The sequence below is a fragment of the Podarcis raffonei genome, chromosome 9, assembly GCF_027172205.1.
Source record: "Podarcis raffonei isolate rPodRaf1 chromosome 9, rPodRaf1.pri, whole genome shotgun sequence".
Taxonomy (NCBI): Eukaryota; Metazoa; Chordata; class Lepidosauria; order Squamata; family Lacertidae; genus Podarcis; species Podarcis raffonei.
The window spans coordinates 10,051,990-10,170,287 of NC_070610.1; the positions used below are offsets into that span (position 1 = coordinate 10,051,990).

Here is a 118,298-nt window from a genome sequence, read left to right on the forward strand (position 1 = left end):
TAAGACAGGATTTGTGAAGGCAAAGACAATGCGGAGGCTTTTCCATTTTCCTTCGGCCTTGCAGAGAATGAGGTCAATTTGGGAGGGACAAAATGGTTTCAGGACTTTTTCTGTGGGGTTTCAGACATGTGGTTTATATATGCAGTTATGAACATTTATCAAAATATATATATTTGTTGTTGTTGTTTAGTCGTTTAGTCGTGTCCGACTCTTCGTGACCCCATGGACCAGAGCACGCCAGGCACTTCTGTCTTTCATTGCCTCCCGCAGTTTGGTCAAACTCATGCTGGTAGCTTCAAGAACACTGTCCAACCATCTCGTCCTCTGTCGTCCCCTTCTCCTTGTGCCCTCCATCTTTCCCAACATCTGGGTCTTTTCCAGGGAGCCTTCTCTTCTCATGAGGTGGCCTAAGTATTGGAGCCTCAGCTTCAGGATCTGTCCTTCCAGTGAGCACTCAGGGCTGAACTGCTTTTAAGTGACACCCAAACAAGATGTTTACAGGGATGACAAGGCTGCCATGTTCACCAGCCAGTGTCACTCTGGAAATGTCCTCATCCCTGAGTTAAAGAATATCAGGATGTGAAAGACCTTCGCCTACCATCCTGCCATTTGGAAACCTCTGCCACTGCCACTTAAAGTTGATGGGAGCTATGCAGAAATGGTGAAACTTACTGGAAGAATAAGAAATCAAGATAACAAATTTTTGTTTTTAATTATAAAAGAATTATAAAAGAATTGAAATGATATTATTGAATATTTACAGATAAATTGTAAACAGATAAAAACACTGGGAGGATTATTGTAGTGGCCTGCAGTTTCATAAGATTATTTTAAAAATGATGAATAAATGAATAATGAAAAGATGAATAAATGAGCAAATTAATTTGGATATGCAGAAGATATTAAAAATAAGGAACCACAGAAAGAGGGGGAAGGAAGTCGAGTTTTGAAATGTCAAGATGATTGTAAAACTAGTGAAATGCATAAACTTGAAAAGTATTTTTTTAAAAATTAAAATAAGAAAAATAAGGTTGATGGGAGCTAGATCAACCAACGCGCCACGAATTGGACTGGCCACTAATTGGTGCTTGTTTTTTTTAATGTCCCCTCTTTACGCGGAGGGAAAGTTGCCTCGTTTTATTATTATCATCATCACGATTTATTAAATGCGTATACCGCCCTCCAGCCGAAGATCTCCGGGCGGTTCCCCGCAATACAGTACATAGGAATACAGAGACAAAGAGGCGCATCGGTGGAAGAGCCAGCGGCGCGCCCGGCCCAGGGGAGGCGCGCGCGGAGGAATGCGCAGCCCGCGGAGCCGCTCTCCTCGAGGCGGGCCTCCCTTCTCGCTGCGGCCCCGTGATCGCTGCTGGACGGCGGGAGGTGACCATGCTGCTGGCGCCGATGCTGGCGAGCGGGCGGCTCCTCCTGGTCCGCGGCAAGGAGCTCCGCGTCCCGGTGGCCGCCTTGTCCTCGGGCGCCCGGCGCGCCAGAAAACAGCAGGTAGCGAGCCTCGGGCGCCCCGGGGAGATGCGGGGGGAGCTGGTGGGTGCCGGGGAAGGAGGGGAAAGCGGGCATGCCGGGAGCAGTAAGGGAGGGACTAAGCGAAGGGCGGAGAAGCATGGCGGAGCAACGGCCGGCTGGCGACAGGAGAAAGGTGTTGGCGCGCAACGCGGGGGTAGCGTGCGTCTTTGCGCGCGTCTTTGCGCGCTTGGGGTGGGGAAGGTCGGCTGGGGCGCGCGGTTGGTGGCGCAGCAAATGCTGGGCTTGCCTCGGTGGGGCGCCTTTGGCCTGCCCGGCATGAGAAGGAAGCGGCTTTATGGGCCAGAAACTGCGCTTCCGTGGAATCCTAGCATGTTATAGTTGGAGGGTCATGTAGTCCAGCCCTTTGAGCTGCAAGAATTTTGCATTCCAGAAATAAACCCTGCCTCCTCTTAGTTGAATTAAATAGCTGCTCCTTCTCAAAGAGATACTCTGCACATGCCCAAAGACACTAGGGAGGAGGTCCCATGCAATGCCTGTCCTTTGCTTGTCTTTGCATCCTCACCAGGAACCGTGGTTTGTAAGAAACTGCAGTAGTCTGTTAAGCAAGGCAGCTTCAGAGTTCACAGGTTGCAACTGGGAGGTTTTGAAATGGACCAGAGAAGGGCAGGGGAACCTGTCACCTGCCAGGTGTTGTTAGATTAAGGAAACCAGATTTTTTTCAAAGAATCCGGGGAACTTTTTTTTAAAAAAAATGGGGGAGGGGAGATATTTAAAAAAGAAGAAGTAATATCTTCTCTTTTGTGGTCTCCTCTGTCAGGCAGCCTTCCTCTGGGCCCCAGCCTGCTCTCTTGGAGCGCTAGCCGCCATGGAGTAGGCACGGGTCGGGCCTGGGCTCGGCCACCTGTCCTTGCCCTCCCGGTGCTCTCCTGCCTCTCCTCAGTGGTGGCGATGTGGCAAGGTTGGGGCTCCCCTCTTTTTTCTCCTTCCTCTTTCTCTGTCTTCCTTCTCCTCCTCCCTGCATCGGCTCTGGGGTTTTTACTGGCCTAGGAGCGCACTGGGCAGTCGGCCGGGTGGCTGGGCGCTCTCTCTCCTGGCTCGATTTGGGTCGCGGTGGGAGGGTCAGCGGTTCCCTCAGCTGATGCGCCAGGCGTTCCCAGTTCCCCTGCGGCAGTGGCAGTCTCAGCAGCCCAGAGCCAGCCTGGTAACGCAGTTGGCTCTGGCTGGCTTCAGGAACTGCTCGCTGCCGTGCGCCCGCCATTTTGCCTCACCGAAAGTCCCCATATGATGTGTCTTGTGCCGCTGAACCAAACACGCAACATTCATTCCCTACTAATAAATCGACAACACTTAAAATATAAATCCGGGGACATTAAATGAAATCTGGGGACATTCCGGGGACAGATTTTGTCCGGGGACAGATTTGTAAATCCGGGGACTGTCCCCAGGAAATGGGGATGATATGTTAGACTGCACCTCCCATCCCGTGAGGGACGGCCACAGACAGGTTCCCCACCCCTTGAGGTGCAGTTTATTTTGAAATTTAAATCATAATTCCAGGTTCACACATAAAGACAGCTTGGGATTCGGGGCAAGTAACATTGAACCCCACACCTGACTGCGTGGGAGGAGGTTAGGGTGAACTGTGCAAGTCTGCTGTCTCCATTTTGTTTCTGCGGGGAGTGCTAACCTTGGTTTTAGCATTTTGTGTGAATGTGGCAACCCAAACAGAGGGTTGTATCTATTGCATATGTGGAACAATTTCTGTGAGTCCAGCAGAACTCCCCTTTATGCCCTAAGTCCCTCTGAAATGAATGGGGAAATAAGGCTCTCAATGGCTCCATGTCACAGTGGATATATATTACTTCCATTGTGCCTCTGAATGTCAGTTACTGGGGATCATGCATGCTATTCTGCTCATTCCCACTTTGTGGGCTTCACATAGGCTGGTGTGATCCAGCTGGGCTCTTGTGTTTTATGTTTTAAAGGCCATTCAGTAGCTATGGAAGGGCTTTTGTGTCTTGGGTCTCTGTAACATGAGCAGTAGCCTGTGGGTCTGCTGTGTCCTTGTCAGGAGCCAAAAACCTCTTGGAAATAATCCTGCTTGGTTTATTTGGGCCAAGAGCTCAGGCCACAAGTTTCAATATAAGGAATAATTCCTACTCGAGAGTTGAAAAGAAAAACGTGTATATTCTGCTAAGAATAACAGTTTGAAGCAAATAGTAAATTTAAACACAACGTGTAAGTACGATAGTTTTAAGGTAAAACGTTTAAGTACAGAAATAATTATTTTGTACAAGTCTCAATGGCAGTCAAAAGGAGTCCATATTATATAGAATCAGAATAAAGAATAAAGAATCAAATAGGGCCCACAAAATAATTGTTGTGTACAAAGTAATTGTTGTGTACTGGTATTTTATCTACCTTTATACTATATCACTGCATATTTGAAACTACATTATTTCTGTACTTAAACGTTTTACCTTAAAACTATCGTACTTACACGTTGTGTTTAAATTTACTATTAGCTTCAAACTGTTATTCTTAGCAGAATATACACGTTTTTCTTTTCAACTCTCGAGTAGGAATTATTCCTTATATTGAAACTTGTGGCCTGAGCTCTTGGTATATCCTTTTTAGTGTATTTCCAACAAGAACTCCAATTTCTTTAATGGTTTATTTGGGCCAGCCTAAATTGAGATGAGCAACAATATACAGTCATACCTTGGGTTGATGTAGCTTCGGGATAAGTATTTTCGGGTTGCGCACTACGGCAACCTGGAAGTAATGGAACGCGTTACTTCTGGGTTTCACCGCATGCGCAGACGGTCAAAATGACGTCACGCACATGCGCAGAAGTGGCCACATGTGCAGAAGCAGGTTGCGTTCACTTCTGGATGCGAACGGGGCTCCGGAAAGGATCCTGTTCGCATCCAGAGCTACCAATGTATATCAGAAACACAACACAAGGCTTTCACATGCCTGTTTTTGGAAAGGACCCAAATCTTCCCACAAACTTCCACCTCTTGGTCACGCCCAGCCTCAAAGAGCTGCGTTTATGGTTAATGAAGTGGGCAGGACCTGTTAGGAGACGTTGCAGAGGCGGGACTAAGATTCCCTCTTCTATAAAGGCTGCAGACTCTGCTGAGTGTGTAGCTTCAAATACAGCTGGCAACGGATCAACACGGCAGTGTCATGGGTGTAAATAAGGTGCGTGGTAAGGGGGGAATTGTGGAAAGTGTTCAGTTAGCTGGTTGATGGCATGTTTGCAGAGGGCTGGAGAGTGCAAACCATGTGCATTATGTCTGTGCTATGAATAGGAGTTTTATAATAATAATAATAATAATAATAATAATAATAATAATAATAATAATAATTTATTTGTACCCCGCCCATCTGGCTGGGTTTCCCCATGCATTCTGGGCGGCTTCCAACAAAGATAAAAAATGTGCCTGCTTGTTTTAGATATTTTCCTGAAGCATTGCTCTTGTCAGAAAGCTGGCATTTTATGAGCTGGCTTAGGCAGAGGTGTACTTTTATGGGCAAGGCCATCTAAAATTGTGTTTTTAAAAGTCCTCCTTATCCCAGTGGAAGAACTAAGCTGGTACCTAAAAGTCAACTCAGGTTGAAATTGATCTCTTATTAAAAAGTGCTTAGTTGGAACAGGGTCGTGCCTTTTTATTTTTATTTAGCTTGAAAAACATTGACTCAGAGAGTCTGGAGACGCAGGATACAGAATGAAGTGAAGGATGTGGAATGAGTGCTGGGTACACAGTGAAACAAGGATAAATTCCGCGTTCTGTTCTGCAAGTGCTTACATAATTTGTGGGCGTCTTGAGTTGGTCAAACTGGATATTACATTTCACCTGTTGTTATAATTGCATGTTTTACATACATTATAAAATGAAATAATAAAAAAAAACAAAAAAAGAATATTGGATATTACAGGGCAGTCTCTCATCCCTTTCCCAGTATAATGATATTTTTATTTAATTTTTTAAGCAAAAGCAATCTGGGCAGGGGGCAAGTCTGAGCCGACGGAGAGTCTGCTTGCTTAAGCCATTTGTCTCTGTAAATTTTTCAGTCCAAGGACATGAAAAGCAGCTCAGGAAGTATGATTTTGGGGTTGTGCCTCTCCAGGCTGCTTTTCATATCTCCCCCATCCCAGACAGGGAAGAAAAGCAAGTTGAATTCAGATTTTGAGCTGAAAAATGATTGAGAGGGAAAAGCTCCTCCAGCCACTTGTCCTCTCTTCAGGTCTGTATCCTGCCAAGGCCATTTTGATTTCAGGAAACAAAACCGAGATAAGGAAAAGACCCCTTGTAACATCTAGTTTGGACTTAGGAACGCTGCTGAGGCAACTTGAACAGCTGAAGATGATCTTTTCCCCTGTGAAGGGGGCTGGGTGGGCAAGATCATGTCTTCTTTCCCAATGAGTGTGCCTGTCATGCCAGGATGTCGGTGTCTAATGTTCAGTGTGCATCTTCCTGAACAGCGCAAAGACAGTGGTACTTCAATTACCGTATTTTTCGCCCCATAGGACGCACCGGCCCATAGGACGCACCAAGTTTTTTGGGGGGGAAATAAAGAAAAAAAATATATTTCCCCCCCAGGCACTTGTGGGGGCGGCAGCGGGGAGAAACGCTCTTCTCCCCGCAGCCCACCTTCAGACCAGGTCCAGGGACAGCGGGAAGACGCGCTGCGCCTCCCAGCTGTCCCCGGAGCTTGTGGGGCAGGCAGCGGGGAGAAGCGCTCTTCTCCCCGCCGCCCGCCTTCAGATCAGGTCCGGGGACAGCGGGAAGATGCGCTGTGCCTCCCAGCTGTCCCCGGAGCTTATGGGCAGGCAGCGGGGAGAAGCGCTCTTCTCTCCGCAGCCCACCTTCAGACCAGGTCCGGGGACAGCGGGAAGACGTGCTGCGCCTCCTAGCTGTCCCCAGAGCTTGTGGGGCAGGCAGCGGGGAGAAGCTCTCTTCTCCCCGCAGCCCACCTTCAGACCAGGTCCGGGGACAGCGGGAAGACGCGCTGCGCCTCCCAGCTGTCCCCAGAGCTTGTGGGGCAGGCAGCGGGGAGAAGCGCTCTTCTCCCCGCCGCCTGCCTTCAGACCAGGTCCGGAGACAGCGGGAAGACGCGCTGCGCCTCCCCACTGTCCCCGGAGCTTGCGGGGCTGGCGGCGGGGAGAAGCGTGCCTCCCCGCCGTTAGGCTCCAAACCACTTCGGGAGACAGCAGGATGGTGGCGTTCTGCCTCCCTCTGTCCCCCGACACACATTTTCCCTTCATTTTTGGAGGGGAAAAAGTGCGTCCTATAGGGCGAAAAATACGGTAGTTTGGATGTGTAGGTAAGTTCAGATGTGCAGATATACAGTGGTACCTTGGGTTACAGACGCTACAGGTTACATACGCTCCAGGTTACAGACTCCGCTAACAAAGAAATATTACCTCAGGTTAAGAACTTTGCTTCAGGATAAGAACAGAAATTGGGTGGCGGCGGTGCGGCAGCAGCAGGAGGCCCCATTAGCTAAAGTGCTGCTTCAGGTTAAGAACAGTTTCAGGTTAAGAACAGACCTCCGGAACGAATTAAGTACTTAACCAGAGGTACCACTGTATATGTCTTACAATTTCCCATCCTAAAGACTTCCATATTGCTTTACACGTTATATGCAGACTACTTGACTACTTGCAAATTAGCATGTTCATTCCAGAATAAGTTTCACACAAAGGTAGTTTTACAGTGGCTCATTCAGTGAAGTCGAGGTGTGTGCACAGACTGGTTTTCAAAAGCCCTTTAAGGCAAAGTGCAGCATTTAAAAGTTGACAAGTGGCTTTTCCTTGCTCAATAAATAACCAAGCGGACTTTGGTATCATTCTTCTCATCGCCTTCCCTGGTTTTCCCAACTGGTTCTTCCACTCATTATTTCCCCCCCTCCTATACTTATCCATGAATTGCTAACTAGCTTAAACTTGTGCAGTTGCAGGCTGCAATATAGATCACCCTTCCAGTATTTGCCATGACACAGAATATTGCTACATAAGGAACAGTCTTTAGACCCACAGTGGGAACTTGCTATAGAAACTACACCAGCCTTTCTGTTTTAGCAGTCTCTGTTATCTGATGAATCGGGGGCATGCAGTAATATAAATTAGTCAAATGGACCAATTAAAATCTGTCTCCCTGATGTTAAAACATCCCATTTTACATTTCCGTTGAGTTTTGTTTTGCCTGCAGGTCTTGGGTTCAACAGGAGGCAGAATATTTTATGTCCCAACTTGTGCAATGCTCTTCTTACCTGATTTTCTCATGCTTGGCTCAATCTCAGCGCCAAGTGCCTTCATTCAGCCACGTGGCTACGACTTTTTCCTAATCACAGCCTTCTGCTGTCTGCGCTCGAATCCAAATCACACCTCCAAAGGGACAACTTCAAAGAGTTTGCCGTCAGCAAACCCCACTTGCCAAGGAACAATCGGGAGTGTGCTTGAAACCTTTGCAGCTGTGTTACTCCCTGCCCCACACCTGGCTATAATTATGGCAGCCGGATGGAGCAGATGGCATTGTTAGGGGAAAACTGCCTCCTGGTCCTGCACGATGGAAGTTGCCCGCCACTGTTTTGCAGTCTAGTCTATCTACGATGGCCAATGGTCGGGGATGATGGGAGTTGTAGTTCAGGAACATCCAGGACCCGAAGGTTGAGAAAGGCTGGTCTAGACTGTTTTCTGAATTGCTTTGTTCTGTCTCTGGAATGAGGAGCTTGTGACTCTCCCCTAATCACTGACCATCGCATAGCTGTCAACGTTTCCCTTTTTTTAAGGGAAATTCCCTTATTCCGAATAGGATTCCTCGCAAGAAAAGGAGAAAGTTAACAGCTATGGACCATTGGTGAGGCTGGCTAGGTCTGGGGCTGTTGATACAGCATTATAGTCCATAGGGAAGTTTTTAATGTTTGATATTTTATCGCTTTTTTTGTTCTGTTGGGAGCTGCCCAGAGTGGCTGGGAAAACCCAGCCAGATGGGCAGGGTATAATAATAATAATAATAATTATAATAATAATAATAATAATAATAATAATAATTATTATTATTATTATTATTATTAAAAGCTCCTTCACCACCCCGCAAACCCCTGGAGGTAATTTGCAATTGCTTTGTAGGACAGCATCTAAAAAGTAACCCTGTTTTTCTTTTCTTTCTAAAGGGCCTTGTCCTAGGAGTCTTTGTTGGCAAGAAAGAAGAGGGGCCCGTCCAGTTTACCGAAGCAGGAGACGCTTTTGACAAAGTCGTGTCTGGGAAGCTCAGAGAGTTGCTGGCAATGTGGGTACTAAACAGGTTCCCTTTCTGTTTATTTGGCAGTCATGAAATAGCATGAGACCATCCAGGGAGAAGCAAGCCTTGTACAAAGTTGAGGAGCAGGTACCTGCTTACAACGTGGGATAGCTCAGTCGGAAGACTACGAGACTCTTAATCTCATGTTTGTTTTGTGTTCTAGTTCAGGACCTCCACTGAAGAAAGGAAAAACCCGCATCTTTCATGGCTTGCACCAGGTACGGATTTACTGTTTTCTTAAGTATGTTAATCTAACTTATGCCTCCAAAGTTGTTTTTTTTAAATAGCAAGTCATCAAATATTTCAAAGCATTTCATTGCATTCAATGAGACTTATGAATATCAGATTGCAGTCTGAGGCTGCATTCAGACAGCACTTTATCCAACTCCCCGACACTTTCCTATCTGAAAATTTTCGTGTTTTATGTGATCTTTCGTGTGATATAAAAGTCACTTTTGGAATTCTAGTGGAAGCTAATGGAAGTTTAGCACTAATTTCCATGTCAATTGCTTCCAGGAAAAAATCCACTTAAAACCAAGTGAAGGGAAAACTTATATTAAGAAAGGAAAAAATAAAAATCCCTTTTACTGATGAGTTTCCGTTTACCTTGGTTTTGCTGTGCTCTCCATAAGTATGAAGGGAATGGCAGTGGCTTTGGTTAAACTGCCTGTCTGCTACATGAAGAACTTGCAATGTGCACTATTTCGCTAGTTATGTGAGGCAAAAAGGTGCAAAAGTAGACACTCGGATGATTGGAGTTCAATACTTGGGTAATGCTTGCTTAAGCAAAGTATGGTGAAATAAGGAGTCTCAATGGGCGGTTGTCTACAAGCTGATCATGCAGAGAGCATGCTGAAGGCTGCCTAATCAAAATTCACATGCGCCGGGAGTTGGAGCAATGTATGCAATGTGTCCTAAAATGTCATGTACCCTTAGAACGCTATGATTGGATGCTTTGAATTCTTCCTGTCTTTGAGATGGCTATAATAATAATAATAATAATAATAATAATAATAATAATAATAATAATAATTTATTATTTATACCTTGCCCATCTGGCTGAGTTTCCCCAGCCACTCTGGGCAGCTCCCAATCAAGTATTAAAAACAACACAGCGTTAAATATTAAAAACTTCCCTGAACAGGGCTGCCTTAAGATGTCTTCTGAATGTCAGGTAGTTGTTTATCTCTTTGACATCTGATGGGAGGGCGCTCCACAGGGCGGGCGCCACTACTGAGAAGGCCCTCTGTCTGGTTCCCTGTAACCTTACTTCTCGCAATGAGGGAACCGCCAGAAGGCCCTTGGCACAGTGGGCTGAACGATGGGGGTGGAGATGCTCCTTCAGGTATACAGGACTGCAGTTCCGGTGTGGTGTGGTGTTATTTCCAGCAGCGCTCTCACCTTTTGTGATCACAAAATAAAGTCTTTCTTGACTTAACCCTCTCTCTCTTTGGTGACTGACTTTAACCCGGAGAATTGTGGGAGTTTCGTTGTATTATTTTCCTCTGGTTTTCATGGCTAGTATATTCCATATCTTTCTAACTGACTCAGTTGCTTCAAGAGTCATTGGAACTTTCAGATATTTTGATCCTAATACTGCCCACCCAACCAAAGGCTTTAAATGTACGGTTGTCCAGCTCGGGAGATTAAGAACATCAGCAGGTCTCCAATGTTTGATAATTGTCAATAAATAAGCATGATGGTATCATTCCAGATTTGCAATTGCAAATCCACCTTTCTTAATTTGTAACTGCATTTTTCTGCAATGATCTTCTCAGTACATTTGAAATCCAAAGACATTTCTTAAAGATGGGGTTTCATGGCCCACATTCGCATGTCAAAATTTGGGGGCAGAATTCAGGCACACAGTTCTTCTCTCATGGTTGAACAGGGGAACAGAAGCACACCTGCCCAGGTAAGGTGGTGACTTGTCTGAAGACATACACTGCTGTGTCATGGGTGTGAATGGAAATGAGCATGATATGGCAGTATAGCAGTCAAAAAGCCATAGCTCCACAATTCATCAGGTAAAAGGTAAAGGTAAAGGACTCCTGAGAGTTAAGTCCAGTCGCGAATGACTCTGGGGTTGCAGCGCTCATCTCGCTTTACTGGCCAAGGGAGTTGATGTTTTGTCCACAGACAGTTTTTCCAGGTCTGTGGCCAGCATGACTAAGCTGCTTCTAGCGAAACCAGAGCAGCACATGGAAATGCTGTTTACCTTCCCGCCGGAGTGGTACCTATTTATCTACTTGCACTTTTGGGCGTGCTTTTGAACTGCTAGGTTAGCAGGAGCTGGGATCGAACAACGGGAGCTCACCCCGTTGTGGGGATTCGAACCGCTGACCTTCTGATCGGCAAGCCCAAGGCTCAGTGGTTTAGACCACAGCGCCACCCGCCAGTGTTTGATACTTGTCAATAAATAAGCATGATGGTATCATTCCAGATTTGGACTTCCAAATCCACCTTTCTTAATTTGTAATTGCATTTTTCTGCAGTGATCTTCTCAGTACATTTGAAACCCAAAGACGTTTCCTAAAGGGGGGGGGGAGTGTTTCACACTCGCATGTCAAAATTTGGGGCAGTTTTCAGGCACACATTTCTTTCTCCCATTCTCATGGTTGTGGTGTAAAAGGAACATTAGAAATCGAGATGGAAGCACTAGCATTGTAACCAGGGAAACTGACACAATAATCCCCATGCTCAAATGCATCCAAAGGTCACCATACCATATTAACACTGAGAAAGTGAAATCTCACCATTCCCTTTCCAGCAGCTACCGTATTTTTTGCTCTATAAGACGCACCAGACCACAAGACACACCTAGTTTTTGGAGGAGGAAAACAGGAAAAAAAATATTCTGAATCTCAGAAGCCAGAACAGCATGAGGGATCACTGCGCAGTGAAAGCAGAAATCCCTCTTGCTGTTCTGGCTTCTGGGATAGCTGCGCAGCCTGCATTTGCTCCATAAGACGCACACACATTTCCCCTTGCTTTTTAGGAGGGGAAAAGTGAGTCTTATAGAGCAAAAAATACGGCATTTGTTTTTGATTCTCTGGAACCAACAGGATGCAGCCAAACTAGACGGGACTTTGGCAGGTCCATGTGCAGAGTGGGGTTTCCTGCTGAACCCTTGTAAGGTGGTACTGAACCTAGGGTGGAACAAAGAGAATTAAAATCCCACCTCCACCCCAAACCATTTCAGGTTCAAACGGATGTGGGCAGTGGAAGAAAGTAGCTCCTCCAGGCAGCCCATGCTGTGTTTTAAAATCTCCCCATCCCCACTTCATGGGGAATTAGCAGAACCGACTGCTGTTCATAGCTACCTGCTCTCTGAGACTACCTCAAAAGTAAGGCTTCAGGAATAGTAAAGGGCTCTTGGGTGCATGTGGTGATTCAGAGATAAGAGCAGTTGAACAGTTAATGCTGAATTGGCAAGATAGGGCAATTAATGCTGAGTGAGTAAACTGGAATACTGAGATAAAGAGGGTTTTTAAAAAATAAAGAGGAACTTGGCTTGAATGTCACTGAAACCAGCGTTTATCTATTTATTCTGAGGTGTTCTCCTGCTGCTAATCAGCATTTATGAGTAACATTATTATGATGCAATCTCCTTTAGAGTGGACCTGAGGTGCTTAGAGCAGCATCGGAGAATCTGTGGCCCTCCAGAGGTTGAATTCCAGCTCCTCTCAGCTACAGCTGGCATGAATAATAGCAAGGAATGATGGGAGTTGTAGTTCAGTAACCGCGGGGGGGGCACAGGGTTAATAGTCCTGGACACAGTGAAGACTACGTCTTTGGTGTGAACATAGAGCACTGCATAAAAGCTTTGGAGCAAGCGTTTTCTTGGCAGGGAATGTGTAACAGACCCCCAGGATCTGCACCAAGTTCTCCTGAAGTCATTTTAGGAATCCTGTGTTTGGTGCTAATCTTTTTTTTAATGACCCTTTGTGGTACATTTCACTGTTGGGCTTACTGTCATACTTCTTAAACATCAAATCTGTATCATTTGATAGCCTGTGATATTTATTTGGGTGGATATGTTTCTTACCTCTTGTGATTTCTTACTTGTTTCTTACCTCTTGTGATTTCCAGTTACCGTATTTTTCGCCCCATAGGGCGCACCGGCCCATAGGGCGCACCTAGTTTTTTGGGGGGGAAATAAAGGGAAAAAAATTATTTCCCCCCCAGGCGCAGGGCTGGGGCGGGGGAAGCCCGAGCTTCCCCCGACCCCAGCCCCCAGAACAGGCCCCAGAACAGACAGAGTTCCCGCCGGGCTCCCAAGGCTTGCGGATAGCTTCCTGAAGCCTGGAGAGCGAGAGGGGTCGGTGCGCACCAACCCCTCTCGCTCTCTAGGCTTCAGCGAAAGCCTGCATTTGCCCCATAGGACGCACACACATTTCCCCTTCATTTTTGGAGGGGGGAAAGTGCGTCCTATGGGGCAAAAAATACGCTAAATGGCTGTGTCAGATTCTTACTTTATAAAATGTGTATCTCCTTTATTCAAGGTAGTTCGCCATTCAAACAACACCTAAATGATACAGATGAAAAGAAAACTCGAATTTTAAAAAGCAGTTTCTTAAATATGCCGAGTTACATTTTCTTGAAAATTTAAAAGGGAGGTGCTTTGTTGCGCTGCCTCAAAGTGGCCACCTAAAAGCCAGGCCATTGACCAAGCAGGCTGGGGCTGATGGAAGTTGAAGTCTAACATCTGGAAGCCTACAGTTCCTCCATCTCATCTCCAGGGACGGACTCTTAAGATGTTCAGGTTCCTGTGGAGCCTTAAATATAAGCTTCCCATTAATTTCAGTTGAGCTTCTGCAAGGGAACATTGGTGTATTCCGGCACGCTAATAACGAAAAAGCAACACAAACATATTTCAAAGTATTCTTCATAATTACAGGGTGTCGTTGGTTTTCCTGAAAGGATTAAATAAGTTTCTTTGCTGTTGGATTCCTGCAGGACTTTTCAAGCGTAGTTGTTGTTGGCCTGGGCAAGAAGGCAGTTGGAGTGAATGACCAAGAAAACTGGAATGAAGACAAAGAAAACATACGGGCAGCTGTTGCAGGTTAGCTTTTTTCTTTTCTTTTCTTGTGAATTGTTCTGTAATCTATTAAATGGGACATGCTGCATTCTGAAGATACCTGCTGGTTTCAGAGCTAGTGCCTCTTAGAGCTAGTGACCCAGGCTGCACTCCTGTACCTACTTGTTGTTGTTTAGTCGTGTCCGGCTCTTCGTGACCCCATGGACCAGAGCACGACAGGCACTCCTGTCTTCCACTGCCCCCCGCAGTTTGGTCAAACTCATGCTGGTAGCTTCGAGAACACTGTCCAACCATCTCGTCCTCTGTCGTCCCCTTCTCCTTGTGCCCTCCATCTTTCCCAACATCAGGATCTTTTCCAGGGAGTCTTCTCTTCTCATGAGGTGGCCAAAGTATTGGAGCGCCTCAGCTTCAGGATCTGTCCTTCCAGTGAGCACTCAGGGCTGATTTCCTTCAGAATGGAGAGGTTTGATCTTCTTGCAGTCCATGGGACTCTCAAGAGTCTCCTCCAGCGCCATAATTCAAAAGCATCAATTCTTCGGCGATCAGCCTTCTTTATGGTCCTGCTCTCACTTCCATACATCACTACTGGGAAAACCATAGCTTTAACTGTACGGACTTTTGTTGGCAAGGTGATGTCTCTGCTTTTTACCTACTTACCCAAGAGTAAGTCCAATAGATTTCAGTAGGAATTACTTCTGGTTAGGCCTGTTCTGCAAATCAAACTGTTCTCAGGCATTGCGTGCAGATGTGGCTTTTTAAAATGCCAAATAAGCATTATTAGCACCCAAGGTACTAATAATGCCATAAGCTGAAAATAATGGCTGCAGACTTTGGCCTGTTGTAACTGCTCAGTCATCACTGTGCCAATTGTGGGAGAGGCACACTCTCCCTCTTGCTGAATTGCCTGCAGGTAGAAGTTGCTTGATAAATGTATCCCAAGTGCACTAATGGGCCATACATTAATAAACCAGCTTCTCCTTTGAGTTGTCTTAACTGGTGACATGAACTATACCGAGTTGTTTTTTAATACCGGATAGATGGAGCCTGATTAAATTTTAAAAATCTGCCTGTTCCCTTCCTTTCTCTTTTCCCCACCAATCTCCAGTTCTTAATTTTTTGCAAACGTGTATACAGTGGTACCTCAGGTTAAGTACTTAATTCGTTCCGGAGGTCTGTACTTAACCTGAAACTGTTCTTAACCTGAAGCACCACTTTAGCTAATGGGGCCTCCTGCTGCTGCCGCGCCGCCGGAGCCCGATTTCTGTTCTTATTCTGAAGCAAAGTTCTTAACCTGATGCTCTATTTCTGGGTTAGCGGAGTGTGTAACCTGAAGCGTATGTAACCTGAAGCGTATGTAACCCGAGGTACCACTGTATTATTTTTCAGGCTTAGAATAAAAAAATGTAAGCAATAACAAAACAAAGAAAGAAAGAAAATTCAGAATTTAACAAAAATAGTTGATTATAGAATGCAAGGGGGGAAAGGTAGAAAGAAATATACAGAAGTCGAATTGCTGTGGAGGGAAGTAGAGGGTGGGCGATGGGTTTATAATTAACTGTATAATTATGCAGCTGTTGTAATTTAGATATTATATTTTATGTAAGGGACTCATTGGGAATTTTGGTTATTATGTATATATGTTAAGCTTCAATAAAGATCTTTGAAAATTAATATATATATATATTATTTTTCAGCTGGATGCAGGCAGGTTCAGGACTTGGAGGTCCCTTGTGTGGAAGTCGACCCTTGTGGCGACGCTCAGGCTGCGGCTGAAGGAGCTGCCCTTGGACTCTATGAATACGATGAACTGAAGCAAAAAAAGAAGCCTGTGGTGGACGTTCAGCTCTACGGGAGGTGATTGGCTGAGAAATAACATTTGTATGGTGCCTGGGGTCAATGTGCTTGCTCCTCTTTCCCTTAAAAAGGGGTCATCACATGCTGAAAGAATATGTAAAGGGGGCTTGGGAGGGGAGAGACATGGATTAGCCCCATCTGCTGTTGGTGATGTCCACAACGGCCATGCCCCCTCCCCCCGCGGGGGTTCTGTGTGTGTCGACAAAGGGACAACCGTGCCCAGTCAAGCTGGCTTCTACATAATGGAGTTGAATGTGCATATATCGGCACATTATAAGCCCTCATCACATGCCAGCTTAAATCAGGGGGCACTGTGTAAGTTGCTGGTTGACACATTATTTCATTGTATGGGGGGTGTAATCTGAACCCCCTTTTTTGAGTTCAAAAACAAAATGCCAGGGTCTTATTTGCAAAGACTTCCTTTTTATAGGAGGGTAAGGGACACGGGTGGCCCTGTGGGTTAAACCACAGAGCCTAGGACTTGCCGATCAGAAGGTCGGCAGTTCGAATCCCCTCGACGGGGTGAGCTCCCGTTGCTCTGTCCCTGCTCCTGCCAACCTAGCAGTTCAAAAGCACGTCAAAGTGCAAGTACATAAATAGGTCCCGCCTTGGCAGGAAGGTAAACAGCGTTTCCGTGTGCTGCTCTGGTTCGCCAGAAGCGGCTTAGTCATGCTGGCCACATGACCCAGAAGCTGTCTGCGGACAAACGCCGGCTCCCTCGGCCTATAGAGCGAGATGAGCGCTGCAACCCCAGAGTCGTTCGCAACTGGACTTAACTGTCAGGGGTCCTTTACCTTTTAAGGCATAGATAAAGTAAGGTACTCTTGAATGAGATCTGTACAAGAAGTGAGAATCAAACCTTCCAAATGAAAATGAATTAAGTCCTCTTCAGGTGTTAGCATAGTCTATATTGGGGTAGTGGCTGACATACAACTGGTGCTAAATAAATGTTACATTTAGACTTGGGAAGTGTGACTTACTGCTCCATTTGAATATTGTGCTTAGTTTTAATGGCCTACATAGCTTGGTGTCTGGGTATTGGAAGAAATACGTGTTCCCACTTCAACTCTGGTCATCTTTGAAGACTATTCTCTAGGTGCCTCTGCCATCTGATGAGGATAGTGACTGGGTGGGTGGTTGTCTCTGCCTACTGAAGTTCTCCTGGCACTGGCCCTCATGTCTCTTTAGCACCAGACAATTTATTTCTACCTTTCCCAAGCCTTTCAAATTTCAAGAGTAAGGTTTTGATGTTGATGTTTGCAGTTTTATTGCACCTGTTCATCTGGTCAACCAGCTTAAAATTCTACAGTTCTGCAATGTTTGCCGGTAGAAGGAGAGTCGCTGATTTATGGCATTTCAATTCTGTGATGATATTTTATCGATTATCCTCCTGTATTCCTGTTTAGCGATGGAGCTGAGGCCTGGCGGAAAGGCCTTATCTATGCCAAGGGACAGAACTTGGCCAGATCCCTCATGGAAGGTCCAGCCAACCACATCACGCCTACCCGATTTGCTGAAATTATTGAAAAGAAACTTAAAAGTGTCAGTAGCGATGCAACTGTCCATGTAAGGTAAGTTCAGTTGAAATAATTCTCTCACAGTGGCATGAGTGAGAACTCTTAGATTTGTGCCTGCTTTCAGTTGCTTGCTGTGAGCTAGTGATGGGTCAACACTGCTTCATAGACCTCTCCTTGGGTTCCCTTTGCTGGTAGGGAATTGGCATGTATTGGTCCTCCATTGGAAAAGGATAAATTGCCTCACTTCAGCTACAGTAGTCCAAAAAAGTTTGAAGAAGAGAAGAAGAGTTTGGATTTGATATCCCGCCTTTCACTCCCTTTAAGGAGTCTCAAAGCGGCTAACATTCTCCTTTCCCTTCCTCCCCCACAACAAACACTCTGTGAGGTGAGTGGGGCTGAGAGACTTCAAAGAAGTGTGACTAGCCCAAGGTCACCCAGCAGCTGCATGTGGAGGAGCGGGGAGGCGAACCCGGTTCCCCAGATTACGAGTCTGTCGCTCTTAACCACTCACCACACCACACTGTTGGATGCAATGTGTCAAACCACTGGGACCTGATAGCTGTTGCCAAGTTATCATTTTAAGCTAAAAAACCACAAATACTGCAGCAGTTAAAATCCACCAACTTTCCAACTGTTATGAAGTCTTAAGTAAATATATCTTTCTCTGCTTTGCTGTCTGGAAAGTCCTGGCTTTCAATTCAGTTTTGGTGGTTCACCCAATCAAACCAGAATTTTTGGGACTGTTCTTTACTAAATTGGTTCTAGGTGGTTTGCCAGAAACTTCAAAAGGGCAACTGCCCATGTTACTTTTCCATCTATATTTCTTCCCCTACCTCTTTCCTTTCCTGCCCCAAGCTTGCTTATACGGAGAAGCTGCTTTTTCATATACAGAGCAGAACTGTATCCATCACCAACTTCATTTAAAGAGAAGGCTGTTTCGGTTTAACTTTTGTGGTCAAAAGCCGCAGGAAAATAATTTTTTAAATGCTTTATAAACAGAATAGAGCAAAAGGTTAAGCTAGGTCTTTTGCTTTGTAATTGCCCTATAATTTGGGGGGCAGGAGGAGATACAGCTTTGCAGATAGATTGAGACTCTGCCGTTCAATTTGTGCCCTTTTGCAAACTGGGGATGGCTTTCCATTGTTACAGGGATAAGTCTTGGATAGAAAAACAAGAGATGGGATCCTTCTTGAGTGTTGCCAAAGGCTCTGATGAACCACCCGTCTTTTTGGAGCTCCACTATAAGGGAAGCTGTGATGCCAGTGAACCTCCATTGGTGTTTGTTGGGAAAGGAATTACTTTTGATAGGTAAGTATTGTGCATACCTTTGGAAGCAAAATCTGAAAATCCAGTCAGGTGTTCTCTTTAATCAACAAAGAAAAGAAGCAATCAGAGAACTGCCTTTTCTTCAAAGTACACATATTTCAGTTAGAGCTGTTGATTTATTTGCAGGGTTACTGGGTGATTAACCATCTTTAATGATTAATCAGTTAGGTGATTCAACATTACTTTGACCCAGTATTGGAAAAACTAATCATCCAATAGTTAGCATAGATGTTGGTTTTATTTATTATAATTATATCCCCATTCACACATGTTAATCGCTCAACCTGAAGCGATGACCTGCATGTGTGAAGACAGAATTTTTTGTATCGCCTGGAAATCAATTCTTTGTGTACTGCCCTGAGAACACCTGGCTTTTGTTGTATAGTTGAACGCAGGCAGTTATCTAGTATCTGCTTCCAGATTTTTCCTGCCAAGTTTGTGGACTTCATAGCACAGTGGGTAGCAGTAATCTGTGCCCTCGCATTCGTGAAAGGCTCTTGATCCAGCAGAGGTATCTGCCAATAGAAGGTGTGAGTTGGATTTTATTAATTCCTGTCCTCTTTGTGACCCCACCAATCTGTTCCAGAGTCTTGGGGGACCCTTGGAACAGGAGAGGTGGTACAAGCAGCTGCAGGAGAAGGGGGGGGGGATTTGTGAAAACAGCTTCCCACCCTCCTTCCACTCACAGATGCCTCTGCTGGATTTGCAAATGGAGGGACACAGCTGCACACAACGCAATTCCACGTTTTCCATGGGTGTGCCTTTTTAGAAAGGGGGAAACGGTCATTTTTCTAGCAAAGGTATATTTTGGGAAGATGTGGGAAGGGAGGTGTTCTTAGTTGCAGCCGTTTGCGTTCAGAAACCGGAGCCTTCCGTTCACACCTGGTTGTGGTAATCTGTGACCACTTTTCTCCAGTGGCGGCATTTCCATTAAGCCGTCTGCCAACATGGATGCCATGAGAGCCGATATGGGAGGAGCAGCCACCATCTGCTCTGCCATTGTGACAGCTGCGGAACTGAAGTTGCCCATTAATTTAATCGGTAAGTGGAATAGGAGGGGAGGGTGAAGAATGCGTAAAAGGAGACAGGCACAGAAAGACCCGTGGGGGTATTTGTGGGGATGTGGGCGAGGATATATTGTCCAAGGTATCCTATCCCAACTTGTCTTTACAAGTTCAAGAAAATCAGCAGAGTTAACATTCCCCCTTTTTTTAAACACATGCACAGCAGATAGCTTGCTCAGACACGTTAAGAGTCTCTGTAAATATTTCCTGGTATTTCCCCCGTTTTATCCCTCCTAAAATAAAATGCTACGCAGTCTTCTGTAAAGTATAAAACATTTACTCACAAGTAATCATCGGTTCACACAAAGGTTCCCAAAAGGCAGACTTGAAAGGTTAGAACATACAGTGGTACCTCGGGTTACATACGCTTCAGGTTACAGACTCCGCTAACCCAGAAATTGTACCTCGGGTTAAGAACTTTCCTTCAGGATGAGAACAGAAATCGTGCTCCAACGGCATGACGGCAGCGGGAAGCCCCATTAGCTAAAGTGGTGCTTCAGGTTAAGAACAGTTTCAGGTTAAGAACAGACCTCCGGAACGAATTAAGTACTTCACCCGCGGTACCACTGTAGTTTAAATGGGGTGACTATCTCCTTATGAGAGAAAGCCCCCCTTTTCTTCTCTTGGCCTGGAGCCAAGGGTGCATCTTAGTAGTGCTGTTGTTAAGATGGTATTGATAGAGACAAGAGAGACAAGATGGTCGCCAGCCTGTGGTTCTGGTTCTAGCAGCTTCTTGAGAGGTTGTGCCCATCTCAAGTTACACATAAGGAAGTTTCATCTCAGTCCTGGAAAGGAGGAAGTTCCGGCTGGAAGACTGAGACAACCTTCATGTCTACTCCAGCAATGTTGTGTTTGACTGCACCTGATTCTTACATCCCACAGTATGTCAGTAACACGCTTTCCAAACATGCCTTATATTGAGACGTGTGGTAGCTCCACCTAGCCCAGATTTTCTGCTCTGACCGACAGTGTGACTCTCCAAGTTCTTGGACAGAGAAGACATTCCCTGATCTGCTGTCTGGAGAGCCGAGGGGTTGAGCGTAGGACCTCATGCACACAAACAAAGCACGCATTGGCTACCACAACTATGGTCCTTCCCTGAACCTTCCTGCAGCCTTGGTTTGCCCCATGGCTGCTTGCTTGTACTCCAAACGCTCTGCAGTTTGTTAGGGGTGCTGAGAGTTGTTCAGTGACCCCTGTTCCCCTCGCAAAGGTAGAGTTTCTAGAGTGGTTTAATGTGGAACTCTTGGAACTGTAGATCTTTGATGGGAATAGGAGACCCCATGCAACTCTCAGCTCCCTTAACAAACTGTGTTTCCCAGGATTCTTTGGGGGAAGAAGCCATGATGGTTTAAAGTGTCTTAAGTGCGTGGTACAGGTTGGGCCTTGGTTTCCAATAACTTGGCACCAAAGGAAGAACACATCTTCTAAATAAAATGTCAGTACAGTCGAACTTCTATTTACCACTGTCTCTTCTGAGGATCATTCCAAGTCACGACTGCGGCAAACCCAGAAGCAACCGGCGGGTTTGCCGTCATTCGCACATGTGCAGAAGTGGGCAATTGCCACCCGTGCCAGTGCACAACGGCGCCTCTCCCAACGACCCGTTTCGACCTCCGGAACGTATTATGGTCGCAAATAGAGGTTCCACTGTAGTAGAAAAGGTTTCATCAAAGCTTTGAGGTAAACCTTCAAAACAGGATTAAAGCTAAAGGGACCCCTGACCATGAGGTCCAGTCGTGACCGACTCTGGGGTTGCGGCGCTCATCCCGCTTTATTGGCCGAAGGAGCCGGCGTACAGCCTCCGGGTTATGTGGCCAGCATGACTAAGCTGCTTCTGGCGAACCAGAGCAGCGCACGGAAATGCCGTTTACCTTCCCGCCGGAGCGGTACCTATTTATCTACTTGTACTTGACGTGCTTTCAAACTGCTAGTTTGGCAGGAGCAGGGACCGAGAAACAGGAGCTCACCCCGTCACGGGGATTTGAACCGCCGACCTTCTGATCAGCAAGTCCTAGGCTCTGTGGTTTAACCCACAGTGCCACCCGCGTCCCTTCAAAACAGGATTACTAAGCTTTTAATAACAAACACCAAATAATGTCGGAGTGTGATGTCAAATTGCAACAGCAGTTGACTTTTCCCCCCAATCTCAGGCTTGACACCCCTTTGTGAAAACATGCCCAGTGGGAAGGCAAACAAGCCTGGAGATGTTGTGAAGGCCATGAATGGGAAAACAATTCAGGTATGTTTTTAAGATGCTTGTGTAAGCAAAGGAGGTTTGAGCTGCGTTTGGACCGGTGGTATCACATTAAGCTGAGCGAGACAATTAGTTTTTAATGCTCTCTTGTGCATTAAAAATTCAGCCCTTCCTGCAGCTGGAACTAGAGTACCAAGGAATGGGCTGGTTTCAACCCTTTCTCTCTGATGTGTTGGATTTCGTTTTAAAATCAGCAGTGAGTTTTTAGCGCAAAGGGATGGTGTAGAAGCAGCTGCACCCAATCACATGCAGTCTAAATTGACTCCGTCCCCATTCTACCACCTCATTTTGCTTCGAAGGGCCCATGCTAGGAGTCCTTAGGCAAACTATTATTACTCAGCCTCCCCTTCTCTCTCCATTCACGGTGTGAGTGAAAAACAATGGTGCTGGCCAACTTTATAGGGCTGCTGTCAGATTGCTAAGAGAGTGTGAGGAGTCTTGAACACCATAAAGGGCTATTGAAATGCTAAGCTATTGGCCGGTTAATTAATTTTTTATGGCATATATTACTTTTAATTAAATTGTCAAAACCAGAGGCCTTCTTATTGGGAATCACAGGATCGGATATTCCTCCGAAGGCGAAATACATTTTTCTATATGCTACCGTTGCCACGAGGATTTTAATTGTGAGTAATTGGAAAAGTGATAAAACCCCTTCGAGGTCAGAATGGCTACAGGAGCTAGTAGAGTATGCAGAATTAGCCAAGTTAACTGAAAGAATGAAAGATAAGTCCAAACAAGTATTTATTACAAAATGGGAACCTCTTAAAACAACTGTGGAAGTCTAAACTCGGTCGCTGCTTTTGAATAACCTCTGTAGTTGTACCAAGTAAGAAATAAAGATACAGGAGAAATGATATTTTACTGTAAAATGAATAGATAGGTTTATGCAAAAAGTTAGTAGACTATAAATGAAGTATGGAGAAGACGGGAAGTCAATGAATTACAAGATTTATTGTCAATTATATAGATTTATCTTTTTTGGTTAATGGTGTAATTTGAAACAAATGATGTAAATACTCTCTTTTTTGTATTTTGTTGGTTTGTAAGCACAAATAAAGCAAAAAAAATACCATTCTCTTATTTTGGGGGGCGTTTCTCATCTTGAAAGGTTGACAACACAGATGCAGAAGGAAGGTTGGTTCTGGCGGATGCTCTTTGCTATGCACACAGTTTTAATCCACGAGCCATTGTAGATGCAGCTACATTAACAGGTACCTTTTCTTATTTATTTCTTTGAAGTTTCTGGCTTCTGCATTCAACTCCAGATGCAGAATAGCATTGGGATGGTCCTCAGGCTGTGCTAAACTAGTCTAGCGCTACATGTATGGTTTCAGCGAGCATGAAGTGTCCGTTACCGGATCATCTTCTGGGGAGGATAAAACTTAAACACAACGCAGAATTCCCCCAAAATAGACCAGAGGTACCGTATTTTGCGCCCCATAGGACGCACCGGCCCATAGGACGCACCTAGTTTTTGGGGGGGGAAATAAAGGGGGGGAAATTATTTCCCCCCCCCAGGTGCGGGGCTGGAAGAACCAGGTCGGGGAACAGCGGGAAGGCGCGCTCCGCCTTCCCGCTGTCCCCCGAGCTTGTGGGGCTGGTGATGGGGAGAAGTGCGCTGAGCCCGGGACTGGAGGCAGCTCTGCGCGGCCATCGGGAGCCGGGCGGGACTTCGCATAGGACACATAGAAATGTGTTTAGAAGCAGAGAGCAAAAGAGATTGTTGTAACTCCCTATGAAATGATGGGTTAATAACTTGATCTGTGTAATATTGTCTAGGAGCCATGGATATCGCACTAGGATCTGCAGCGACTGGGGTTTTCACCAATTCACACCAGCTGTGGAACTATCTGTATGAGGTATGTTTGCAGCACAGATAAACAGATGTGAAGATGGCTACTAACTTAAAGGGCTTTAAAGAAACTCCCATCATCTCTAGCCATCAGGACCAGCGGTCAGGGATGATGGGAGTTGTGGTTCAACAACAGCTGAAGGCCCAAGTTTGAGATGAAACACTGAATTAGACCAACATTATTGGGAGCCTGTCAACAACTGTTAGCCACAAAAGCTGAAAAAATGGAACCTCTTGTTTGGAAGGTTATAAACCTCTTGTGAACTAGGTGTTGGGAGCAAGCTCCAGGCTTGTTTTAGCCATTCCCAGAGTGTTGTGCTAGATTAATCTTTTCCCCCCATTATGTTTTACTAAGTTTCAACATTCTAAACATGAACAATCAAAACACAATTTTGACTTTTCTGTTATTTTTATTGACTTCCCATCCCGTTTTCCATGGAGTTTTGTTTCTTTCCTTTGGCTACACGCTATCTTCTATCAACTAATTCATAACCACAATGTTATAATCTAATTACTTCTGTTGCTTATAGCTCAAACATGCTCACATCATACTATATTTCTTTAAATAGTCCAAAAAAGGCATCCATTCCTCCACAAGGCACTCAGTACTAGATTCTCTTAATTTTGCTGTTAATTTTGCCAGTTCTGCATAGTCTATTATCTTACTTATCCATTCTTCTTTGGTTGGAACGTCTTCCTTCCATTTTGTGCTAGATTAATCTTTTACCTGATGCACAAGGCCATTCTAAAATGCTATGTAAGAACCTTTTAATTGTGAAACATAATTATATAGCACTGTAGTATTAATCACAGTTTTTAAGGATGTTTTGACACCATGCTCAGGTCTCTTTGATCCTGTCTCATTCATTGATGTTGGGGAGAAAATGGCAGTTAAAATCATTTTTAAATCTTGCTAAAAGTGTTTCTGTTTTTGCTGATGATTTTAATATTTCATTGTAAACTGCTTAGGTTTCATTAGAACCAAGTAAGTGGTTTATGAACTTAAAGTGAAACAATCGTATCTGTTGAAGTTTTTCATGCTACTGACTTCCTTTACTCACAATGCATTTGCATTTGTAGGCTAGCATCTTGACAGGAGACCGTGTCTGGAGGATGCCTCTCTTTGAACATTATACAAAACAGATGACGGACTGTCAGCTTGCAGACATCAACAACCTTGGAAAATATAGGTATGAAATATAGTCATCCAGTGTCGTTGCTGCTCCTACATTTAAACCACTCTTGCCAGTGCATACAATTTAGGAAGAAAAAGAGGAAATGCATAAGGAGGTGACTCTCTGGCCGAACTTCTATTCCACAGGTGAGGAACCTGTGGTTCTTCGAATGTTGGACTCCCAAGTTCCAGCATCCCCAGCCAAACATGATCCATTGATTGGTGGGAGGGTTGTGATTGATGGGAGTTGTGCTCCAACAACATGTGAAGGGTCACCAGTTCCCCACGCTTGTTTTATTCCTGTTCAGACTAGAGGGAGAGTAATAACTCTCCGACTGGGTCATGGTTCATGTAGGAATGAATTGGTGAGCAGAGGCAATGCAGCTGACCCTTTGGAATTTGCTCAGTACAAGAAGAAATGTCACTACACACCAGACCAGAGTTAAGGAAGCTAACTGTGGTTTGATGTCTGAATTGAAAAAGGCTATACAGTCATATGTTGGTTGCCGAACGCCTTGGAACTCATACGTTTCGACTCCCGAACGATCAAAAACCAGAAGTGAGTGTTCTGGTTTTCGAACTATTTTTGGAAGCCGAATGTCCAACAAGGCTTCCGATTGGCTGCAGGAGCTTCCTGCAGCCAATCAGAAGCTGCGCTTTGATCTCCGAACATTTTGGAAGTTGAATGGACTTCCGGAACGGATTCCATTTGACTTCCAAGGTACAACTGTAACTTGCAATCAGCTAAGATTTATTTAAAAAAGATGTTTGAGGCGGATTTGTAAATCATGGCTTGTGGTAACTATGGCCTGGCATCGGGATAAACCATAGTTACAGCTATTAACTCTGCTTCCGGAGGCTACTGTACCGTGAAGATGAGAGTGTACTTACAAAGTTGAGTGCCGAGAGGAGAAAATGAAAGCAGGCAAACCAGTTTTTCTTTTGCACTTTTGGAAGCACAAGTTATGGTTTGATGATATGTCTGAATTGAGCCTCCTTGGTGCTGTACAGTTTGGTTTATAATTCTTTACTCCTATAAGTAAACAGATAAAAGTAATCCACTCATATTTTATGTTTCTTTCCCATTAGATCTGGTGGTGCATGTACAGCTGCTGCATTCCTGAAAGAATTTGTGACCGCCCCTCATTGGGCTCACCTAGATATCGCAGGTGTGATGGGAAATAAAGATGAGATTCCCTACCTCCGTAAGGGCATGGCAGGACGGCCCACAAGGACTCTAGTAGAGTTTGTTGCTCGACTGAGTCATGACAAGCAGGCATTCAAAAAATAGTTAGATGTGCAATTATAGAACCTCCCAGCCTTAAAATCAGTTTGAGTTAATTTCAAAACTGCTGAAGCAGTGTGTGTATTAATTAAACAGAAAGGAAATGAAAAGTATCCACAACATGGATTTTTCAGCGTATTTCTAAATGCAATGATGACCTGTAAATTTATTTTGTTAAAAAAAAACCTTACTGAGCAAGGATCTCTTATACTTCCCTTTTTTATGATGAACAGACATATGAGTATTCTGTTTAGACATTTAACATTGAAGGAGAGATCACTTTGAACTATCATGTTTTGCAACTTGAATGGAAACTAAAAGTGTCACAATAAATATCTATTTGAAAACGTCTTGTTGTTCATACATTGGGAAGTGGGTTTTGAGGAGGATGCGTTTATAGGTGTTATATAATACGTGGGGGTGGGGAGGAAAAACTTGTAGTGAGAATTTGTATTGGCATGCCTCACAAATCAGAACCAATTCCAAAAGGCACTGCCTTTTCCAATAATAGGTAAAGGGACCCCTGACCATAAGGTCCAGTCGTGACTGACTCTGGGGTTGCGGCGCTCATCTCGCTTTACTGGCCGAGGGAACCGGCGTACAGCTTCCGGGTCATGTGGCCAGCATGACTAGGCCGCTTCTGGCGAAACCAGAGCAGCACACGGAAACACCGTTTACCTTCCCACCAGAGCGGTACCTATTTATCTACTTGCACTTGACATGCTTTCGAACTGCTAGGTTGGCAGGAGCAGGGACCGAGCAACGGGAGCTCACCCCGTTGCGGGGATTTGAACCGCCAACCTTCTGATCGGCAAGTCCTAGGCTTTGTGGTTTAACCCACAGCGCCACCTGCGTCCCTCACTTTCCAATAATAGGCTCAAGTAAAATTGGATTCCAGGATTCACAAGACATCTTTAATAGATTTCCGTAAGATACAGAGGGGAAACTGGTAGAGGACATGCAGGTGGTTCCAGAATTGATCCCTGGCACTTCAGGGGGAAAACCCTCTGTTAGAGCTAAAAAAAAAATGCCTCTACCCAAGACTTTAGAGAGTAGCTTGCTAGTCTGAACAAACAGTACTTGTCTAGGAGGGCCAAGGATCTGAGCTTGAATAAGGCACTTTAATACATTAGTTCAACACTGGCAGAGTGGGCACTTTTGCCATTGAGCTCGCAGTCAAATACTTCCATATCCGCATCATAACATGAATTGGCAGCCTGGCTCAGATCAGATATGATATAATCTAAGGGCAAAGTGTTGCACAATATTGCATAAAGCCCCAAACTGCCAACTAGCTGCACCTCTCTGAGAAAGTGATTTTGGAACTGTGATGGTGGCTTTCACTGAAAATAAACTAGCTGCAGGGATAGAGACGAAAGCAAACTCCGTACTGGAAACATACTCTTATCATTACTCAGCACTTTTAAGGAAGCGAACATATATGCATGGAATTAAAAATGACGTATTCAACACTAAAAAAATAGGGATGGGATTTAAAATATGGATACTTGAAAGCTACTTGTAAGCCTGCCTTAGGACCAATTAAAATTATAATTATACTCTGCCATTTCCCCTCGCAGTGACTTATGGATAAAATAAGAACATAGCTAAAACATGGGTAAAAACCACACCAATCGCAAAAAAATATATAAGCATGAATAGAAATAAATATATATGGATTTAATTCTATTAATGTTTAATTTTTTTTAATGATTAGCTAAACCATGGGTAAAAACCACACCAATCACAAAAAACAATATAAGTATAAATAGAAATGTATAGATTTAATTCTATTAATGTTTATTTTTTTTAAATGATTTGTGTGTTTTTTTATGTATGTGTGTATAAAACATTATAGATAATATATACTGTACTACAGTAATATATGAAGGATTTATATAGCCGTAAATAATGATTGATACATGACACCTAAGTCCAAATGCAAAGGTTCCAAGGCCCCGCCCCCTCCGCTTACGTCATCCCGCCCCGAGCGCCACCGCGTTCCCCAGTCGCGCCTGCGCACTGGCTGCTTCCGCCCTGCGCTCCGTTGCCATGGCGGCCGGCCTGAGCGGAATGTTCGGGAACCAGGGCCCGGTCCCTCCTCCTCCGCCACCGCCGCCTCCTCCGCCCGTGGCCACCGGTGTGTCGGGGCCAGCCGGCCTCCTCCCGCCGAACCCCGCGGGCCCGCGGAACCCCAACAGCACCCTCGTGGACGAGCTGGAGGCATCTTTCGAGGTAGGCCGGGGCGGGAGGTACCATGATTGTAAGGGGGGGGGATGAACGAAAGTGAGCGGGAGAGGGCCGTTGCCGTGTCCCTCTCTCGGACGGGGGAGCTCTTCGAACGAGAGGCCTCCCTAACCATAGAGACGGGGAATGGTAAACAGAGCTTGTCTTTACTTCCGGTTCCTGTTTCAACAATCCCCCCCCCCCCTTTAATACGGACATGTTGTTGTTGAGTCGTTTAGTCGTGTCCGACTCTTCGTGACCCCCTGGACCAGAGCATGCCAGGCCCTCCTGTCTTCCACTGCCTCCCGCAGTTTGGTCAAACTTCAAGAACACTATCCAACCATCTCGTCCTCCGTCGTCCCCTTCTCCTTGTGCCCTCCCTCTTTCCCAACATCAGGGTCTTTTCCAGGGAGTCTTCTCTTCTCATGAGGTGGCCAAAGTCTTGGAGCCTCAGCTTCAGGACCTGTCCTTCCAGTGAGCACTCAGGGCTGATTTCCCCAAGAATGGAGAGGTTTGATCTTTTTGCAGTCAAGAGTATGCCTGTTGTTTTTGTCCATGGAGTTTTCTTGGCAGGGATACTGGAGTGGCTTGCTGGTTCCTGCTCCAGGTGGATCACGTTTAGTCCAAACTCTCCACTATGACCTGTCTGTCTTGGGTAGCCCTGCATGGCATAGCTCATAGCTTCTCTTGAGTTATTCAAGCCCCTTGGCCACAACAAGGCAGTGATCCATGAAGAAGGCTCAAAGGTAATTAACCTTTTAAACTTATTGTCTAATATTTAAGATGGCCCACTTGCCATTGGGCAAGCTGACACCCTGGCCAGTCCGCCACTGGTAGCTTCGAGAACACTGTCCAACCATCTCGTCCTCTGTCGTCCCCTTCTCCTTGTGCCCTCCATCTTTCCCAACATCAGGGTCTTTTCCAGGGAGTCTTCTCTTCTCATGAGGTGGTCAAAGTATTGGAGCCTCAGCTTCACGATCTGTCCTTCCAGTGAGCACTCAGGGCTGATTTCCTTCAGAATGGATAGGTTTGATCTTCTTGCAGTCCATGGGACTCTCAAGAGTCTCCTCCAGCACCATAACTCAAAAGCATCAGTTCTTCGGCGATCAGCCTTCTTTATGGTCCAGCTCTCACTTCCATACATCACCACTGAGACAACCATAGCTTTAACTATACAGACCTTTGTTGGCAAGGTGATGTCTCTACTTTTTAAGATGCTGTCTAGGTTTGTCATTGCTTTTCTCCCAAGAAGCAGGCGTCTTTTAATTTCATGGCTGCTGTCACCATCTGCAGTGATCATGGAGCCCAAGAAAGTAAAATCTCTCACTGCCTCCATTTATTCCCCTTCTATTTGCCAGGAGGTGATGGGACATAGACTTTCAAAAACTGTAGACTCGGACATGTCCTGTGTGCAGAGCAGCTTTCGGGCTCACATTGGAGGATTCCCCCCCCCCCTTGTCAAGTCCCAAGAGCAGAAGGGAATCTTGCCTGTGCAAATCCTAAAAACACTATTTCTAGGTCAGGTCTTGCACGCTTTTTCTAATTCAGGCCTCATTAACATCTGACATTATATGTTTTAAGGAAGATACGTTGTTATTGTTGCACATTTTAGTTTTTGAGGTTTTTTTTTAAATTGGGTTTTATAAACAAGAATAATGCTATACAGATAAGTAGACCAAGTTTTCTCATGTCATTTGTATATCACAAAAATAGCATAATAAATGTGGGAAAAGATCCACAACATATGTTTCATTATTAGTGGTCAATGTATAAGTTATTGGTTTAAACAATTAGGAAGAAGGAGAAAAAGGGGAAAGTGCTCTGCCAAAGAAAACACGTGATCACTTTGCAGTGTGCTTCGCTTGATGGCGGCTCTGCAGTGTTAACTACTTTCGGGGGGGGGGGGGCAGCTGTTCTGGCCTGTTGCTGCCAAAACAACCAGCTGTCTTAGCAGCACCTTGAAAGATCAATATGCTTGTGATGGCCTATGCTTTTGGGAACAAGGGTTCACTAAAGAAGAGACTAATGTTTGTAAGCTTTGAAGCAGTGTTTCTCAAAGTTAGGCTCCCAGCTGTTGTTGGACTACAACTCCTAGCATCCTGGACCGCTGGTCCTGCCAGCTAAGGATGATGGGAGTTGTAGTCCAACAACAGCTGGGGACCCTAGTTTGAAAAACACTGCAAGGCACCATAAGACCCTTATATGTAATCACACCATGTTAACTTTTCAGGTTTGGAGGCGAGGCTGCGGCTCCTTTGGACTCCTAGCCAAAAATCCTCCATGCACGGACATTTGCAAAGCTAAGCGGGGGCTGTTTGGGTTCCATATTGGATTGAGGACCGCTTGTTGAGATTTCCGCACTGCAGGGGATTGGACGAGAATCACTAGATGACCCTTGGGGTGCCTTTCAACGTAGTCAAAAATGCGAAAAGGCATCATTGCTTGCAACACAGCCTGGATTTTTGGATGACTTTTAAAGTCCCTGCTGGCCCCTATTCCTATTGGCACAGAGTGCCATTGATCTGAGATCTGCTGCTTTGCGCTGGGAAATTGTCAAACCAGTTTTGGACTGGAAGTGGCCAGAAGGGTCATAGTAGTGGAGTGTGTTTCTAGACTCTAGCATTTGTTTCTCCAGTGGAGCAGCCCTCCCTCTAGGGCAGGGATGGCCAAACCTGGCCCTCCAGCTGTTTGGGGACTACAATTCCCATCATCCCTGACCACTGGTCCTGTTAGCTAGGGATGATGGGAGTTGTAGTCCCAAAACAGCTGGTGGGCCAAGTTTGGCCATGCCTGCTCTAGAGCCTTTAACAAGAAATGTGCTCTTGCTTATCAGTATTTATTGTATCCAGTCCTGCTTGGTTGTCGAAACCAAAAGTGTTTATATGGTTATACAGTGGTACCTCGGTTTACGAACTTAATCTGTTCCGGAAGTCCGTTCTTAAACCGAAACTGTTCTTAAACCGAGGCGTGTTTTCCCTAATGAGGTCTCCCGCCGCCGGTGCCCTTCCACCATTCGGCTTCCGTTCTTACACCGAGGTAAAGTTCGCAAACTGGGACACTTTCCGGTTTTGTGGAGTTCATAAACTGAATAGTTCGTAAACAGGGCTGTTCTTAAACCGGGGTACCACTGTAGTATCTATTAGCCCTGAAGATTCAGTTGGATCTCACAATACTACATTTCATGGCCCCTTCCCCCCCTTCACCATTCTATATACTTGTGTTTATAAAGTCGCAGTTGATGTCACTAAGGCAGGTATAAATCTCTGTCAGTTGAGGAGAAAGATGCTTCATTTATTGGTGTGTGAAATAAAAGCCCACGAGTTTTTTCGTAGAAAGCAAAAATGCATTTAATGGTTCAGCATTGCTCATGGGAAACAAGCGGAAGCTGTATACCCATAATGGCATGTACACTGTGAATGTCCTTCTGTTTCTAGTAATTGCTTTTATATATTTCTCTAATTACCCAGGCTTGCTTTGCTTCTCTCGTGAGTCAAGATTATGTCAATGGTACAGACCAGGAAGAAATTAGAACTGGTAAGCCTGTACCTACATCTTCATTTTAACTTAGATTTTATTTTATTTTGCTGCTTTAGTTGTTATCTCATGTTGCTTTTTTATGATGTTGCTTGGTTAAATGGTTTTTAAATTGTAAGTTTTTTTGAGAGTCCTCTGGAATAATCCAACCAATTATTTTTAATTGCTTAAGGTAAAATAAATTAGATTATGCGAAATCAATAGGACTGGAAAGTTGTTCACTCAGTGTTTCCCAAACTGTTGATAGCTAGACCACATCTGGTGCTCCCAATTAGAAGAATATTTTACTTGGGCACGTTTTACTGATTATCTTACAGGAGATACATCAGGGAATCCTGTTGCATATTTATTATTGCTCTTGGGACGATGCTCGTACTTATATATTGACATTCTGAGGGACATAGATTGGCAGGTGCATCTGATATGCATTGGTTTAAGTTTTCAAGATGTTGTTTAGTCCTCTTTGTGATACAGTTTAAGAATCATGGTGCTACTGTGCATTTAAACTCCATCACTTGAATTCTATACAGGTAAAATTTCTTATGCATGTGGTAAAATCACACCTGTGATTTCTCTTCAAAAACTGAAGGATTCTTTTTTTCTCTCATCAGAAATTTTGTTTTAATTACCATTTTCACATAACTCTTTTCTTCAAATGGTTATATTTTTAGCAGACTATGTATACAACATGCAAAATCAAGGTTCCTATGTATTCTTTATCAGCCCACTGCCTGACTTTGAACATTCTGTTTTTTCCCTTTAAAAAGAAAGACTATGAACTACTTTATAGAAACCTCATTTTTGCAAGTTTTTAAGAATGCAGTAATTTAGCCAAAAAAATTAACTTTGCTCGTATCACAGCCTGGTCTGTAACTGGTTTGTAAAGTTATGAATGTTCAATTCTCCTGTGGAATAACTTTAAAATCTTGTTGCTCTCTCTGCGTATTAGGCGTTGACCAGTGTATCCAGAAATTTTTAGATGTCGCACGGCAAACAGAATGCTTTTTCTTACAAAAAAGGCTGCAGCTATGTGTCCAGAAACCAGAGCAAGTAATTAAAGAGGTACGTGCTGGGTTTTCCTCTAGGCTTGAACATGACATCTAAATCTATACGCAGAGTTATGACAAAGTAAGCAGATATATGCTGACTGATACTTTGGTCTTTGATTCATTAATTTAGTTCAGTCTTAAATGGATAAAAATAATTTAATAAATACAATGGTGTTAAATCCCCATATGGACACGGGTGGAGCTGTGGGTTAAACCACAGAGCCTAGGACTTGCCGATCAGAAGGTCAGCGGTTCGAATCCCCGCAACGGGGTGAGCTCCCATTATTCGGTCCCTGCTCCTGTCAACCTAGCAGTTCGAAAGCATGTCAAAGTGCAAGTAGATAAATAGATACCGCTCTGGCGGGAAGGTAAACAGTGTTTCCGTGCGCTGCTCTGGTTCGCCAGAAGCGGCTTAGTCATGCTGGCCACATGACCCGGAAGCTGTACGCTGGCTCCCTCGGCCAATAAAGCGAGATGAGCGCCGCAACCCCAGAGTCGGTCACGACAGGACCTAATGGTCAGGGGTCCCTTTACCTTTAAATCCACATACAGTTTACTTGGCCAGGAACAGACAGATGAAGGTTTTTTTCCTGTACAAACAATCTCATAACTGTATGTGTTCAGATTAGTGCAGCACAATCCTGACCATGGTTTCCACAGCAGTAAGTCCTGTTGAATTCAGTGGGCTTACTCTCAGGTATGTGGGGTTAGGTGTGCCATTTTAGGGAACATTTGCCTTGTGTAGTAGTTTTAGAACTGCTGGGGGAAATTAATCAACTGCAAAATTTGCAGGAAAAAAATGTGCGTGTTGATAATTTGTCGTTGGGCCTCCGTCCTGAGGAGCATAATTTTAACCCTGTGACCACACAAAAGCAATATATGTTTTAATTAACTCTTAGCAGGCAGGCTGCTTTAAAGTTGCAAGGTATGCATTCCAATATAGTTCATCATAGTTCTTGATGGGAACTAAGAAAAGGACAAATGTTCATTTTGTGTGGAGAGTTGAGTGTAATTGCTGAGCAGCTGAGCATCAAGAATGCCCATGGTCCCCATTTTGCCTCTGCCATGGTCTCACTGTTGTAAGGATAACTGCAGGAATATGGGCAAAGTGCACTAAATACTCAAAATATTATATATGTGCTTGGGGGGAGGAAACATAACTGGATGTTGGAAAACACTGCCTTGCTCCAAGCACTCGTCCTGTATGTGTCTTGTCATCCTTCCCTTTTTCCAAGCTTTGTCCAAAGGTTGAAAGTCTGTTTCAGAGTCATTAAAAGCGCACTTAAATAGTAACTCGTACAGAGGAAGAGATTGACACTTATCAAAATCCCTGTAAGAAATGCATTGTCCAGAGAGGGAAATAGATGTTACTTTTTCTTTTGAGACTTGCATCGTACGAATATTTAAAAAGAATATAACCTCTTGTGACAACAGAAAGGATAGCTTGCTGTGAGAATTATTTCTTCAGTTGCATAGGAACAGATTTTACATATTATAATAATAATAATAATAATAATAATAATAATAATTTATTATTTATACCCCGCCCATCTGGCTGAGTTTCCCCAGCCACTCTGGGCGGCTCCCAATCAGTGTTAAAAACAGCACAGCATTACATATTAAAAACTTCCCTGAACAGGGCTGCCTTAAGATGTCTTCTGAATGTCAAGTAATTATTTATCTCTTTGATATCTGATGGGAGGGCATTCCACAGGGCGGGCGCCACTACCGAGAAGGCCCTCTGTCTGGTTCCCTGTAGCCTCACTTCTTGCAATGAGGGAACCGCAAGAAGGCCCTCGGCACTGGATCTCAGTGTCCGGGCTGAACGATGGGGGTGGAGACGCTCCTTCAGGTATACAGGACCGAGGCCGTTTAGGGCTTTAAAGGTCAGCACCAACACTTTGAATTGTGCTCAGAAACGTACTGGGAGCCAATGCAGATCTCTCAGAACCGGTGTTATGTGGTCCCGGCGGCCACTCCCAGTCACCAGTCTAGCTGCCGCATTCTGGATTAATTGCAGTTTCCAGGTCACCTTCAAAGGTAGCCCCACATAGAGCGCGTTGCAGTAGTCCAAGCGTGAGATAACTAGAGCATGCACCACTCTAGCGAGACAGTTCGTGGGCAGGTAGGGTCTTAGCCTGCGTACCAGGTGGAGCTGGTAGACAGCTGCCCTGGACACAGAGTTAACCGGTGCCTCCATGGACAGCTGTGAGTCCAAAATGACTCCCAGGCTGCGCACCTGGTCCTTCAGGGGCACAGTTACCCCATTCAAGACCAGGTTCCTTGTAATTCCTTGTAATTTCCTGTGTACCTGTCTCTCCTGTAGGATGTTTCAGAACTGAGAAATGAACTGCAGAGGAAGGAAGCGCTAATTCAGAAGCACTTGGGTAAACTGCGACACTGGCAGCAGGTTCTGGAAGACATCAATGTCCAGCACAAAAAGCCTGCTGAAATGCCTCAAGGATCCTTGGCGTATCTAGAGCAGGCGTCGGCTAACATTCCTGCACCACTCAAGCAAACGTGAACAACTCAATGGACTTCCTATTGTCTGTGCGGTGCAACTTCATATGGATATTTTTTAGGTGACAACAAGAAGCATAACAAAATGATGATAAAGCCATTTGCCCTTGCAGGGCTCAGAATGGGGGCTTGGTTTAGGTTTTGTACTTTTATTAATCACCTGGCCCAACAAATTACTTATGGGGCAGACTGAAAGCAAGCATATCTCTGAGCTGTTAAAATGCTTTCTGCTGAAGAAACGACAAATAGGTGTTTCTGCATATCACATGGGTAGTTTTGTCGGAGTAATGAATAAGTGTTTTTTTAAAAAAAAAAACACCCCAAACTTCACAGGTAGTGTGCCATGTGCCCAAAAAATGGTGGCTGATCTGTGGAACAAAATATTGGCTGAAATTCAGAGGGTTACTTCAGGCATGCAGTTTGGGGCTTGTCTGCTTTTGAAATTTGCATTGGTGGTCAGTGGGGAAGGCGAAGGGGCTCTGCTGAAAACAGTAGCTGAGTCTTTGGATGTGCTCAAAATAGCATTTTGGGTCACTGTTCTTGGTCCTAGGGTTTTTCTTTCTGCTACTGCCTCTTTTCATGGTGTAAGAAATTCAACAAAGGGCTCTACAGCACATACTCTTATTTTTTATGTTCCTACTGCCTAAGGGAGGAGAATCAGAGTGGCCACTTTATTATTATTATTTTATTTTACAACCTCAATTGCTTTCTGCCATCACAGCTTCCTATATATTTTTCCTTTGTGACTCAAGCCATGTCTTTTCCTTTTGTCCCCGGAAGCATGTTGCTCTAAATTATCTCTTCAAAACAGCATCAGCGTTGCTGTTCAAGGTTCCTGTTTTATAATGGAAGAAGAGAAAATACTCATGACATGTATGTAGCTAGGCACAATTTCTTTAATTTCGTGGATCAGACTGCAAATCAAGAACTACTTTCTCTAGTTTGAATCAATAAAATGATAATAAACCACACATGGGGGGGAAATAGTGTACTTAGTTTTATTTTGATAGCATCACCAAATGAGTTTTAGGTAATGTTCATTTTTTATTTTGATCATGTAACAATAAGTTTGTCTTATATATACAAAGCACCCTCGGCTTATTTTATTAAGAATAATTCTTTCAAGTACACTGTTTTGCTTCAGACATTTCCCAAAGATTCTAGTTCCAAATGGGTTTGGCAATCTGACATAGGATATTGACATTGCTGGCTGAAATTATAGGTGTTCTTGAATTTGCTTCTTGAAAACTGAGCAGTTTGAACACTAACACTTGGCTTTTATGCTGTATGTATTTAAATGCGACAATCCAAATAATGCAGATGTTCTGACATTAGCTTGATTTGATGTTAAGGTAAAGACAATAGAAGAACACTATTTCCTAACCGAGGAAAAACATGTTTTGTAATCTGTCACTACAGGGCACAGATGCAGCATGAAATATTGGCATCCAAAGAAGCATAAAGCTGTTGGTGGATGGGCCTTTGGCCTGATCCAACTGGACCCTTCATATATTCTTATGATGTAGAGATACAGTCATACCTCGTGTTGCGTCCGCTTCATATTGCGTCTTTCCGTGTTACGTCCTGCAGCAACCCGGAAGTACCGGAACAGGTTACTTCTGGGTTTCGCCGCTCGCGTCTGCGCAGAAGCGCCAAAATATGCCGTGCACCTCCGCAGACGCAGCGCTTTGAGTTGCAGGCATTTCACGTTACCGCCGGGCCTCCGGAATGGATCCCGTCCGTAACACGAGGTACCACTGTCCTTGTGTTTCTCAGCTTTCTGGCAAACTGCTTTTGGCACAAAGATGTTTTCAGAAGCAGTTCATTACGTGGTATTGGGGTGGACAGAAGACAATCATTTTTAAAAAATTAAAAGCAAGCATATACAATGAGGAGCAGAAGCTTTTTCCGTATGCAGCCTTACTGACCTCGACTCACTAGACCAGGCACCCCCAAACTTGGCCCTCCAGCTGTTTTGGGACTACAGTTCCCATCCCTGACCATCCCTGTTAGCTAGGGAAGATGGGAGTTGTAGTCCCAAAACATCTGGAGGGCCGAGTTTGGGGAAGCCTGCACTAGACACAGCAATATTTATGCGCTGTTTGTGCAAAATCAAGGTATTTCTTTTCAAATGGATTTAATATTTAGGCCTCTGACAGATTGGTGTGCGCAGGCAGTAATGCCTGAAAGAAGTGCCTCATTACCAAGAGTCTGGTGGTGGTTTTAAATAAGTAACTGCTGTAGCCAGTTGGCTATATTGTAAAAGGGATAATGCAGAGGTGCAGCAGGGGACAGGGGGAACGGGACACTTACCACTGGGCCTGGCCTACAGTGTGCCTGAGCCACGCATCTTCTCTGGGAATGAAGCGGTGGGCTTAGGCGTCTGCAGGCTCCGCGATGCCCGAAACGGCAGCGTGGGGCTTGCGTCTCCCCGCCGCCTCCCGGGCCCCCGAGAGGCTAGCTATACTGCTGGGATAAGGCTTTTCTCTCTGAGGTATGGAGTAGGGTAACATCAAGTTTCCAGCATCGTGACCCTGGTAGGCTGCGCTGCATTTGTGGCACTGTCCTCAATTCCTAATAGAGCAGAAGAACATTCTTTGGAGTTGGATATCCCTGCTATTTCAGACTGGAATGAATACAGAGCTAAAAAAACCCCCATCAGACTAGAAACTGAAGTGTGCCGTCACCAAAAGCACAATTTTCAGTGTCATCGTGCATTTGGTATAAATGCAAATACATATAATTTAACTTCTTGTCCTATGTTGCTTTCTTTATTTACTGTGCTACCTAAATGTGTTTTAGTGTTTTGTGTTCTAATTCTTTTATAAGCTGCCCTGGAAATCCTATTGAACTGAAGCTGATTAGAAATAAAATATTAAGAAGGGTCTTAAATTAACATAAATAAAATAGTATATACATGAAGATTGGTCATCCATATAAAAAGCACTTATTTATTTATGGTAATGCTTCAACCATATGGTTTTTTAAAAAAAATCATGTTAATTTCCTGCTGTGTCAAAGCAAATTTAATGGTTCTCTCACTAACTAACCTCAAAGTTTATTGTCCTTGTGTTATCTTGCTTATCTTATTCTGCAAAGCACTATATAAATATTTAACAGTACTATCCATGTAGGATATTTTATAAATAGTTTCTCTCAGAAAGAGAAGTATTTCGTAAACCACTCCTGATGGCGAGGGTCCAGTTTCTGAGCATCTTTGGGTTCTGATGTTTCATTACTTGGCAGCCTGAAGAGAAAAAAATACAAATAAAGATATGAGTAAAAAATGAGTTGGAAGATAGAAGTAATCAGAGGTAGCAGAAACTGGCACTCCCTGTAACTGGCATTACTATGTAATATTGCCTGTGAACTGGAAATCACTTGGAAGAGAGGTTTGCATTTTGAGTCCTGGCCACAGTCATGAGTGGAAGAAAAAATGGCTGCAGAGGGCAAGATTCATCCCTCTATTCCAAAATAACACTCTGTTCCTAACTGCCAGTTGCCCCGGGACTTCAAAATCGGAAAGGAAATGTATGCCGGGCACATCTCTTGACAAAGAGGGCTGTTTTTTAAAATGAACACTGACAGAATATTGTTGCAATCTTGTAAGCCACTTTAGGGACCATACAATCAAAAGGCAAGGCAACTCAACAAAATACATGCATAAACAAGGACTGGAAGAAGGGTTTGGCAACTCAAGATATTCCACAAAGCAGTCCAGCTCCACCAGCTTCGCTTTGGCTTGATGTTCAAGCTACTGTACGTTGAAATATTCCAGAAAGCAAATCCCGTGAAATGAAGAAGGTACGCTGAATGTTCAGCTTGTCTTCAAAAATGACGCAAGAAAGACAGACGTGAGGTTTTACTAAAGCAGCTTTAATATAATCTGTTTTCTGTCAGCAACTTGTTATTCACTGACATCTTTATTTGAATTTTGTATTCTCAAAATATGTAATATATCTGTGCATACAGCATGAGCTAAGAAATAAATTCTGCCACATCAAACCACTATCCCTGTCAGAAAAATCTTATACCAGGGATTATCTTGATCTAAAACTCCATCACCAATGAAATGAAATATTGCATAGGTTGTAATCTTGCTACCTCCTATTTGTTAAAAGATACTGCTATTTGCATAGGCCTTAAGTTACATTGGGGACGCGGGTGGCGCTGTGGGTAAAAGCCTCAACGCCTAGGGCTTGCCGATCGAAAGGTCGGCGGTTCGAATCCCCGCGGCGGGGTGCGCTCCCGTTGCTCGGTCCCAGCGCCTGCCAACCTAGCAGTTCGAAAGCACCCCCAGGTGCAAGTAGATAAATAGGGACCGCTTACTGGCAAGAAGGTAAACGGCGTTTCCGTGTGCTGCGCTGGCTCGCCAGATGCAGCTTTGTCACGGTGGCCACGTGACCCGGAAGTGTCTCCGGACAGCGCTGGCCCCTGGCCTCTTAAGTGAGATGGGCGCACAACCCCAGAGTCTGTCAAGACTGGCCCGTACGGGCAGGGGTACCTTTACCTTTACTTTACTTAAGTTACATTTAAGAGTTACACTCTTGTCTATACTGACTTCCATTGATTTCAGGAAGTCTACTCAGAGCATGACATAATTGCTTGTGCCCATTTCGCCATATAGGCCACATAATATAAAACACCCATAAAGGTCAGTCCTAGCACTTCAGAGCTTGCTTGAGTCTCTAGGAAGTTGCTATAGGGAGTTATGGGGAGAAAGACCCAAACTCCCAACACTCAAACAAACCTTGTGTGGTTTGGGGACTGTAGCCATTAAACAGGTGCTAAACAAGCCTATTTTGCTGGGAAACATGTCTTTCTGACAAACTTCGCGACTATTTCATTTCCTTTCTTCCTGTTTACTCTCTCATCATCGTTTCTATTCTTCCCCAATATTCTAGAGCTCCACTTGGCATTCAGCAACAGATTCTAGGCACTGCTGAACTCATTTTACAGGAAGTAACATTTTTTATCCTGTCCACACGACTCATTTTAAAGCGCATAGAATCTTAAGAGTTGGAAGGGACCCAAGGGTCATCTAGTCCAACCCCCTGCGATGCAGGAATCTCAGATAAACCATCTATGACAAATGGCCATCCGACATTGATTAAATACCTCCAAGGAAGGGGAGTCCACAACCTCCCAAGAGAGCTGGTTCTACTGTTGGAACAGATCAGAACGATGTTTTGTTATTGATGAAGTCTAAGAATACTTTGGTTAAATGAACAGTAGTGACTCAGAAGTAAATACCAATGGGCTCAATAGGGCTTTACTTTCAGGAGGAATGGTACAGGATTGTAGCTTCATTATATAGGATCACAGCTTTCTCCCCGTGAGTACAGCCTGATGACTCACCTTGGGGCTGGCTTGGTCTCCAAGGCTTGTACTGATGGATAGCACACTCTGACACAGCCAGGATTCTGATCCAAACTTGTAGATTTTGTAATTTGGGGTGGATTTCTCTTAGGCCTCAAGTCACCACTCAGAAAGCTTTTTGCATAGGAAGCTAAATTCGGAACGCTGACAATGCGGCTGGGAGCTTCATTCATTTTCTTCCTCTGCTTTATGAGGAGAACAGAATTGCGTATCTCATTATTATTAATATTTAATACCATGAATTAATATACCGCCCTATACCCAGAGGTCTCAGGGCAGTTCGCAGAATAAAATATATATATATAAAACCACAAGCAAAATAAAAACAACAACCCAATAACACCCCCCCCCTGCAAAAATCCCCACATTTTAAAAGTGCATAGGATGTCAATCAAGTCAACCAAAGGCCTGGTTAAAAAAGAATGTTTTTGCCTGCACCTAAAGTGTATAATGGGACACGGGTGGCGCTGTGGGTAAAAGCCTCAGCACCTAGGGCTTGCCGATCGAAAGGTCGGTGGTTCGAATCCCCGCGGCGGGGTGCGCTCCCGCTGCTTGGTCCCAGCGCCTGCCAACCTAGCAGTTCGAAAGCACCCCCGGGTGCAAGTAGATAAATAGGGACTGCTTACTAGCGGGAAGGTAAACGGCGTTCCGTGTGCTGCGCTGGCTTGCCAGATGCAGCTTTGTCACGCTGGCCACGTGACCCGGAAGTGTCTTCGGACAGCGCTGGCCCCCGGCCTATAGAGTGAGATGGGCGCACAACCCTAGAGTCTGGCAAGACTGGCCCGTATGGGCAGGGGTACCTTTACCTTTACCTAAAGTGTATAATGAAGGCGCCAGGCAAACTTCCTTGGGGAGAGCATTCCACAGGTGGGATGCCACTGCAGAAAAGTCCCTGTTTTGCCACCCTCTGGACCTCTCAAGGAGGAGGCACACGAAGGAGGGCCTCAGAAGATGATCTCAGCGTCTGGGTAGGTTCATATGGAAAACGGTGGTCCTTGAGGTATTGTGGTCCTGAGCTGTTTCAGGCTTTATAGGTCAAAACCAGCACTCTGAATGGGGCCCAGAAACTAATTGGTAGACAGTGCAGTTGGACCAGGACTGGTGTAATATGCCCAAACCATCTTGTTCTGGTGAGCAACCTGGCTGCTGAATAGCTAGTGTTTCTGAACTGTCTTCAGAGGCAGCCCTTGTTTCCTTGTACCTTATGCTTTCTTGTCATTGAATATTATTAAAATAGGTTGTGCCCTCTCCCCAAACCTTCAGCAATATTTACAACAGCCCAAGAAAGGTCAGTTTTATCATTCCCCATACAGCAGATGTGAGATTAAGGCTGGGAAGCTTGCCAAAGACTACCTCATGAGTTCATGGCTGAGGGAAGATTGGACTTGGGGACTTACCAGCTGACAGTATTTGTTGGTTTCACCAATATGGAGACAGAGGTCTGATATTGTAAAATGATGAGTTGCATGCAAAGTTAACTTAGGTCCATTAATGTCAATGGCTCTACTCAGAGTAGAACTTCATTTACTAACAACCCACAATGTGTATCATTCTTTATTGCCTGGCATTAGGCATAAGGTAAAGGTAAAGGGACCCCTGACCATTAGGCCAAGTCGTGACCGACTCTGGGGATGCGGCGCTCATCTCGCTTTATTGGCCGAGGGAGCCGGCGTACAGCTTCTGGGTCATGTGGCCAGCATGACTAAGCCGCTTCTGGCGAACCAGAGCAGCATGCGGAAACGCCGTTTACTTTCCCGCCGGAGCGGTACCTATTTATCTACTTGCACTTTGACGTGCTTTCGAACTGGTAGGTTGCCAGGAGCAGGGACCGAGCAATGGGAGCTCACCCCATCACGGGGATTCGAACCGCCGACCTTCTGATCAGCAAGTCCTAGGCTCAGTGGTTTAACCCACAGCGCCACCCGCATCCCAGGCATTAGGCATATACTATAGCAAAATATGGCTATGAATCCATAACTATTAGTTGCACCCAATCTAATCACTCTGTGAAAGGAAAGAGATCTGTGCTCAGAAAACAGGCAGTTGGCTGCAGCTCTCTGCAATTAATATCCAATGCTGCTCAAACTCATTGTCTGTTGATTTCAAGGGAAAGTATCACCCATGGCCTTTAATATTATCTAGGTATTTAATCATTTAATAGACTTTTGTTTGTATTACCTTTGCAATAGGAGTCAAACACGTAGTGGGGTTTGTGTTAAAAGAAAAGGACCGGTTGCGACATGGTTCTGTACTGGGCAAAAGTGAATGTTGAAGTTTGCTTCCGTCCTGTCAAGGAAAAAACACATGCTGGTTATATAGATCATCAGCTTGAATATTATTTATAGCGCTTAAATCAAAACCCCTGAACAAGTCTGGACCAAAAAATGAACACAGATTGTTGTGTTGTTTGCAAGCAGGGCATTCAAAGTAATGTAAAGTTGTTATGGAAAGGAAGGAGGAAAAACATATCCAAAGCAATACCTTTCCTTGGAAACTAGCTGCTTTATAGCATGTACTGTGAGTATTTTCTGGATAAAATCTCACCATTAATTCCTTGATCATCTCTTCTTTTTCATGTAATTTATCCCGCAGGCAGCCTATAAGATGTAGGTCTTCCAGCCTAGGCTCCCTCTTTCGCTCCCTCTCTTCTAATTCTTTAAGTCTGTGTCAATTACAGGATGAAAAGCACTTGAGGAAGATCGCAGAACACAAACACAAAGTCACATATTATAAAAAATCACCATATATTAACATCTTCACTAGTCCAACACATATTGCACACTTAGGCACGTAGAGCCACATACTCGTTTTCCAAGGAGACAATCTTCGCATGAAGTAGGCCTTGTGAACTATTGAAATCAGACATCATGCTTTGAATCTCCTTGCGGTGTTCTTGTTCCAAGACGTCAATTTCCCTTTTATGTTTGATTTTAAGGTCCTCTTCCAATAACCTTAAACGGTGATATCAAAATGTGTAATAAAAATAAATATCGAGGACACAATTGTTCAACACGCTGTAGTGGCTTGAAAATGAAATATGAAACATTCCATAGATCAAGTGAGACTTCATGAAGTATGACTGACATTTCATTTCACAGCTAAACTATGCAATGAAATGCACATTGTGTGTGGGGGGGAAAAGGCTCTTCATCTGGAGAAGGGGAACTGAGCATTAGTTCAGCAATGCTTCTCTGCTGCTGCAGTCAACACTGGCTGTGGGTGATATATACAAGGAAAACTGCCAAGACGGAGCGAAACTTTGAAAACTAGAGTGTTGTGAAGGAAAGCAGAAACACATTTGCTTCGTTCTTCCTGTTCTTCCACATCTCACTTCACATCACGTTTGAATATAGGTTTGGGATGACTCATGGGAAGTGATTCATAAAATAAACAATAGGTCTCATTTCAAATGCATAATAATAATAATAATAATAATAATAATAATAATAATAATAATAATAATTTATTACTTATACCCCACCCATCTGTCTGGGTTTCCCCAGCCACTCTGGGCGGCTTCCAACAGGAGATTAAAAATACATTAAAACATCAGTCATTAAAAACTTTCCTAAACAGGGCTGCCTTCAGATGTCAGATAGTTGTTTATTTCTTTTTTCTTTTTAAAATATTTTTATTAACAATTTCAACATACAAACTATCTAAACACATCATATTCATTATTTTTTCCCTCCCCCTTCAAACCCTCCCCCACAGAGACTTCCCTCAGCTCCCCTCTCTGATTTCTCAGCACATCTTATTCTCTGCATGTTATAAAATTATACATATCCTTATATTATCTATCTATCATGTTATTAACCAATAAAGTTGAGTATGTTTATTCAAACCCTGCCAAGGAGTCCAGTTCATTTTGTTGTCTTTTTAGGTAATTTGTAAAAAGCTCCCATTCTTCCTGAAAGTCACAGTTGTCCTTGTCCCGCAGTTTGTATGTCAATTTAGCCAGTTCTGCATAACTCATCAGTTTTTCTTGCCACTGTTCTTTCGTTGGGATTTCCTCATTCTTCCATTGATAGTTCTTTCTTTCTTTGACATCTGATGGGAGGGCGTTCCACAATATTCTCTCCCTCACACAGGACAAGTCTCTGCACCGGGGCTTGTCAATCTCCCTGGTGTGGGAGAAGTGAATTTTCTTATTGGACAAAATATGGCAAAGCGGAGATACCGCTAAGTAGGAAGGAGGAGGCAGGTGCTCACATTTTCTATTCCCTCTGCACCGCTATCACATCTGCATTGCATCAAGAGTGAATATAAACATTGGCCTCTATTGATCCCATCAAAATTTCCAGATGTTTGATACAAAGGGAGATCCAAAAAAACCTGTTTGATATACACCAGCAATTAGTGTCTGGGGTGCTAGATGGCTGACTGGGAGCGGCCACCAGAACCATATAACACTAAAAGATCTACATTAGCTCCCAGTACGTTTCCAAGAACAATGTGTTGGTGCCAACCTTGAAAGCCCTCAATGGCTTTGGCCCTATATACCTGAAGGAGCGTCTCCGCCCCCATCATTCAGCCCGGGCACAGAGGTCCATCTCCGAGGGCCTTCTGGCAGTTCCCTCTCTGCGAGAAGCCAAGTTACAGAGAACCAGGCAGAGGGCCTTCTCGGTAGTGGCACCCCCCCCCCGTGGAACGCCCTCCCATCAGATGTCAAGGAGATAATCAGTAGAACGTTGGATACCTGGTGGGTGGGGCTTATGTGTTCTGCTCTGGAATAAGCCCATCCCCTTCTGTGTGTTCAGTTTTGTTGTTGTTGTTGTTTAGTCGTTTAGTCGTGTCCGACTCTTCGTGACCCCATGGACCAGAGCACGCCAGGCACCTCTGTCCTCCACTACCTCCCGCAGTTTGGTCAAACTCATGCTGGTAACCTCGAAAACACTAACCAACCATCTCGTCCTCTGTCGCCCCCTTCTCCTTGTGCCCTCCATCTTTCCCAGCATCAGTGTCTTCTCCAGGGAGTCTTCTCTTCTCATGAGGTGGCCAAAGTACTGGAGCCTCAGCTTCACAATCTGTCCTTCCAGTGAGCACTCAGGGCTGATTTCCTTAAGAATGGATGCGTTTGATCTTCTTGCAGTCCATGGGACTCTCAAGAGTCTTCTCCAGCACCATAATTCAAAAGCATCAATTCGTCGGCGATCAGCCTTCTTTATGGTCCAGCTCTCACTTCCATACATCACTACTGGGAAAACCATGGCTTTAACTATACGGACCTTTGTTGTCAAGGTGACGTCTCTACTTCTCAAGATGCTATCTAGGCCTGTCATTGCCCTTCTCCCAAGAAGCAGGCGTCTTTTAATTTCGTGGCTGCTGTCACCATCTGTGTTCAGTTAAGAAGGACCAATTGCCATTTCTTTTCTTGCCTCACATTGTTGTATTTCGTTTCTCTTATTATGTTATTTCGTTACAGTCTTCTTTATCATTAAAGCTTGGTTTACATTTACATGAGCCACTTATTTTTCTCAAAGGAAAAAAATGAAACTCTGTCGAGGAAAGGTGTGGAATATCCTAAACTTGGGTGAGTGAGGGGGATATTCCCAGTTTGCCAGGAGGACTGATTTTGTTAACTTAGCAGAAAAGTAAGAAATCAAGGTAACAATCTTTTTATAAAAGAATGGAAATGGTTTATGGAATATTTACAAATGAATTGTAAATGGATAAGAACATTGGCAGAATTACTGTAATAACCTGCAGTTTTATAAGAGTACATATTTGAAGTAGATAAATAAATGAGCAAATTAAGTTAATTTGGATACGCAGAAAATATTAAAAATAAATTTAAGGAACCCCAGAAAGAGGGGGAAGGAAGGCAATGTTTGAAATGTTTAAATGATTGTAATATTATTGAAATGTATAAAATTGAAAATCATAAAAAATTGTTAATCATCCCCCCATATCCACAATAGGGCCTTCTCAGTAGTGGCACCTTCCCTGTGGAACACCCTCCCGTCGGATGTCAAAGAGATAAACAATTATACAACTTTCCGTAGACATCTGAAGACAGCCCGGTATTGGGAAGCATTTAATGTTTGCTTTAATTTAATTTAATTTAATTTAATTTAATTTAATTTAATGTGGGGTACAAGAAATAAATTACTACTGCTGCTACTGCTATTGGTGTGATAGGCCAAAGTCTTACCTCATTCCACACAAAGGACTTTCAGCTAGGCCTAAGGCCACATAGTCCTATTCCCACTCTTCTAATGTCCTACCTCAACAATGGCGGTTGGGGACTAGATAGTATTCCTGAAATTCAGGGGGTGGATTGGGCCCTAGGGTGAAAGCGGCAGAATATCAGTGGTAAACCTTCTTTGTTGGCTCTCCTTATCTTGAAGCTGTGCAGACGTTTGTTTCTGCCGTTCCACATCTACGGTCAGCAGATCCATTGTCTCCTTAAGAAGGACATTCTCCTTTTTGAGCCCAGAATTTTCATGCTGACATTTTTCCAGCTCATCTTTAAGAGACTTCATCTGATTCTGGCAATTTTCTTCCTAAGGAAAATAGAAAAAACTGAGGTTTGCACCTTATGGATGTGGACGATACCATTCCATTTAGAAAATGCAGAAAAGGAGAAAGATCTGTTTCGGGGGTCTTTTGCTGAGTAACAGAAAACAGCTGCACATGTCTATTTCAACATGCAGCTGTATGAAATGCCCCCATGCGAGAGATTGTGTCTCTAAATCAGGAGTAGCCATGATGTCCTCTACATATGTTGCTGGTCTACATCCGCTATTCATCCCTGACCACTGGTCATACTGGTGGGAGTTGTAGCTAACAAACATACAATGGGCACGACGTTGGCTACCCCTGCTTTAAATTATCAGGTATATTCGATGATTCCACAGCAGTGCAGAAAAGGGTGTGGTAATGGACACAGGAGTCCGCTTCCTGAGAATGTGAGCTTTCATTTAGCAAAAAAAGCAGACAGCCCTTATGGAAGTGATGGTCAGGCTTGAAAATGTGGCTGGCAAAATCCATGCAATTTCTAGTGCTTAGCGTTCTCTATGGCTTGTTGACTCTCTCACGCAGTGGCAGCACCAGAAAAATATATCTAGGGGAGCACATAAGGGGCAAAGTATACTTCTAGGGGGTTAGATGTGTGCCACATGTTAAGATATTTGAGAGAAATATAACAGTATATGTTAATGACAGGAGCCCAGCAATGGGGGTGAAAGGGAAGGCAGGCATGTTTGGGGGAGATTTGCCCCCTGCTCTCCATGGTGCTGGCTATGCCCGAATACCCAAATACCCAAAAAAGGTAAAGGTCCATTAGGTCCAGTCGTGACCGACTCTGGGGTTGCGGCGCTCATCTCGCTTTATTGGCTGAGGGAGCCGGCGTACAGCTTCCGGGTCATGTGGCCAGCATGACTAAGCCGCTTCTGGCGAACCGGAGCAGCGCATGGAAACGCCGTTTACCTTCCCGCCGGAGCGGTACCTATTTAACTACTTGCACTTTGACATGCTTTCCAACTGCTAGGTTGGCAGGTGCAGGGACCAAGCAACGGGAGCTCACCCCGTCGCGGGGATTCGAACCGCCGACCTTCTGATCGGCAAGCCCTAGCCTCTGTGGTTTAACCCACAGCGCCACCCGTGTCCCACCCCTGACCAAATACCCCAAAAAAGCACTAAGTAAAATAGCAAAAAAGATCCCACAAATTTGTTTCAATTGCATAATGTATACAGGCTATAATACGTTTGGATTACCAATGTTTTATGGATGGTTTTTATGATTTTATTGTCTAAACTATGCCAATAAAGGCTGAATGAATGAATGAGTATACAAGCTAGAGAATTCTGCTCTTGATGCAGAATCTGGGTGACTGGTGTAAAATTTAACACAAGTGCATGTGGGAACAATCCCAAAGTACTGTCAACAGTGGCAAGCTTATTATAATATACAGTAAATATAAAGTACACTGATGGGCTTTTGAACTGAGAACTCTGTTCCTAAAAAAACAAACAGTAGAAGCCATTTAAAATCTTAAACAGAATTTGTCGCAACTGATCAAGAGTAGTTTGTTTGTGGCATCTGGTCAACAGTGGAGAAATAAGAAGTTTGCCTGCTGCTTCTTCGCAGTCACCATAGCCTTCAGTTCCTCTTGGAGTTCCGCCTTTTCTTTATTCTTTATCTGTTGCTCAGACAGCTCCCTTCTCAGAGATTCTAGAAACAAACGCAAACATGTGAAAAAACCGCAGGAAAGCTCTTCTGAAACAGGGAGAAGCTTTTAGGTACTAGGATCTCAGTAGGTGCTAAATGGACATCAAAGGAGCAGAGAACAATGTGATGTACACATGTGCATGCGTACATAGAATCATAGAATTGGAGAGTTGGAAGGAATCCCAAGGATCATCTAGTCCAACCCCCTGCAATGCAGCAACACGTGGCGCAGTTTAATGAACCCAGATGGATATGTGCATCCAAACACACCTCTGTATCGATGCTGGCTGAGTGAAGCTTGTTTCTGCACATAGATCTCTGCATCAGGACAATTACCGTATTTTTTGCTCCATAAGACACACCTGATGTGATGGCCTGGGATTCGGACTCAGAGGCTGAACCTGAGGAATCCCAGCCTGCACAGGAGTCCCCGCCTCCAGAACCAGTTGAGCCGGGGTTGGGGCCTGAGCCTGAAGGGTTCTCACCTGTGCTGGATCCTCAGGTCCAGCTGAGTCTGCTCTGGCTCCTGAGGTGATGGAGAACCCATTGCCTGCAGGTGCTCCACTCTCAGCCCCGTCAGGGGAAGCTGGGGTTGCCTCTGGGTCCGGTAACCCTCCAGCCTCTCCTGAGCTGCAGAGGCTCAGGGCAGAGAGGCGGAGGGAACTAAGTTCCCGCAGGAGGAGTGCTGGCCTCCAGGACAGGAGAGGCGAATCACCAGAGGATCGGGGCTGCCCTATGCCTCGGGGCAGATAAAAGCCAGCAAGCCCCAGTCCCAGGTTGCGGGAGCAACATTGTTGGTAGCCTGTTCCTGCTTGAACCCTGTCCTGCTCTTCTGCCAGAGTTCCTGACCTCACCCAACTCCCTGCCTTGGACCCCACCTCAGCTTTAACGGACAGCCTCTATATCGCATTCTCGACCTCGGACTGAACTCGGACCTCACCGCACAGTTAGCCCTTGGGACCAGTACACCTGACCATAAGATGCACCTAGTTTTTAGAGGGGGAAAGCAGAAAAAAAATATTCTGCGCAGAGCATGTAAGCGGCTCTTGCTTTTCTTGCTTTAAACCCTTCTGTCCCTCCTCCCGCTTCGCTGAGAAGCCAGCAGAGCAAGAGCGATAGCTGCACAGCGCCTCTTGTTCTGCTGGCTTCCCAGCAAAGCGGGATGAGGGACGAAGGGGAGCCCTTACAAGGGAGCGCTGAGCAGAGCCGGTATGCATCCCAGATGCGAATGCAGGCGGGAGGCTCTGCTCAGCGCTCCTTTTAAAGAGCCGCGCGGAGCTTGGGGGCTTTACCACGAGGTGGGAGAAGGGATGGATGGGCTGCCCTTCTCCCTCCTCAGGGAAAAGCCCCCAAGAGCCGCACACACGCTCCACGCAGCTCTTTAAAGGGTGCGCTGAGCAGAGCCTCCCACCTGCATTCGCTCCATAAGACGCACACACATTTCCCCTTACTTTTTAGGAGGGAAAAAGTGCATCTTATGGAGCGAAAAATACCATATATTAGGGCTACACCCATTATTATTATTATTATTATTGGGGGGAGGTTAATTCTACTAAACAAAAGCTGCCCTTTGGAGGATAAGCCTTTTCTCCAAAGTCACTGGGCTTCCTTGAGGCCACTTGTTTGCTGTACAATTGTCGTCCCTCCCTCTCTTGCCAACAGGGAGATAATCTGCCTGCTGTACATCGCACTGCAGACCCGCTCCTGAAAACTGGTGGTTGCCACCTGCAAAAGGAGGCAACGCATTTGCATTCTTGTTCACCTGGCCCCGAAAGGTGGCTGAAATGGAGAAGAGGGCTTTTCTGCATGGACAGAAGATTTTGTAACAGGAAAAATTCCCCAATTCCGACGATTTATTGACTTGCATAGTTGTAGTTATTATTCACAGACAATTGGCATTTAAAACAACAACAGCAGCTTTATCAGAGAATCATTCTGGGGCCTATTCTCACAAGCACTTGAACATATTGTGTGAAAAACTTGCCCAAGGTGCTACTTGATCCATAGTAAGCAGCCACTTCCAACAATTTCCACATGGAAACTTTGGCAACTGTTTTTGTTAAGAAGAAGAAGTGGGGAAATGGATGTTTCCTAGCATGGCAGAGAGCCAAACCTTCCACATGGCAATAGGTGGAAGTGGCAGCTTTCCACGGATCAGGTACCATCATGGGCAGGTTTCATTAGTTAAGTCCATTAATTTCAGTGGGTCTACTCTGAGTAAAACTTAGTTGAATACAACCCAAGGGAAACAATCGAGTGACTAATTGTCAAGTGCCCTAGTCATTACTAAAGTGACTTGTTTAATGTTGTACCTATCAGCAGTGACTGTGGCTTTTGTATCCTCTCAAGTTCGCTCTCCAACTCTTCTCTCGCCTTCTCTTCCAATGCCTGCATTTCCAGGCTGTGTGTCTGCTGCTGGATATTGAAGCCGTCGTTATATTTCTGCTTCCATGACTCCTCTGCTTCCTGCAAACAAAGAAAAATTCAAGCCTTTAAACTCCTGTTGTAAGTGGAAGTGTTGACTGATCATGGGTTTTTAGAGATGGAATGTTTAAATTTGAACTCTGTTGACTCAATCCTTTTGGTTCTCTAGTTTACCCAAATAACCCAAGTCTGTTCTAGTTTACTCTTTAGTAACGGTTGTGGATTTCTGTTTTCAGATTAATAGTCTTATAGTCCTTGATTTGGAGAGAGTCAGATGGCTTTGATTTGACGCCATTGATTCAATCCCAAGTTGCTGAGAGAGGATTTGCTCCACAGACCTATCAGCCTTTTAACCGTGGTTAAGATTAGAGCCAGCTGGGTCTGCACTAGCCTTTTCTTGCACTGGTTAGTTAGGAGGAGACTGGTCTGGAGAAACCAGGAAAGATCAATAAGGCTGCAATCCTCCATCCATTTACTTAAGAGCAAGCCCCAGTGATTTCCACAGCATGCTGAGTAGACATGTAAAGGAATACACTGTAAACCATCCACATCTCTCAGATCCAAATTCTTTTATGTATGTATGTCGCTCGCTTTCATGTCCATCTCTATTCAAGAACACAACTGCCATGCCCAGAAGCTGGGGGAACATTTATCTGCTGTGACCTTGATCCTCAAATGGTTAAGGCTCAGAATAAAGGAAAATACCGCATTTTTCGCTCTATAAGACTTTTTCCCTCCTAAAAAGTAAGGGGGAATGTGTGTGCGTGTTATGGAATGAATGCAGGTTGCGTGGCTATCCCAGAAGCCAGAACAGCGAGAGGGATCACTGCGCAGCGCTCCCACTTGCTGTTCTAGCTTCTGGCTTAGCCCCTCTGTCCCTTCCCCCACCTCCCGGAAAAGCCCCCAAGAGTCACACTCCCTTTCACAAGCCGCGCGGAGTGACAGGCTGCCCTTCTCCCTCCTCGGGGAAAAGTCCCCAAGAGCCGCACACACGCTCCACGCAGCTTGTGAAAGGGAGCGCTGAGCAGAGCCTGGGATGCATACAGGCTCTGCTCAGCACTCCCTTTAAAGAATTTCCCCCCCCTTCCATTCCCCCTCTAAAAACTAGGTGTGCCTTACGGAGCGAAAAATACGGTAAATCAGCACTGCCAGTACAAATCTAACCTCAAGCTCTTGATTTTTGCTTTTCTCCAGGAGATTTATGGCTCTTTGGTGAGACACCTCCAGCTGCACTTTAATATCTTGGCTTTGCTTAATGGTATCCTGAAGATCTTGCAGAAGCTTTTCTCTCTCCTTACTGGACAGTAGTTCCTGTTCTTCAAGGGCTTCCCTGAAAGCATTGGCTTGCTGCTCTAAAGCTTCCTTCAGCTGTGCAACCTTCAAATATTAGAATCCAACAAGACACAGTCATTAACCACAGCAGTTACCTCCCATCACAAGCCCGTTCAAAGAACAACTTGTTCAAAAGAAAATATCCTTTATTATTCTTTGAAAATGTATTCTCAGGTAAGCTAGACTTACTTGCTTCTACCAATCTTAAAAGGTAAAGGGACCATTAGGTCCAGTCGTGGCCGACTCTGGGGTTGCGGCGCTCATCTCGCTTTATTGGCCAAGGGAGCCGGCGTACAGCTTCCGGGTCATGTGGCCAGCATGAGTACGCCACTTCTGGCGAATCAGAGCAGCGCACAGAAACGCCATTTACCTTCCCGCTGGAGCGGTACCTATTTATCTACTTGCACTTTGATGTGCCCTTGAACTGCTAGATGGGCAGGAGCTGGGACCGAGCAACGGGAGCTCACCCCGTGGAAGGGATTCAAACCGCCAACCTTCCAATCGGCAAGCCCTAGGCTCTGTGGTTTAGACCACAGCGCCACCCGCGTTACATGACTTACATGACTTTAATTCAACATAACCTATACCTGATTTCAGGCCAGTGAAAACTAGCTGCTTGGAAGAAATTACTGTTGGTCACTGGGATTGCACAGCCTGTTGCCCCAATTGATGTCTGGGTCAAAAAGCAGTTTTAAGAAATAATGGTTTTTACTGTCATTCCTATGCTCCTAATGAAGTATTCTGATGAAAGCCAGCTAAGCTTTATTTATAGCATCTAAATTCTCCATTCTTATGCCTATCTGTGTTCTCAAACTTCCTGAACTCCAGTAAAACACATCCCCTTTTCCATCTGTGTTCAACTCTCCACATAGCAATGAAAGTTTCTCTCCATGAGCAAAAGAGATCTCTGCTTGGAGCATCCTCTCGTAGCCAAAATGGAGAGGTGCCTGCCACGTTCTTATGCTCCATGGATCCTGCCTATTCTACAAGGAGCTTGGGGCAATGTATTAGATCTTATTCCATTTTTGTCCTTGCAAAAGCTCTAGAGGTAAGTTCAGCTGAAAGCTGATGAGTCATCATTTGCAGCTGATCTCAGATCTGACAAGGGTCTTTCTTTAACTTGTAGAGGCAGACTTCTATGTGTGACACAATTATAGCGCGGCTGAAGGCACGGGGCTTTCAGTCCCATTGCTGAAGTTTACTGTCATTTCTATATGCACTGGGCTGAGTTTTACATATGCAGCTGGCCTGCTGTTCAAAGGAATGCATTTGTCATGAAATATCAATACAGAATTCGCCACTGTACTTGAGCTTGCAATTCTGTCTTTTGGTAGTACCATTCCTCTTGCAAAGCTTGCATTTCTTTGGCCTTCTCCTTTGGGAAACTGGCGACGGTATGCCTGACTTCTCTTTTTGGTGCACCTCCAGAGTCCAACCTTGAAGAAAGAGTATTTGTTGCATTACGAAAAGAATACCAGTATCTTCCAACACAATAATTACCAGACTTGAAGTTTACAGTCTTTAGGGTGGATCAGGACCGCCCACCCCACTAAATACCTTGACTTCTCTTCATTTTTGGCACCAGAAGGAGCTGCTGGCTGTTCTCTCCCTTTTGCTCTCTCTTTATGTTGTTTGGCGATGTCTTTCTGTTTTACAAATGCGTCCTGGGACTAAACAATAAATGCCAAGATAAAGCTTCAGTTAGGATGTTATCGTACATACTAAGCCTTCTCTCCCAAGCTTTTCAAATGGAGTGTAATTGTTCCCCTCCCATTACTACGCATCCTCCCCCCATTGCCATTTCCCCTCTCAGAATGTATGTGGGGAGGGGGAATATTCTCAAAGTACTAGGTTGACGTTTCAAAGGCAGTGTGGCCTATTAATAATAATAATAATAATAATAATAATAATAATAATAATAATAATAATATTTTATTTATATCCTGCCCTCCCCAGAGCATCTAACAACAATAAAAGTAACACAGCATTCTAAAATCAATTCATTTTAACCCCTAGGTGGTTGTCACCAATGGAGGCTAAGGAAGTCAAAAAACTCAATATGGAATCTAAATGGCCAAAATATTGGGAAATTATAGAACAAGAAGGTGGAAATGTGAAATTACAAAGCTATGAGAAACTGAAGTCTAAAGTAAGAGATTGGCTTCATTATTACCAGATAAATGAAGTATTTAAACAGGACAGGAAAATTGGCTTCCAGGTGGAAAAGTCAAAGTTAGAAACAGAATTGTTAGAACCCAATACTAAGAATCTGTCAAGAATGTACAACTTGCTGTTGAAATGGAATACACAGGATGAAACGGTTAAATCAGCTATGATTAAATGGGCACAGGACATTGGACATGATATTATGTTTGCTGACTGGGAACAGTTATGGACCACCGGAATGAAGTTTACGGCATGTAATGCCTTAAGAGAGAATATTATGAAAATGATCTATAGGTGGTACATGACCCCAGTCAAGCTTGCAAAAATCTACCATTTGCCCAATAATAAATGCTGGAAATGTAATGAAACTGAAGGTACTTTCTATCACCTTTGGTGGACGTGCCCAAGGATTAAGGTCTTCTGGGAAATGATTTATAATGAAATTAAGAAGGTACTTAAGTGTACCTTTCATAAGAAACCAGAGGCTTTTCTCCTGGACATGGTAGGCCAATCGGTGTCAAAGAAAGATAGGACGTTTTTTATGTATGCTACAACAGCAGCAAGAGTTTTACTAGCAAAGTATTGGAAGACACAAGAACTACCCACGCTGGAAGAGTGGCAGACGAAGGTGATTGACTACATGGGACTGGCAGAGATGACGGGCAGAATCCGTGACCAAGGGAAAGAGACGGTGGAAGAAGATTGGAAGAAATTTAAATTTTATCTTAAAAATTGTTGCAAAATTACTGAGTGTTAAAATGTCATGGGTAAAGCATAGCAGATTTGCAGCGATAAATGACTGGACAAGAGGAAAGAAAAGGGTTAAAGAAAGGGATTTATAAGTAATTTAGATCAGGGGTTGCTGAAAAAGTTTAAAACAGGGATGCAGAAAAGGGAGGCATGGGGAAGTCGTTGAAATTGGGTATAAGGAAAAAAAGACTATGAAATTATACATGTTTTTATGTTTGTTTGTCTATGTATTGTTGTTTGTAATGTCTTATATTATATGTTGAAAAACCAATAAAAATTTATAAAAAAAAAAATCAATTCATTTTAAAATCAATTCAAAATCAAATTAATGGCAACCATTGGGCTAAAGTTCTGTAAGGATTACCAAAGGAGGGGTCAGGCTGTGCCTTGGCCAAAGGCCTGTGGCACAGCTCTGTCTTGCAAGCCCTGTGGAAAGATGTCAAGTCCCGCAGGGCCCTAGTCTCTTGTGACAGAGCGTTCCACCAGATCAGAGCCACAGCCGAAAAAGCCCTGGCTCTGGTTGAGGCCAGCCTAACCTCCCTGTGACCCGGGATCTCCAAGATGTTTTCGTTTGAAGACCGTAAGGTCCTCCGTGGGACACACCAGGAGAGGCGGTCCCGTAGGTACGAGGGTCCTAGGCCGTATATGGAAATGGAAGTGCCACTTTTTCCCAGCCTACTGCTATTGCTGACTGTCAATCCCTTTCCACCCACTTGCCTCAACTTTGTGACATGCGGAAGCTTTTTGCCACATCCCTTTGATCAGTTTTAGGGGTGGTGGGGAAGAAATCAGTGCAGCCCTTTGAGCATAAATACCTCAGGGTTCTGCCGTATGAGTCTCCATGGCTCAGTTCTCCAAAACTTTCTTTGGTCTGCATTCCCCTCTCCCTGACACCCCACAGACCAGAATAAAAATGACCGCAACCATCTGACTTGTCAGACACACATGGGTTGACAGAGTCAAATGTGGTTTCCTTAATTTAGTCAGGCACATAGCCAAATATTTAGCTTAAAATTACACAGGAAAGAGGTAGGGGAATCATGAACACAAACTAAACACGTACGTCATCTGATATGCATAGGGCTGAGCCAAGATTATCCATCCAATTTCAACCGTCTCGTTGAAAACAATTTTCATTTTTGTTGGGCTGGAGAGACTCACGGATACTTTCACTCAGCGCTATTTTTCTAGAAAAACAGGTGCCAGAACTCACCACAAATGCTTCTCTTGTTCTCTTAATAATGGCAATGATGCCGACCTGAGAAGTGCCAGAACTGAGTTCCAGCTTTGAAAAGCCCTGCTTTTACTATGGTATCCATGCCCAGGATACCAAATCACTTATCACAGGAAACAGAATGGGAAGCCCCAGAGACGTGCTTCTTAAGGCTTCGGCGAATGTCCCGTCAAGTTAATCTGTAAGCTCAGGGAAGCTATCCAACCCAACTGAGCAAATTTCAGGCAGCCATCTGTTGACATACCCTTTTCAGACCACGGACCCATCTTTATCCAGTACAGACATCACAGGACCACACTCAATTTTGATGCCCCTAAGTAAGTTGATGTCAGGATCAGGGCAGAGGAGGAGGAGTGGTGAAGACTGCCTCCCCATCCTTACCCTTTGGGCGGGGGCAGGGAGAGGGAGAGGAAGACAGTATAGTGTTATGTACTGAGTTGAATAGGATCCAGAATGAAGCAGTCTGATTGGTCCACAGGAGCCACCCAATCCAGCTCCAGGTGGAAGTGAATCCGCAACCTGATTGGCCTACAGGAGAATCCAGGAATTAGACAATCACGTGGGGCCCATTGTGTAAATAATGTATATAAATCAGATATTCTGGGGGAACTTCCATTCCTCCTCACCACTATGAGCTGAATAAAGAGCATGAAATCCACTCTTGACTCCGAGTACAGTAGTACCTCGGGTTACATATGCTTCAGGTTACATATGCTTCAGGTTACAGACTCCGCTAACCCAGAAACAGTACCTCGGGTTAAGAACTTTGCTTCAGGATGAGAACAGAAATCGTGCTCCGGCGGCGCGGCAGCAGCAGGAGGCCCCATTAGCTAAAGTGGTGCTTCAGGTTAAGAACAGTTTCAGGTTAAGAACGGACCTCTGGAACGAATTAAGTACTTAACCCGAGGTACCATTGTATATTTCATATAGATTTACAACAGTGGTTTGCGGGAGGTTACAGCTCAGAGGCAGATAAGGGGGAAAGTTGGGAAATAATTGGAGAGGAGGAGCAGGCAGATAAAGGTAAAGGTAAAGGGACCCCTGACCATTAGGTCCAGTCGTGGCTGACTGGGGTTGCGGCGCTCATCTCGCTTTATTGGCCAAGGGAGCCGGCGTACAGCTTCTGGGTCATGTGGCCAGCAGAACTAAGCCGCTTCTGGCGAACCAGAGCAGCGCACGGAAATGCTGTTTACCTTCCCGCCGGAGCGGTACCTATTTATCTACTTGCACTTGACGTGCTTTTGAACTGCTAGGTTGGCAGGAGCAGGGACCGAGCAACGGGAGCTCACCCCGTCGCAGGGATTCAAACCGCCGACCTTCTGATCGGCAAGTCCTAGGCTCTGTGGTTTAACCCACAGCGCCATCCCTGCCCGGCATTTTCTTCTTCTTTCCCTGTTTGTAGCCAATGTGCAAAAGGCGATATAGAAATAAGCTGCATGTATAAATAAACCAATGAAACAAATCAAGAAAAGGAAAGATGGTATTTCCTTTTCACCGGCAGTCCCAATTCTGATCACGCAAGAGAAAAACAAACAAATCCAGAGAGGCAGGGGTGCTTATTTCCTTTCAAAATTAGCCTAGAAAGCTGCTGATAGTTGTTACCCTCCTCTGTTTGTGTAGGTGTGAAGCACATAAATGTTAATGCACCCCCTGGGTGCCTCTCCTCCTCTTGAGCTCTGATAATGAAGTGAGCGGAAGTTGCACAGAATAACTTTAAAGCAAAATGTTAGGGATTAACAGTTCACATTTCCCTCGTTTAAAGGGAAAAAAGCTTTCATCTCAGATCCTGCAAATAAAACATTTATGGAGAATACTAAGCATCTGAACTCCAGTTGTGCTTTTGTAGGTTAAGAAGGTACCAGGGGAGGAATCAATGATTGAAAATACTCTGAATGCCAACAGAAAGATCAAATTAGCTGGGTACAAATTAATTGAGCAAGCTCAGCTAAGCCTGGAGGCAGGCAGTGTTAGAGAAATAGCTGCTTGTGGTGCGTTTACTCATTTCACTTTTGTCTCTGGTAAACTGGCTTTGCGGGTTTTTATATGGTTTCAAAAATTTGCAAAGCCTGTTTGACCAGAGGTAATAGTAAAGGTAAAGGGACCCCTGACCATTAGGTCCAGTCGTGACCAACTCTGGGGTTGCGGCGCTCATCTCGCTTTATTGGCCAAGGGAGACGGCATACAGCTTCCGGGTCATGTGGCCAGCAGGACTAAGCCGCTTCTGGCAAACCAGAGCAGCGCACGGAAACGCCGTTTACCTTCCCGCCAGAGTGGTACCTATTTATCTACTTGCACTTTGACGTGCTTTCGAACTGCTAGGTTGGCAGGAGTAGGGACCGAGCAACGGGAGCTCACCCCGTCACGGGGATTTGAACCGCCGACCTTCTGATTGGCAAGTCCTAGGCTCTGTGGTTTAACCCACAGCGCCACCCGTGTCCCTATAGGTAATAGAAGGCCAACACAAACATGTGTGTCTATGTCTGTGTCTCTGTGTGTGAGAGCTGGGCAGGAAATATCTGTCTGGTGGACCACTGTCTACCTGTGCCTCTTCCCGGGAAAAGGGAAACCACTTTGTCAAGAGCCCACGCTTACATTGAACTGCGTGTGAAAATTATGAGTGACAGTTCATTGTGACAATACAAGGTTAGCTGGAAACTTGGATCTGTGAAAACAGGCAGTGGGAGCTGCAGTTCCTTAACAGCCTAATTTGCTTGTTCATCGGCACCCAGTTTGCCAGTTAGCTTTCAGCTTTGCTGACTTTGTTATGCCATTAAAGAGGCACAAGACATTTTGCTACCTGAGGTGGAACAGCAAATGCCCCTTGCACAAGTCATGGAGCACAATACTTAAGGCCAACAATGTTATCCTGGCATCTGCAGCCTAGTATTTCTGAAGCACCTCTCTCTCCTCTTGGCCATAAAAATACAATACTAAATTAAGTAACTGACAACTTTCTGCTCTTTCATGATGCACAAGATCAGCTGCCAGAGGAGGCATGTGAAGAATGGCTTCTGTTGATGACCTTAGGGTGCTCCATTAGGTCTCAAGTGTGTAGGGTTTTTATAGGACAGAACCAGCACCCAGAACTGGATTTGGAAATAATCTGGAAGTCAGTGCAGATGAGAAAGGCTCTTTCTTGTTCCTCTGCCTTGCAATAGTTAAAGTGAATTATCCCGAAATGTTGCTATGCCTGATGTTGTTGTGAGCTACTTAAAGCATGGTTTGCCAAAGAAAAGAGGCATTACAACTTAGCTGGAACTGGAAACTCTTATTCCACCTTTTCTCCTCCCTGCAGTGAGTTTCCCCAACACTTATTAGAATAATGGACCTTCTTTTGGAAAGTTGTATTGTATTAAGCAAGTATCTGGCAAAGTATCAGCAAGAGTGTCTGGGTATAAAAAAATGGCCTGAATTATAACAACTTTAGCTGTAACATTTTTGTCTATTCCACATAGGCTGAATTTGGTGTTGGGCCAAAACGTGCCTTACGCAGGCAAGGAAGTTATTTTTAGTTTACAGTTGTGCCCAAGTTAGAACTGCATTGCTGAGAGCATGCCGCTTCAACTGGGAAGAAGAAACTAAAGCCTGTTCCATTGCACTGCTCTCAGCTGGGAGTGACACTGTCAGCAAAATGCAAACTTTCCTATATGCTCTATAGAGGCCCTTCCAGTTGTGACATTTGAAAGAATGGCGAATTCTTCATTGCTTATGCTGTGCTCTCTCATAACTTGAATGGTACCCTGCTTTTGGGTTGTGGTGCCAAGAACAATGCTGGACAGCATCTTAGAAAGCAGAGACATCACCTTGCCTACAAAGGTCTGTGTAGTTAAAGCTATGGTTTTCCCAGTAGTGATGTATGGAAGTGAGAGCTGGACCATAAGGAAGGCTGATCGCCGAAGAATTGATGCTTTTGAATTATGGTGCTGGAGGAGACTCTTGAGAGTCCCATGGACTGAAAGAAGATCAAACCTATCCATTCTTAAGGAAATCAGCCCTGAGTGCTCACTGGAAGGACAGATTGTGAAGCTGAGGCTCCAATACTTTGGCCACCTCATGAGAAGAGAAGACTCCCTGGAAAAGACCCTGATGTTGGAAAAGATTGAGGGCACAAGGAGAAGGGGACGACAGAGGACGATGGTTGGACAGTGTTCTCAAAGCTATCAGCATGAGTTTGACCAAACTGCGGGAGGCATTGGAAGATAGGAGTGCCTGGTGTGCTCTGGTCGATGGGGTCATGAAGAGTCAGAAACAACTAAACAACAACAAATGCAAACTGTGCTTTCCCAAAGGCAAATATTTCAATCTAATGGCTCTAACAGGATGTGATGAAAGGCAACAATCTGATCAGCCACGTCTGTAGGCACTGCTAGGTCTCCCAGAGACAACTTCTTTCTCCTCAGGGAGCTTCCACACAGCAGTTTACTGTTGATTCGTGGCTGCTCACACACACAAGAGTCACCCAGTGTCTGCATGACATTGTCCTCGTCAAAATGCCATTCCATATTATTTCCTCACTTCTTCAATGGCTACGGTTTCTGCAGAAATCCAGAAGGTAAAAACAATGATGGAAATGACACATTTGGATTAAAAGGGAGGGGGGAGAGAATATGAGATGGCATTTTGATGAAGATGTCATCAGCTAGAATAGATGCTGCAGAAAACTTTCATGCACGAGAAGTCCACAATAAATGCCATGTGGAAGAACCTAAGGTTGCCAGGATACAACCTGAAGATCAGCTCTACCATTTTGAACTAAATCACTTTATCACTTTAAAACCTGGAGCCATAGATGTTAGAATTCCTGCTCCATGATTGCAGTCATAGGATTGTTGTCTTTCACATGACAGTATATGTTTTGACTCCACAGAGTGGGAAGTGACAGAAACAGGATGTTTGTGTTACTGTGTTCCGTGAAGTGGGACTATTGTCCTTTGTTCTTTTTCCTCTTTGCTGTCTGATGCTAGAGAGAGAGGGAGCCATGCTGCAGTGCTCCGTGTGTGTTTATATGTACATAAAGTAGATTAGCCAAAATGCTGAGTTGCTGAAGTCTGTTACGCAAGTTGCGCAAACTCTGTGGATCCCTAAGAGTGCGGGTGTTGGTTGGCATCGGTCGCTATGATGTTTGGGCTGAAGAAAGCTTTTGAAGCTCCCAAACGATCGACCAGGAGGGAGGGAACATGCCAGTCATTATCAGCTCCATCTGGTACGCAAGCTGAGACCCTACCTGCCGGTGGACTGCCTCGCAAGAGTGGTGCATGCTCTAGTTATCTCTTACTAGGACTACTGCAATGTGCTCTATGTGGGGCTACCTTTGAAGGTGACCTGGAAACTACAACTAATCCAGAATGTGGCAGCTAGATTGGTGACTGGGAGCGGCCGCCGAGACCATATAACACCGGTCTTGAAAGACCTACACTGGCTCCCAGTACGTTTCCGAGCACAATTCAAAGTGTTGGTGCTTACCTTTAAAGCCCTAAACGGCCTCAGTCCAGATACCTGAAGGAGCATCTCCACCCCCATTGTTCTGCCCGGACACTGAGGTCCAGAGCCGAGGGCCTTCTGGTGGTTCCCTCGCTATGAAAAGCCAAGTTACAGGGAACCAGGTAGAGGGCCTTCTCGGTACTGGCACCCGCCCTGTGGAACACCCTCCCACCAGATGTCAAAGAGAAAAACAACTTCCTGACTTTTAGAAGACATCTGAAGGCAGCCCTGTTTAGGGAAGTTTTTAATGGTTTTTTTTATTGTTTTTTAAATATTTTGTTGGAAGCCGCCCAGAGTGGCTGGGGAAACCTAGCCAGATGGGCGGAATATAAATAATACATTTATTATTATTATTATTATTATTATTATTAGTCTCTTCCAGGGCCCTACTCAAGTGTAGGCTGAACTCCTGACAATAGGTGCAGAGCCTTATTTAGCAGTTTGTTATTGATAAAGCAAAACTCCCAAGTTCCAACCTGGCAATGAAATGGTGCTGATAAATGAAATGGTGCTGATAAGTATGATTCAACCAGACTGAAACTACCTATCTTCCTTTGCTTTCTGAATAGCAAAGCAGTGTTATTTCACTCACACAACAAGAGAAGTCATTAATTACAGCTTCTCCCTCCCTTGCAAAAGGAAACAGAAGCTGACATTTAATTACCCCAAGAGGGTACTCAGGTGACAATAATCCCCTTGTTGGAATCAACAGGAATGCGGGGAAAAACAGGTTGAACTTGCAAACAATAAACTTGTAATTGAAGTTGCCATAGACCTTATAGAATTAATGTGTGAGTGACGATTATGCGAGAATCTTTGCCAAAGTAAGAGCACTGCAGGATAGTGTATTGCCAAATTCCTGCTGTGTGGAACCTCCATTTTGATTCCTATTAATTTTCAGAAAGCATACTGTGGAAATGCTAACAGGCTCTAGTATGGAAGCAATTTAGGTTACAATACGAAGTCAGAAAAAGCTGGCTTGGCCCTTTAATGACCAACAATGTCCACACCTTACCTCCTGTTGCCGCTCATGAGTTTTTCTGGCATGGGATTTAAGAAATTCTGCATATTTGGGGATGTCTCGGTTTTGCCTGATGAAATTCTCTAGCCTTAAAACCTAAATTAGCAAGATAAAAAAAGGCACTTAACATGGGGAACATACACTGAGGCAACATCTGCTTATCTGATATAATCCTAATAGTTCCAGACGAGGTTCACCTCTCATTACGAGCAGGGCAAGCCTGCAGAGGATGCTTTTTATAGTGGAATCCTAACCATATCTACTCAGAAGTAATGCCTACTGATTTTAATGGGGCTTAAAAAGTAAAGGTAAAGGGGCCCCTGACCATTAGGTCCAGTCGTGGCTGACTCTGGGATTGCGGCGCTCATCTCGCTTTATTGGCTGAGGGAGCCGGCGTACAGCTTCTGGGTCATGTGGCCCAGTGGTACCTATTTATCTACTTGCACTTTGACGTGCTTTCGAACTGCTAGGTTGGCAGGAGCAGGAGCTCACCTCATTGCGGGGATTCGAACCGCCGACCTTCTGATCGGCAAGTCCTAGGCTCTGTGGTTTAACCCACAGCGCCACCCGCATCCCTTTCAATGGGGCTTACTGCCAGCTAAATAGGACTGCAGCCTGAAATAATGAACATACACATTAGGTGTGGAGCCAAAATTTGGGCTGGTAAAAGCATACCCTCCTGCCCCCTTGTTGCCCAGTCAATAAACCATGGGAGACTCTCCCCTTATCTTTCCTCCCCTGCTCCTCTTCTTCCTGATGCATGCTCTGTTTGTGTCAAGGCTTGGCTGCCAGAAGCAGAAAACAATATAAAATTTGACTTTTGCATGGAATTCACGTATGATTGGCTGAGAATTGGTGACAAATGCAGTTCATTTTCCTGGATTGTTCTCCAACCTTCATGGGAGATAAACAGTCACAGTTTTGTACCTCTGATCATTTTAATAGCAAGAAATAAAACCTCCCAGCCATAAAGTTTTAAAATATACTGGGCAGATGATGCCTTGGAGAGAGCAAGCCATTTTTCTCTGGATCATATACTGCACAGAGTTGCTGGTACTATTACAGAACCAACTCATTCTATCAATAAGGACCCTATTTAAATGATGATCAGCATAGTCATTTTTTCAGGCTATAGTTTCAGGCTATAGTCTTGTGAAGTCCTTCTTGAAGAATAAGTTGAAGCTTATGAATCCCATCAAGAGTTTTTCAGGTAGAAAGAAAAACTAAAATGGCTTGCATGATCACAGATGGATTTATGCTTTACACACCTCCAGAGAACAGTCTTCCAGCTTTCCATTTATTGCTTCTTTTTCCTTTTGTAGCTGTCTTATATCATTCTCATATTTCTTTTTTAATTCCTCTATCTGTATCTGAACCTCCTAAAATTGAAAAATCAAGCGATTGTCATATTTGAACACTATACAGCAAAACAATGCGTAGAGGCACAGGGAGAAATATTTAACATGTAAAACACACACTCAAAACAGATACACCAAACCCAAAGGAACGAATAACACTTTTCTCATTTCTCAAATCTGGCATGTGGGAGAACATTAAAAGTATCTGAAATATCCCCATCTTCGCAAGAACATTCAGTTGTCTCAAAAGTGTGTGCGCATTAAGGGACTTTGGTGGGGTGGCTATATTTTTATATTTTTTGTGTGTGGCTGCCACCTACCACTCCAACAATGCCCCTGGGAATGATGCTATACCATGACTTCCCAATGCTAAGAAATAACCTTGAATAAATTAAATAAAATCAGCTGCTGCTGCAGTAAAAACTGACAGGTTTGGGAGAAGGCTAGGCCAGGTAGTTTAGGAGCAGCTGCATTCTTGGGAACAAATTTCTCAACCTAAGCATATTAGTACACTCCCACTTTCACGTTCTACAGCATTTCATAGTGTTGCATTTAATAAGATTGCAAACCCTCTTATTAGGGAGCAAACACCACTGAACTTGCTGGGACTTACATCTGAGTAAACATGCATAAGATTTAGATTTGTCTAGTAAAAGGTAAAGGGACCCCTGACCATTAGGTCCAGTCGTGACCGACTCTGGGGTTGTGGCGCTCATCTCACTTTACTGGCCGAGGGAGCCGGCGTACAGCTTCTGGGTCATGTGGCCAGCATGACTAAGCAGCTTCTGGTGAACCAGAGCAGCGCACAGAAACACCGTTTACCTTCCCGCCAGAGCAATACCTATTTATCTACTTGCACTTTGACGTGCTTTCGAACTGCTAGGTGGGCAGGAGCAGGGACCGAGCAGCGGGAGCTCACCCTGTCACAGGGATTCAAACCACCAAACTTCTGATTGGCAAGTCCTAGGCTCTGTGGTTTAACCCACAGCACCACCTGCGTCCCTATAGATTTGTCTAGACAAGCCATCAAAAAGAAGAAAATGAGAAATGCACCAGAACCGTTTTCTCTGAATCATTGAGCTCCCCCCACCCCGAGTAAAACCATTCATACATAGATGAGTATAATTAGGCTTGCCAAGTTGCAACTTCAAATAGAAGCCTGTACTTTTAACAGGTCAGATTGGTATGTTCTGTAGAAGTGCCCATACCACAGCATTTGATCTGTAGAAAAAGAAAACTCAAGGTTCAAGTCTGCCTAAAAAACCAGGTCACCTTCTGGTTTGGAAGTCAATTCCTTTATTCTTCTATCTGTGAGAGTTCTTTGCACTTTCCCAGTGTGACACAAAAAACTGCACTTCTCACTTGCCCAGTATACCTTCTCACTTGCCCAGTATACATCTCCAGCCCCATCATTCAGCCTGCACACCGAGGTCCAGCTCCGAGGGCCTTCTGGCGGTTCCCTCCCCGAGAGAAGTGAAGTTACAGGGCCTTCTCGGTGGTGGCGCCCGCCCTGTGGAATGCCCTCCCACCAGGCGTCAAGGAAATAAACAACTATCCGACTTTTAGAAGACATCTGAAGGCAGCCCTGTTTAGGGACGTTTTTAATGTTTGATGGTTTATTGTGTTTGTAATATTCTGTTGGGAGCTGCCTAGAGTGGCTGGGGAAACTATTATTATTATTATTATTATTATTATTATTATTATTATTAATCATCATCATCATCATAATCCAGTCATTCAAGAGTTGATGGGAAGTTCTCCTGCATAAGGTTCCACTGAACTGAGCTGAGCAGAGCTGAGCACGAGGTGTGTGAAAGTGCTAGAAAGGCAGGCACAACTGCCCCCTTCCTTCCCATGTGATGCTCACTGCTTGTCCTACCACTCCGATTTTCTGGGCATACTGCTAAGATGTGTATAATACCCAAAGCCAACAAGTATCATAAAGGTAAAGGTAAAGGGACTCCTGACCATTAGGTCCAGTCGTGACCGACTCTGGGGTTGCAGCGCTCATCTCGCTTTATTAGCCGAGGGAGCCAGCGTACAGCTTCCGGGTCATGTGGCCAGCATGACTAAGCCGCTTCTGGCCAACCAGAGCAGCGCACAGAAATGCCGTTTGCCTTCTCGCCTGAGCGGCACCTATTTATCTACTTGCACATTGATGTGCTTTCGAACTGCTAGGTTGGCAGGAGCTGGGACCGAGCAACGGGAGCTCACCCCGTCGCGGGGATTCGAACCGCCAACCTTCTGATCAGCAAGTCCTAGGCTCTGTGGTTTAACCCACAGCGCCACCCGCGTCCCAAACAAGTATCATGCTACCACACAAATCAGTTATTTAAACTTCTGAGCCCTGAGCTGAATGCCTAGCTCACAGAGTCCATTGGGAAGCTACAAAAGCTGAGTGCTCATTTACAGTGGAAAGAGCTGAATGTTCATCTTGTATGAATTGCCTTAGGATATCCCTATTTAGTATACTAGTGAACTTACTCTTCCTGCTTGCTGATGGAATACAATATTTCAGCCTGATCTTGAAAGACTATGAATTGGGGAGGGAAGTGGGGAGGGCCGATGACAAGGGCTTCGTCCCTATGGAGACCGATAAATTTCAAAGCAGAGCAGCTTAAGATGATTCAGAGCAACGAAGCAAGGCTCTAAGACGTACTGAGCAGAAGCAATAAAAAGGAGAGCCATAACACCCGCAAAGGGAATAAGTGATGAGAAAATTTAGATTTAATCTGAGGATAGCTGCAGTAAGCAACAATTCAAAGGGAGAAATGGGTTTCTTCCCCTAAAAAAACAAAGGTTCCTATTCAGCTAGAAATAAGTTGCTCTTGACATTCCTGGATAAAACACAAAGATTCTTATACATAAAACTACCAGGGATAGAAAACACACAAAAACAACTATGGATGTCTCCAATATCAGAAGCCGAGATTAGGGAAACAACCTCAAATATGGCAAATGGTAAAGCACCTGGGCTAGACTGCTTTCCAGTGGAATGGTATAAAACATATTATCTAAGTGACAGGAGATCAATGTATCAGTTATATGATGAGATCTTTAGAGAAGGAATCAGCTCAGCAGTATTTAGCCAGGCTTATATTACTGTTATTCCAAACCTAACGCAATGTGCCAACGATCGCCCAATTTCTTTGATAAACATTGATACCAAAATCTTAACAACGATATTGGCAAATAGACTGCAAAGAGCAAGATCAACTATTATTAAAAATGACCAAACAGGGTTTATAAAGATGAGACAAGCTGCAGATAACATCAGACTTGTAGTGGATTTGATACATTTAAACGGGAAAGGTGAAGATTTAGCTATACAGTGGTACCTCGTGTTAAGTACTTATTCCGTTCCGGAGGTCCGTTCTTAACTTGAAACAGTTCTTAACCTGAAGCACCACTTTAGCTAATGGGGCCTCTTGCTGCCGCCGCGCCACCGGAGCACGATTTCTGTTCTCATCCTGAAGCAAAGTTCTTAACCTGAAGCACTATTTCTGGGTTAGCAGAGTCTGTAACCTGAAGCGTATGTAACCTGAAGCGTATGTAACCCAAGGTACCACTGTACATGTGCCTCCGGTTGCGAACCGGATCCATTCCGGAAGCCCGTTAGCAACATGAAAAGAGTGCAACCTGAAGTACCGTATCTGCGCAATTTGGCGCTTTGTGCGCAAGCACGAAGCATGGTTTAGCGCTTATGCACATGTGTGAGTGGCGAAACCCGGAGGTAACCCTTTCCGCTACTTCCAGGTCGCCGCGGGACGTAACCTGAAAGAACGTAACATGAAGCAAACCCAACATGAGGTATGACTGTACCGGGGTAGGCAACCTAAGGCCCGGGGGCTGGATGCGGCCCAATCACCTTCTCAATCCAGCCCGTGGATGGTCCGGGAATCAGCATGTTTTAACATGAGGAGAATGTGTCCTTTTATTTAAAATGCATCTCTGGGTTTTTTGTGGGGCCTGCCTGGTGTTTTTACATGAGTAGAATGTGTCCTTTTATTTAAAATGCATCTCTGGGTTATTTGTGGGGCATAGGAATTCATTCTTTTCCCCCCTCCAAAATATAGTTCGGCCCACCACATGGTCTGAGGGATGGTGGACAGGCCCACGGATGAAAAAGGTTGCTGACCCCCAAGTTATACTATGTCTAGATGAAGGGAGCAGGCAGGAGTAGACAGCAAACCAGCCCAGAGGTCATTTGCTCCATCGCCTGAAAAACTTATGCTGCTGAGACACAGCCTACCTGAATTTCCAAGGTCATTTGCCTAATAGTCCCATCAGTTGACAAGATAGCTCAGTTGTGGAGAGTGGTGCGGATAACGCCAAAGCTGCAGGTTTGATCCCCGTAAGGGACATATTCCTGCATTGCAGGGAGTTGGACTAGATCAGGCATAGGCAAACTCGGCCCTCCAGATGTTTTGGGACTACAATTCCCATCATCCCTGACCACTGGTCCTGTTAGCTAGGGATGATGGGAGTTGTAGTCCCAAAACATCTGGAGGGACGAGTTTGCCTGTGCCTGGACCCTCAGGGTTCGTTCCAACTCTACAATTCTATTATTCTAGTCAGCAAACCACAAACACCCAACGGAAGCCAGAAAGACCCAGCCAAGGGGAAAAACCCCAAAAGCCAAATATCAGTACAAGTTTGTAAAAAAACAAAAAAAAACCCTATGGCATGTAAGACCGTTATGGACTCTTGAGACAAATCCACAGCTAGACTTGTGGTAGGGCAGACTTTGATTAATGGCTAGTCTCTGTTCCAATGCACGTGAAAGCAGAATACTGCCCAGACTGACGCTTCCCTCTGTGTGATTAATTTCTGTAGCCACCGGGTGCTGGAGCAAGCCAATGGCTTCAGTTAAAGCACACTGCAAACTCCTACCTACAGCATTTCTGCATGAATGCTGGAGTTACCAGGGCAACCAGTTTGCAATAAGTGGAAAGAAAGTCGACCTGGCTGGCTGGGAGTGAACTATGGATATAGGCACCAGCTCACTTTGATCACAGTTTGCAGCTGGTTGGCCAGAGATTTCTGCGCAGTTGGACAACAATCTTGCAGTAGCATATGTAGAGAGAGACCAGGGCTACAGTACAACTTTCCACTATTACTTATGTACTGTACATGTATTGAACTCACAAAAGAAAAGAAAAATGCCATTCCAATGCAGAAAGCTCTACATCAGGTAAGACCAAGGTTTCTAAATCCCCTCCGACAAAACCACCACCAGCATCAGTATTACTAGGTGGGAAAATCTTCTGGATATAAACTGGGTTTGCCTGTTGGTGAACCAAGAAGAGGGAGCTGACAAGGCAAATCTCTGTGGGGACCACTAAAACAGCCCATCCAACATTCTGACTAATTTTCTTTTCAATAATGATGATGATTTGTTAACCCCAGGCACTCGGGCGGCTTCCAACATATATAAAAATATATTAAACATTTAAAAACTTCCCTATACAATTGCTGCCTTCAGATGTCTTCTAAAGGTTGAATAGTTTCTCATCTCTTTTCCAGGAACGAGGGGACACTTTTGGTGGGGAATATATTTAATTCTTCATTAGTTTCTACTCCTTCTTTTGGCTTGGTCCCCACGGCAGATGACAATTACAGATTTAAAGATTCAGGGCATGGGCCCCACAGACAGAAATATGCATAGCATTTGTGTATGCTAAAATATAGGCATAGGGTAAAGGTAAAGGTACCCCTGCCCGTACGGGCCAGTCTTGACAGACTCTGGGGTTGTGCGCCCATCTCACTCAAGAGGTCAGGGGCCAGCGCTGTCCAGAGACACTTCCGGGTCACGTGGCCAGCGTGACATTGCTGCTCTGGCGAGCCAGAGCCGCACACGGAAACACCGTTTACCTTCCCGCCAGTAAGCGGTCCCTATTTATCTACTTGCACCCGGGGGTGCTTTCGAACTGCTAGGTTGGCAGGCGCTGGGACCGAGCAGCGGGAGCACACCCCGCCACGGGGATTCGAACCGCCGACCTTTCGATCGGCAAGCCCTAGGCGCTGAGGTTTTACCCACAGCGCCACCCGCGTCCCATATAGGCATATATAGATGCAAATTTAAAACTTAAATGTCACCAGCCAACTCATTTCCCCTTCAAATCTCTCCAGACCAATTTTTCAATTACTCTGCATCCCACTTCAGATCATCCCCAATTAGTTTCCCAGCAGATTGTTCTCCCAATCAATTACATTACCCACTGATTTCCCATATTAATTACCCCCCAATAACCTCCAGGTGTCTTAAATTCACTTATTTCCCCAAATAAACAGCATAACCCAGATCTTCTTTCAATTCAGGTCCTGTCCCCCCCCCCCCCCAATTATTATCTATCTGGAACCACATAGGACACTCAAGCCAGGAAGGGGGCCTGTGAATTAGGGCAAGACATTTTGCCACCTGAGGCAAACCACAAAATGGTGTCCCCTCCTCTCCATAGAAGAGAAGTAAGTGAAGATCTACAACAGGAACAAGAGGGGAATAAATATATACATTGGGATCTTCTGCTCTTGGGGATCCTGCTGCCTGAGGCAGTTGCCTCACCTTGCCCCATGCATGGGCCGGCCCTGGGGCAAGCCTCTCTTGCTGCTTATGCTGAAGAGGAAGGAGCTAAAGAACCTTTTGCCCCATCCAAGGGCAAGTCAGTGCTGCCACACCTCTAGCCCTTCCTCGCTTCAAGATAGGATTCTTGTTTTGAAAAACAAGCTGCCAGCCAGGAGGATCATACCAGGCTTGAAAAAGCAAGGACCCTAAAACCTGTAGTTTGGAGCACACATTTGCAATCTGCATTGTTTGTGGCAGCGATTACATTAATCACTGCACTGTCATGACGAGAAGCACGGGCGAGCGACAGCAATGCCGGGAATACAAGAATCCCGTCAAGGGTAAGCTAACCTTCCTTCCTTCCTCTCTTGCAAAAGCTTTCATTTCATCGGAAAACATCAGCTCAGCTCCTTTTTTTAAAAAAGAAAAACACAGCAATAAAATCCTCGTTGTGATTTAAAGCTCCCTGTCTAGTAAGAACAATTTAAATGATGTCACCATGACTAAAGAGATTTAAAGGAACAGATGAATCACAGCGCACTATTAATAGAACAATCCCACCTTGTGCAGTTTTTTTCTCTCGGCATCCATGGAGGCTTGGGCTGATTTGATTTCAAGGCTGTGCTTCTTCACAAGGTCTTCCAGACCTTTCACCAGCTGCGCTTTCAAACGAATCTTCTGCTCGCCCGGCTCGTTTTTGGTTTTGCGGAACTCTTCCCTGTGCTGCGGCTTAACAGCGTCTTTTTCCAAACCTGCCGTTACCTGGAGTGACAAGGCGCAGCCACATCAATTAAAGTGACCACAGAGAAAAGGGTTAACTCAAGTAATAAAGAAAATGCACACATATAAATGCCAGCTATGCAGGTAAACATTTATCAACATAGGGGAGGCTATTGAAGACAGGCAATTAAATAAGAGACACTACAACTAAATCAAGAGGTCTTTCATTCTCTTTTAAAGCATACATTGGGGTGAGATTGGAATACAGTGGTACCTCGGGTTACATACGCTTCAGGTTACATATGCTTCAGGTTACAGACTCCACTAACCCAGAAATAGTACTTCGGGTTAAGAACTTTGCTTCAGGATGAGAACAGAAATTGTGCTCTGGCAGCGCAGCAGCAGCAGGAGGCCCCATTAGCTAAAGTGGTTAGGTTTCAGGTTAAGAACAGTTTCAGGTTAAGAACGGACCTCTGGAACTGTACAGTGGTACCTTGGGTTAAGAACTTAATTCATTCTGGAGGTCCATTTTTAACCTGAGGTACCACTTTAGCTAATGGGGCCTCCCGCTGCCACCACACCACTGCTGCACGATTTCTGTTCTCATCCTGAAGCAAAGTTCTTAACCCAAGGTACTATTTCTGGGCTAGCGGAGTCTGTAACCTGAAGCGTCTGTAACCTGAGGTACCACTGTATACAGATAGATCTCAGGGTGATTTGCAGGAGATTGCCAAGTGTTCCTGATTCCCAATCGTTTAACAATAGCAGAAAGAAAATTATTTCCACCACCTAAGTGAGGCTGCTGGAATGAAGGGAGCCAAGCAAGGATGGACCGGTGTTTGAAAGGACAGCGAGCTCAGCTTAGTTCTGGTACTGGCAACCAATTCCCAGCTCTTTCACTCTAACTTTCACCCCAAAAACAGAAAAGCAGATCCAACAAACTGGAATTCTGCACACCCCTAAACATCAACAGGGAGAACGTCTGCAGAAAGTTGGACTGTCACAAAGTAGACCAGAACCCTTGTCCCTGATGTGCTAGCACCCCACATGCAGTCTCGAAGCACTGGGAGTCTCGAGATGGAGATAATAATTTATAATAATAATAGTTTCCCAGCCACTCTGGGCAGTTCCCAACACAATATTAAAACCACGATAAAACATCAAACATTAAAAATTTCCCTAAACAGGGTTGCCTTCAGATGTCTTCTAAAAGTCGGATAGTTGTTTATTTCCTTGAAATCTGATGGCAGGGAGTTCCACAGAGCGGGTGCCACTACCGAGAAGGCCCTGTAACTTCACTTCTCTCGGGGAGGGAACCGCTAGAAGGCCCTTGGAGCTAGACCTCTGTGTCCAGGCTGAACGATGGGAGTGGAGATGCTCCTTCAGGTATACGGAGCTGGACCTCAGATAATTCCAGCTAGAGCGTCAATACTTTACTCTTTAAACCATCATATTTAAACCATAGTGGCTTGCCAAAAGAGGGAGCCACTAGACCAGGGGAAGCCAACATCAATAACAAAATGGAGCCCAAGGGCATCAGAACATTCCAGAAGCGCAGAAAGAACTTGGGCACTTCCAGGTGGTTGCTAATTTTGGATGGGATTCAGTCACATGCCAGCAAATTCATGTCTTGCAATTACGAGTTGGTTTGAAGATCTTGTGCCACAAACACTTCCACCAGTTCTTACAATGAGGAAAGTGGTAGGGAAATGTATTTAAAAGGTAAATGGACCCCTGACCATTAGGTCCAGTCATGGCCGACTCTGGGGTTGTGGTGCTCATCTCACTTTATTGGCTGAGGGAGCCGGCGTACAGCTTCCGGGTCATGTGGCCAGCATGACCAAGCCGCTTCTGGCGAACCAGAGCAGCGCACGGAAACGCTGCTTACCTTCCCGCCGGAGCGGTACCTATTTATCTACTTGTACTTTGACGTGCTTTCAAACTGCTAGGTTGGCAGGAGCTGGGACCGAGCAACGGGAGCTCACCCCATTGCGGGGATTCGAACCACCGAACTTCTGATCGGCAAGTCCTAGGCTCTGTGGTTTAACCCAGAGCGCCACCCGTGTCCCACGAAATGTACCGTATTTTTCGCTCTATAAGATGCACCAGACCACAAGACGCACCTAGTTTTTGGAGGAGGAAAACAAGAAAAAAAATATTCTGAATCTCAGGAGCCAGAACAGCAAGAGGGATCGCTGCGCAGTGAAAGCAGCGGTCCCTCTTGCTGTTCTGGCTTCTGTGATAGCTGTGCAGCCTGCATTCACCCCATAAGACGCACACACATTTCCCCTTACTTTTTAGGAGGGAAAAAGTGAGACTTATAGAGCAAAAAATACGGTATTTACTTTACTTTATTTATTAAATTTGTATACCGCTCTTCATCCGAAAGTCTTAGGGTGGTTCACAACATTAAAATACAAAGTGAGAACACAAAACACATAACAAATAAGCAAAAATGAACCAATAACCCCCATCCTACAAACACATTTGAAAGGCCATGGGTTGCTTAATCAGCCATCAGCCTAGATGTACAGAAACACTTTTGCCTGGTGCCTGAAGATATGGAATGAGCAGGTGAGCCTCTTTAGACAGAAAACTTCCCTAGGGAGAGCATTCTGAAGGCAGCCCTGTTTAGGGAAGCCTTTAATGTTTAACAGACCACTGTATTTTAATATTTTGTTGGAAGCTGCCCAGAGTGGCTGGGGAAACCCAACCAGATGGGCGGGGTATAAATAATAAATTCTTGATGTTGTTGTTGTTTAGTTGTGTCCAACTCTTCATGACCCCATGGACCAGAGCACGCCAGGCACTCCTGTCTTCCACTGCCTCCCGCAGTTTGGTCAGACTCATGTTTGTAGCTTCGAGAACACTGTCCAACCATCAACACTGTCCAACCATCAATAAATTCTTATTCTTATTATTCCACAAACAGGGAGCCACTGCAGAAAAGGCCCGTTCTTGTCATGAAGTGGGTATAAAAAAGGGTTGTCGGGCCCTTTTGCAGACTAGCTCCAATGAACCATGAGCAATTTACATTGAAATGGAAGGAATGACTCCCAGTTAACTTAGTCTATCAAACTGCATCATCATATAGAACTTCATCTGCATAAAGTAGGAGAAATGTGAAAGCTATGCACCTGAACATCTCCACCATCTTGCTTGTCTTGGCTCTGTTTGGTGGACGCTGCTTGCTGAAGGGGTAAGATCTGATTCTTCAGTTCCTCCACTTCGCTCCTGGTCTTGCTCTGAGAATTCTGCACCGTTTCCATTGCTTCTGTAAATGTGAAAAATGCCATGTGATGTGCTGAGATTTTCACGTGCATGATGAAGAGGATGAATGCATTTAAAATAGTGTTGCATTCACATAGTTCATTAAGGGCTGTTGCTGTGAGACCTGTAAGGCGAGGCCAGTATTATTATTCTCAGGTTGCAGTTGGGGCATAAGCAGGGAGGGCAGCAGCACACATAACAAACCTACATACAAAATTCATAGCTGGGGTCATATTTAAACTGGGAATTTCCCGTTCACGTTCATAAAATGTTCCGCTTCTGCATCTACCTGCACGGAAGCAAGTCCTACCTGTTTTATGAAGTATTTCATTTTCTTGCAACAGAAGCCTCTCTTTGGCAATAATCAGCTCCTCCTCCAGTGCTTTTGTGAGACTTTTTGCCTCCTTAGTCGTTTGATGAGCCGCCTTGAGCCGAATTTCCAGGTCCTGTAAATGCACCACACAATTACAAACTTAAGACTGCTGTTTTTGCCTTTAAAAAAAATAATTTCCATTATCTGGGAGTACCCCAGTTGTCAGTGAATTACTTTCCCTCTTGATAAGTACTGTCTGACCAGGTGGAGATATGAACCATTTGCCGTTTCTGTTCAGGGCAGCAGCCCACAAGTTTTCTCGTCTTGGAATATGGCGGTGGATTTGGTAGGAACTATTACCCTAATCAGGGGCACGGGTAGCGCTGTGGGTTAAACCACAGAGATCAAAAGGTCGGTGGTTTGAATCCCCGCGACGGAGTGAGCCTCCATTGCTCGGTCCCTGCTCCTGCCAACCTAGCAGTTCGAAAGCACATCAAAGTGCAAGCAGATAAATAGGTACTGCTCCGGCGGGAAGGTGAATGGCGTTTCCATGCACTGCTCTGGTTTGCCAGACGTGGCTTAGTCATGCTGGCCACATGACCCGGAAGCTGTACACCGGCTCCCTCGGCCAATAAAGTGAGATGAGCACCGCAACCCCAGTGTTGTCTGCAACTGGACCTAATGGTCAGGGGTCCCTTTAAAGGTAAAAGTATCCATGACTGTTAGGTCCAGTCACGGACGACTCTGGGGTTGTGCGCTCATCTCACTTTATAGGCCGAGGGAGCCAGCGTTTGTCTGCAGACAGCTTCCGGGTCATAATAATAATAATAATAATAAATTTTATTTATATCCCGCCCTCCCCAGCCAAAGCCGGGCTCAGGGCGGCTAACAACAATAAAACAATACAAAAGTACAACACAAACAACACTCTAAAATCATTCATTATAAAATTAATTAAATTCAAGCCACTGGCCACCCTTGGGCCAGAGCTCCGCGAAGATTGCCGAGGGAGGGGGTCAGGCTGTGCCCTGACCAAAGGCCTGGCGGAACAGCTCTGTCTTGCAGGCCCTGCGGAAAGATGTCAAGTCCCGCAGGGCCCTAGTCTCTTGTGACAGAGTGTTCCACCAGGTCGGAGCCACAGCCGAAAAAGCCCTGGTTCTAGTTGAGGCCAGCCTAACTTCTCTGTGGCCTGGGACCTTCAAGATATTTTTATTTGAAGACCGTAAGTTTCTCTGTGGGGCATACCAGGAGAGGCGGTCCCGTAGGTACGAGGGTCCTAGGCCGTATAGGGCTTTAAAGGTTAAAACCAGCACCTTAAACCTGATCCTGTACTCCACCGGGAGCCAGTGCAGTTGATATAGCACCGGATGAATGTGATCTCGCAGCGAAGACCCCGTAAGGAGTCTCGCTGCAGCATTCTGCACCCGCTGGAGTTTCTGGGTCAGTCTTAAGGGCAGCCCCACGTAGAGCGAGTTACAATAATCCAGTCTGGAGGTGACCGTCGCGTGGATCACAGTGGCTAGGTCAGGGCGAGAGAGGTAAGGAGCCAACTGCTTAGCTTGGCGGAGATGGAAAAATGCCGCCTTTGTTATAGCTGCAATCTGCGCCTCCATGGAAAGGGAGGTGTCGAAGATTACACCCAGACTCTTAACGGACGGTGCTGGCACTAACTGCGCCCCCGCAAGAGATGGGAGTTGCCCCCCCAATCCCATATCGTCCCGTCCCAGCCACAGGACCTCTGTCTTCGAAGGATTTAGCTTCAACCGGCTCCCACGTAACCATCCAGCCACAGCTTCCAAACATCTGGTCAGTGTGTCTGGGGCCGAGTCAGGATGGCCATCCATCAACAGATAGAGTTGGGTGTCATCGGCATACTGATGGCAACCCAGCCCAAAACTCCGGACAAGCTGGGCGAGGGGGCGCATAAAGATGTTGAAAAGCATTGGGGAGAGTATCGCACCCTGAGGTACTCCACACACCAAGGAGTGGCGCGATGACAATTCCCCCCCAAGCACCACCCTCTGTCCCCGACCAGAGAGAAACGAGCGCAGCCATTGAAGGACTGCGCCCTGGATCCCCACGTCGGCAAGGCGGTGGTCCAGAAGTTCATGATCGACCATGTCGAAAGCTGCTGACAGATCTAGAAGAATCAGCAGCCCCGACCCGCCTCGATCCAGCTGTCTACGAAGATCATCTGTTAGGGCAACCAGAGCTGTCTCGGTCCCATGACCAGCGCGGAAGCCAGACTGGAATGGATCCAGAGCCGATGTTTCATCCAGAAACCCACCAAGCTGTTCAGCAACCGCTCTCTCAATCACCTTACCCAGGAACGGAAGATTCGAAACTGGGCGGTAATTGGATAGATCTAAAGGATCTAATGATGTTTTCTTTAAGAGCGGGCGCACCACTGCCTCCTTCAGTTCCCCTGGGAATGTCCCCGTGCCAAGGGACAAATTGATGATATCCCCCAGGAGGGCCCGCACCTCGTCTGGACACGCTCTAATCAGCCAAGACGGGCACGGGTCAAGAGGACAGGTGGTGGGCTTTCCAGCTCGGAGGAGTCTGTCCACATCAGCTGGGGATATCCGGTCAAAGTGGTCCAATACTGGACCCGAGGACAGTCGAGGGGCCTCCAGTTCCTTTATTGTATCCAAATTGGCAGGGAGGTCATGGCGGAGCAACAAGACCTTCTCCACAAAAAAGCTCGCAAATGCCTCACAGCCGTGTGTCAAATTGTTATTTAAATTTGGCTGTCCTTCAAGGGACGTTAAAGACCTGATTATACTAAATAATTGCGCTGGGCGAGAGCTAGCGGATGCAATGGAGGCCGAGAAGTAAGACTTCTTAGCAGCCTTCACCGCCATCTCGTAGGTTTTCATAAAAGCCCTATAAGATGTTCTTGAGGCTCCGTCACGGGCACCCCGCCATACTCGCTCTAGCCGTCTGAGGTCCCGCTTCATTTTCCGGAGCTCCTCGGTAAACCAGGGAGCCCGGTTTCTGCGGGGTCGCAGAGGGCGCTTCGGTGCAATCTCATTGATGGCTGCCAGGAGCTGGATATTCCAGCCCTCAACAAGCTCAGTCAATGAGTCGCCAGGGGGAGCAAGGTCCCGCAAGGCTTGGCGGAATCTATCAGGGTCCATCAGCCTCTGCGGGTGAGCCCAAATCGGCTCGGCACCTAAGCAGGGTGGGGGTGGAAAGTCAATCCTGGCTTTCAGAGCGTAGTGATCAGACCATGGCACCTTCATCGAAGGAGACATGATCACATCTATACCTACACCAAAGATCAAATCCAGCGTGTGGCCTGCTTGATGTGTGGGGCCCGAAACAAACTGGGAGAGCCCTAGTGTCGCCATGGAAGACACCAGGTCCAGAGCCTGTGAGGAGGGAGTGGCATCAGCATGGATGTTGAAGTCCCCCAATACCAATAGGTTAGGGAACTCCAAGGCCCAGCCGGCCACCGCCTCCAATAGGCCTGACAGGGTGGCTGCTGGTGCGCTAGGTGGCCGGTACACCAGCCAGACAGCCAAGTTCTCCTCGGAGCCCCACACTAGGCCAACACATTCAATGCCGGGGATCGATGGTGATGGTAGAGCCCTGAAAGGACAATCTTCCCGGATTAATAATGCCACCCCTCCCCCCCGGCCCACAGTCCGCGACTGGTGGAGGACAGAGAAACCCGGGGGCGCCATCTCTCGTAAGGTAACTGTTGCCCCTTCGCGCACCCAGGTCTCCGTCACACAAGCCAGGTCGACCACCTGCAAGATAAAGAAATCTCGCAAGGTGGCGGTTTTGTTGCCTATAGACCTGGCATTGCACAGCACCAGTGACGGAGGTGAGTAATCCTTGCTCACCCTACCCACGTCCCTCGGGATGAGGCGCAGATTGGAAGGGGTACGAGCATATCCATATCTCGATCCCCTTCGCCTATAACATCTGCCCCCACCGCCATACCTCCCTCGCCCCTCCACGGTAGCAATCCCAAGCCTCATAGTAGCCTCCATTGATGGCAATTAATGTTATTCTTTCGCAGCCTAAAACAATAAAACCTTAAAACAATAAAAACAAAAAACAAAACAACCCAGAAAACAATAAAACAATACAAATAAAAACTGCAAAAATTACAAATTCATCAAAATCTAACGAATTCCCAAGCCCACCCAAACATCCATCCCACCCCCATATATAAAAATCTAAAGAGAAAGGAACATTTTAAAACATGTTAAAAAGAACTTTGCACCCCTCCGGGTCCTCCTGGGCAGTAGCAGCAACAACCGTCCCTATGAGGCCCCACCTGGGCCAGATAGTGGCAGGAGCAGTCCTTGTGAGGCTTTAGGCCCCGCCCCAGGCCAGATAGTAAGTGGCAAGAGCAGGGCCCTCAGACATTCACAGGGGAGTCCTCCTGGGCAGCAGAGCAGTCCTTTTGAGGCTTCAGGCCCCGCCCCAGGCCAGATGGTAAGTGGCAGGAAGGAGCAGGGCCCTCAGACACTCACAGGGGAGTCCTCCTGGGCAGCAGAGCAGTCCTTTTGAGGCTTCAGGCCCCGCCCCAGGACAGATGGTAAGTGGCAAGAGCAGGACCCTCAGACACTCACAGGGGAGTCCGCCTGGGCAGCAGAGCAGTCCTTTTGAGGCTTCAGGCCCCGCCCCAGGACAGATGGTAAGTGGCAAGAGCAGGACCCTCAGACACTCACAGGGGAGTCCTCCTGGGCAGCCGAGCAGTCCTTTTGAGACTTCAGGCCCCGCCCCAGGCCAGATGGTAAGTGGCAAGAGCAGGGCCCTCAGACACTCACAGGGGAGTCCTCCTGGGCAGCAGAGCAGTCCTTTGAGGCTTCAGGCCCCGCCCCAGGCCAGATGGTAAGTGGCAAGAGCAGGGCCCTCAGACACTCACAGGGGAGTCCTCCTGGGCAGCAGAGCAGTCCTTTTGAGGCTTCAGGCCCCGCCCCAGGCCAGATGGTAAGTGGCAAGAGCAGGGCCCTCAGACACTCACAGGGGAGTCCTCCTGGGCAGCAGAGCAGTCCTTTTGAGGCTTCAGGCCCCGCCCCAGGACAGATGGTAAGTGGCAAGAGCAGGACCCTCAGACACTCACAGGGGAGTCCTCCTGGGCAGCCGAGCAGTCCTTTGAGGCTTCAGGCCCCGCCCCAGGCCAGATGGTAAGTGGCAAGAGCAGGGCCCTCAGACACTCACAGGGGAGTCCTCCTGGGCAGCAGAGCAGTCCTTTTGAGGCTTCAGGCCCCGCCCCAGGCCAGATGGTAAGTGGCAAGAGCAGGGCCCTCAGACACTCACAGGGGAGTCCTCCTGGGCAGCCGAGCAGTCCTTTTGAGGCTTCAGGCCCTGCCCCAGGCCAGATGGTAAGTGGCAAGAGCAGGGCCCTCAGACACTCATGTGGCCAGCATGACTAGGCTGCTTCTGGCAAACCAGAGCAGTGCACGGAAACACCATTTACCTTCCCGCCAGAGCAGTACCTATTTATCTACTTGCACTTTGACATGCTTTCGAACTGCTTGGTTGGCAGGAGCAAGGACTGAGCAACAGGAGCTCACCCTGCCGCAAGGATTCGAACCGCTGACCTTCTGATCGGCAAGCCCTAGGCTCTGTGGCTTAGACCACAGCGCCACCCGTGTCCCTTCAGGGGTCCCTTTACCTTTATTACCCTAATCAATTGTATAAGGGTTTATGTGATGAGAGCAGGGATTTGCTCACAAGCTCCACCCTTTCAATGCTTCAGTCCCAGCACTCTCCACCTGCTGAAGAGTAACGGTCTCCAGGGGTGTGTGGGTGCAAAACCAGCTAAATTTCCACCAGCTAAAGGTTGTGTTTCCCTGTGGGTGCTTGCTTGATCTGTGCAAGTACTGTAGGATTTAGCCCTTACAAGTGTGAGGCATCCAACCTCTCTCACACACATTACAAGGAAGCATAGCAGATGAAGAAAGGCAGACAGACTCAAGCTAGATGTGAAGGCTAATACATTTAACATTCAGGTGCTCTTCTTCTTTTTAAAGTGGCTTATAATTATTGGGATTGTAGCAGGAGTAATGTGGGAACTTAACACTTTCCTCCCTAGCTGCAGTCCAGGCAAAAAGGTAAAAGGTAAAGGTAAAGGACCCCTGGACAGTTAATTCCATTCAAAGGTGACTATGGGGTTGCGGTGCTCATCTCGCTTTCAGGCCACAGACCGCTTTCCAGGTTATGTGGCCAGCATCACTAAACTGCTTCTGGCACAACGGAACACCGTGACAGAAACCAGAGCACCCGGAAATGCCATTTACCTTCCCACCACAGTGGTACCTATTTATCTACTTGCACTGGCGTGATTTCGAATTGCTAGGTTGGCAGGAGCTAGGACAGAGCAACGGGAGCTCACTCCATTGCGGGGATTTGAACCGCTGACCTTCTGATCGGCAAGCCCAAGAGGCTCAGTGGTATAGACCACAGCGCCACCCGCATCCTTTACCTTTTACCAGGCAAAAACCCTCTACTGCAGTTGGTATTTGGTTTAGGGCAAAATCCGGCACAAACAGATTCCGTCCCAATGCTTTCTGGTGGTCCCCACTTCACAGCTGATCACTTGGGAGCCATCAACAACCAACATCATCTGTCTCTGTGTTTTAGCATCTTGATAAGAAGTACAATAAGAAGAACATTTAGCAGCTGTAGAGCTCTTTAGAGTGCTCCAAGCTGGTTTGCTGAAATTTTCTCAGCAAGCCTTACCATCTTTACAAGGTAGGCTGCTATCGTTATGCGTATTTTGCAGGGGAAGGTGCTAAGGGTAATATGGCCTGCCAAAGCCATTGAGTGAATTTGAAGCAGATATGAGTTTTGAATCAGGGGTTTTCTAGCTGACACTCTTAGCCACCCAATACATCAGCTTAGCAATTAATAATAATTATTCATTTGCAACAAGAATGTGCCTTTCAGTCGCCTTTCTCTAACAACTTCATATTCACATGAAGGAAAACACATCCGGAAAATCATGGAAATGTGTCAGTTCTCTCTATATAACTTTGCCTTAAGAATTAATTAATGATCAGACTGATGTTTCCCAAGAAACACCCCTTTCATTTCATCCTTTCATCCTACATAAATTTCTGGGGGAACAAAATCTCATGGTACTGAAAGAGGTTTCTGCCAACTGAGAATTCCGCCTTAAGCAAAATAAGCTTTCATAAGAAATCAAAAGAAGCTTCCATGAGAAATGTGTAAAGTATGTTCCTTTTGTTCACGTTGCCCACATTTTTTCTGGAGAATAGCTGCTTTCTTTTGACACTTGTGTGTTGGAATAAAATCGGAAGTTTCTAGTTATTTCAGTTGTGTAGTGTTGATTTCCACTATTGGAAAGCTAGCTCTAGGGACAGATCTTTCTAGCATAGTCAGTTCTCTGGAAGATTTATTCAATCAATAACAAATACATATATGGCACACTTTTCAAGGGGGGCAGTGTGTGCTGTGTTCCCCCTGCCCCTGACAGTATAAAGCCTTCACTTGGCTAAATTGCAAATGCCTAAAGCAACCTGCTCATGTATAGACACAATTAGCACATGCGCAATTTATGTTTGTAGTGTAGATTTTCAGTTCCCAAGAATACCACCTTGAAATCCATTTGTTCATGAAGATATGGTTGATTAATTAGTAATAAACGAGAAAAATGTCAATGGTAATGGCAACTGGGTTGTGCGCCTGCGAGGAAGAAAGTAAAAGGATGAGTGCTACTTAGATGGCTTTTAAAGCAGATGACACAAATCCATTAAACTGTTCCCATTCCATCAGCCCCAGCCAGCATGTGTCAATGCCTTGAGGCTGATGGCAGCTGGAAGGCTGCATTAAAATATGATGCAAGTGGGCAAGAAGAATGTAACCCTGTGGTTTTGTGCAGGCCCAGCATCTAATTTAAAACCAGACCCTGAGCCACCAGGCATGCGGTATCACCACTCGAGAGATCTGGGGTCCAGCTGAGTGCTGCTTGTGGTGTGCTAACCCCATGCATAGCGAATGAGGGCCTGGTGCAACAAAAACAGGTAGCGCCCAGCACCACATCATTTAAATCGAGCCCATAAAGCTTTGCAGGTGGAAAAGAATGTAGATTTCCATCCATTTTTCAAACCCCACTTACTGCAAGTTCATGCGCCCAGCCAGTGCCAAACTACACATTACTCTTAATGTGCAACTTGTAGTTACCGTATTTTTCGCTCTGTAAGATGCACCTTTTCACTCCTAAAAAGTAATGGAAAACGTGTGTGCGTCTTATGGAGTGAATGCAGGCTTCACTCGGCTATCCCAGAAGCCAGAACAGCAAGAGGGATAGCTGTGCAGCGATCCCTCTTGCTGTTCTGGCTTCTGGGATTCAGAATATTTTTTCCTTGTTTTCCTCCTCCAAAAATTAGGTGCGTCTTATGGTCTGGTGCATCTTGTAGAGCGAAAAGTACGGTAACTCTTCTTTAAAAACAAATGAACTTTTATCAATTATAGGTGTGACAGAAATGCAACATGTAGGTTTACCTCTTCCCTCCACAGCATGATCAGAAGGAAATTCAAGTCCCCAGTAGAGGATACCTTTACCTTTAAAGGGACCCCTGACCATTAGGTTCAGTTGCAGACAACTCTGGGGTTGCATGCTCATCTCACTTTATAGGCTGAGGGAGCCGGCGTTTGCCGCAGACAGTTTTTCCAGGTCATGTGGCCAGCATGACTAAATTGCTTCTGACGAAACCAGAGCAGTGCACAGAAACGCCGTTTACCTTCCCGCCAGAGCGGTACCTATTTATCTACTTGCACTGGCGTGATTTCAAACTGCTAGGTTGGCAGGAGCAGGGACCGAGCAACGGGAGCTCACCCCGTCGCAGGGATTCAAACCGCTGACCTTCTGATCAGCAAGCCCAAGAGGCTCAGTGGAATAGACCACAGCGCCACCCGCATCCTTTACCTTTTACCAGGCAAAAACTCTCTACTGCTATAATTCTTAGGGGGAAAAACCTTCCCATTGACACCATTAGGAATTCCCCCCCATGTCATTCTAGCTGCATAGGGGATTACTGATTCCAATAATTCTGGAGAGGGATGAGATAAACCTGCCTTTCCCTTGTGCCGCGTTTCCTGTAAAGGTTGTCCAATTTGGCATGCCGGTAATTACTAAGAGTAAAAAAGGGAGAGGCAATTACAAGCTACACACATTAAAACGTAGCTTGGCTGCACTTTCTAATCTAGCAGAGAAGCTGTCCCGGTTCTGCCCCCAACTCCTCATGCTGCAACAGCCATAGCTGAAGATGAATGGGACAGCAAAGAGTAGGGGCTTACAGCTTTTCCTTCCATCCATCTCCTGCCCCCTTCCTGCCCATTGCCTCTGCTGGAGAAACTGAGGTCCCGCCTCCTGTTACCTCACACTGACCACAGGAGAGAAAATCCTCCTCACAATCCAGAAGATGCATTTAGGATGGAGGCAGCCATGGACAGCAATGGGTTCCAGGGGGGGGCCCATTCTGCTGCTCCCCGACTGCATGCTTACCCGACAGCAGCAAACTGTTGCTACAAGCTGCTGTTTTAAATTTCCCACAATGCCTTGGGATGCCCAGTGGGGCACTTGTGAGGCATTAAAATGGTGGCTCTCAGTCACCCACTGCAAAGGGCCCTGGATGGGTGCCAGGTCTGATGGGTCCTGATGGTATGACGAAACCCAAAGGTGTCAGGTGCTGCCAGTGGACTTGGTTCTGCATTGCCATCCTTAGTTCAGCTCCATCAGTTTTCTTTTGGTGGGGGAGAGAACTTTAAAAAAACTGCCCCCTTCAGAAAGGGAAATCAAAGCTCAGGTTAAGACAACCAGTGTTATGGACGGTGCGCAAGTTTTGCCTTTGCTATACAGTGGTACCTCGGGTTACATACGCTTCAGGTTACAGATTCCACTAACCCAGAAATATTACCTCGGGTTAAAAACTTTGCTTTAGGATAAGAACAGAAATCGTGCTCCAGTGGCACGACGGCAGCAGGAGGCCCCATTAGCTAAAGTGGTGCTTCAGGTTAAGAACAGTTTCAGGTTAAGAACGGACCTCCAGAACGAATTAAGTTCTTAACCCAAGGTACCACTGCATTGGTCTCTTCAAATGTAGTATTTTATATATATTTTCCGTAAATGGCAGCCATTTGCTTTGAATGGCTCTGGTGAGAGCTGCACACAGCCCCCTCATGAATTTTCACTCTTGGCCTTCCTTGGCCAAGTATGTTTAGTATGTTGTACTATTTTATTGTTGTTAGCTGCCCTGAGCCCGGCTTCGGCTGCAGAAGGCAGGATATACCGTATTTTTCGCCCTATAGGGCGGACTTTTTCCCCTCCAAAAATGAAGGGGAAATGTGTGTGCGTCCTACGGGGCAAATGCAGGCTTTCGCTGAAGCCTGGAGAGCGAGAGGGGTCGGTGCGCACCGACCACTCTCGCTCTCCAGGCTTCAGGAAGCTCTCCGCAAGCGGTGGGAGAGCTGCGCGAAGTCGCCCCCCAGGCTTCTGAGCTCAGCGCCCCCCAGGCTTCTGGGCTGCGCGCAGGTCTCCGCAAGCAGTGCGACTTTGCGCAGCTCTCCCACTGCTTGCGGAGAGCTGCCTGTTCTGGGGGCTGGGGAATAATTCCCCCCCTTATTCCCCCCCCCCAAATCTAGGTGCGTCCTATGGGCCGGTGCGTCCTATGGGACGAAAAATACGGTAAATAAAATTTATTATTATTATTATTATTATTATTATTATTATTATTGGCTGCCAGGAACTCATTTCGTAGATTTAGAAGCATGCTGATGACTTGACGACTCAAGGTGCAAAGCGATAAAAAGCTTTAGTCCCTTGCTCTAGTGTTATGGTCCTACCTGCATCTTCTCCTTCTGCTTCTGGCAACACTTATTCATTTCACAGATTCGCTGGCCTTTTGCCACCAGGTCAGCCTCCAGTTTCTTCACGTGCTGCTGGGAGGCAGCGTCTTGGGCCTCGTAATTTTTCCTCTGCTCCAGTTCCCTTTGCTGCCATTCTCTGCGTGAATCAGCCAGGGACTGCTGCATGGCCTTTCTCCAAGTTTCCTTCTCCCTCTCGTGGGAGGCTTGGAGCTGCCTGACTTTCTCGGCAAATTCACTGGCGAGTTTCTGGTTCTCCCACTTGAGGTGGGCTGCCTGTGTTTCCATGCTGGCCTTTTCGCTTAACTCCTCCTTGCAATCCAGCAGGTCTCCTGCAAATGCCCAATGTTTGTTGACAAGCTCATTGGACTCCTCACTTGAAGACTGGATTCCATTTTCGAAGCTGAGCTTTGTGTGTGACATCTGCTTGGGGAGGACAACCTTCTTATCTACTGGATTGTCCTCTCTTTGTGGTTCCCTCTCTCCTATCTGCCTTTTGCACATGGTGAATTCTGAAGGTACCACCTCTTTCAGCCTCCTGTGTTTTTCCAAAGTTTCTTCGAGGGTCTGGATGTGCTTCTGGAGCGCCTCTGCTTCTTCCACTTTGCTTTTGTACTGGAGGAGAGTTTCCCTTGTCTCGTTGAGGATCTGCTGAATCTCTTCTTGGTGGGCCTCTTTGAGAGCTTGGATGCTGGCCTCATGCTCATCATTTTTAGTGTTCAAAGCGTAGATCACCTGTACCCAAAAGGAAAGAACAATGTAATGTCATACGTGTGGAGGAAAAACTTAAACACATAGAAGAGTTCCCAAAAATAGACCAGAGGCAAGAGTAGCAACACCCTAGTGGTCCCGGGCCCTAAGGAAGTCAGATTAGCTTCAACTAGAGCCAGGGCCTTTTCAACACTGGCCCCGGCCTGGTGGAACGCTCTGCCTCATGAGACCAGGGCCCTGCAGGATCTGATTTCTTTCCGCAGGGCCTGTAAGACAGAGTTGTTCCGCCTGGCCTTTGGCTTGGAGCCAATTTGATTCCCTCCACCTCTTTCTTTTTCCTTTTCCTTTCTCCTCCTACGATGAGGCTACATTTTAATATTTTAACATTTCAATATTTTAATGTTGTATTTTAATTTTGTTTTTTTTAAGTTGTATTCATTCAACTTGTTTTTATTATTGCTTGTTAGCCGCCCTGAGCCCAGCCTTGGCTGGGGAGGGCGGGGTATAAATAAAAATTATTATTATTACCCAGCAGAGCTTTACTTGTGCTGAAGGTGAATGAGCGTAGTGGTCACAAAGCCAAATACATTCAGGATTGGCACAGTCCATAAAAATCCAGTTGTAGCACTTACAAAAACTTATAAACTTATAATAAGACTAAACCTTAACACTATGTACAGAATACCACACCAGAAGGAAGAGAGAGAGAAAGTAAGTAAGACCCAGGCTCCTTCTGGCCTCTATTTATAGTCAGCATGACCTTAATTGGAAGAGATAAGAGAACCAATTCAAACCAGCTTCCCAGAAGGTATAACCCAAACAGTCATGAAGCTTCTGCCTGCTTCTCTCACACAGAGAAACTTCTAGTAGCTTCTAGAATTCTCTTGTATTAATCAGAACAGGAAAGATCTCCACACATTTGATCAATACTTTCTGCACCAAGAAATGCAAACTGACACATAATGGGGAGGGGGATGACCTGTTAATATATTATAGTGAAGGTTCCATGGTTTTACTTCTAAGTAGTCCTGAGCACACTTGACTGGGAGTAACCTCTACTCAACCAAATTTATCTTTATTTATTTAAAAAGGTGTTTAGATACTGCCCTCTCATAAAGTATGAAGATAGTATACAGCTGTGACATTAACATATGACAGTGCTGGAAGTGAAATAGTTAAACAGGTTACCCAATCAGAACCCAAGGGGTGGAGTCAGAGGGACTATAAAACCAGCTCTGGGAGGGGTGAAGGGGGAGAGTTCATTGGGAGTTGGTTGGAGTGGGAGTGAATTGGGCTAGAGTCTGTGAGTAGGTTGAGTTAGTGTAGCGAAAGAAGCTGAGTCAGGAACAGTTAGGAGCTAGGCAGACAAGTAAATATCTGAGAGGTGGTTTAGTGAGTGAGAGCAGGTAGCGGAAGTTATAGGTCTGGATAGGCACCCCATGTTTGTAACTGACCGATACCGTTTATGAAACCACCCGCTTGTTAAACTGCAATAAATAAACAGAAGTTTATGTTCCAATTTAACCCTGACTGGACTCAGTATTGTACCAGGTAGGGCCTGGGTGGTGGCAGCGAGAAATAAAGTGGTGGCACAGGCATTAATAGACGGTGAAATGTCTGGACCCTGTGTGATCGCCACAACAGCAATATAGAAGCATTTTGTTGTTCGAATGATGGAATGCACAGCTGCGTAGGCCTGTTTGCATTTTAAAAATCTTGAAGAGATTCCTGAAAGTCTAAAGGATGTCAAATCTCTGCTAGAAGAGTTGTCTGCAGCACAGGGTTGGTGCCACTAAATTTCTGGTCCAAGCCAGTTGGGCCTCTCTACTGTGTGGGGATTGGATTTACTTCCAACAAAACATGGTTTGCATTGCAGTTTATGCATTTTTTAAAAGTTCAGGGACACTTGTGTGCCCCAAGCGGTGACAACTGAAGGGATTAATAGGCAATAAGGGCAAGGACCAATAGTAAGGACTGGGGAGGCGGGGGGGGGGGAGCAAATGAGAGGTTTGCCATTTAAGCTTTTTCTTCAAGTGTATGTGGCAGATTACTTCCTTCTGGTTATGTGTAAGGCATGGAAATAGGGGCCAGAATAATAGCCAGCCATACCCTCCACAAAGATTAACCACAGTGTGGGGACACTGAAAATTTAGCAAGCTTAAGCTGTGGGTTCTGCCAAGCCAGGAGAATGATGCCATTCCTCTGTTTTCACAGATTTCTCATCAGTGACACAGATGGCTATAGGGCAGGTTTCCTACCCAGGGCTTTTATTTCTTTAAAAATGTTTAGGGGTACTCTCATTTTCCTACTCCTATTGAAATGCTGCCCCTCAGTGAGGCCAAACCTAGATCTACAAAATGTTTAGAGGTATGCATACTCCTGTGTCCCGTCCCGTCCCACCCCCCCAAAAGCACTGGTCCTACTTGTATTCACCTGGATCAAGCACACATAAATTCCTCCAGGACGGCGTTTGAAATTAGCTGGGCCTTTTGTGTCTTTTCCTGCCGCACTACCCACACCAAACATCTGATTAGCCCAACAGTGGAGCGGCAAAAGATGCGTCTTTTTTTTTTGCTGCTGTGTGCATCAGGTGTTTGGTGGGGTAGACCAGTAGCAAAAGAAGCATCATTTGCTGCCCCGATACCCTGCAGATGCCCTGATTCTCCCAGCAGCATTTTTCCCCCCTGGAGGGCTGCCTGGTCTGTTAGCAGGGCAAGACCCCCCCCCCAAAAAAATGCCCGCTAACACGGCAACAGGAGTAGGGCTGGCCGATATCTGGTTTTCAACATCACAATATACTACCAGCTAAATACAGTGGTATCTCTGGTTGTGAACAGGATCCATTCTGGAGGCCCGTTTGCAACATGAAAAGAGCGCAACCCGCAGCGGTGCATCTGCGCATGCGGGGTGCGATTTGCCGCTTCTCTGCATGCGCCTGATGCCATTTTGCGCTTCTGTGCATGCGCGAGCAGCGAAACCAGGAAGTAACCCTTTCCGCTACTTCCGGGTCGCCGCGGGACATTACCTGAAAGAAGGTAACATATAGCAGATGTAACATGAGCTATGACTGTATCATGGTATCTCGCGAAATATATCTGCGGCAGGGGAGGGCCTTACTGGGTCTCCCCGTGGTGGCAGAGGGTTCCCACTATAACTCCCCGCAGCGGCGGAGGGTGAGTCACGATTCCTTGCGGCAGCAGACAGCCTTGCCATGCCTCCCCATGGTGGTGGAGGGTGCGCCATGCTTCTCTGCAGCAGCAGAGGGCATTGCTGCACCTCCCCACAGTGGAGGAGGGCGCACTGTGCTTTCCCACAGCAGCAGAAGGCTTTGTTGCACCTTCCCGTGGTGGCAGAGGGTCCTGCTGTACCTCCCTGCAGTGGCGGAGGGTGAACTGCGCTTCCCTGCAGCAGCAGAGGGCCTTGGCAAGGCTCCCTGTGGTGGTAGAGAGAATTAAATGTAAGGGCACAAGACGTTGGACACAATATTATGTTTGCTGACTGGGAACAGTTGTGGACCACCGGGATTAAATTTACGGCATGCAATGCCTTAAGAGAGAATATTATGAAAATGATATACAGGTGGTACATGACCCCAGTCAAGCTTGCAAAAATCTATCATTTGCCCGATAATAAATGTTGGAAATGTAAGGAAAACGAAGGTACATTCTTTCACCTTTGGTGGACGTGCCCCAGGATTAAGGCTTTCTGGGAAATGATATATAATGAATTGAAAAAGGTATTTAAATATACCTTCTTGAAGAAACCAGAGGCCTTTCTCTTGGGCATGGTCGGCCAAGTGGTGCCAAAGAAGGACAGAACTTTTTTTATGTATGCTACAACAGCAGCAAGAATACTCATCGCAAAGTATTGGAAGACGCAAGATCTACCCACTCTGGAAGAATGGCAGATGAAACTGATTGACTGTATGGGATTGGCAGAAATGACGAGCAGAATCCGTGACCAGGGAGAAGAGTCGGCAGAAGAAGACTGGAAAAAATTTAAGGACTATTTACAGAAATATTGTAAAATTAAGGAATGTTGAATGATGTTGGATTGAAATTGAGTGGTTTCTAGCTGTAATGATATAAAGGAACATGGAAGAAAAAAAGGGTTTGGATAGAAAATAAGGTGATATTATAAGCTGTAATGCTTTAAGTTAAGGATTTGCTGAACAAATAATTTGAAAGGGAATACAAGAAGGGGAGGTATGAGGAGGTCAGAGAAATATGTTACTGAAAAGATTGTATTATGAACTATATGTCTTTTTTAATCTTTTTGTTTGCTTTTTGTTTGTATAAAAAATTGAAAATCTTAATAAATATCCTTTAAAAAAAAAAGAGAATTAAATGTAAGGAAGTTGTGTGGTGGTGGCCCAAAGGGCCACAATAAATATGATAATGTGAACCCCTATAAATCCTTGAGTGTGCTTCTAATAGAGAAGCTATGGTAACCTGTTGCTTTATGAAACTGATGGTTTTGCAAGTTGAGGACCGCGCTGAACCCAGAAGTACCGTAATGGGTTAATTCCAGGTTTTGGCACTCGCACATGCACAGAAGCACCGAATCACATCACGCACGTGCGCAGATGTGGCGCTTCAGGCTGCGAATGCTGCGGGTTGCGAACGTGCCTCTCGCACGGATCACGCTCGCAACCAGAGGTATGATTGTACAGCTAATACGTGAATCACAAAGATACAGCTCATAAGCTAGAACGTAAGTTGCTACATGGTGCAAACGGCTACATGTAACACATGTTCCCAACATGCATACTAACACAATGTAACAAGCAATGGGAATCAGAGCTGAATCAACAGAAATTGCTAACGCTAAATTGCTAATGTTATAAATACCACCGCCCGGACCCTTGGGCGGGGTTGCAGTTTTGCCAAAAGATTTGACTGTAACCTGTTGCTTTGCAATAAACAACAATGGACTCCTAACTCCTCTTGTCTCCAAGTTTTATGGCTTAAACTCAGAAGATAAGCCATTTTTGGCTTACAACATTAGCAGAGCTACCCCCGGGAAGCTGTCAAGTGTCACCCTTTTGTTCACCAGTATACTGCCTTGTTGAAACACTTGTGCATTCTCTTCTCTGCAGGAGAAACAAATGGGATGAATGAAGTTTCCTGCATTGCAGGAGGTTGGTCTAGATGACCCTCGGGATACCCTCAACCTCTACAATTCTATGAATTAAATAGGCTGGCTCAGTTTACATAGCCATGCATACCTGCAGGTCCCATTACTGATTTATTTGTAAAAGTACTTACATACTGTACTACCCTCTCATAAAACAATATGGGAGCAATGTGAAAAATAAATAAATGAAACACTATTAAAAGCAGGCAGATAAATTATAAAAATGACTGGCTATTAAATAAAATAAAAAATCACATTACAGAGTTTGTAGGCAGCTGAGGAAGATGCATGAACTTAAAGAATGATCCAAAATCCTGCTGTCTACAACCTGCAACAGCTAAGTCTATCAGTGCAAACAGCTTAATATTACTTGACTTGAATACGCAAGCTGAACGACAGCCTCCAGGAGTATTGAGGCCAAGCCGGTTATGCACACACGCACACACACCAAGACCGCACATCAAGAGATAGTGGTGAAAATTATCTGTCTCCTCTCCTTGGAGCCATTTCCCTCTCTCCTTTCCCTTCCAGGCATCAACGATGGTTTTCATATTGCCTATGCACCGATGCGGGTGGCGCTGTGGGTTAAACCACAGAGCCTAGGACTTGCCGATCGGAAGGTTGGCGGTTTGAATCCCTGCGACGGGGTGAGCTCCCGTTGCTTGGTCCCAGCTCCTGCCCACCTAGCAGTTCGAAAGCACATCAAAGTGCAAGGAGATAAATAGGTACCGCTCCGGCGGGAAGGTGAACGGTGTTTCCGTGTGCTGCTCTGGTTCGCCAGAAGCGGCTTAGTCATGCTGGCCACATGACCCGGAAGCTGTATGCTGGCTCCCTTGGCCAATAAAGCGAGATGAGCGCCACAACCCCAGAGTCGGCCACAACTGGACCTAATGGTCAGGGGTCCCTTTACCTTTTTATGCACAGATGCAAAGCATGGCCAAGTGCTTGTCCACACTTCCGCTCGGGCTGTGTCTAAAAAGCACAGGTCTGTGCTCTTTACTGACACGCTTTCTAGGCAGGGGTCCAAGAGGTTTTCCCCTTTCCGAAGGAAAACCTGCTCTTTAGCAGTAGATTAGAACAAATGGTATTCTCTGAATTGCCATTTGCTCCGACTGAGTGCTCAAGAGCAGTTTTCTCCAGGGATGGGGGAAGCAACAGAACAAGAGGAAAGGTGGATAAGCCCTGAGCTGAGGGGGGAAGGCAAAAACACATCTGAAAAGTCTCTGCATGCAGAGCAAGAGAGGTCCACACTACAGTTGGGCAATATATCGATATACCGTCCAAACTGGTTTGAAGTCTATATCGCAATATCAGTTTCATAATTTTTGACCTGGAATATATTGCAAATCATGATTTATGTATGTGTATGCTATGCAAAATCACAATGAGGGGGAAACTGCGAAGCCAGCCAATGTCTCTACATAGCTCCATCCTTGTTTCAGACATTGTGATATATCACAATGTTTAGCTGGTGATATATTGTGATGCAGAAAACCAGATATCGCCTGGTCCTAGTCCACACATGCCTTCCCAAAAGGGGCACATGCCATAGAAGGCTTTTGACACACCAATCACGAAACCAAATGAAAACTTGGTGTATCTTTCTCAAACGAGAACAGAAGAAAAACAAGAAACTGATAGAACAACTAAGTCCAGTGACATAGTGATACACAATGTGCACATGGGCAGAAGTGAGATAATGGAAGGGGTTCATGGGATTACCCACAAGATGGCTCAAGAGCCATGGGACAGCTGCTGAAACTGGGCTGTGCACCCTCTGGGGTTGGGTGGTTGATGCTAAGTGGTGTTGCTGCAGTTAAGATTCCACATGGCTGCTGTCCATTAAGCAAACGGCATCAAAATAAAAGCCATGCATATGCTCATTGCTTGGTGATATTTGAAGACTGCAGTCTTAAAAATAACAGGAGTATCCGTGCTGTGTCTGGGAACATTCCAGATAAATATGCAACAGCAAAACATATTCTGGGAACTGTGCAAACAAACACCCCAAAGCTATATTGGTTGTTAAGACACTCCTATGAGGGAGTTTCATATTACTTCTTGTGATTTCTATGTACAGTGGTACCTCCGGTTACGTATTTAATTCGTTCCGGAGGTCTGTTCTTAACCGGAAACTGTTCTTAACCTGAGGCACCACTTTAGCTAATGGGGCCTCCTGCTGCTGCCGTGCTGCCGGAGCACGATTTCTGTTCTCATCCTGAAGTAAAGTTCTTAACCCGAGGTACTATTTCTGGGTTAGCGGAGTCTGTAACCTGAAGCATCTGTAACCCGAGGTACCACTGTAATATCAACTCTTCTCTTTTCTTTTTAGCCAGAGAAAACGGTCTTCCATAATCCTTCCTCCTAGAGGAGCGCTAATGAACCCAGATGTTGCTCAATTATTCAACGACTGCTGTCAAATTGGCGGAAACGGAATTAAATAATTCTGCATGTTGCCCATTAGAAGCAATGGCTCAGATCCTGGGCAGGGGTGCTCTTCTTTAGAAAGGGGCAGGAAGCCATTTCATCTGAAGGATGAGATTACTTGGGAAGAAGGCTCATGGGGTCACACTCCAGCAGTGGCCGGGCCAGATCCGTAGGGGATGGGGCCAAGTAGGTGCCCCACAAACTGCTCAGCTCAGCTGAGAAGGGGGATATTTTCATCTCTACTGTGGTGGGCAGGGCAGCGAGATTTAAAGAAGGGTTGAAAGCCTATCTCTCACTTAGATGATCCGTACCAATATGGTGAATAGTAGTGAGGGCCTGACTTTCCTTCCCTTTGTCTCATGCTGGGTTTAAAGCTCCTTCCCCCACACACTTGCCACACCACCATCAGATCAGCTGAGAAGCAGTCAGCTGTTTTCTTCCAGTTCATGCTTACTGGGTTGGGAAGGTTTAAACCTGTCTGCCCAGTGGGCTGTGCTGGCGATGACATTGGGCCCTCCCTGCCCCTCAGTCAATCCAACCTGCCCTTAACTGCACACTTCCTGTAGTTTCTGCACCAGAAGCACAGTGGTAGGAAAGGACTGAACCAGCCTAATTTCCCATACACATTATTATTATTATTTATTCTGTCAAAAAAAAAAAATTAGAAGTGCAGTTTGATAGCACAGAGACAGAAATGATAGCATCTATTCCTTGAAGCCGAGGAATGAGTCCCCTGAGCTGGGGTTCATGAGTTCACTTCATTTTTAACATTAAAAACAACTTGGAGAAACGGATCCTGCTTTTACTGTCTTTTGTTCTCTCGCTGCTGTCTCAATTCTGGTTTTTTACTGTGTTGTAAAATGTGTCCTTCGCTGGTTTGTCATCTTTTGTCTGTCTGGATCTGTTTTAGAAGCCTCTCTGCTCAGGGACACAAGTAGGGATATGTTGGTTTTAAGAATTACCTCCAGGATGAAACCAAGACAGGTCCACAAACCCACTCAGCTGAACGCAACTCATAAATCATATACTAGATTGTGATGTGAGAACTTTACTGCTTTCCTAGTCCTAGGCATCAACAATACATGACTGCTGAGCTGTGTTTAGCTCTCTAGTCCTAAAGATGTGTTGGCCTGGACTGAGGGTCAGGTAGGATGTACGTTTTGGATGCACTCATCCTGCTTGCTTGTCTGGTTCCCCCATACTGTCTCATCCATCCATCCCCCTTATTTCAGAATGTACAAATCACTTCCCAGCGAATGTTTCCACAGCAGTATTCAATAAAGATACCAAAAAACCAAAAATGAATAATAGAAATAAATATATAAAGGTAAAGGGACCCCTGACCAATTAGGTCCAGTCGTGGCTGACTCTGGGGTTGCGGCGCTCATCTCGCTTTATTGGCCGAGGGAGCCGGCATATAGCTTCCGGGTCATGTGGCCAGCATGACTAAGCCGCTTCTGGCAAACCAGAGCAGCGCACAGAAACGCTGGAGTGGTACCTATTTATCCACTTGCACTTGATGTGCTTTCGAACTACTAGGTTGGCAGGAGCAGGGATCGAGTAATGGGAGCTCACCCCGTTGCAGATATTCAAACCGCCGACCTTCTGATTGGCAAGTCCTAGGCTCTGTGGTTTAACCCACAGTGCCACCTGCGCCCCTCCCAGAAATAAATATATACGCAGCCAATATAAAAACAAATCTTTAAAACACCACATTATAGAAACACAGTGGGGACCCCCTAAACCCTAGAAATTAATAAATGCTAGGATTTGGGGATATGGATTTAAGTACAAGGCTTTGGTGGAGCGCATGTTTCCGGTGCCTGGTGCAAGCGCACAGGGCGCATCCCCAAGGAGGGGCAGGACTGAGAGGGGCAGCAGCGCTCTGCTACTGACTCTTCTCCACAGCGCTCCAGGATCAGAGCTTCAAATGCCGGAGCCTGCCCGATGGGAGCCTGTTGTGAGGGCACCTGGTAGCACCCCCTCCCCCAAATGTGCCCGGGGTGACAGCACCCACTCCCCGCTATGCCACTGGTACACAAGCTGCAGAGCTCTGTCAGACAGTGAATTCCTGGGCTGGCTTATGGAAACCAGCCTGGCTGGCTTAGTGAAGAGCAAACCTGTTAACATGGCAAAAGGTGCTGATAGGCCATTGAGGAGGAATCCTTTGGCCTGGGGAGTCAGATGTTACCAAGGTGATGGGGGGGGGTGTTTGAGGGGAAAGGAAAAGGGAGTTTTTGAGCAAGGGTGCTGGAAGGGAGAAGCAGGAGGAAGAGATCCATTTTGGGGGAAGCTGGCAGCAAGTCCCTCTTGAAATGACCATGCTATAAGATCTGCACTCCCTCCATGAAGACTGAAGGTGTAAATAGGTGAATAAACCATATTTCATGTCTCCTCTGTGTATTCCATTCTCCAAAGGGAGACAGACCCTGTGCGGGTGCCTGGGACCCCATGGCTCTTGCTACCACTCAGCAGAGAGAGGGGCAGGCACCTGACTTTTGTAACATGACACATTATCAAATGGCTAAGTCACACTTCAGAGAAGGCTCTGATGCTATGGCTGGCTCTTTTGAGCATCACCATATACCTGGAAATACAGTGGTACCTCTGGATGCGAATGGGATCCGTTCCGGAGCCCCGTTCACATCCTGAATAGAATGTTAGACGCGACTGCGTGTCTGCGCGTGTCGAATTTTGCCGCTTCCGCACATGCGCATGACGTCATTTTGAGCATCTGCGCATGCGCGAGCGGCGAAACCCGGAAGTAACGTGCTCTGTTACTCCTGGGTCGCCGCGGAGAGTAACTAGAAAATGCTCAACCTGAAGCACATTTAACCTGAGGTATGACTGTATAAAGAAAATGAGGATAATATGAGGAAAGGGGTGGTCAGATACTGGGCCTTATCTAGGGAAAATCCAGCAAGTAAAAAACAGCAACAATCCCCAAAACTAATGGCCCACATGCAGATTAAAATCCTGCCTAAAAGCACCCAGCACTGATAGATCTGAATCTTCCTGAACTCTCACATGCAAAGGCCTTTAAAGTCTTTGGTGAGGCTGTTCATTCCCTGCTGCTAAATCTTGTACTAAAAGTTATGTGTTCGTCTTGGCAGCATAAAACATGCAGTGGATAGGGCTGGGCAGAGAGATGTTAAGTGATTCTTGGGGAAATGTTCTGATTTATGTTTGTTGTTCCTGTCCCATTAGTCTTGCAGGAATCTGCCGTCAGCACTAAAAGAGCTGTTCCAGCAGCCAGACTCATTAACTGTGTAAAAGGTGTCATGAGAAGGTGCGAGGAAGGATAGAAAATAGAGGAGAAAACCCAAAGAATGAGAAAGCTTTCTGAAAGGCGGCAGGCAGATTTATCTTATTTATACCCTACCTTTCTCTCCAGATATGTATATGGAAAATAGCTAACAGGAACTAACAGCAGGACAAACATTCATGAATAGTAACCAACATATGAGGAAGAGATTAATAGCAATTCAAGGGAAACATCTAGATTACAGATGACATTTTTGTATGTGTTGCAATTTTTTTATGTGTATGCGTGTTTCTGTGTGTAAACATTTATACTATCCTTTTCTGACTTTTTAAAAACAGAAACAAAATTTGTTTGCTTGGAAATAATCTCCACTGAGTAACTGGATTGCAGTCATTTATATACCACAGCATCTTAAAAAGCAGAGACATCACCTTGCCAACAAAGGTCCGTATAGTCAAAGCTCTGGTTTTCCCAGTAGTGATGTATGGAGGTGAGAGCTGGACCACAAAGAAGGCTGATCGCCAAAGAACTGATGCTTTTGAATTCTGGTGCTGGAGGAGACTCTTGAGAGTCCCATGGACTGCAAGAAGATCAAACCTATCCATTCTGAAGGAAATCAGCCCTGAGTGCTCACTGGAAGGACAGATCCTGAAGCTGAGGCTCCAGTACTTTGGCCACCTCATGAGAAGAGAAGACCCCCTGGAAAAGACCCTGGTGTTGGGAAAGATGGAGGGCACAAGGAGAAGGGGACGACAGAGGACGAGATGGTTGGACAGTGTTCTTGAAGCTACCAGCATGAGTTTGACCAAACTGCAGGAGGCAGTGGAAGACAGGAGTCCCTGGCGTGCTCTGGTCCATGGGGTCACGAAGAGTCGGACACGACTAAACAACAACATATACCATTTACCCAGAAGTCATATTGAACTTAATGGGCTTCTGAGTATACAGTGGTGCCTCCAGTTGCAGAAGGGATCTGTTCTGGAGCTCCGGTCAGATCCCAAGGTTTCCGCAACCAGAGGGACTGCTTCTGCGCATGTGTGTGTGGCGGTAGAGCGCTTCTGCGCAGAAGTAGTAGAGTTCTTCTGTGCATGGCGCGGTAGAGCGCTTCTGCGCATGCGCACGGGGTGAAACCCGGAAAAATACTTCCAGGTTTGCCGCGTACGTATCCCGAAGGATACGTAACCGGAGGTGAATGCAAGTAGAGGTACCACTGCATATTTCATGGAATCATAGAATTGTACAGTTGGAAGGGACCACAAATATCATCTACTCCAACCACCTGCAATGCAGGAATCTTTTGCCCAACGTGGGAATGTGCTGTTAGTTTTTATTGTATTTTATTGTTTTAAATTCATCTTCAAAGATGAATGTAGAAAGGTAGGATGGAAATACTCGTATTTGTAATGCATGAATACCTGGTGGAAAATGGGATCAGTTTCGATCTGACCTGAACACCTTCTGATTATGCACCATGTCAAATGCAGCCCATTGGCCATGTCAAGTAAGTAACTCACCTCCTGGAAGTCACAAACCTCCTGGTCTTGCTACCTGCAACCACATGGACTTTCTTGACCTCGAGATGAATCGATGGGGAAAGCTTCATCTACTGAATATCTGCCTACATGTTCAGACTGCTCTTAAAGGCGCAGCCCATAACCACAGTGGTTGATGTTCATTTACTAGCTTGTCAGCAATTACACAAATTCACATTAAAGCTTTATAAATAATCTTTAAACTTCTGCAGATTCCATACATTTTCCCTGCCTGTTCTGGATCTATATACACAGCAGGAAGAGATGCAGTAAAACATTTTCAGCCTTCCAAAATGTAACTGTTGTCTTGAGTTTTCTGTTGCAAGTGCCTGGATTGTTCTTTAAATATAGTTGGAGAGACTGGAGCTCAGATGCCAGCTTTGTGTGCTTTTGGTGGCCCTTTATAAAAATGACATCCTCTACTGTAATTAAAACAACAACAACCTAATTTCACTTTGTCTCTTCTTTTAGCCAAAAAATTTTACTGGATTTTTCTTTCTTTCTTTTCACCCCACTTATCTAAGATTACATGGCCTGGCATTCCTGAGATGCACAAAGCTCAGGTTTTACTTCCAACATTGTTCTACTGGTCACACAAGGGGATAATCACAAAAGGAATAAAAAGTAGGGCAACAGAATGTCTGTCCTGTGAAATATATAGATGCATTAAACCAGGGGTCAGCAAACTTTTTCAGCAGGGGGCCCTCAGACCTTGTGGGGGGCTGGACTATATTTTTTTTGGGTGGGGGGGGGAGGAATAAACTAATTCCTATGCCCCACAAATAACCCAGAGATGCATTTTAAATGAAAGCACACATTCTACTCAGGTAAAAACACGCTGATTCCCGGACCATCTGCGGGCCGGATTTAGAAGGCGATTGGGCTGGATTGGACTGCCCATTTAAGGGATAGTGAAGGCTGGAATTGGAAGCAGATTTTACCATGATATCAGGAAGGTCTGCTTTGCTAGCCCAGAGATGGAAAAAATAAAAGAGTCCCTACCAGAAAGGAATGGCAAGCTAAACTGATGGGACTATGCCAAAATGGCAAGGCTGACTGGAAAGCTCAGGAACCAAGAGGACGAAAAAGAATAGGATTTTTAAAAATTTTATTTAGGAGACCACTGTAAGCAGATGTAAACATGAGCAGAATTTTAATCTCACTTGTAATGTAACAAATACTATAGATAATATGGATGGATGCAAAATATAGATCAGGCATCCTCAAACTCGGCCCTCCAGATGTTTTGGGACTACAATTCCCATCACCCCTGACCACTGGTCCACTTAGCTAGGGATGATGGGAGTTGTAGTCCCAAAACATCAGGAGGGCCGAGTTTGGGGATACCTGAAATAGATTATTTCCAGCCCCAGAAGGAGTGCAGGCAGCATTCACACAACACACCTAAACACTGCAGGCAACACACTAACATGTCACTACACACAGTTTGGAAAGCTGTGCTATCCTTTTCGCTGAGCCTCTCATCAACTTTTGTGACGTAGGTATGCCATAGACACCCATGGGGAGGTCAGATGAAAAAAGAGGATTGTGTTCTACCCTGAAATAGGTTGTGTAGAAGAAGGAATTCTATGCATCTTTTCTATACAAGTAAAGCTTCAGGCGCTCTCGTCATCCTGTCACTCTGAGCGCATCATAGTTGAGTGGGGATTTGAACATGAGCCAATCTAGTCCAACACGCCCTTTCCTTTCTGCCTCTTTTTGTATGAAGAAACCATTAATGAGGATACTCACAGGAAGCTGATGAATGGCTGATGTTGAAGGTAAAGGTAAAGGTAAAGGGACCCCTGACCATTAGGTCCAGTCGTGACCAACTCTGGGGTTGCAGCGCTCATCTTGCTTTATTGGCCAAGGGAGCCGGCATTTGTCCGCAGACAGCTTCCAGGTCATGTGGCCAGCATGACTAAGCCGCTTCTGGCGAACCAGAGCCGCACATGGAAACGCCGTTTACCTTCCTGCCGCAGCGGTACCTATTTATCTACTGGCACTTTGACATGCTTTCGAACTGCTAGGTTGTCAGGAGCAGGGACCGAGCAATGGGAGCTCACCCCATTGCAGGGATTCGAACCGCAGACCTTCTGATTGGCAAGTCCTAGGCTCTGTGGTTTAGACCACAGCGCCACCTGTGTCCCTCATGGCTGAAGTTTGAGGCAGGGAAAGGAAGATCTCCCAGTTAGAGACAGCAGTATTCCAGATATGTCCGAGAAATTCCAGGCATATTGAGGCATCTGATCAAAGCCTGTATTTTTGATCAAGGTTGTATTTTAAAATGAGCTTAAATTCATAAATGTTTCATGCCAGGCAGGACACCAGCTGCCAGCTCTGGGATGGGGGCCCCCTCTGGTTTATGGCAGTCATAAAAAAAGGCTGAGAGCAAGGTCACTGACCCTACATATTACAAGAATACAATTAAGCTGTAAAAGCGGTTAAATTAAGAGTTGGTAAATAGTAAGGTTTATTGTTTATCAGATAGTAATACCATTTGGCCTCTCATCATACAAAGAGCCATATTTGCCTAAAGGTCAAAAGGCTAAGCATCTGGCTGGCAAGAAGGGGAGTATTTTGGGAAGCCTTTTTAAAGCTGTTTCTTTTTAAACTGAGTTCTTCTTTTTACTCTGCAAAGGTTTCTTTTTCTTTTAAGAAGTTTTTATGATATTCTGTTGTCTGAATGCAGTAGGCAAAGGAAAGTGAGAAATGTTAGATTCTTATGTTAGATTATTATTTCATTGATGCTGCGTGTGAAAAGGTGAACAAAAGATCTGTTCAGATAAAAATAGCCACCATCTGTTTTAGCCATCTGCTCTATTTTAGAATGAAGGGGGCAAAGGTGATCTGGTAATTAAGGTGCCTTGTCGAGGCTAATGGCTACTTGTTTGCCATTTATAAATAGAAGGAAATATAGCTCTTTGTCTCCCATAAAAGGTAATAGGAAATGGGTGTATCTTTTATGATTGGTTCTAGCAAACAGCCAATAGGAATTTCAACCAGGCTGATTGGACAGAGGCAGCCAAAGGAGGAGCAAGGGGGCTGGGTTAAGGAAATATAAGTGCTGGCCATAATGGCAGGAGGGCAGGCCAGAGCTTGGTAACCATATACCACTGTGCCTCTCATTTATTTGTCTGACAAATAAATTATTATTTTAATTTCTCTATTGCTGCGTTGAATATTTCATTCCAGCTAAGCGTTAACCACAAGCAGGGTGCTACAATATGGCAACCCTAGTCTTAAGAGTACAAAAAATGGAAGTCTCTCTGCTGACCTTTCTAAAAGAAGATTCTACCTCACATATCTTGGTGAGACTTCAGCTTTTAGTGTTCTTGTGCTCAAAAGTGAAATGACAAAATACCTGCAGAAAGGATTGCAAACTTTACTAATTTAATTCTCTATTTCCTGTATAATTAACTGAACAAAAGTGGTCCACGAAGCAAAGCAGAAATGTATCGGATACCATAAACCTGATTTATAAGGGTAACTGAAGGCTCTAAGTGTAATTGCAGGAGCCTTTTGAAAGATCAATATACTACAATATAGTAAATGATGTGAAAGCACTTTTGGAGGATCCTAGAAGAGAACCAATGCCAGATGATTTCCTATTTATTTTTACTCATCCCTTTAGTCAGAACAAAAGAATTCTTAGGGAAGCTCTCAAACCTTTTTGTATGATGAACTAAACATGTATTGATAATCATTTGTTGTCCTACACACCAGCAAAATAAATATGTGGAAATTTAAGGTTTGGGAGATGGACATGTTAACTTCACTGAAAGTTCAGTTTGAAGAGGAAATGGCTGATTAGAATTACCTCCATAAAAGAGGCAACTGAAATATTTTGCATTGTTTTTTGTTCTAAAGAATAAGTAATCCCACTCCAAGGAACCAGGTTGGTTAACAATACAGAGAAATCATTGATTAGAGAAATTGTAACTAATTTCAAGCACTGGAAATGAAGTTTTTACAGTGCTCTTTCAACAGTGTTAATTGATTATTGCTTTTGTTGTACTGTTGTATATCTTACTGTTTTAATTTACACCGTAAACTGCTCTCAGCTAAACATTATGAAGTGGCGTTTAAATTTCTTAAGTAAATAAAACTTGGTGTACTTCTGGACTGTCTTTTTTGAGGGTGAGATTCAATCACATATTGGCAAATTTAGATTGCTGCTTTCAGGCACAAATTATTAAATACTGCGTCTTGATGAGTTTTCTCCAAAACAAGCTTTGATCTGGATTGGAAAAAAATAATGACCTAGTTGCATTTTAAGCCAGCGTTGTGTACGCAGCCCATGTGTGGAAAGAATTGTGGCCTTGGAAGGCAATCCTGCATTATACTGACCATAGCTGTCAACTTTTCCCTTTTCTTGCGAGGAATCCTATTCGGAATAAGGGAATTTCCCTTTAAAAAGGGGAAACATTGACAGCTATGATACTGACGGACCTGGAAATAACATTCAGTGAGATAAACAAATTGTATTTTCAAATAAATGGGCTTAGGATGTAAGGGCATGGATACTTAAAAGATGGATTTGCACAACAAATGGAAGAACTTGACATTTTCACGATTATTCTAGACCAAAGGGAAATCAAAAATGTAAATGATGCGCGGCTTGGTTTTCTATGTTTGTGACCTAAACTCACCAAGTGTTATGCAAAGGAGATTAGTTGTGATCTGTGGTCCTTGGTGCACTTTGCCGAATTGGGGTGCCAAGCTTTTGGTTAGCTTTTCAAGCGCAGCATGTGAAGTTTGACACGCAACTTCCTCTAAGCACAATAAAAACCGATAATCTCATTATCCATGTACTGGTTTCTCTAATGGGTCCATAAATTATGTATTCCAAAGAATCAAGGAAATTCAGAGCTCAGGAGAAAGGCAAAGATAACTTGCTTTTGAGATTCAGTTCATCTAGGAAACACACAGCCTGCTGCTTCAAGCTTCATTAGCTCCCTTATTTGTCCGCTCCTCATTCGAAACAGCTGCACGCGCAGAGACTTCTGCTGCTAGGCCCTGTCTGTGCATGGATATTGCCAGCACACTTGTCTTCTCTCTAATCTCTGCCTGCTCTGCGTCTCTGTCTCCGCTTTCCACCACTTTCCTCTGCTACCGTATTTTTCGCTCTATAGGACGCACTTTTCCCCCTCCAAAAATTAAGGGGAAATGTGTGTGCGTCCTATGGAGCGAATGCAGGCTCCTTGGCTTCAGCGATAGCAATGCAAAGCCTCCGAAGCGCAGAGGGAGCACTCCCTCCGCGCTCCTTGGCTTCACGCTGCTTTCGCTGAAGCCTGGAGAGCGAGAGGGGTCGGTGCGCACCAATCCCTCTCACTCTCCAGGCTTCAGGGATAGCTGCCTGAAGGGTTCCTTTTGCTGAAGCCGGGAGAGCAAGACTCTCCTGGCTTCAGCAGAGAAGGGAGAGCTGCACAGCGCCCCTTCAGCCAAGTGGGAGGAGAAATGTAAGGGGCTCCATTTCTCCTGTCGCTTCGCTGAAGGGGCACTGAGCAAAGAGGGGGAGAATTTTTTTTCTTGTTCTCCCCCTCTAAAACAAGGTGCGTCCTATAGTTGGGTGCGTCCTATAGAGCGAAAAATACAGTATTTACTCAGGGTCAAAACAGGTGTGGCATGAAACGTGTGAATGCATGGAAGGTGTCTTGTCTTGGACTTGTAGTGTCGGGTTTAACCCTCTGCGCCACCCACCATGTTCTACATTGGGTCAACCACCCTTCTTCTCTCCCTCTCCAGAAGCACCAGTGACCTGCAGTGCTGGGAAGCTAGGAGAGCGATGGCGCCCACCTGTGCTTCCTCACAGCCACTACTGTGATGACATATGGGTTATTGGACTGTATCACCACTGAAGCAGTCAAATACAACATTTCCTGTTGCCCAGAGTGGACACACAGGGGAATGTTGCTCCAGACACGGAGAACTTCCTTTCATTCCTGCTCTGGAACATCCGCCCCCTGTGTGTGGCCAAGTAGATGGGCGTGACCCTGGCAGACCCTATAAAAGGGCTAGTCACGCAGCCATCTTCTTCTTTTGCCATCCTCCTCTCTGCTGGCTCTTAGCCAGCAGCACATGGATCATCCTTACAGAGGATGGAAGTCACAGGGTAGAAAGTCTGAGGCCCGGCTCAGACTTCTTTTCTCTACAAATGAAACTGTAACCACAAGATTAAAGCCTGCCTTCAGAATACGGTGTTAAAAGGTAAAGGTAAAGGGGCCCCTGACCATTACATCCAGTCGTGGCCGACTTTGGGGTTGCGGCGCTCATCTCGCTTTATTGGCCGAGAGAGCCAGCGTACAGCTTCCGGGTCATGTGGCCAGCATGACTAAGCCGCTTCTGGCGAACCAGAGCAGTGCACGGAAACGCCATTTACTTTCCCGCCGGAGCGGTACCTATTTATCTACTTGCACTTTGACATGCTTCGCCACTCACGCATGCGCACAAGCGCCAAATCGCACCACGCACCTGCGCAGATACAGCGCTTCAGATTGCGCTTTTTTCCTGTTGCAATGGGCCTCCAGAATGGATCCCATTCACAACCAGAGGTACCACTGTAATTTCTTGGAGCTGCCCTGGTCCTGAAATCTGCCCTGGAGTAGGTTAAAAATCCCTACTGCCACAGGGAGGCCCAGCAAGGCCCTCCACCATCATAGATATATATCATGATATATCAAGATATTTAGCTAGTGATATATCGTGAGGTTGAAAACCGGCTATTGCCCAGCCCCAATTTCCACTACTGATTACCGGTATATTGTGCTACTGCACTGATAGCTTTACGTGTTAACCAACTTATTCCTGAAAATTGCAGGGTGGGTGGGTGGGTGGGTTTCCTTTAGAAGTTTTAGCTTTCCTTGCTTGCTGACAACAGTTTTATGTGTTTTGGCAGTTGGACAGATGGTTGTTCACAGAAGGTGGCACAGTTCTACTGAATGAGTCTTGGGCAGATGGAGGTATAGGAGTAGCAGACAAGGGAAAGGAGATCTAAATTGGGGTGGGCATTGGGATACTGCAAATTAATTAATAAAGCTGCAAGCATGAGGAGCACCTGTCTCCCAATAAACACCTGCCTGGAAGTGCCACTAGATATTATGGGCAGGGAGCTCTGGTTTAACACATTTCCTACTCTCTTCCCCGGTGCCCTGCTTAGCAGTTTGCTGGCTTTTGATATTTGCACTTGAGGATGGGCCAAAGAGACAGAAGAGGGATTCTGTTAGTCTCACACACCATGCAGTACAGTGGTACCTCAGGTTATATACGCTTCAGGTTACATACGCTTCAGGTTACAGACTCCGCTAACCCAGAAATAGTGCTTTGGGTTAAGAACTTTGCTTCAGGATGAGAACAGAAATTGTGCTCCGGAGGCGCGACAGCAGCAGGAGGCCCCATTAGCTAAAGTGGTGCTTCAGGTTAAGAACAGTTTCAGGTTAAGTACGGACCTCCGGAACGAATTAAGTACTTAACCCGAGGTACCACTGTAGTCTCCTTGCCTGAGGCTGGGACTTACTGTTTCAGGGCAGTTCAACATCCATGCTCTTCAACTAAGCTACATTTTACTGCCTGTGCAACCTTTCTGACTAGTGTATGGAAAAGCACATGAACCTGACCTTTGGAGTGTTTGTAAGTAAACCATCTTTTAACTTATCAAATGTGTGGTCTTTTCCTATGCTGGGGGAGAAAGGAAACTTTGGAAGGAGCTTGGAAAGGCATATTCTAAAGGTCTAACAGCCGGACTTCCGGGTTGGCGCCATTGTTTAATGGCGGATTCCCTCCGAGCTCCGGAGGGAATCGGCTCCGTAGCGTCTGGCTCTGCCCGCTGCGGCGAAGCGGAGACCCTTAAAATCACAGGCGCGGATGCCTGTGAACACAGAGACTCGGCGGGCACCATTTGCGCCCCCCCAATCCGCGACGGAGCCTTTTTAAAGGCTTCGGAACGGAGGCAGGGTGAGGCGTGGTGCTGAGAGTACTCCCTCGCCTACGGAGTGAAGCCGCAAGCCATTGACAGAGAGCGCCAACTTCTTCCAAGACCGATTGGACTCCAAAACATAAACCCGTGAGTAATACGGAGATTGGAACTTTAAAAATTTCTAATTCTGGATTTGGAACGAGCGGGAAGGGGCTAAAAAGGAAGTCCACCCCCCCCCTTTGTAAACAATTTAAAGCAAAGGACTGGGCAGCTAAGGTCGAGAGAATCTGTTTCTTGTTTTTCAATGAAAGATCCTGACTTCACGGTTTTGACACTATAAGAAGATTTACTGGAGGATAAAAAGAATTTTGGGAGCTGAAATTTCACCCCCCCCCCGAGACCCGGGAACGTCCTATGAGAAAGCCTGTTGCATTGAAGATTTTGACAGCTGTCAAGTGAGCTGTTAGTCAGCTAGTTGTCAGCTGGAAAAAGAGAACATTGTTTCTACCGTTTTTGCTGGTTTACTTGGTATAACTTGTTGAAAATAAGGAGGGCTGATACAAAATAACTGGACTTTTGGTCTTGAGTTGAAAGGAACATTAAGGATCTAAAATCCCCCTAGAGGGGTAATAGGGACATTACATCACAAAAATGGTTGGAGTATGTAAATTCCAAGCAGAATTGGACAGAGCACTCGTTCTCTTGGGAAACTTGCAAGATGAATACAATGCTTTGTCTACAAATGTATCACTACTATACTGGACAGTAAACAACAGTTTAGAGCCTGATAAGGACTTGAAACAGGAAGCCTGTTCAATTGAACAAATAAATGAAACTGAAAGTGTAGATATGATGGAGCAATATGCTGTTTTTGAAGAAAATGAAGGAGGAGCAGGAGATTTGCAGGAGTTAAAGGAGAGTTACAATATGAGGCCTGACATGATGATAAAAAAGGACAATAAAAACTGGATGTGGAAAGCCTGGTCTGAATGGGAGTTTGGAAAATGGAGAGATCCCCTTTGGAGGAGATCTGAAGACCTGAGGATTACAAATTTGTTGAAGGTGAAAGCTGGAGCTTTGGGGACATTTGGATTTGAAAGAAATTTGAAACAAGAGTTGGAGCACCCCATAGGCTTTGCTTTTAAGTATGGAGGACTGGCTGGAAGCAATATGGATTCTGTTGGGCCGGAGCCCCTCCGAGACTTGGGGCTTAACATCAAGGACTATCAAAGAGACCGGCAGAAAGGAACTGAGAGAGATACAAGGGCCTCGGACGTGAGATCTCCAGGCTAAATTAATAACATAAAGACTGATGGATATTGGTTGGGGACTGGAACCGGGAAAAGGGTGGGTGGAGGTTGGGAATCCAAAGGGTACATAAGGATAATTTGCTTTTTATATTTTGTTAATGGTAAGGAAATTGGGTAAATCGTGGAAGGGAAATTTTGGTCGACTTTAGGAAAAAGGTTTAAGAATAATTAATGGGGTATAAGTATTGATGTGTGATATTAATAGGGTAAAACGGGTTTTTTTTTTCTCTTTTTAAATTAATTGAAAATAAGGTTGTTAAAAATAAATTGAGGAAATGGAAAAAAGAAGTAAAGCAAAACAATAGTATGTTAGAACAAATGTTTAAGTTAAGGTAAAGAAATAAGTTAAGGACTTGCTGAACTGACAATTTAAATTGGAATACAAGAAGGGGAGGTGTGAGGAGGTCTGAGAAATAAGGTTAAGAATAATAAGTATCAGAAACTTTATGTGTTTTTTCTATTTTTTGTTTAGTTTTGAATACTATGTACTTTTGTGGTTTTTTTTGGTTCGTTTATTTTTTGTTTTTGTCTGTTGTGTGTTTCTTGAAAATGCTAATAAATATTTTTTTTTAAAAAATAAAGGTCTAACAGCCTATATTTCCATGCTTTGCTTTGATGCCTATTTTGTGGGTTTTAAATTTCTGGTGGAGTTCTCACCAAAGAGTACTTGCACAGAACTTGGATCTTGGCATCCAGGAATTATGCTTTCTATACTTCGTTTTGCACCAGCACTATGTTGACAAAGAAATGTTATCACATGGGAAATCTCAGCAAGGTGAAGGCTAAAAAAATGCTGCAACAAAGAGTTTTGATTACTCTAGAATAAATTGTGGTGGGCATGGCATTGCTGTTTCAGATGTGACTGCCTTTCTATGTGTGGTTGCTGCTGCTGCTGCTGTTGTTCCCTTTAAAGCTGCTGTGGTCGTGAAGAGGGCTCTAATTTGGATCAGGGCCATAGCTGTCAACGTTTCCCCTTTTTAAAGGGAAATTCCTTTATTCCGAATAGGATTCCTTGCAAGAAAAGGGAAAAGTTGACAGCTGTGATCAGGGCAAGGGTGCCCTACCTGTCTCAACCCTACTCAGCCTTCAGTGCCAAGATTTTGTTCCTCCATAACAAAAAATGTGCTTTTAGCTAAATTTATACACACACTCATCCTGATGGAAGCATTGAGTTAGGCTATCTGCTTCCAAACTCGCCTTATAGTCTAGTGAACGAGGATGCAGGTTTATAATGAAATTAATACTTCACCCGGCCAATCTGACATCCTTTAAAATATCCCATCGGTAGTTATTAATAGCTGTCACTGATCCTGTGTGACATTTTCCTCCCATGGAATCTCAAGGGCCTTTACAGATATCCTAGCAAAATGCCTAGCAGGTGGGGTTTTTACAGAGGGAAGGCTTGCATAGTGGAAGGATCCTACGAAGTACATTGCAGTTCTGCACAACCTACATTGAAGGACACATTGCCTTCCTTTTGGGGATCTCTCTCAGCAGGTATCCAGGCAATCGAGTATCAGGGAAGCAGGAAGTTTCCCTCCCAAATGCATTCCTTAAAGTTTCATTGGGATGTGGGTGGCGCTGTGGATTAAAACACAGAGCTTAGGACTTGCCGATTAGAAGGTCAGCGGTTCTAATCCCCGCGACGGGGTGAGCTCCCATTGCTCGGTCCCTGCTCCTGCCACCCTAGCAGTTCGAAAGCACATCAAAGTGCAAGTAGATAAAAAGGTACCGTTCTGGCGGGAAGGTAAACGGCGTTTCCGTGTGCTGCTCTGGTTCACCAGAAGCGGCTTAGTCATGCTGGCCACATGACCCAGAAGCTGTACGCCGGCTCCCTCAGACAATAAAGCGAGATGAGCGCAGCAACCCCAGAGTCGGCCACGACTGGACCTAATGGTCAGGGGTCCCTTTACCTTTAAGGTTTCATTGAGAGTGTCTGCTTGGGCAAAATGCTTCCTTGAAATGTGACAATTCCTCTTGTTCTGTGTTCCTCCTGCCGGGTAGCTACTAGGGAAATGGACTTTTCAGTGGTGGCACCCTGGCTACCTAATGTCTTCCCAGAAGAGGCTTTGCAGGTGCCTAGCCAGGCGCCATTTTGGCACCAGGTGAAAAGCTGCTTTAAAAAAACAAACGAACCAGGCATTTTAATCTCTGGTACCTTTAATCTATTTTATCTTTGCCAAATGTTTTTTAAATTGTGTTTATGATCTATTCTGTTTGTTTTATTGTATGGTTTACTTGTTTTTAACTTTAAGAAGACAAGAAGAATCCTTCTGGATCAGACCAAGGCCTACTAGTCCACCATTTTATTTCCTACAGTGGCCAACTAGATGCCTCTCCCACAACACATCTGGCCTGTCCCACTAGTGATATTTTTCTAGAAAAAGAGGTGCCAAAACTCACAATGAACGCCTGCCATGTTGGCGCCCACCTGAGAGGTGCCAGAACTGAGTTCTGGTGAGTTCCGGCTAAAGAAAAAGCCCTGATTTTAACCTGTTTTAGTATTTTAACTTCTGTTTTTCTTGTTTTATCTTCTTGTATACAGTTTTAGGCTTGTTTGTTTTTTATGCAATAAAAATATGAATTACTGCACTTACTCACTGGTGCTGGCAACAAAAAGAACCCAGTAGTTATCACTCATATTCATTCTGACCTGGGTTGTGCCATGAGTGAGCACAGTGGGTCTAAGTACATGCGTGTCACTTGTTGTGGGTGATGTTGACAAGGGGCTTAGAGGGGTTTGACTGACCTGTTTGCTTGAATCTTGCCAGCCATGTCTGCTTACATCTTGCTGCCTCTGATCATCCAAACCAGGGAACTATGGTCCCCAGTTTTAATCCCAAATAGGGTCTGAAGTTGTCTTCATAGTGTGCCTTGGTATCCTGGCTTGTTCTGAAGCTGATAGCCATACATTCCCAGTTCAGATGAAACATGAAACTGTGATTAGAGGCTTCCTAGTTTAACCTAGGACTTTCCGATCAGAAGGTCAGCGGTTCGAATCCCCGCGACGGGGTGAGCTCCCGTTGCCCGGTCCCAGCTCCTGCCAACCTAGCAGTTTGAAAGCACGTCAAAGTGCAAGTAGATAAATAGGTACCGCTCTGGTGGGAAGGTAAACGGCGTTTCCGTGCACTGCTCTGGTTTCGTCAGAAGCAGCTTAGTCATGCTGGCCACATGACCCAGAAAAACTGTCTGTGGACAAACGTCGGCTCCCTCGGCCAGTAAAGCGAGATGAGTGCCGCAACCCCAGAGTCATTTGTGACTGTACTTAAGTGTTAGGGGTCCTTTACCTTTAAAGGTAAAGGGACCCCTGACTATTAGGTCCAGTCATGGCTGACTCTGGGGTTGTGGCGCTCATCTCGCTTTATTGGCTGAGGGAGCCGGCGTACAGCTTCCGGGTCATGTGGCCAGCATGACTAAGCTGCTTCTGGTGAACCAGAGCAGTGCACGGAAACACCGTTTACCTTCCCGACGGAGCGGTACCTATTTATCTACTTGCACTTTGACGTGCTTTCAAACTGCTAGGTGGGTAGGAGCAGGGCCTGAGCAACGGGAGCTCACCCATCGCTGGGATTTGAACCGCCAACCTTCTGATCAGCAGGTCCTAGGCTCTGTGGTTTAAGCCACAGCACCACTCGTGTCCCTTTACCTTTAGTTTAACCACAGCATGTGGTGAATGGGCTGCATGGTGGGCAAAAGGCCACACTTTCTAGGCGCTTTCTAGCTCTGTGTTTTAAAGCGCCATGTCCAGCTGCTTCCCTTGGAACAGTGATGTGTTCTTTACAGACCTATAAACTTTAACTAACCGTGTATTTGGCCATTTAGCTCATGTTTCCTGTAGAATCAAGGTTCATTCATGTGTGAAGTTTGTGCATCCATGCATATAGATGGAACTATTACAAAACACATACTTGGTCTTCGTATAAAACGTATAAAAACTCACTCGTGTATACATTTCTACGTACTGTGTATTATCCATGAACAAAACACATGGTTTGTCATTATTAAGGCATGAGTGAAAATCGCAAGCAGCAGATCGCAAAAGTATGCAATGTTCACATCCCTGAGCTGTAAACATCTAAATAGGGTTGTTGTTTTCGCTTTTGCATATTCATGACAAAATCTAAACTTAAGAATAGAGTTGCTTCTGTGGAAACTGGAACCTCCATTTTTGAGTGCGCACACATAAAAGCCTTCTGAAAATTACAGGTCACATACTACCTACAGACCATCAATAGTAAAAAGCTCCTTTTAAAACTGATCACAAGCAGCTAAATTATATGTTGTGTGTAATTAAATGTTGTGTAACATAACTGAAAACCTTCCTATGTTCCATCAATTGCAGAGTATGGGATATGGTTCTTAGGGTGTGGGGGAAAGTAACTAAGCAGGTATGAATATCAAAATGCCTACAAAAGTGTAACAATTTTTTAGTCCCATTTCTAGCACACCCAGACCAAAATGAGTACAGTCGTACCTTGGTTTTCAAACAGCTTAGTTCTCTAACGCTTTGGCTCCTGAATGCCGCAAACCCGGAAGTGACTGTTCCGGTTTGCCAACTATTTTTGGAAGCCGAACATCCGACAGGGCTTCCGTGGCTTCTGATTGGCTGCAGGACCTTCATGCAGCCAATCCGAAGCTGCTCTTTGGTTTCCAAATGTTTTGGAAGTCAAACAGACTTCCGGCACAGATTCCGTTCGACTTCCAAGATACAACTGTATTCAGGAAGGAAGTCAGAGCTATGTGGTATATAAAAACACTTGCTACAAGGTTGCTGTTAGCAAGATTGTGTATCCATGGCTGAATTAATTGACAGGTATGTTTTATTTTCTACTGAGATGAAGGGACAAGGTTTCAATGGCACCCATGTGGGATTTTTGGAGAGGAGATGGTATGGGATGAAAAGGTCAAACCACTCTTCCTTCATGCTGAAATCCTGATATTCATCCTCACAAATGCTATTTCTATTAAAATGCAAGAAGCCCAAGGGAATCTCAAATGGTAAATGTATCCTTCAGTCTGGTTCACTGAGCAGTTGAATTTCACTTACGGGAGTTAGAACCCACAAGTAAGCATAGAATTAAAGGATAGGCTGACAAAATATTTGAAATGTGCTGATCTTGTTCAGTTCCATATTCAGGCAGAAACTACCACCCACAAACCAGATCTATTAAGTTAATTAGCGTGGACTATAATCAAGCAATATTTTCCTAAGCAGAAACAGCAAGGCTAAGCAATTTTTTAAATTATTTTTTGGGGGAAATAGATAAATTTGAGGGGCAGTGCAAAAAAAGATAGAAAACACAATTTATTTTTTTTACAACTGATATATTCATTATACTTTGCATTGAGCTAGGAGATAAATAAAATGATGGGAGAGAGGAAGGCTATCCACTATAATATACTATAATATACTATATTAACTAACTATATTAACTATTGTGCAAAATCGAAATGAAACCGAAACAAGAGAAAATCCTGCTATTTTCGATTCTTAAGTTTTCTTCTCCATCACCACAAGATTCACTTCTTAATGTGCTTTACTGTGTTAGGCTGCAAGCATTGGGCCAATAAGAAGATACAGCTGCATCACTCCGCCTGTCCTGCTGCCCTCACCAAGCCTCTGAGAAGGCTCGCTGCTATCATCTGCCACCAGGGCTGGTCCAAGACATTTTGGCACCTGAGGCAACAACCCCCAAAATGGTGCCCCCTCACTGCCAGGAAGAAAGGGATGAGCAAATCTCTACATCAGGAACAAGTGGACAAGAAAGACTGATGTTGGGATCTGCTGCCCCTAGGGGTCCTGCCGCCTGAAGCAGTCACCTCACAGGGCCCCTTGGGTGGGCCGGCCTTGTGGCCACCTTGAAAACCTACTCCGTTGCTGCACCCTGAAACAGAATACAGTGGTACCTCGGGTTACAGATGCTTCAGGTTACAGATGCTTCAGGTTACAGACTCTGCTAACCCAGAAATATTACCTCGGGTTAAGGACTTTGCTTCAGGATGAGAACAGAAATCGTGCTCGGGCGGTGCAACAGCAGCGGGAGGCCCCATTGGCTAAAGTGGTGCTTCAGGTTAAGAACAGTTTCAGGTTAAGAACGGACCTCCGGAACGAATTAAGTACTTAACCTGAGGTACCACTGTATTTCTATTAAACATTCTATTTCCTCATTTGCGCCCTTATCCCGACTGAAAGGACAAGTACTCCGTTCTCTCCACTACAGCTACAGGTTTGCAGGCAACATCCAATATTAGCACTGCAAAAAAAGGAGAGCAAAACTTCCCTGGCGGTTTGTGGAAGATCGACTCCACCACGTCGTTAAAAGCACGTCGTTAATTTCATCATGCAACCTGCAAAAAAGCTGCTGCTTTTTTCCATTGTTTTAAATCGCTAGACTAGAGAGGATGGAGGCGGTCAGGCGTCCAAGACGGCCGACCTTTTCCATCCCAAGGGGGAAATCACAAGACTTGGAGAGAGTTGGGGGGGGTACCCTAGGGTCATCTAGTCCAACCCGCTGCCATGCAAGGATCTCTCTCTCTCTCTCGAACCCACGACCCTGCGATGGAGAGTCTCGCGCTCTACCGACGGAAACGAAAGTTTCTAGGCGTTTCCCTTCCTTGGGAGATGGGAAGAACGCGTAAACTTCTCCTTGCCTGCAGCAGCAGCTGCCAGCGACCCTCAACACACCCACCCACCCCGTATTGTATTGTATTTATTTATTTTTACCTTTGTGAGCTGGGCGATCTTCTTGCACATTTTCACCTGCAGGTCCGGGTCGCTTTCCTCCGACGCGCTGCGCGCAGGACGCGCTCCCGGAGCCCCGTTGCAAGTCCGGGGCTGGGGGATTTGGCTGGCGCCGGAAGCCATCGGGGAAATAATCTCTCCGCGTGCTGCGATCGCCTTGTCGTGCCACACACACACACACACACACAGCCTTTCCTCGCTAGCTAGAAAATAAAAGAAACACGGGGAGCCCTCAATTTACAATTGCGCCTCGCATGCCGGCTAAGCTTCCCTGCTGCGCCCGATCCACAACACAAGGAAGCCGCGCGCAAGGAGAAGGCGAGCACCCCACGCGCGCGCGCCCATCCACTCCTCCGCCCGTTGATCACGGCCCTCCCCTCTCGGCGAAGGGATCGGCCTCCGCCCCCGAGAGATGAGACCACGCGTGCGGGATGCTGCGCATTCCCTGGCGGAGACGCCGAGCCGCTTGCCCGCCCCCGGAGAAGAAGGAGCGGAAAAAGGATGCAGCCGCGCCGGATTAGACCCGGGAGACAGAGAGTGAGTGAGTTTGTCTGGCGCAGCGTCCCGCTTCGACGGTGACTGGGCGGAGACGTCCAGGGCGAGCCAGGATCCTGCCCACCCCGCTTGGGTTCCCAGCAGCACCCCTCCTTCAACGCCTCCGCGCGCCGAGGTTGCCCACGGCTCAGTGATGCACTCGCCTTTTCTGCCTCCTCGGAAGCTCCTGCGCAACTTCTGGCAGCAAATGATCCCATCACTTTAATAGCGCAGGGGAGAGACACTTTCTGCAGCAGGCAAGACAAGATGCAGCCAAATGAGATTTTGGGTTTGGGGCTTGGCTACCAGTTGGTGGATGGGACGCGGGTGGCGCTGTGGGTTAAACCACAGAGCCTAGGACTTGCCAATCAGAAGGTCGGCGGTTCGAATCCCCGCGACGGAGTGAGCTACCGTTGCTCGGTCCCAGCTCCTGCCAACCTAGCAGTTCAAAAGCACACCAGTGCAAGTAGATAAATAGGTACCACTCCGGCGGGAAGGTAAACGGCGTTTCCGTGCACTGCTCTGGTTCCCCAGAAGCAGCTTGGTCATGCTGGCCACATGACCCGGAAGCTGTACGCCAGCTCCCTCAGCCAGTAATGCGAGATGAGCACCACAACCCCAGAGTCGGTCACGACTGGACCTAATGGTCAGGGGTCCCTTTACCTTTACCTTTACCAATGACAATATAAGTATTCAGGACAATATAAGGGAGTGGGTGGTGCTGTGATCTAAACCACTGAGCCTCTTTGGCTTGCTGATCGGAAGGTCGACAGTTCGAATCCCCGCGACGGAGTGAGCTACCGTTGCTCGGTCCCTGCTCCTGCCAACCTAGCAGTTCAAAAGCACACCAGTGCAAGTAGATAAATAGGTACCACATAGGTAAACAGCATTTGTGTGTGCTCTGGCTTGCGCCATGGTGTTCCATTGTCTAGTCATGGTCTAGTCATGCTGGCCACATGACCTTGAAAGCTGTCTGTGGACAAATGCTGGCTCTCTCAGCCTGCAGCAAGCTGGAAACCACATCCCATAGTCGCCTTTGAATGGGCCCAGGGGTCCTTTACCGCCGCAACACCTTGCAGGGTGCCGTTACAGCCTCGCAGGCTGCCACTGCTACTGCTGCCCCTCCCGTTGCTGCCACGAGGACTCGCATATATTGCCCGCTCAAATATTATGAATAAGTTATCACGATATGAACTTCAAACCGGTGTTGGACGATATATTGATATATTGCCCAGCCCTAATTAGAAGCATAGCATTGGAAGGGATCCTGATGGTCATCTAGTCCAGCACCCTGCAATGCAGGAGTCTTTTGCTTGAACCCAAAACCAACTGAGCTACCTTGGAAATGAATATTGTTTAGAAAAAGAGAGAAGGTTGCATGTGTTTGAGAATTTAACTCTTCTAAAAAATAAAAATGTCAACCGTCTTTTTAAGCAAAAAGCACTTTATTTATTTTTATTCTTAATATTTTTGGGGGCAGGCTGGATTTTCCACACTAAGGAACTCAGGTGTGTTGGAAAAACACCCCCCCACACACACACCCCACCACCAAGACTGCAGGATGTGAAGGTCCATGCATCACTTTTGTCTGCAATTGTTCAGCAGTCAATGGTTTCCAACAGAATGAAAAATGGGCTGTCCAATCCACGGCTGCCACATTGTCAAGTTCTTACCAGCATCGTGGATGGTTGCAGTCCCCTGTGCATCTATGTGGGCAATCTACTGCAGTGACCTCAGTACAGTGATACCTCAGGTTAAGAACTTAATTCGTTCTGGAGGTCTCTTCTTAACCTGAAACTGTTCTTAACCTGAAGCACCACTTTAGCTAATGGGGCCTCCTGCTGCCGCTGTGCCACTGGAGCACGATTTCTGTTCTCATCCTGAAGCAAAGTTCTTAACCCGAGGTACTATTTCTGGGTTAGCGGAGTCTGTAACCTGAAGCGTATGTAACCTGAAGCGTATGTAACCCGAGGTACCACTGTACAACTTATTCCCACTATACACACGTAGGATTGGGTGGCACAGTAGTACACCCATGCACCCACCTCATACAAATTTTCTCGGAAATAGTTTCCGAGTTCACTGAGCACATGCTGTAGTAAATGTGTACAGAACGTCAACTTCAAAGGAAGTTTTACCTGTCCCATGTTGCAGAAAGAATGATAAAATTGGTCAGTGGGGTGGGTAAA

General features: G+C 45.5%; 3 protein-coding genes across 8 annotated transcripts; 2 read left to right on the top strand and 1 right to left on the bottom strand.

The window, feature by feature from the left end:
• The first annotated feature begins 1,312 nt into the window (after window positions 1–1,312).
• Window positions 1,313–26,518, top strand: LAP3 (leucine aminopeptidase 3). Of its 3 annotated transcripts, none has more exons than XM_053402774.1 (13): window positions 1,313–1,503; window positions 8,671–8,786; window positions 8,962–9,016; window positions 13,758–13,863; window positions 15,534–15,693; window positions 17,100–17,264; window positions 18,360–18,518; window positions 19,453–19,577; window positions 21,754–21,842; window positions 22,969–23,071; window positions 23,640–23,719; window positions 24,793–24,902; window positions 25,976–26,518. In XM_053402774.1, the coding sequence occupies exons 1-13, from the start codon at window positions 1,390–1,392 to the stop codon at window positions 26,175–26,177; spliced, it is 1,584 nt and encodes a 527-aa protein (XP_053258749.1). In that variant the 5' UTR covers window positions 1,313–1,389; the 3' UTR covers window positions 26,178–26,518. The 3 variants fall into 3 exon arrangements, with proteins under 3 accessions (XP_053258749.1, XP_053258751.1, XP_053258752.1); XM_053402776.1 differs by lacking the exon at window positions 1,313–1,503 and adding an exon at window positions 1,554–1,657; XM_053402777.1 differs by lacking the exon at window positions 1,313–1,503 and adding an exon at window positions 4,597–4,692.
• Window positions 26,519–28,184: 1,666 nt separating this feature from the next.
• Window positions 28,185–36,471, top strand: MED28 (mediator complex subunit 28). The gene is made up of 4 exons (XM_053402778.1): window positions 28,185–28,406; window positions 31,865–31,931; window positions 32,881–32,993; window positions 35,307–36,471. The coding sequence occupies exons 1-4, from the start codon at window positions 28,224–28,226 to the stop codon at window positions 35,502–35,504; spliced, it is 561 nt and encodes a 186-aa protein (XP_053258753.1). The 5' UTR covers window positions 28,185–28,223; the 3' UTR covers window positions 35,505–36,471.
• Window positions 36,472–38,424: 1,953 nt separating this feature from the next.
• FAM184B (family with sequence similarity 184 member B) lies at window positions 38,425–116,311 on the bottom strand. 4 transcript variants are annotated; one of them, XM_053402768.1, is made up of 18 exons: window positions 115,558–116,311; window positions 86,517–87,272; window positions 75,684–75,819; window positions 75,241–75,377; window positions 71,945–72,145; window positions 64,729–64,839; window positions 63,455–63,556; window positions 54,366–54,472; window positions 54,115–54,244; window positions 52,641–52,853; window positions 51,365–51,518; window positions 48,955–49,055; window positions 47,201–47,385; window positions 43,684–43,830; window positions 43,424–43,541; window positions 43,058–43,165; window positions 40,859–41,064; window positions 38,425–38,747 (listed from the first exon to the last, which is right to left on the bottom strand). In XM_053402768.1, the coding sequence occupies exons 1-18, from the start codon at window positions 115,696–115,698 to the stop codon at window positions 38,657–38,659; spliced, it is 3,144 nt and encodes a 1,047-aa protein (XP_053258743.1). In that variant the 5' UTR covers window positions 115,699–116,311; the 3' UTR covers window positions 38,425–38,656. The 4 variants fall into 4 exon arrangements, with proteins under 4 accessions (XP_053258743.1, XP_053258742.1, XP_053258741.1 ...); XM_053402767.1 differs by having other exon boundaries at window positions 40,859–41,061; window positions 54,366–54,478; XM_053402766.1 differs by having other exon boundaries at window positions 54,366–54,478; window positions 115,558–116,310.
• Window positions 116,312–118,298: the final 1,987 nt, after the last annotated feature.

Coding starts and splice junctions, on each gene's coding strand:
- LAP3 (XM_053402774.1), top strand. CDS start 1,390: ATGCTGCTGGCGCCGATGCTGGCGAGCGGGCGGCTCCTCCTGGTCCGC. Junction 15,694..17,099: donor GACGTTCAGCTCTACGGGAG/GTGATTGGCTGA, acceptor ATTCCTGTTTAG/CGATGGAGCTGAGGCCTGGC. Junction 23,720..24,792: donor TGTGGAACTATCTGTATGAG/GTATGTTTGCAG, acceptor TTGCATTTGTAG/GCTAGCATCTTGACAGGAGA.
- MED28 (XM_053402778.1), top strand. CDS start 28,224: ATGGCGGCCGGCCTGAGCGGAATGTTCGGGAACCAGGGCCCGGTCCCT. Junction 28,407..31,864: donor AGCTGGAGGCATCTTTCGAG/GTAGGCCGGGGC, acceptor CTAATTACCCAG/GCTTGCTTTGCTTCTCTCGT. Junction 32,994..35,306: donor CAGAGCAAGTAATTAAAGAG/GTACGTGCTGGG, acceptor TCTCTCCTGTAG/GATGTTTCAGAACTGAGAAA.
- FAM184B (XM_053402766.1), bottom strand. CDS start 115,698: ATGGCTTCCGGCGCCAGCCAAATCCCCCAGCCCCGGACTTGCAACGGG. Junction 75,820..86,516: donor AGCAGAAGGAGAAGATGCAG/GTAGGACCATAA, acceptor GTGCATTTACAG/GACCTGGAAATTCGGCTCAA. Junction 38,748..40,858: donor GAGACCAAGCCAGCCCCAAG/GTGAGTCATCAG, acceptor TTTTCTCTTCAG/GCTGCCAAGTAATGAAACAT.